The 143199-nt window shown below is 45.8% G+C and overlaps 7 protein-coding genes across 8 annotated transcripts; 2 read left to right on the top strand and 5 right to left on the bottom strand.

The window, feature by feature from the left end:
* Window positions 1-9360: 9360 nt before the first annotated feature.
* On the bottom strand, window positions 9361-15872 carry LOC144134964 (putative protein-lysine deacylase ABHD14B). The gene is made up of 3 exons (XM_077667752.1): window positions 15626-15872; window positions 12643-12663; window positions 9361-10648 (listed from the first exon to the last, which is right to left on the bottom strand). Exons 1-3 carry the CDS (start codon window positions 15708-15710, stop codon window positions 9801-9803), a joined length of 954 nt encoding a protein of 317 aa, XP_077523878.1. The 5' UTR covers window positions 15711-15872; the 3' UTR covers window positions 9361-9800.
* A 12538-nt stretch (window positions 15873-28410) lies between these two features.
* LOC144134963 (uncharacterized) lies at window positions 28411-29332 on the bottom strand. Its single transcript, XM_077667751.1, has 2 exons — window positions 29315-29332; window positions 28411-29155 (listed from the first exon to the last, which is right to left on the bottom strand). Exon 2 carries the CDS (start codon window positions 29139-29141, stop codon window positions 28722-28724), a length of 420 nt encoding a protein of 139 aa, XP_077523877.1. The 5' UTR covers window positions 29142-29155; window positions 29315-29332; the 3' UTR covers window positions 28411-28721.
* A 3095-nt stretch (window positions 29333-32427) lies between these two features.
* Window positions 32428-36923, bottom strand: LOC144134962 (amine sulfotransferase-like). 2 transcript variants are annotated; one of them, XM_077667748.1, is made up of 2 exons: window positions 36789-36923; window positions 32428-33501 (listed from the first exon to the last, which is right to left on the bottom strand). In XM_077667748.1, exon 2 carries the CDS (start codon window positions 33477-33479, stop codon window positions 32520-32522), a length of 960 nt encoding a protein of 319 aa, XP_077523874.1. In that variant the 5' UTR covers window positions 33480-33501; window positions 36789-36923; the 3' UTR covers window positions 32428-32519. The 2 variants fall into 2 exon arrangements, with proteins under 2 accessions (XP_077523874.1, XP_077523875.1); XM_077667749.1 differs by lacking the exon at window positions 36789-36923 and adding an exon at window positions 36292-36545.
* Window positions 36924-44188: 7265 nt separating this feature from the next.
* Window positions 44189-72128, top strand: LOC144134961 (advanced glycosylation end product-specific receptor-like). The gene is made up of 7 exons (XM_077667747.1): window positions 44189-44437; window positions 54717-54870; window positions 56460-56570; window positions 57486-57698; window positions 66279-66572; window positions 69037-69297; window positions 71663-72128. The coding sequence occupies exons 1-7, from the start codon at window positions 44210-44212 to the stop codon at window positions 71884-71886; spliced, it is 1485 nt and encodes a 494-aa protein (XP_077523873.1). The 5' UTR covers window positions 44189-44209; the 3' UTR covers window positions 71887-72128.
* A 7729-nt stretch (window positions 72129-79857) lies between these two features.
* On the top strand, window positions 79858-92663 carry LOC144134960 (uncharacterized). The gene is made up of 4 exons (XM_077667746.1): window positions 79858-79969; window positions 84268-84377; window positions 87241-87461; window positions 92287-92663. The coding sequence occupies exons 1-4, from the start codon at window positions 79858-79860 to the stop codon at window positions 92414-92416; spliced, it is 573 nt and encodes a 190-aa protein (XP_077523872.1). The 3' UTR covers window positions 92417-92663.
* Window positions 92664-106652: 13989 nt separating this feature from the next.
* LOC144132618 (AB hydrolase superfamily protein YfhM-like) lies at window positions 106653-119653 on the bottom strand. The gene is made up of 7 exons (XM_077665150.1): window positions 119552-119653; window positions 116286-116502; window positions 114361-114494; window positions 111130-111242; window positions 110353-110530; window positions 108273-108409; window positions 106653-107306 (listed from the first exon to the last, which is right to left on the bottom strand). The coding sequence occupies exons 2-7, from the start codon at window positions 116472-116474 to the stop codon at window positions 106879-106881; spliced, it is 1179 nt and encodes a 392-aa protein (XP_077521276.1). The 5' UTR covers window positions 116475-116502; window positions 119552-119653; the 3' UTR covers window positions 106653-106878.
* A 13826-nt stretch (window positions 119654-133479) lies between these two features.
* On the bottom strand, window positions 133480-138890 carry LOC144132620 (AB hydrolase superfamily protein YfhM-like). The gene is made up of 6 exons (XM_077665151.1): window positions 138679-138890; window positions 137787-137920; window positions 136767-136879; window positions 136004-136181; window positions 134868-135004; window positions 133480-133992 (listed from the first exon to the last, which is right to left on the bottom strand). The coding sequence occupies exons 1-6, from the start codon at window positions 138865-138867 to the stop codon at window positions 133565-133567; spliced, it is 1179 nt and encodes a 392-aa protein (XP_077521277.1). The 5' UTR covers window positions 138868-138890; the 3' UTR covers window positions 133480-133564.
* Between the last annotated feature and the right edge of the window lie 4309 nt (window positions 138891-143199).

Raw genomic sequence — 143199 nt, 5'->3', positions numbered from 1 at the left:
TATTGTGATGTCGTTCTTCTGCCTACTGAGAGTACTTCGAGAGACTGCTTTCCTAAGATTGTTCAGCTGGGACCTTCCTTAGATGGCCTCCACGCGCTTTCTAGCAAGCAGACGGCAGAGAACCGTATGGTGCACTCTCCTGCAGTTCCGACCGTTGTTGCAGTCTGTATTTTGGAACGAACTCGTAAGGATGCTATGTGCAACGCCTTTTCCGAGTCATACAAATGTGGACGTTTTAACTGTGTTGTCCTCCCCAGTTGAAAATTGTCACGTGGATGTGGCGGGTGTATCCACGGTGTTCGCTGTACTTTCGAGTTCTATCACGCGCGTGATAGTTTGATTTGAGAGATTGCATGATCCATTTGGTGTGATGGAACGCTGGTAATGGATATCGGACGATAATTACGACGAGATTACCTTTTTTTGGTACTGGAATGACTTTGCCCAGTCGTGCGATACAATGCCTGAGGGAATAGATTGCTGAAAGATATGAAACAATGGGACACTTGTGGCAGGTTTTGTGTTGTTTTCTACCCTTGCGTTAATGTCATAAATACCTGCTGTTGATGTTTCAAGGACTCAATTATTTTAACGACACCATGGGGTTCGAATTATATATCTGGTATAACAGGGAAACATAAGGGCGGAAAATCTGCCAGATCCCCATCTGGTTCGCGAGTAAATACACAACTAAAGGTCCTGTTGAGCACTTCTCAACGTCCTGTTCTGCAAGTGCTGTTTTATAATCGCAAAGTGTTGTGTGGCTGGGGTTAGGACTGATGCACTTCCAAGACTTTATGGGGGTTTGTGCCCACGATTTTTTGGTGTGCAGGGTTCAGAAATGATTGCTCAGCTTTAAAAATTTGGGCGCTATAAACTTTCAGCTTCGCAATATTTTTGCCGTGTGCTAGGGTGTGCTGGCAGTCCGAAAGAACCTTTTCTTGCTATTGAGGCATTTTAATATATTATTGAACCAAGGGGTAGAAATGCGCTCGCTCATAGTAATTGTAGAATGTACCGCTGAATGACATTATTCAATTTATACTGAAAGAGTATTTGGTCTGGGTAGATTTTGCTCAAAATGTGTTTGAAAAAAATTAGAGAAATTGTCAAATTCACGGCTAATGTTTTTATACCCTTTATCATGAGGAGAGTGTTTTCGTTAATTTTTTGGTTTTGGTCAGCAGTTAAGAAACATGGCCTGAATATTTGGTCACTAAGTCCAGGAAGATACGAACGAGAAAACAGGTTCTCTGGATGGGACGTTAGTATCGGATCAAGTATGCTAGGTTTCGCAGTTTGTCTTGTTGGGGCAGAGACTAGTTTGGTTAAAGCAAAGGTCTGACATGTGTTCACAAAATGTCATTCTGTGGAATTTGATCTGATCTCGGAAATGCAAGACCAGTTTATCGCGGGGAAGTTAAATCGCTTAATATAAAGATGGTAGCATGCGAAATTTTCGAGCTTACAGTGTTAATACCCTCATGAAATAATGAATCGAACGAAGCGACGCTGTCTGGAGCAGATAACATCATCATCGTCATCAGATTGAGTGCGCCCCCTGCAGGGCAAAGGCCTCTCCCATGTCTCTCCAATTAACCCTGTCCTTTGCCACCTGCGGCCACCGTATCCCCGAAAACTTTTCATGCGCCCTCTTAACTTTCTTCCGCCCCCTGCTACGCTTTCCTTCTCTTGGAATCCATTCCGTCACCCTTAAAGACCAGCGGTTATTTCGCCTTCGCACTGCATTCCCTTCCCAAGCCCATTTTTTTCCGTTGATTTCGATTAGGATGCCAATAACCCGCGTTTGTTCCCTCATCCACTCTGCCCGCTTCCGATCTCTTAACGCTACACCTATCATCTTTCTTTCCATAGTTTGCTGCGTTCTCCTTAACTTGAGCTGAGCCCTTTTCGTTAGCCTCCACGTTTCTGCCCGTCGGGGAGTCGGTAAGATACAGGTGTTGTGTACTTTTCTCTTGAGGGATTTTGGTAAACTGTCATTCATGATCTGAGAGAACCTGCCGTACGCGCTCCACCCCATTCTCACCCTTCTCGTTATTCACCTCTCTTGATACGGATCACTTGCCACTACCTGCCATAAGTAGACATATTCCCTTACAACTTCCAGTACCTCCCTACCAACTAACCGCTGTTCCCTTACTAGGCTGTTGAGCATTGCTTTGATTTTCTGCATGCTAATTTTAAGACCTGCCGTTCTGCGGTGCCTAACACATTTATCGTGCTTTGAAGCTCATCTCCTGAGTGACCTAGCAAGGCAATGCCATCAGCGAGTCGCAAATTACTTAGGTATTCCCCATTAACTCTTATCCCCTACGGTCCCCAAACCAAGCCTCGGAACTCCTCCTGTAAACAGGCGGTGAATAGCATTGGCGAGATCGTGTCTGCCTGCCTGACGCCCTTTTTTCTTGGATTTTTATTGCTTAGTTTGTGAAGGACTATGGTAGCTGTGCAGATTAATATGGGCGGAAATGAGGCGCCGGAGCGGATGAACAATATTTCAAGGGGTGAGCCGATCTATAACTTACAACATCAGTAGCCCTGAAGTAGGCACCGAGTTCGCCCCAGAACGTTTGGATCTCCTAGAAATGTTCGCGTGGACGCGCCTCCTATTTGATCAGCCTCCTGGAGAGAGGGGTGCAAAAGGGTGGTGCCTTCAAAACAAGCACGAGAATGCCACTGGGAACACAATCACAAACACACAAGATTAAGGTGTCAATACGCGGAAGTGACTTCTCTTGAAGTTGATGCAGTAGGACGTAGACCACTTGGCGAAGTTTCAGGTGAATACAGGCGAGGTTGTACGGCGAGGGTATGGGAGAACGGCGTTAAGAGAGCAAACTGCAAGCTCGCGAAACTGCAATGAAGCTAACACTGAAAATCGCACCAGTGTAGGAGTGATCGTCAGTGAAGTCTTTGAAGTCGTTTCTTATAATTTGTGTATAGTGAATCTATAGCAACTACTATACCATATGGGCTGCGAAGCTTACAAGCTATCTCACTAGAGCACCGAGAAGAACTTGTCGAGAAACATGAATCGTAATGGCACTTGAATGTCATGGCTGCGCTCAGAATATACTCATTCCTGGAACTTAGATGTACTGCTGAGCCGGCACACTGTGCGCGCTGTGTCGGCCACTATTTATGAGCTTTTGCTTTCTTACTGAAGCACTGAAGCAGCCTAAAACGTTGAAACAGGAGACATTTTTGCCAGCACTTCAATTTTGCACTGAATTGGCCCAGGCTCCAAGTTATCAGTGTCCGCAATTTAGCTATCGTCTCGCCCGATATGCAATACAACCAAAAGAATATCACAAAAGCGGTTTATCTCCGGCGAGCCGAGGAGCTTTCCCATAGCACATCACAATGCCGGGCCTATCCATGCAATCCTGTGCTCTCACGAACGCTGTGCTATAGCAGCGACTATCGATGAGCAAACGATCTGTGTTCTAGAACACAGTTAAAACTGCAGGGGTTGGAAAAAGAAATATTTTGTTCACGCTCTCCAACTAACGGAGCTTCATGCGTTGCTACTAGAGAGATTTCGCGTAGAGCGATCCGTGGCCTCTGTCGCGATCCGCTTCCGATCCTAAAACTCTCTGTTGCCACCCACGCCAAGCAACGCTTCTGCCTTCGCCTCTGCGGACTGCTCCTTCACTCTCTCTCTGTGCACATGCGAGAAGGACGCCTCACAAGGAACACTGCACAAACTCTTGCCGCCTGCCTGAGGCCACCGAAAGTGAAATCGCGTCGCACCAGCGCTCGCAGGGAAATCCTCCGTGTGTTGGAACCTTAATTACGGCTAGGATCGGGGCTAGCTGCAAATAAAAGGGCTGTCTTAAGTCCTTTTTTTTGGGCTATCTGCTTCGTCCATCTTCGTTGTATGCTTTTGTTAACTGAGCAAAAAATCGTTCTGTTCTGAAGCGTACCCGGAGCTTAGCCGTTTTTAGTTTGACCATAACCACAATAACCCGACCGCGGCGGCTGCGTTTTTATGGAGGAAAAACGCTGAGGCGCCCGTGTGCTGTGCGATGTCAGTGCACGTTAAAGATCCCCAGGTGGTCGAAATTATTCCGGAGCCCTCCACTACGGCACCTATTCTTCCTTTCTTCTTTCACTCCCTCCTTTATCCCTTCCCTTACGGCGCGGTTCAGGTGTCCAAAGATATATGAGACAGATACTGCGCCATTTCCTTTCCCCAAAAAACCAATTATTATTAATTATTATTATAACCACAATATATTTAGGGGTGTTTTACACCAGGCTTCGTTTATTTTGTAAATGTCGTTGAGCCTACTATAGCTTGCTGGTGGAGACTTCGTCTGTAATTTTCATTTATTCTTTTTTTTAATTGAGAGAATCACCCCTGAGGTTCTGTGGGCATAACTTGGGCTCGAACCCTTCCTTCTGCGCAATTTTCGACGCAAGCCCTTCCAGCTCCTAAGTTGCGATTAAAAATTTCTTGCTTAATTTAATTAGGCACATTTTAGCGCAATAGGGTTAAGGGCCCATTGTCCAGAAAATCCTGTGTCGGCGTTGTGAGCAAAAATCACGAGCATGGATCTGGCAGGTATGGTCTCCAATGAGCAGCGTAGTAGGGTGGTGGGCCACCTAGGTCACTTGACCTCGCGGCGTCATTATCACCTTGGCAGTGGCTCGTGAGCAAACTGCCCACCGTGGCAGGTGCCGGTTAAATTAATAATTGGTCGCTGGAGGAGAGCAGCCTGGGCCGCACAAGCGCCCATGCCACGTAGGCCGACCTTCATCCGGTACGACGAATTAGGCAACACGATTACAGGTTTGACACGCCTGAGCAGCTTTATCGGCGCAGCTGCTTCATCATCGGCCTGAATGAGCCCACTGCAGGGCAAAGTCCTCTCCCATGTCTCTACAATTAACCCTGTCCCGTGCCTTTTGTGCCACCCGATCCCGGCTAACTTATCCGCCCACCCAACTTTCTGCCGACCCCTGCTACGCTGCCCTTCCAATGGAATCTAGTCTATTACCTTAGGTCGCCTTGCCTTCGCATTACATGCCCTGCCCAAGCCCATTTCTTCCTTTTGATGCCGACCACAATCTCATTAACCCGTTTGATCTCTAACCCACTCTGCCGTCTTCATGTCTCTTACCGTTACACCTATCATTTTTCATTCCATGGCTCGGTGCGCGGTCCGTATAGCTTGAGTTAAGCGCTTCTCGTTAGTCTCTACGTTTACGCCCATAGGTGAGTACCGGTGGGATGCAGCTTTTATATAATTTTTTCTCGAGGGATAACGATTGATTAGCTGCCATTCATGATCTTAGAGAACCTGCCAAATGTGCTCCAGCCTATTCTTATTCTGTGCAGTGGTTGTGCGACTCATTGGCGCAGCAATGGTTTTCATCGGCGCAGCTGTCCTGACTGGTCATCTGCTTCCCCACCTCCGGTAGTTTTTGTCATCAGGACGAACAAATTAAATGAAAAGTATAAGAGGGCAAAACTCTCATTTTACAAGAGGAGACCCCCCAAGAGAGTGTTTTGTGTATAAATGGTGTCTAAAGTGCACTTAACTTAGCCAGATATTCGGTTTCGTGCCTTTCCATAACATCGAGAACCATTCTCACCCAAATGGTCGGGTAACATTCTGACCGACGTTTCTTGGCTTGCACCGACAATGGCCGAAATGTTGACTGAATAACCAGCGTACGGAGTTGCACCAGGAAAATCAGGTCGTCGCTATTTTTTTTTTATAATCGAGGCGCACCAGTCAGACAGTTTCAAATGTAAAAGAACAGACAGCCTTCAGGTCAGGTGGTATAAAACGCTAGTATGCGTGAAGACTAACCACAGTAAGCATCATATAGTAGGAGGGAAATCATAACTATTTCCAAAGCCATGTGAAGATATTGCAGATGATATTTTTTTGTGCGTTGGATGATTAAAACATTACCATCTGTTTTTTATTCTTATCAAGCTATTCTGAAAGTATACTAGTCCTATTGCAACGTCTACCGTATTAATTCGAGGTAACTTCGACATAGTCATTCCGAAAGAACATTCCCCCCCCCCCCCCAGAAAAAAAAAAAAACGTGTACAAGGGGTTGAAGCTCCATCTCACATAAACGGAGGCTGAAAAATGCGGATTATTGTTCCTCTAAGCTAGCGGATGATGTGAATGAATCGAAGCGAGCGTGAAGCGACTGGTTTTTCAAACCTTGAGGTTCACGCAGTTTCTTTTTTGTCAGTGACCAAAACAAAATAATAGGCAGCTCGCAACGATAAGTTTTACGACTTGAAACTTGTGCACTGGACACATGCAATGAGAAATAGTAACATGCCTAGTGTTCTGGATCAAAGCAAAAATCTCATAGCTTCCGAAAGTCTTAAAACGAAAACCACAAGACAAGCACATCATTGTTTCAGGCTGCAGAGGAACCAGTCTAGAATGTCTAAAGATAAGAATGAGATTTCAGGAAATGTTCCCTACAAATCACCAGAGCGAACAACCTCTGCAATCATTTACATTTTCGACCTCCGCGATGGCTCAGAGGTTGTGGCGCTCGGCTGCTGACCCGAAAGACACGGGTTCGATTCCGGCCTTGATGGTAGATTTCGATGCAGGCGAAATTCTAGAGGCCCGTGTACTGTGCGATGTCACTGTACGGTAAAGAACCCCCAGGTGGTCGAAATTTCGGGAGCCCTTCACTACGACGTTCCTCATAGCCTGAGTTGCTTTCGGACGTTAAAACCCATAAACTATAAACTAAGCCATTTACCTCTCCGAAGCAGGATCTTCATTGGCCATTTGAAAATTTGCAGTTTAAACGGGCTTCAAGGCTGGAAATGGCGCAACCGTATTGTAACCAGTTCTTACATCCTTGTGTTGCAGTTTTATGACGAATATAAGGGAAACACTTTCACTGCGCACGAAAAACCACCTTCTTTCCTTTCATAGCGCTGGCTATACTATTCATTGTATTTTATATAGCGATCATATCATTGAACAGTACCGAAATGAAGTGCATTCGAAGCAGATGCGACTTTCTCCGGTTATTTATGACCACATAAAAGGTTTCGTATTACCCACTCACCCTAAGGACTCACGTAGCAAGTCATTTTCAAGTGAACACCAGTACTTTCCCAGGTTCCTAATGTTTATTTATTTGTACATACTGCAGCCCCTACAGGGGATACCGCCGGAGTGGACATATACAAAACGCCGTAGATACAAACAAAACTATAAGGCATGGCAGCAAGAATTACGGCATCAAAGTTGAAAACATAGGGAACACTACAAAAACTTAGGGCGTGTGGAACAGTAAGTAATGAGATTAGGCGATTATCAATTACTTATGGCATGCACAAATCTATGTATTGGGAAGGAACGCACTTGTCCATGCAATGTATTCCAGTGTTCAATGGTAAGCGGTAAGAAACTATTCAGACACATTAGTGCTAGCAAATTAGGGTGGGAGATTATGATGAATTCTTGTAGACGTTGGTTTGACACTCGTGATGTGTCACTTCAGATTCGGTAGTGTGAATGTCGACACAGTACAGAAATTTAAACGACTCCAGTTGCCGCGTTCCCGGGTTCGAACCCGACCGCGGCGGCTGCGTTTTTATGGAGGAAAAACGCTAAGGCGCCCGTGTGCTGTGCGATGTCAGTGCACGTTAAAGATCCCCAGGTGGTCGAAATTATTCCGGAGCCCTCCACTACGGCGCCCCTTTCTTCCTTTCTTCTTTCACTCCCTCCTTTATCCCTTCCCTTACGGCGCGGTTCAGGTGTCCAACGATGTATGAGACAGATACTGCGCCATTTCATTTCCCCAAAAACCAATTATTATTATTACTCCAGTTGCCGCCGAGTCAGAGGGGAGTTAACTTAACGATTGGAGGGCGGAAAAGAGTGAGAAATGACGGCGATATTTCTAATATATAAATCGAGTTGATTTCCTTTCAGTGGCCTCAAATTTCTTAATGTCTCTTAGATTGTAAGGTTACTATAGAAAAGAACCGTTGTCACGAATTGTATGGATTAGGTATTTGTACAGTAGTAACCTGATTTCTTTCGACGCCTACTGTGATGTAATGTTCGCTTGAGATATACTAACTTTTTTAAGACTCTATTACAAATGAATCAATATTTTTAAACCATGATAAGTTGGAGGTAGAAATTTTCGTAGGTACTCATACTCAGACACCCTATTATGGAGTGTATCATGAAAAAAGTAATAAAAAATCGATGGGGAGGAATTTCACCAAATGTCATAACAGTTTTGCGGAAATTAATATTCATCTGCCACGTTTCGCACCATCTGCAGAAGCTAGAAAATAATCTGTTAAAGCGAGAATGATCATCTGAAATGTGGATGATGTCATATATAACTACATTAACTTAGAATGAATCTGATTGTCAAAAGCCTGTAAAGTCAATAAAAAGCGTATCGATTTCATAATGAAACCACAGTCCAGATTATGCGCAATGTGATGAACGAATTCAGACGATTGGGTGCATGTGCGAAACCTCGACTTAATCCATGCTGAAGATGCTGAAAGTATTACTCGATTCAAGAAATTTTGCGATGTGTTCGAATGAGATGCTCTTTCATTTTACTTTATCACGATGTAAGCGAGATACACCTATAGTCGTCAAGATGTTGCTTATTGCTTGACTTAATTTAACGGTATTACTTTTGCCGATTTCCAGGATCAGGCACAGTAGCAGAAGATATTCAATAAATATGACATGTAGACAATGAGATGTCGGTTAGTGAATATCTAACGAGGGATGCATTGGGGGCTCCATCAGGCCCACTATATTTTTTCACATCTAAACTGAGTAACATATTCAAGATACCCTTTCAGCAAACCGTCACATCGTCAATTGAAGATAAGCCAGAGCAGTGCAACGATCGAATGATTAGATTGTCATGCTGAATAATAGACTGAAAGAATGAGTTAAAAGCGTCTGAAATGACTTGGGAGCCCTGAACTATATTGTCGTTACGATTAAATAAATTCGGTCCACAATCCTTAGAAGGATTGTGGATTTCAGGATCCTTTAGAAGGATTGCGGACCAAAATCTTTTGGGTTGCTGATCAGCAAATTTTGCAGTTGAACACAAATTAACTATATTGCAGTAGTAGTGAAAACACGGAGCTCTTCTTCTGCTTTGTTAAGATGGGCAATGCTTTCAGGATTGAAACATTAGCTCGATGATCTTGATCTTATCTGACGTGACAGATGCAAAATATCCCGGTTAATCCAGGGAGCGTTAAAATCTGTCTTCTTAGTTTTAACATAAAAAAAAGATTAATGCAGGTTTCAACAGTATTTACAGAAAAGTTAACTGCAATATCAAGGTTACTTATTTTACTAAGCACTGAAAATTCATCAAAACGATCAGCAAGACAGTAATAGATACATCGTCGGCACTGCTGAAATTTGTAAAGGACGAAAAGACATATCGTGGCTTATGAGTAGGACAAATAATCGAAACTAGAATTGCTTTATGAATAGAGATACCACATATTATTTCACATTTCTTAACTTTCTCTGCAAGATTGCAACCTAGAAAGACTGTCTAGCCATGCGTCATTTCGAGCTGCTCCGTCGACATTTGTGAAATACCGAACGTTATAGAAATATTTAATGCATAAGTGCAAATGAAAATGTCCTGTAGCACTTAGTGATGACCAATGAATACCTGGGACCTTAATGTTCGATAGTTCGGGACACTCCATACCCCCACTACTGCCCTTCTCACATGTCGTGTGCGGGAGAAACATCAGGTCTGATTCACGAACCGCCAGCAGCGGCGGGCCCCTCCTTCAACTCTTGGCTCACGCGCAGCAGGAAGTTATAAAGTGCCTGGTGCCACAGGTCAGGATTGTCCAGGTAGGCAGGATGCGAACCCTGGGGGATCTCTACTGCCACGCTTTTGGGAAGCAGTTGAAGCACAGCCGAGCTGGTACTTCGGTCAAACTCGCCAAACACCACCAGCGTCGGTACCTTTATGCAGCTGAGGTCGGGAACCTGCTGGGGCAGATGCGGTTGGAGCGGAGGGTACACTGCAGACTTGTCCACCGGAGCCTCACCAGAATCGCATTGCACTTTCTGCAATACATTCCAGCCGACGGGGGCAACCGGAACGTAACCAGCCATCAGTTGCCAGTGCTTGACCAAAAATGGCAGGCTCAGCTGGCCGCTCAGGCTGGGGCTTACAATCACTGGACGCTCAAGGTGAAGTGCAGCCAGAATGTGCTGGACAAACGCAGCCTGATCAGGGATGTTGCCGCTCGGAGAATTGCCAAAGCCGGGCATGTCAATGGCCACCACTCGGTATCCCATTAGGCCTATCGTGCCGAGTGTTCCAAGCGTCAACCAAGTCTCCGACTTGAAGGCCGCGCCGTGCAGCATAAAGACGCTCAATTCGGGGAAGGCCCCCTCAGGGTTCACCTCCCGATAAAAGACAGTGAGGCCATCGACAATGACAGTCGCCTCTGTTGGCTTCACCTGCTTGGCTCCGGTGCTTACGCTGCTCGGTACGTCCAACTTCTTGTAGTCGAATGAGCGCCACGGGCTCTTGACATCAGCAGAGGATGATGGATCGAGGTCATCCTTGGGGACAATGGGTGTCTTCTTTTCTTCAAATGTCATGTAATCAGAAGAGACCAACCAAGGGAGGACATTAAGTGGGACTAAATAACAAGCAGCACAAGGTTTCAGGCTTAAAAGTAAGGGGAGAGAAGAAATGAACGAAGAAAATGAAGGAAAAGAGCAAGGATAAGTTAGCAATCAGTGCACGACAATCGCGACAAGCTTTTCATACCACCGCCTCAGTGTGCACCCCGTTATCCATAGTTTCCCTTCATAACCTTCAAAGTTCTACCGACCACCATAATGAGTTCTGGCTAGCGTCCAGTGCGCAACAAAACTGTTCTTGCAGGTTTCGCAGCTCCGAAAAAGGTTACGCGGATACTTATGGTGCATGCGGCTGCTAAAAGGCCTATTACCAATAGAGAAATGTATGGTAACGTCTGTTTCATGTCCTTATCATACAAATATTGGGATTTCTCTTCAATACCCTGTCATAGCCGCAGTCTCCAGAAATTCGCCTTATGCTATTACCAATCATTCGAGATTTCTTTACGTCCTTGCTGTGTCTAGAGTAGTAGAACCGTCCACACACTCGTCTAGAACGCTCGAACGGCGCACTGGGGAGTAAGCTTGTTTGATTTACCAGTGACCTGGGCCACAAAACCTGTCCATATGGTGCATATGCAGTCTGGTCAAAAGTCTTCAGGCCAAAAACTTTTCTCTTCAGCCGCATAACAAAGTCATTAAGGCACTAATAAAGACCGAATGACCTTGAAATGCTAGCATAAGGTTTCTTCTTGCGGTAGAGAAGCTTCCTGCTTGACTTGTTTTAGAATGATCCGCTACACGGAGAATTCTAGGAACATTAATTTCGCTGCTGCTGAACGGTGTGGCCTTAAGACTTTTGACCAAGACTGTACATACCCATGGATCGTATTTAACTCTTGTCTTTAAAAGCTACATCGGGCCCGCCAGTCAGCGGCGACTGCTATAAATGCAAAACAGAGTACGCTGTTCGAGCTCTGCAAGTGATGTGTGGATAGCTGTACTTTCACAGGTTGAGCACGTTCTTCAGCATGGCGTTTCTTACACTGCCTGCATATCAGTGATTGTCCTCCTGTGGTGCCTGTGTGAAGTTTTATAGATTGGAACCAGCTGCATCATAAACATTCCGGGAGGATTACGAGTCTATTCTCGGTGATTTCTTTTTATGGCATACAATGCCACATGTTTTGACGCTGTGAAAACGTCAATGCGTTGGGATGAGGTTTTGTTATTACGACGGAAATTCAAGTTCCAATAATGGCAGAGCGCGAGCTTGGCGACAAAATGAGGCTTGAGTTGCTCTATATATATGTATATCACGCGCAAAAAAAAAAGAGCTCTCAGGGGTTCTGCAACCTCTACATGCTCCGGAGCATTCATACTATGATGGCTTGATTTTCATTGCGCAAGGACAGCTTGCATGGGAAAAAATGTCATGCATAACGTCTCCAGTCTGCAAGATGTGGGATAAAAGGCCAATTTTTTCTAGCATTTCAGCGCGCCACCAGGCGAAGTGAAAGCTTGTACCTTTTTGAAAATCGGTGGATAGCCGGCTGTGCCGGGATCCACCTGAGCGCCTACTGCTTACGAGAGGGACACACAAGAAACGCGACCACCACTACGGTGTCGTGTAGCATTTCGTTCGCACCGTGAAGACACCAGTATTGTCGCAGACATCATTTCTTCCCTGAACTGTATTTAACAACGTGTTCTCTTCTAATGTTGTTTTCACATCGTCTCTAAGAAGAAGAAAGAACAACTTATTCATTGCACTTCTAACTTTTCTTGACCTGCTAACCGGACTCGTATAATGAACACGAATCTCTTCTGAATTTTGTTGCTTCCTTGAAGTACTGTCTATTTGCCGACCTTCGCCTCCTCGTCCAATGTCATGCGGCTTGCAGTGAACCAAATTATATTTGGATTTGTTCCGCCTGTACTTAATTTCTAGAATCTGAGCGTATAGGCATGTTATGAGCGGAATGGGTGAGCTTACCTGATACATCTGGGTCCAATTCTGCGCGGAAAGCAAGGAAACTGAATAAATGATTTGGTCTCAAGACGTCGCAGAGAGAGCTTCCAAAGGTTAACCGTGTATAGAGACGCAAAAGTAGTTTTGTGGCCTTTTGGCATCTGTGACGCTGTCACACTCAGGGGAAATTACCGGACGCACAGTCGTCGGCGTCATTCAAAATGCACAGCGGCAAAGCAGATTTCACCCGTGTCGTGTCACGTGCCTTCACCTAACTTGGGAACCGCATGAGAAGTCCTATAGTTGTCCTGATAGCGACGTGTCATGACAGGATCATTCTGCCCGCGCTCCTGTGCAAACGCGAAACTCAATCTTACACTGGCTCGCAGGAAAACAGCCCATTCAAGCAGCATACGTCACGACAGCCAGCTCAGTTCACTGAATGATGGTTAAAAAAAGTAATTTGTTGTCATTCTCGTCGTCGAGAGCAGGATCTAACAGCAAATCTATTGTAGGCAAGACACTGCTTATTACAGAACGGCTCATAGATGGAGGCAGAAGCGCTCAGTTTTATGCCAGGCGATTTTGCTTGTGGACGTGCCACTGTATATGACTGTTTTTATATGCAACGAACTGGTCAGTGTACTTAGTTTCTCTCTGTTTACTTATGTGGCTTGAGAATCCCCCTCCCATCCCTTTCAACAGCCACTTAACTTCCGTCTTTACATTCAGCTGGAGAGGACACTCGACGCTCCCCATCGCTTTTGACCGTTTACGGGCAGCCGTTTCGAGCCCCTTGGATTTTTGCGCTGGATGGTGTGTTCAACATCACTTGCTGCTTTCGCAGCTTGACATGCCGTAGCGCTGACCTGCTCTTGTTCGGCTTTAGCGACGCGTCCGGTCACCTCAGCCGCCTTCTCACCTTCGCGTGCGTGTACATAAAGCTGATGTCGCGACATTGGCGAGCCTTCCAAGTTGTTGACTAATCCGTCTTCGTTGCATGTGTACGGCTGCGTCACTACTTTATCCGTGCATTTGGAAGCGCAAAAGCAGAGGGGAAAATGGCGAAGACAATCATTCAGTCGCTAGCAACTGGCTTATGCCAAATGATGGCACGCAAGGAAATTAAAACATCAGAAAAATTTACAGGCACCAGGAAAGGTCGTTGAAAGCGTGACGATCGGCAATATATATTTTATAAAGTTGCCTGTCCTGCTCAGGGCGGTGCACAGGCGCGCTTCCATACGTGAATTGGTTTTTGCTGCGGAGCAGGCAGCTGGGAGTTTTTTTTGTTGCAACTATATCATTTTCAAGTGATCAATTTATATACTGTGCAAACGCTTGTACGCAATCGTTGCACTGTATCACTTAACTGTGGTCCTCCTAACTGCTTTAGGAGCCTAACGTGACAACGGAGCATATTGCTAGCACGGGGATGTACGATGTGAAAGTGGCCAGGAAGAAAATATTTTGGCTGGCGGTTTAGCAATGCTAAGCATAAAATATTGTGCAAAAGCACGTTTTTTCTAAGGTATACACCATCGCCACATACGTCAAAGCGTGATCAAGTGTTCACTGACCAAGAGAGCCAGTTTACCCAATGAACGCTGTCGGCCTATGCTGCAGTGCCGCGTTTCTGCAACAATGATGTCACTGTCAACGCGCATTGCTCTAGTGTCGCGTTTCTGCCGCAACGTGGTCCACGCCCAACGCATTCTGCGCACATCTCTCTGTCAGTACCGCCGCGTAGCTCAAAGCGCAACTGAGATGACCTCTGACTCAGGGAGCGAGCCAGTTATGCGCTTCCTTTCGGGACTGTCTCAGAGGCTTCATGTCCACCTGCGGATTTTGCGAGGTAGGAGGCTAGTGGTGTCTTCTGCGCACGGGTGGAATTTGATGAAGACGACGACTTGCAAGAAACAACGCGAAAGTGTCGAAGTTTAACACGATGTGCGATCGATTGCTACATTAGCATAGTGCTCTCGTGCAGTGGCGAGCGAAGCTTATCGATTGGCTTCGCCGCGGGTTCGAAACCCAGTGGCGGCAGTATTTATTTTATTTCTACGCGTATCTGAGAGGCTTCCGACAAATATCGGCTTTTTAAGGATTGCTAGTGAAGTAATGCTTCCGCACCAAAAATTGCGTATATTGAGGAACAGCCTCAGTCGAAAGTTCTCAGGCAGAAGGGTCTGCTTCTGAATAGTGCATTTGATGAATTGGAGTGCCTATGAATTTTCCTGTAGGTACTGGGGTATGAGTGCGAGAGCCTTTTGTTACTCTCCTGGGATTCTATTTCAGAGAGGCCCTTAATATCCTGTGCAAAGCTCAAAAACACGCCTTATGGTTAGAGGACATTTAACAGAGACTGTGCATAATGACGGAAGACAATTTTAGCTGCACGACACGCAAAGGAGTGGGCGCGACAAACTGGTCAAATTTGTTTGCCTTAAGAGCCACGGCGCTGATGCCTAAGGTCACCGACAGAGGGCCAGAAATGAACGAGAGCACAGAAGCGCTCAGTGCCTTCGTTCTTCTCTCGTTCTCTATCGTTCTCTTGTGCTAGCGCCATGACAGGCAGTGTGAACGAATGAAGTAGACCTGCACTGATATCGGTAGAATTATTTCCATCCTCCAACTGTCTCGTTTTCAAAGGACGCTCAAGGCGGCACTGCTTTGCGTCGATGGCGAAGCATGCATAGTACAGCGTGATTTGTAAGCCCTGTAGAAACATAAGACAGAGCCGGTCCCAAAATACAACAAAATTTTTTGTCGTCTGTCGTATTGCGAAGTTGTCTCTTGTTGCGACAAAACTGCCTCTGTTGTTACGACAGGAGACTGTTCAATACTACAGGAAATCTTGTTACAAGAATTTCTGTTGTCTGGTCCCGAACTACTTCAGGAAACATTGTCGTTGGAACATAAAATGTACTGTTGTGTTTTTCGATAACTTGGCCCCTGCTGGCTACCTCCTACTTATCTAATATGTCAGAGAAGGAGGCACACTCACCATCAGTCTTCCCAGAAAGCGCCACGAAGGCAACGACACCGCCCAAAAGCAGAAGACCAACAACGGCGCCGATGACCAGCGGCATGTTGGAACCGCCATTAGCCGCTGCTCCTCTGCGTGCGAAGTTATGAATACAGACAGATACGCGTTCACTCCCTCTCTTTCTCACTGCGTCACGTACGCACAAGTGTGTGCGGGCTTTATGGAAATACTTGACCAGATTCAGAAAAGCGGCAAGTGCCAACGCCAAGCTTCGCCATTACGGGAGTGCACGGCGGGGCCCATGCAAAATGGCTAGAGTGAAAAGGAATTCTGGTCACCACCGTTTGTGGCTATACTTTATGTTGTCCTGTAACCGAAGAAACATTCGTTGGGCACTGCCTTTTAATGATTATTTCTGGAAAAGAGAAATACATCTGAACATGGCCGGAACAACATAAGGCAATTCTGTATAGATCAAGACATTTCATTGTACAATTAATGTGTCACAGACGAAATGAACTATTCGCTTGAGCAATTAAAAATGAGATCAGAAAAAACCTTCGCGTTCGCAAGCATGCTGAAATGCCTGCCTTCAAACATCAATTCTCAACAGATCAGTCAATGTAGTTGCGTTACGAGCCAACAGGTTACCTTTAATATTGGGTCAGTAAATAATTGCTTACACCCTATATTTTCGATTTCATGCAACCATTAGTAATCCCAAATAAGCTTCAGAACATTGCTAAGAGGCTGTTCTCCTGAAACCGCTATCCTAACGCCTGTGCCATTAACTGTTTCTTATTAAAGAGGGTCTATGCGAGTTTGCATTCCAGGATCGTAGATTTGACAGCTCTCGCCAGAGGAGGGAATGCACCAGCAGACACCCCTGATTCTCTTCACCCCCCACCTCTCATTTCTTTATCTTTTATGTGGCAACTTTATCCCGGCTGGGGCATCTCGTTTCACATCCTAGTTAACTTCACTGACACTACAATTACGCGCCATATTGCACATCAGTCCATCACAAGATGGCCTAAAAATTTATAATCCACTGGCATGCTTTCATTAACACAAGTTGCTATGTTGTGCTACTAAAATCCACTGATTATATTATGGGGTATTAGGTATTGAAGCGCAACCAGAGGCAATCTAGCTTCAGTGGACCATCATGAGCTCTGTGAAAGCACCTGCATCATTCATTTACAGAACCTGCAGCGCTATGCATCTCATCGTTCGGTAGGCCTTTGTGCCCGTGCTTCATATCCGATCAGCCCAGGATTCCTCAGTGACCTGGACCGAGGAGTACTGCTAGGAGTAACGGCTTGGCCTGGTTCGTCCAAGGATAAAGTAATGCTTACGATCCGTATAGACACAGACAGCACGCTGCTGAAATATTTCCCTCAGCAAAGTGAGACTAAGTAGCACCGCGAAAATGATTAGCTGCCTCGATTCCCCGCCTGCAGGAGACGCAATCGAAGCTGAGCAGCTCAACTCGTTTCTAGAGCAAGTTCGTTGCCTTTTCAGCCATGTGTCCTTATCCGGTGCTGCTTAGCTGCCATTCATTTTCACGGCTGTTCTGTTGTTGGGTGTCAACCACATCCACCATACGTTGTGCTATCGAGCCCAAAGCGAATTTATGGCCGACTTTTAGAGGCGACGGTTCAGGAAGGGGAAGGACGGTTTTATTACAGCCCTAGCTGCATTTTCATAGATTTCCCTGTTTAAAGTCGTCGGTGTTGCCCGTATGTATCATTCAACCTGTTTTAGGAAGACTCAGACCAAAAAGGCAGATAATAGACATAAATCTAATGCTTCCAATGCTTATATACCGAGCAATTCTGCACAAAAGCATTTTTTAGCTTGAAACCATCTATAAACAATTTCTTCATATAATGTAAGATTTCACTATCACAATCAATATATCCGCTGGTCACTTGGCGGCAGTGGTATTTTTGTTTCTATTAACGTTTTTGCTGTCATCAAAAGCGTTCCACATTGGTTTTTAATGACAGTCTTACTCATCGATGCGATCGATGGAAACACTTTAAAAGAAATATTTTGCTACATATCAGAAGAATGGACCATCACCTTCAATATTTCCATAACAGTGTCTTAATTTTTCAGTTTTCAAAATTTTTATTCTAGAATGCTGAACATGTCTCTAAATCATAGAGCTGCAGGGAGAGTTATCGTGCCTGTATTGACATTTGGATCGATACTGCCACATTCTAATAAAACATGTTCAGTGGTTTCGGCAGACTTACTGCATACAGCGCATGTGTCAAAATTCCCATACATTACAACATGCATCAGGATTTCGTTAATTCTCTGAAAGAATTCTCTTGAGTGTGCTTTTACACTTTTAGTAGTAAGGTGATCGACACAGGGCCCAATTACTAGGAGGTCTGAATGTTTTCGAGAGGTGCGACCGCGGTGAATCGCAGGTGAAAGAAATATAGCAAGCAAACACACCATGGGGAGTCAGCGATCACTCCCCAGGTATCAGCTAAAAGCTTACGTGGCGTTCAGTGATTTTCTCGAAAGGAATAAAGGCCTTTTCGAATCCAATGCAGTAATTCAGGGTCTGACCTTGGGTGAAAATTCAGTGTTCCCTTTAATATTGCTCCTAGCTGTACATTGGTTTTTACGGTACTGGATCGAAAACTAGTATTAGTTTTAATTTTTTTTTGGTTCAGTAGAGGACACGTACGAAGAATGCCGTATACGTAAGTTTACCTGATAACCTGAACTTCGGTGGTATTGCTTTAAACAGTTCACTTGTGTGTTTCTCGTATTTTTCCGGGTGTGAGATAGAGAAACTGGACCGGAAATGTCCGTTGTTGGTGATTCGTCTGTATACGCATGTTTGTTCGCTTCTGAATAATAAGCCAAGTGTGGGACAGACGATAGTTTTGCCAGTTGAATGATCTACTTACTCAGCGACGGCTGAAAATGAAAGCAAGGCAAGGAATATTTGATTCATGGCGCTCGTATCTGCATTAGTGCATACACAGACGAAATACAGGATACTAAACAAATACGCAGCCTAAAAAAAACTGATCTCAAGTAATAATATTGAAATAGAGTGCGGTTTGGTTCATTCCAATGCTTGGTTTCGACTGCGCGAAAGATACCAAGAAGACGACGAGAACACACAAACTTCATGGTCGTCATGTGGCACGTCTTTTCTTCGCCTTTGCCTTTTTTACGCAGTTGAAACCAATGAACGCTGAGCAGGCGTTGGTAGTATGGCGACAATATGAGACTATAACCACTTAACACTCATCGTAGTGTTATCTCATTTTCATGACCAAATGCTGCATTTTGTAGAAGTTCTTTGCGAGATCCTTTCTCTATTCCTTTGCCGCTGGTCTCCTCTGCCTCTCCGGACAGTGCTTCCCAGCTAGGGCACTGATTTCATGGGTGGCAGCGACGATTAGCAAAGCTTTCGAGGAGTGAATTGAGAATGTTCATAAATTATGGCCAAATGTCTCCTAAACGATGTAAAGCTTTCTTTAAGGTGTAATGAAATGCATAGTGAACACAGCGCCATATTCTGCGGAGGTGCATACTGCAGGATGCCGCAGTCGATTACGCTGCTTTTTGTCGGAGGTGTATTGTTGGTGATGATAGTGTCATAGAATCGCGACCCTGTCAAAAACACAACAAAAAATTTTCTGTCGTCACAACAGGTTTTTGTAACATTTTTGCCCATGAGCTTATAGTAACAACAAGTTTTTGTAGGATCAACAGAATTTCCTGTAGTAATTACGACGCACATTGTCATAGCGACGGATAACATGGAAATACTACAGAAGTTTGCCACTGTAGAACAGAAAAGTATTAACTACAACAGAAAAGTCTGCCATTAAGACGAAATAAGACTTTTTGTCGCATTTTCCTCAGTTTTGTCACTTTATTTCTTTTTTGACTGGGGCTCGCCACCCCAAATGCGTCGTTGAGTCACCTGGGGGCTGGGCACTCTGCTAGCGAGACTTCACTCGGCGTTCCCATTTGAGCTGGGAAAGGATGGCTGGGCAAGAATTTTATTGATTGATTGATTGATTGATTGATTGATTGATTGATTGATTTAACTTTATTTCTCGTCATAGCGAGTGGAGAATACCAATGACCTGACGAAATCCCCCAGAATGGTATTATAATCAATCGGTTTGAAGCGCAAAGCTTTGCTTTGGCACCCGCGGTGATGCACTCCTTGTAAAATAGATACAAAAGAAATGTTTATTCCGTGAGAGGATCTTGGGGACGCCTCGTCGCCACAGCAGCACACATGAAGAGAGACTGATCATGAACGCTGCTTCTTGTCCTCAGCAAATGGACGGCAGAGGAGACACCTCCAGACAATCACCTCCAGCTGCGCGAAATGAAAGCGCCGCGTGTGATCGACAGTGTTCTGTGCCGTCATGTAACGCGCTGATGGAGTTCACCTAGGACTAGCGTGTTGTGGAGACTTTTGCATCCGAAGCTGCTTCGTAGAGATTGATGACAACGACATGAATGACACACATTGGGGGGGGGGGGGGGGGGGGGGAGGGGGTAGGTGGCTGCAGTGTATCATGCTCACTCTTAATATCTTAGCCTTACTCGGTTGGTTTAGGGACCGATGGTTTAAAGTAGTGATCTGGTGCATTAGCAAGGACCATAAATGATTCAACACGTAGGATGTGGCGTAAAGCCGGTCGAATTTGCGAGGATAACACAACGACAATAGTTCTACACAAGAGGTGCGCTAGAATGTCAAACATCAAATAAGTCGAATTCAGCATCACAGTGCTTTTATAGACTATTGCCGCCTTTACGGTCCTCTCTTTTTCACGCCTCTGTTTCGAAGCTTGGAGTGCTGTCGTTACAAAAAAATGCTTTGCGTTTAGCGGTGTGCAAGTACTCAAAATTTTTGAATATTGATTAGAATATCCCCCTACTCTATATTGTTCGAACTGATCAGATAATGTTGGTCAAATGTTTAGGGGAATCTCTCAAGATGGAGTAGATTTGTAATCAGTTATGAGTAATCTCCTACTACGAATCAGATAGTGTACGTTGAAAACTATTCCAGAGGAATCGGATATGCTCTTAACTTTCCGCATAGTAGTTCGCGAATGATTGGCTTGAGGTTGGAGTAAGGTCCCACGTATTTTTCATCGACAATTCTTCCAAAAAGAAAGCCTACACCGACGCTGCGTGCCACCCTGCCGCGATTAGCATGCGCGGGTAACGGGTTCAGCGCTGCGACGGGGTCCACTCATGTGGCGGCGTTCATAATGCTTACTCATGGCATCTAAGATTGGGCGACGCGGCAGGGCTCAAGCAAGTTCTGCGAACCCTGGCTTTGTACCATGGCTCCATCTGTCACTCTTCTCATGCACTAAGGTGGAGATGTAGTTTATATTTTTTCTCTAACCAGCCTCGAGAGGTGCTTTCCTTATATCTATAACATGACGGTGATATAGGCAATACACCGACTTCGTGTTAAGGCCTCTTTATGTAGATTAGAGTCGCGTATTTTACCAGCTATAGGTTTAACTCCATAAGTGATTGAACCGTACTGCAGAGCCGCTTGCGCTCTAATATTTCGCATTATTGGTAGTTCTGTACAAAATATTCGCACAAGTAACCAATATTAGTAGGAATACGAGTATATCCGTTTTGTATACGATGCGGGTATACCAACATACGATTCGTGTTGGATTCGGTGACAAAGCCACATTATTCGAATTCGATTCGGTTCGGAAAAAGTACTATTCCCACGTCCTTGGGTGTGCCCGACTGTTCTTGAACAGCTGTAATTGATTAATTTGGTTACAATTACTGTTAATGCTAGTTAGTCAACGGAAAAGCCTGTGTCGAAAAAGTGGACTCACCGCTAGATGGCGCTGCTGTTGATGGCTCTGGAAGACAAGAAAACAAATAAAATCATGGAAACAAATAAAATCATTTGGGTTTGTGGTAACGCGGAGACTGCTTCGAGATTCGATGCGGTAAATCCTGGAAAAAACTTTCTATTCACAAGGCAGAGAGCGCTATCGAAACGAGTTCTCACTAAAGACGTTTGCTTCACGGGCTCTCCGCCAGCATAGTGTAGCAGGTACATAGCGCTGTGTTCATAATAATAATAATAATAATAATAATAATAATAATAATAATAATAATAATAATAATAATAATAATAATAATAATTGGTTGTTGGGGAAAGGAAATGGCGCAGCATGTCTCATATATTGGACACCCGGACCGCGCCTTAAAGGAAGGGATAAAGGAGGGAGTGAAAGAAGAAAGGAAGAGAGAGGTGCCTTAGTGGAGGGCGCCGGAATAATCTCGACCATCTGGGGGATGTTTAACGTGCACTGAATCGCACAGCACACGGGCGCCTTGGCGTTTTTCCTCCATAAAAACGCTGCTGCCGCGGTCGGGTTCGAACCCGGGTTCGCGGGATCGGTAGCCGAGTGCTCTAACCACTGAGCCACCGCGGCGGGTCTGTGTTCAGGTCGTAGCTTGTTCTTCAAGGTGTGGGTTCAAGTCACACTTCCGACTGTTGTTGATGTCCATTCAAATCGAGCGGAAAATTTCCTCGTACCAGGATATGCGACAGAATACAATTAGTCGTAATGGCTATAGCTGACATAGCCTATAACAAGCTACGGTTAGTACGTGCCTGCAGCAGGTTCAGAGCCGCTGTAGTATCACGAGGAAAGGTACTCGTAGATGCAACACGGGAGTTCAGATGCGGTGTCCACGTATGTCGCGAGTTACGATTATTAGCAACGCCTACTCCTCGTTGCACGCCAATGTGATTCGCCTACGGACGCACATCAACGCTAACGCTGGGGAATTCTTAACTCATGCAGAACTTAATCGAAGTTGAAGACCTCCCCGCTATCGCCATGTGCGTGGATGTGGCCGCGAAGAAACCATGTTGTGCCACCTCTTTCGTTATATGACAATCACAACGCAACGCCAACCTTCTTTGCAGGCGCTCCGTTAGATGGAGCTCTACCGGCGCAACAGCGATGGCTAGCGTTTTCGCAAAAGAACAGCCCGCTAAAGAAAGCCTGCCCAGTGACTCTTGGCGGCGCTTCTATCTCATTAGCGCGCACAAATTTATGTAACTGCACTCATAAGATATGTTTTTACCGTAAAACTGTGATAAAAACGTCATTAGTGCCGGCGAACCACTCACGTAACATAGGTGACGACGCGGTTCAACGCGCTTCAATCCCTTGCGGAGTAGTTAACGGCGCCATCGCAACGTGGCGTAAACTAGATCGCGGCGTAAAGAGGAATCGACATTTGAGTAGTTGGTATAGCATCATTGAAAAAATAGCACACCGTTGCGCTAATAGTGAGTGTGGTTTGATGCAGTGGTTGCAAGCCTTTGCTTTATCAAATCACAATCTCGTTTTGGCGCCCAAACCAACTAACTAGAGAGGTTTCACAGGCGTATTATATCCGTAAGAATGAGCACATGTGTGTTGCTGACCTAGTGGTGGTCCTGCATGAAAGCGAATTTTATTATCTTGATGCGCCTCAATGAATACTTATCCTGATTCGCCTGCGTGAAGGCTCCGTTTTTGTTTGTGGTTTTCATTTATTTGTCTTTATTCTGCGTTTTTTAAAATAAACACCCAGTTGCGAGTAAGCGCTCGTGCTCTTTGGTCTTCCTTGTCCGTTGTCCTGAGTGCGCTCTATTTTTTCCATGTGGCGTAAACTTCCTGAACATTTTCGCACAGCACGCTCGGCAGAGTGCGACAGGCGCGCACGCTTTCGCCTAGGTCCCCCGCCGCCACAACTAGAACCAGATCTTCAGCGGGAATTCAACTTGTCCCACTGCACCTTCGCTCATCGCGGAGCACGAAGCGCACCACAGTGGGCGTTGCTTTGAGGCTCCTTCGCGGAGCGTCGGAGGCTAGTTCCGTTACCAACATTACGAATACGGTTCGCTGCAGCGGCAGTTGATGTTGGCGAGGCCGGCGACATCAAGGCTGCGTAGCATTGCATTTGATTATTGGTGGCATTTATAACGTCACCAAGCGTTCCTTCACGAAACTACTGTCGAACCTCGTTATAAACAAGTTGAAGAGGCCGTACCTTCGTCGTAGTCAGTGTTGACCGAGCTTCCAAGAAGAATAGTCATTCCTTCGTTATATCCATCATTTCGTTATAAACCGCTTCGTTATAACGAGGTTCGACTGCAGTCGCACTGCGGATGCAATGTTCGCAACGCTAGAACCCCTGTTTAATGCTGCTGTCGTTGTAAAGGTACTCACTGTCCTCTGCAGCCACCTGCGATCCTTTAGGAGGCTCCGCTGTGAAGACAAAATGGTGGACGATTTAGCGAGCTTATGTCAGATGCGAATTAGGTGCACTAGCACTTCGTGTTCTCAATCCAGTGTTGGTTCGAGACTCGGCTTTCAAGGTCAAGCAGGCTCCAGACTAAGATCGACGAAATCGGCGAGTGCGGAAAAAGCGCGAATGTGCCAACACAGGAATTTCAATACACGTTGTAATTGAGCTTACATGCCAAATATGTGAACTCCGTTGCTTAGTAATATATCTGGAACATGATCTCACGAACTTTTTACGGTATGCAACGAGGTGCAAAAATGTGGTAGGGTTTTAATGCAGTTAAACCGAGTTGACGTGCGAACGCATGTGCTTAGCCTGGTTGGCTCACGGTTTTGCATTGCTGGGTCGTCGGCACGTCTGACGACGATATTAGTTGGATAGTAGCATTGGTTGACGAAGACAACGATTCGCAACGCAGAGCACGAGAGGGAGGTGCAGTTGAACACGAGGCGTGATCTGCTGCGGCGATAGCATACTGCACTCGTGGAGTGGCCAGCGAAACTCTGATTTGTTCGCCGCGGGTTCAGATCCCAGTTGCGGAAATATTTATTCATTTGCTCATTTGCGGTTTGGACAAGGTCATCTTCAAGGACATGGTCATCTTCCAGGACAACCGTATTGAAAAATGTGTACAGGTTTGAATAGGTCGACAAATAGCATTATGGCACTTTTTGTTTAACGTTATAGGATGAAGCTTCCAAAACGATTCAGCCTTTGAGAGACTCCTTAGTGGAGGGCTCCGTATAACTTCTATTACCCGTGGTTAATTACCGTGCACTTACAACGCACAGTGCATGCAAGTCGTGAGTGCGAACCCGCCCGCTACGGTAGCACTTCGATGGAGAAAAAAATGTGAAAAGTCCATGTACTGTGCGTTGTTAGTGCTCGTTAAGAACCACAGGTGGTCGAAATTATCCGGAGCCCCTCCACTACGGCGTCCCTCATAGACTGAGCCGCTTTGGGACGTCCATCCTGTAAAGCCAAACCATATATGCCATAGTGCTTTTTGCTGACCCATTAAAACCTATAAACATTTTTCAGTAGGGAAGGTTCACATAAACTCGGTCAGCCGGTATGACCTCGTGAAGTACTGCTTCCGCAATAAAACTACATCGCCTCGTTTCATGTCCTTTTCAAACCGGAATAAAAGTTGCCTAACGAGTTTATTCAATGGCCCCTCGTGAGGCTTATCTACGTGAAGTTGGTTCAACGTTATTTACGTGAAAGTGTGAAAGGACAGGGAGCACGCTGCACTAACCAACGACTCTTATCCGTACTTACACTCACTCAACAACTTAGAGCGCTTATCAGGTTCTTGACAGTCTAGCTCACGCAGTTGGCGCCGGCCGTTACATGACCGCGCCGTTCCACCCGTACCACAAAACCGCTTGAAGATCTCGCGAACCAGCTGCTCGGAGTGGACTGCTGCTCTCGTGCGCCGAGGAACGCGTTTGTGACAGCTGGCATCCTCTTATTAAGTAGGTCGCTTCATTTTCTCAGTGCGGTCCACCTGCTGTTTTGACCCGGTGTCGTCGCGGTTCGTAAAATCCGCCATATTGTATGTTAACATTTCTCGAGTGACGGCTTGACTTCAGACTTCTCTTGACCCGAATTTCACGGGTAGCATCTGAAACAATCAAATCATCCTCCTAATATGAAACCTGCAGGTTACACCGTGCTCTTACACGAAAAGTACAGTCGCTACGAAAAAAGACTAACATTGTGACGTGTCACCGGAGCCGCAGATAGCAACGCTCGGCACTGCAGTTGCGAGTGTGCTGATAACAAAAAAAAAATGGTAGGGCTTTAACGTAGTTAAACCGAGTAGACATGTGTTTAGCCTGGTTAGCTCATGGTTCTGCTTTGCTGGGTCATCGGCACGTCTGGCGACGATATTAGACTCACGTCAAGCTCCGACCGAGGTTAAACTGATCTGATCTCTGCGAGCTGCAGATGGCAGTTGATGACGACGACGATGTGCAATGCACAGCGCGAGAGTGTGTCGCACTTTAACGTGAGGCGTGGCCATCTGCAGAGGTAAGCTCGTACTTTCGTGCCGCGGCCTGCGAAGCTGGTTTGTCCGCGCCGCCGTGGGTAGTACTCCCAGTCCTGGATATTTATTTGTTTTTCTTTTATTTCGTACGTACCTAGACAGTTGATAAGGTTACTAGCAGCGGTCGGTGAGCGTATGAGCGCTTTCGCACTGAAAGTGCCAGTCGTGTTTGCCAAGCACGACGCTGCGCCAGCCGCACGGTGCGATTTTTGTCGCTCTGGGGACGTCATTGTTCTGATCTTTTTTCTTCGCCACTATATCTACCTCAAATATGCTCTGCAAGTAAGTTTTTGTAATAGCGGTCACAAATCAGAAAAAAAACCGCTTGCATTGGGGCTTGCTCCATATCGTCTCGCGGAAGTAGCTGTCATGCGCATGAATAGTTTTTGAATGACCGTGGCAGTGTAGCAAATGACCGGACGACGCGCGATGCGTGGGTCGCGCTTCTGTCCAGTCTGCTGCACGGTTTAGTAGATTGGCACAAGCTGTACGCCAGAGTACCCAGTAGCTGGTAGCGCAAGATATACCGTACCCCATACTCTGCCATCCGCTCCCAGGACCGTCAGAACCACGTGACCACAACCACATTCACGAAAACACTCACTCGTCGGTTCGCAACTCACGTATCTCTCGTGACTAAGTCTGTCACAATAACATTCCCTTTCCGGAGCATACGAACGACTGAGTTTTTGGTTGCAACACGCTTCCACTTACGGTGGCGTTATTTATATAGAACCTATCATGCCGCTGAGGAAACAAAGGTGCAGTCAGTGCCTTAGAGCCAAACATACTCAACAGAGAAACTCAAAGGAGTAATACTGGAGCTGTTGCATCGCGTTCCGTAGAATGGCGCTCACGTATTAGCTGCCCGAAAACTGTCTGCTCTAATCTAGGCTTTCCTTGAGCTTCGCGTCTAAGAGTACGCCTCAAAAGCGGCTGCGCGCTGATAAAAAAAAAACTAATTAGGAGGCAGACAACAGAAACTGCCGTATAAAAATCTTACCCATGGTAGAAACTGCTGCAGTCGCAGGTCTGGCCAGCCAGGCGCTCCTTACTAAATCGGGAGTGAACGCTTCGAGAAACGAGGCAGGACCTTGTTGATGTTTTTCTTGTCGTCTTCAAATGAAAAATGGCCCATTTTAGTACCGATGATGATGATTCGAACGGCAAATGGTGCACATGTATAGAGAGAGGCTAACCGGGCGACCTCATTAGCGGCGCTGCTGTCCCACTTCTTCCTCATCAATCTACAAACCATAGCCGTTGCGCATGTGACTACTGCGCTATAACCACTGGCACACCGGTGGCACACACTTAAACGAGTTAAAAAATGTACGTATCTTCCCTGGCCAGTGTCTTGCTGTGAGATTGTGGCGATTCAAAAAAGGCTAAGAAAAGCAACAAAAGTGGTCCATTGGATTTGGTATTGCATTTCCTGGACTTTCCGTAAGAGTGACGCTAATGCCGTATACCCCATAAAAGGCTGCCTTATAACATATTACCAGTATTTTTTCCACAAAACATCCCGACACTGGAATGTCCTTCTATCGCTAGTGGCTATCATCACCAACCTCAGTCACTTTAAAACAGCCATCGAAGATCCGTATTCATGTTAATACCTGTTTATTAGCCCACCCCTGAGGTAATGTCCCTCGTGGGCCTTTGAGGAATAAATAACTAAATAAATAGCCTCTACAGAAGCTACGCTAGCATTCATGACGGCCACATTGATTTCTTTATTCAAAAGTTACCCGTTCTTGAAGGTTTTCTTATGGTTTATGGGAATTTAACGTTCCAAAGCGACTCGGGTTATGAGGAACGCCGAAGTGTAGGGCTCGGGAAATATCTACAACCTGGGGTTCTTTAACGTCCATTGACATCACGCAGCACAGGGGCCCCTAGAATTTCGCCTCCATCAAAATTCGACTGCCGCGACAGGGATTGAACCCGCATCTTTCGGATGAGCAGCCGACCGCCGTAAGCCCTGAGTCACGGCGGCGGTCGAAGCTTTTCTTATGGCTCAAACAAGACGCTAGTTATAAAGCGTAGATATAGGCGGAAATTTTGACGCACCTGCCTTGTTTGATGCAATAAACCATTAAAATGTCAGTTTACTGCCGTGCTTTGTTAAGGGAGTAATGAAACACCCTCCGGATCGCGGCAACCAAAAAGGCCACTTTCATTGCAAATTTTCGCTTCCTGGTCACAGGTTCTTCATGACCCTTAATTAAGGATCAAGTGACACTTTTTGCTCGAAATTCTTGTACCATAAGTAGTGCGTATAGCGGAATACTTGACTCTTGTAAATACTACTGTGCCAATGAAATGTTCAATTTTGCGAGTGTAGGGCGTACGGCAACAGCTCCCAACTGCCCAGATCAACTGACTTTATCGACAAAAGAAAATGATCTTCCATAAAAAACAAAAGGGAGATACGCGGTTATAGTGTATAAGAAGGAAAAAAAAAACGGATTGAGCCATAGTTCATATTCGGTGCAATGGGCTCACGATCGAGGCAAGCATTTTTTCGTTTGAGAGGCGCAGCAATTGACAAAAGATGCTAACATAAATGCATGTCGACGTAAACTCCCGTTAGCCATAGTTTCCAAGAAATACAGCTTTGTAAACGCGCTTCAGTCTCTTGGAATGCGTACTTGACCATCGCATACAAGATGCTTGGAATTTCGGCCACCACAGCTACAGTCCTGAAACCGTGGCGTTAGCGGTTCCGTTCGGTGCGGGTGCACCCATCTCGAAGGGGCCGCGGAACCGAGGCTCGTCGGAGTGATCGCCGTCCAAGAGGTACGCGGCGCCCACGGCAACGGCGAAGAGGACGCCGACCAGGAAGACCGCGCCTAGCATGCGCTGGTGAACCCTGGACCACGGCGTGAAGCGCGACCTGCTGCGTCGCCAGCTAGCCGAGGCGCCGTCCCCCTCCACGCTGTGCCTATCGGCGTCGAGGGCGTCGCCACCGCGCACATCTCGACGAGCGCCGGTGCGGCTGGAATTAAGTTTAGTGGTCGAGTCGAACGCGATCGAGTCGCAGCTGCCGTCGACCGCGTCGAGATCGAGGGACGCAAGGCTGGACGCCATGCCGGGCTCTCCAGACGCGTTCATTACCGCCCTGGAACCTGCGTTGCGAAAGGCGCGAAGAGCGCCGACGTAGGTTAGGATGCTGCGGTTGGCTACCAATAGTTGTTGCGAAGCGTATGTCGAGAAAAAGACGTTCAAGAGACGCTACAGTGTACGCGTGTTCAAGACACAGCACCGCTAGACAGTAAGGGACGTACCGATTAGGCGCTGCTCTCTTCTTCGTCTCTTCTTATGTCGTGACCGCTTTTACGCTGTGTCAGTGTGCTAAGCTAATATCAACTCAACCAGTCTTCTGTGCTGTTGAACTTCTTGTGGCTTGTGCTGGTCACGCATTTCGTGTGAACTTTTCAAGATTTTTATTGTCCAGATATTGAGATGTTTTGGGATAAAATTTGTCCAGAGAACTGGAGACAAGCTAGCAGATGAAACCCTTCAGAGAACGGAAGTACGCGTGCTTCCGCATGGTCTATATGTATTCTCCAGCATCTCATCCTTACTTCGAAAAATTTCTTGGCCCTCCCTCGCCCTCGCATCGTCGGCCCTTTCCCACCCTCACCCTCACAAGCAGTCGTTTTAAAACTCGAGTTATTTTTGGTAGGCGGCAACTTCTGATGATATGAGCGAGTAATAAACAAATAAGACAAAAATTCAAGGCACGATTGGACGAGAGTATATAAATGCTTATATTGTTGTGTGCGTGTGCGTGTGTGTGCGGGTTGTATGAGCTAATACATGAGACAAAGCCGAGACAGTTATTACTTCAGCCCCAAAATATCACTCCGCGTTTACTTCTGGAACGCACTGCATGCGCACATGTGCCCTGCACTTAAAACATTTCATTGTTATCTATATGCACAGCTAAAATGAGTCGGGGCATTGTTGTGTCTGTGTACAAAAACTAATTTACCCCAGAAATGTTTAGAAAAAAAAAAGCAGGAGCGTTTATCACGACAATTTTTGTCAATGTTTATCAGTGTTTGGAACAGCTTACCAGCTTGTTGTGTACTGTCTCTTGACCAGATAAGTGAATATTGTTAGTTTTTTTTTCTGCTTGTTGTGTTAGCTTGTTTTTTGCCTTTTCATGTCATTTCCTGCTGCTCGTGTTCTGTTTGCATTTTGGTATTTTTGCTCATTTTGTGATCTGTTTGTGTAGTCCACTCCTGCTTGGGCCTCACGGCCTGCAGTATGTCATAAATAAAAATAAAATAAAAAAATAAAAATGACGCACATTGAATGAATAGTATTTTCACCCTTTTTAGGCAATATGGGAAGGGTTTAGCGTTTACGTACGATCTTCCATTCATTGCAGTGTTTAGATCCTAACCTGCAGTTCGTCTTTCATTATATCTGCTAGCACTGTGTGCCACAAGCACAGAAAGAGCTTCGTCCTATGATTTAACGCATTCGAATACAGGTAAGATAGCTATAGAAAGCTCGTGAATAGAATCTGCTCTTACAGAGTCATCCCCGCATGTAATGCGCGCCAGCAGCGATAATCAGATAACAGTTTGCTTTCAGCCGGTTTCCCCTGCGCGGTCATCTAAGCTGGGGATGAGAACCTTCTACAGAAGGCAAGAAAAGAAAAAGAAACGAGGCAAAACCAATGAGCACATGCTCAGAAAGAAGGCCCTGGTTGTGCTGTATATACTCAAAGCCGCTCATAGCATGAAAAAAGTGGAGAGCAGTCGTGGCGTCCGCGTAGTTTTTTTTTTACTGCTACGAAAGGTTCCCGGGTTATGGCCGAGGATCTTAAATGAAAGAGATCGACTAAACGGATGCGGAATACAACATGCCGAAACATTCGTGAAATGTGCCACGGGCGTGGTATATCGAATCCCGCTCAAGTGTGGTCACGTGTATGTTGGTCAGATTGGCCAGACAGGCCGTTTGAAAATTTTGCGACTCTAGATTAACCAGGTCCACAGACGCTGCAGCCTGGTTATTCGCCTCCAAACAAACATTTCACTGCGTCCGCTTAATGTGCGAGGACGGCCTAGACAAAGCTTAGCCGCGAGGTGGTATTAAAATGTTACGCAGTCAGCTGTAGTTGTGTTGTGGTGTAAAAATAAATGATGATTAGTCACCAGGCTCAGCTCAGTATACTGTTTGAGTTCTGTAACTTAGCGAGTAAGGCTTCAAAACCGTCGAATAACATGTATGAATCAAGACTGAAAACGGTGCGAAAAACGGGACAAGATAGAGACAAGCAACCCACACAGCGCCGATCTTACAACTTGTAAGATCGGTGCTTGTAAGATCGGTGCTGTGGGTGTTGCTTGTCTCTATCTTGTCCCGTTTTTCGCACCGTTTTCAGTCTTCATTCGTGAACCATCTGGCCCAAAAATCCTCCCTTTTGACCTTTAACATGTATGAAAACATGCACGTACTTATCTTCTGTCAGTGAACAATGATTTATTGATTTATTAGTCAACGTATAGCACAAAGCTTGTATTCACGTTCGGAACTCACCATTCATCACTGGTAAAATGTATGCATGAGTAACGTATTGTACAAAAGTGCTGCAAGCATTGGGAGTCTGACGGAACAAGTAAGCATAGAAAATATTTACAAAAGAAGGCTACACTGAGTGAATGAGCGCAAGGTAACTAAGTTCTCAACATATGCAAAAAAGTGTCCCGTGATCTTGGCGTTCACGTCGAGTATTCAGAGTTTAGAACCTTGAGCTGTAAGTTGAAAAAAAAATATGACCATAGTCGGATACAACTCAAGAACGAAGTGGCAGGTGACCTTCAAGGGAGGCCCCCAGGCCAATGGCGCCCACTGATTTTCATGACTCCGCGGTTAATTCGTTTAAGGTGAGGTTACTCGCCCTTGATCTGTCACTCCCGGTGATTTCAAGCTAGCAGGTCGAAAGGGATTGGTCAAAAGAGGGGGGTGGGGAATAGATCGACGCCATTGGCTAGACTCCTTTGCCGGTCATTCGGCGCTTCGTTCTAGAGTTGTATGATGTATCCGACTATAGTGCTTAGCCCTGCCAGGCAGGATTCAAGGAGAGCTATCTGTCGCCGATTTCTTTTCTCTGATCAACAGGAGAAGAATAGGGGCAAAGCGAGAGACAGCAGCGTGAGCATTTTGTGGCATCAATGCGCGCTCTAGGTCCAGAAATCTTTGTCCTCCCAAATGTGACTGTGCGCGTGACGTCACATATCACGTTACTAAAACATATCATGATACTCCCTGGTCCTGAAATATTCGAGAAGCAGTTCTTGCTTGAAAGGAATAGAAGACAATTGAGGCCACTAGTAAACAAAACACCAAATTTAGAACGTCCAGAATCATGGCAAAAGCATTTCACTCGACATTTAATTTTTATTTTTGAGAAATATCCGTCCCGAAATATATTTTACTGGGGAACAAACGTGAGCAGCTCCTTTGCCTTTTTCACTCGGCGCTTGATGCTGCAATAGCGTCGTCGCGTATATTTCTCCACAGATCCATTACAGGTGACTTCTTTTCCGCATTTTTCACAGCGGCCTCCGTCCTCTGCAGCTGTTCTGGAGTGAAATGTTTTTTCCAGCCGCCCACTCTCGCTTCTCTCACCAAGTTGTATTTAGCGCTGTCCCCGTTATGTCCACTTTTGCATGTTTCTTTAAGGCGGTCCAGCGCAATCTGAAATTCGGGTTGCGTATTTTTATCGAGATGCGCTATCATAGTATCTCTCATGCGCTCAGCTGCGCAGCGAGAAAGTAGCGTCCGGAATGCCTGGTCATCTTCTTCCAGCTCACGTGCGTAATGGTCTCCTAAAAAGTTCGCCAGTTTCAGTATTGTTCCGCGCGTGTCTTCCATCAGGTTCTCATAGGTCACGAAGAGCACGTTGGGCTCGTCCTTGATGGCATATCCGGAAACCACGTGGTCGAAGTAGTTCCCGTTGCCGATGACGTCGTCACTGAGGAAGGCATCGATAAGCTCATCAAACGAGCCGTCCTGAAAGCGGTAGACGCTCAGGTTGGTCACCATGTGGAACAAGGACACGGCCACGTCCCACGGGTTCCTCGCCACGTAGATGTACTTTCCTTCTGTGCTTGCGGCCTCCTTTGGCGGCGGCAGGTGCGTTTGAAAGAGCCGCAGAGGCAGGCGAGACTTCCAGCTGTCAGTCTCAAACACACCTAGATAGCGCATGTCCTTTGTGAAGTCTTCATAAGAGCTCACTGGCTGACCTCTCCTCATAATGAGCTCGACAATGTATAGGACCCAGTGCGTGCCGGATTTGGGAAAAGACGTCACGACCAGGTCCCGTTTTCCCGGGCGAAAGCGCAGGGCTTCTTCTGAGAGTTCCGGGTTCCAATGCGGGTCCCTGGGGACGCCATCTATAAGTTGCGCAAAGGGCTTCCTCTTCGTCATGAGCACTCTTCAGACGGTCCACCTGCGCAGAAAGTGATCGTCACGAGCAAAATGTCAGTGAAGCCGAACGCAAGCAACAGCTTTGCATTGCATTTGTAATTTGCTTTACCTTACTCGACCTTGCGCTGCAGGCAGAAGCCTGTCTCCAGTATGCCCGCGAAAATGATTCGCGAGTTCGTACTAAGTCAGTAGTATTTATTATGCGATAACATAAGTGGCTTCTCGTGATGTTTTGCGTTGACACCTTAATGTAACGCCGTAGCCTGCGCAATATGTAGTGTTGTTTTGGTATATGTGAGTGCCATGATGCTGTCTGTAGCAACTGTGTATGTGTGTATGAGTCATACGATCAGTCTTGACTCGTGACATGGACCGGAAGTGGCGTAAGCGGACCGGAAGTGGTGTAAGCAGACCGTAGGTTCGTCGCGCTCAGGCGCCAAGTGTCGCTATGCTGTGTTCACAATAAACTTCAGCGGTTCTGATGCGGTAAACTAGCCTTCCTGTAGAGTTCGACATTCCCAACATGCTGAAATTCAATCGATGCCGCATTCTTCCAGCTACCAAGGAGTTTATTTCATTTACTACATGACGCACCAATATAGAGCTGAAGTGAATAAACATTTGCACTCAAAACCAAACCTCTAAAGTCGACGTGAGAACAACGACTAACCTTCATTCTGCAGAAATAAAAAGCAATCACGTTCGCAACGTGATTGCAGAGAGACGGTAGAAGCTTATGTGTCAATGATAATATACAAAGTAGCTACATTTCCTTCAATACGAACTGTTCAGGAACTTACTCAATAGGATATGACGTGTTTAATATTTATGAGGAGAGCTCCGCTGTAAACGAATGAGCTGTTCTCGTCAGGGAAATCCCAGCGTATTCTTAAAAAAAGGCAACACTCTCAGTGGGCTTAAACATGACAAACTGTTTCTTTAAACTGCAAAAAAAAAAAGGCAAACGCCAGCCGGTGAGCCGGTGGCTCTCGCTAAGTATTACTTTCAATAACAGACGCCGGCACAGTCGTTCGTTTTTATGCACGTTTAAATATATTTAGAAAAGAGGCCACTGAGCCTATGCGGTCCTATTAACTTTCTTTTCAAGTGGCGTTACCATTGACTGGGTAATTGATAACATGTTAGCCTGCGAGAGCGTACAGTTCTGCATTCAGGCCCACCTTTATTGCTCTTTGAAAATGGCTTGAGTTCTTGAAATGTTGATAGGTTTAGGAGTACTCGACTCCTGAACCGGTCGTATGACGCACACAGCAAGCCGAACACGGCCACTTCCAACAATACTATTCATGTCGTTCGTCTATATATACCCGCCACTGGCCGACCTCCATGTAGCGCCAGATTTCCCGATATTGGCTTACGAAAACTATTACGCAACCGTTTCTCTTACATTGTTACGGGTGGTGTCATGCTATTTCTCGTTGAATGTAATTTGCATATGCTAGTCAAGTTGGAGGCTAGCTTTCGACAGGGATTCGAACCGACAACATGTGCACCTTCAATTGTATGCCTTCTCGGGCTTTCGTATCAAAACTGTGACGTAATCGTTCGCCATCGTTCGTATCGTACAGCGTTCTGGGTGGTGTCATAGGCGTGTGTGGCGTGTGTGGGTGTTGTCATACCCCGTCGCTGGATTTCATTGCAGCCGGTTGGGTGTGTGCTCGTGCAGTGAACAGTGAACCACCGACGTATACAGCTTCAGCGTCTGCACCACCCGAAGTGAAACCTGGTCGTCCGCGCAAATATGCAAACACCTAAGAAGCACGACGGCAGCGTTTGTAATGCATTCGCATTCCCACAGGCGTAAGTCTGTGTGCGTAATTTTTTTCTTTGCTTCAGACTTGACTATCATATGGTCTACTGCTGACGTCGTCAGAGAGAATGGTGACGTCAGTGAGTAATTTCGTGCCATGGACGGTGACGGAGGCCGGCTTTTGCGCTAATGCGGCAAATTATTCTTTCCTGCAAGTCAATGCAAGGAAGGATTTATAATACCCGAAGGCATCACACACCGTAGGCAGTGCCTAACCAAGGGTCGGAAAAACGTAGCCGGAAGTGAAAAGGTAGCCACACCCGCCGCGGTGGCTGAGCCAGGGGAAGCGGGTTCGAACCCGGCCGTGGCGGCTAGTTTTAGTAGAAGCGAAATGCAAAGCATTCATGCACTGTGCGATGTCAGTGAACGTGAATGAACCGTAGGCACTTTTCAAGTGATCGGAAGCCCCCCACTTGGCGTTCCTCGTAGCCCCCCACTGTGAATAACAGCGCTGAGACAAGGGACACACAGTCACAGGCACTATGTACCAACTACCTCAACTCGCCGTCTTACTGAAGATCATATAACAAAGGTAGCAATAGGCACACTTTTAAGTTGTGCATATTGCTACCTTTGTTATATGGTAATTTTATTTTGTTATATATTATACGTCATGTTATATGATCATTTCACTTTGTATATTCTAATCGCGTAAAGCGGCAGGACAGAAGAGGCCGCGAAATATAATACGCTAAATATTCGTGATCCGCTCCCGCTCTAAACGTGCAGAAAAGTGCTTCTTTGCACATTTGCATAAACTAAGGGAAGGCTGTGCTGAAACTAAAAGGCTAATGGTTTTTTAAGAGCGTGGGTTATACGACATTAACGGCGTCTGCACGAAAGGAGAGAAGGGAGAGTTTTGCTGTGCGCCCCGCCTTCCCTCAGTAGCTCAGCCTCTACGAAGAGATGAAATCGCATGCCGCACATGCTGCCCAGCCCCATTTTATCATCCCGGGAAGGACAACAAGGACACAGACTTACGTAAGCTAGGTTCCACTAGCAGTTGTCCGCCCCCGCTGCAGTCGCGACGGCTTGGTTACGGTTGGCAAAGATGGTATACTGGTTTGTGGTGGTTTAACGTCCCAAACCGACTCAGGCTATGAGGGAAAGCGTAGTGGAGGGCTCCGGGAATTTCGACCACCTGGGGTTCTTTAACGTGCACTGACACCGCACAGTACACAGGCCTCTTGGAATTTCGCCTCCATCGAAATTCGACCGCCGCGGCCGGGATCGAACACGCGTCTTTCGGGTCAGCAGCCGAGCGCCATAACAACTGAGCCACAGCGGCGGCCAAATACGGTACGAGGGCCGTTAAGGAAAGGGAATAAATTTGGGAGCAGACCCAGCATCATTCCTGCGAAAGTCTCTTTTGGAACATGCATCTCTTCCCCCCCTGCTTCTTTCTCTTGGGCAATGCATACAAGCCGACCTGGGAAGCCAGCTTCCTTTAGTGTAGGATGACGTCTTTCTCCACTTACCCCGGCTGTGAGGAGGAGGCTATTAACGAGCGGCAAACGGGCAGGCCAGGAATAACAGTGGGACTAGCTGGCGAAGCACAGCACGGTGTGCTTTGCGATGCGGCACGTTTAACTCTTTCAGTTACGCTACCTGGCGTGCTCTCTGTGTTTTTTTGTGCTTTTAACAGGTGTGTACGTTTCTGATTTTCGTATCTCGGTTACAGGTGCGTGCGCAGAGGTAAGCATCGCGCGTCAGAACGTGAAGGCCGCAGACACATTGCTTTCCTTGCTCAGGTCCGCTTTGCCATAATGTCTGTCTGGCTAGAGCATGGCCTCGCAGGATGTTTGTTTGGGCTGCCTGCGTGGCAACGATGTTTTGAACTGCCACACCTGCTGCTTCAAATGTTTACGGGTTTATATTGCGAGAGGGCGCAGATACGACGCGGCGTAGCTGTGCCGGCCGCGGCGGCCGTATTTCAGTGGACGTGAAATGAAAAGGAAACTCTCGTGTGGTGTGCTAAGTCCGCACACGGTGACACCCTAGATTGCCAAAATTTGTCTGCAGCCTTCTCGTACGGAGTCCTTCACAGTCCTGTATGTGTCTTCGAAACGTTAAACCCCACCCATACAGAATGCTTCACCTAAGACTTTACGCACTTTTTTTTTAAAAGTAGGCTTTTTGATTAAGAAGAGCGCTTTTTTAGACAAGCATTGTCAGTGGTGTAGTACATCAGAATATAGCGAAGACTTGCTGACAGTAGGCTGGTTAACTAATATTGAACAGCCAAGTTAGCTAAGCTCCGTAGTTATTGAGGGGCATGTAGCGTAAGTAACTAATATCCATATCAGCTTTTAGAATTTAGAAAACACGGTTACGCTCGGCACTTTGGCGCAACAAATTCTGGCTACATCGAGGCAAATAAAAGACCTTTCGAAACGCTTGCAGGCTAGGAAACCGCACCAGTACACGTAACTCTTCGAAACAGCCAAAATTTGTTGGGTCGCAGCGCCGAGGTTAACCGCGTTTTCTAAATTCTAATAACTGATATGGATATTACTAACGGCAGGCTACGCGCTTCTGAATAATTAAAAAGCCTAACAGTAATAGCTAATAAGTTAATTATTCAATAATAGTCAACCAGCCGGCCAGTTAGCGCGTCTTGGCTGTTTTGTGATGTACTACATCGCAGACAATGCTATGCCGACAAAAGCTCTCTTCTAACTCGAAAAACCTATTTTTTTAAATTGTGTAACATCTTAGGTGAAGCACCGTGCATACATTTATACACACACAGACAACTTGTAGGCATAATGTTCTTGTCCAAAACGCCGATGAATGCCAGCAAGACGCACAAATGTGAGCGACCCTGTTCACAAGCGACGACCTTCTTCACTACGAAGAAAAATGGCACCACTAAATTCTTGAAAACGCAGCCATTTTAGAAAGCTCGTTCACTTTCAAGTGGCGAAATTCGGTCGCTCTGAAAATGGATTGAGCTATGTTAGGCTGAGGCAGGGAGCACGTGATGATCACAGGCACGAAAGATTGCAGTGACCTCGTTAAGGCTGTCTAATGCAGCTATGTAAATTATAGAATGGGAAGTTCGTCTCAAATGAAAAAAAAAAAGATTGTCATAACAGGAAACGAGTTGGTGTTAACATTCACAGCGCAAGACGAACACGGACACGAGGGGAGACACCACAAAGCGCCGACTTCAACAAAAGTTTATTGCTGTGCGAGCGACTATATATGGTGTACAGCGGACATGCGCAGCAACGAAAAGGTACAATCATACATGAGCATCTGGTAGCGGCGCCACATCGCAAGCGAACACATAATTTTCTGCACACGACAAAAAAAAGGAAAAAAAAGAAAAAACAAAAAGCTAAAAAACCTAAAAAGCAGTACGCGCACAAGAACGTCGAAGCCATAATACTCATTCCGGAATTCGCAAGATATGCCGCTCCTTATCACTTAACAGCAATGATGGAGTGCTGACACAGTGATCCCTTTTTTTGCAATCTCTGCAGCCTCAGCAATCTCCCTGGCTGTTTTGCTTATGCACTTGTGAAGGATGGTGGTTCCTCCCAAAGAAGGACCACGTTCCTTGCACTGTTGGCAATCACGGCAGTGTATGCCGAGATGACGAGATGCCCCGATGAAGCTGTTGTTATGTTCCATGAGCCTCTCGTTGAGGCACCTGCCTGTTTGGCCAATGTAGGCTCGTCCGCAGGGCAATGGAATCGAGTACACCACGTTTCTCGCGCACTTCACAAATGGCTGCCTGTGCCTAACAGCGCAGGAGTTGCTGACAGAGACGGCGGAATTCACCTTTTTGCATAGTTTAGAGAGTTTCTCAGGTGCGGAAAAGACCACATGAACTCCTGCTCTTTTTCCTATTTTTTTGAGCTGGTGGGCGATGGTGTGCATGTACGGCAATACCGTCATATTCTTTCTCCAATCTCTGTCAGCTCCGTCCTTGTTACGAACCACTTCCCTGCTCTCTTTGAGCAAGCTCTCTGCAACCGCTAACAAGAGTGTGCTTGGATAGCCAGAGCTGTTCAACCTGGTCACCTGGTTAAGGAACGCAGACTCCAGTCTATGCTCGCACGATTTCTCGAGAGCACTGCAAAAGCATGACTTAACAATCGCACGTTTCACTAGTTTTGAGTGGGCTGAACCAAAAGGAAGAACAGGTTTGTTTCCTCGCGGTTCATAAGCCCAGCACACATGGTTAGCAGAAAAATAAATACCCAAGTCATGAAATCTGATGAATCTGTTCACAGCCAGTTCATGCGTCAAAATTAGTGGTTGAAGGCATTCAGAAAACGAAGACAGAACACTAGACAAGTTTGCCTGATTGGACATATCTTCTTTTCCGCACCTGAGAAACTCTCTAAACTATGCAAAAAGGTGAATTCCGCCGTCTCTGTCAGCAACTCCTGCGCTGTTAGGCACAGGCAGCCATTTGTGAAGTGCGCGAGAAACGTGGTGTACTCGATTCCATTGCCCTGCGGACGAGCCTACATTGGCCAAACAGGCAGGTGCCTCAACGAGAGGCTCATGGAACATAACAACAGCTTCATCGGGGCATCTCGTCATCTCGGCATACACTGCCGTGATTGCCAACAGTGCAAGGAACGTGGTCCTTCTTTGGGAGGAACCACCATCCTTCACAAGTGCATAAGCAAAACAGCCAGGGAGATTGCTGAGGCTGCAGAGATTGCAAAAAAAGGGATCACTGTGTCAGCACTCCATCATTGCTGTTAAGTGATAAGGAGCGGCATATCTTGCGAATTACGGAATGAGTATTATGGCTTCGACGTTCTTGTGCGCGTACTGCTTTTTAGGTTTTTTAGCTTTTTGTTTTTTCTTTTTTTCCTTTTTTTGTCGTGTGCAGAAAATTATGTGTTCGCTTGCGATGTGGCGCCGCTACCAGATGCTCATGAATGATTGTACCTTTTCGTTGCTGCGCATGTCCGCTGTACACCATATATAGTCGCTCGCACAGCAATAAACTTTTGTTGAAGTCGGCGCTTTGTGGTGTCTCCCCTCGTGTCCGTGTTCGTCTTGCGCTGTGAATGTTAGCATGAAGTACCAACTCGCCCAGCAACTGATTTTAAGCGAGTTGGTGTTGTAGTGATCATACTGACCAATACTGAGAGTCCATACCCTGCAATACTGGACAAAAGCATTTTTTAACGGGAAACCATTTATGAGCGCAATTTTTTCGTATGATGTAAGATTTCACTGTAACAATCAACATATATGCGGATCACCCGACGGCAGTCTTGAATTTTTATCTATTGACGTGTTTGCTATCGTCAAAAGCATTCCCTATTGGTTTTATATGGGAGTCTTAAATTTTAATTTTCGGCTTTTCTTTATTCTCTTTCATTTCTTTATCCCCTCACCCCTTCCCCCCGTGTATGGTCGCAAACCGATTATTCTTCCGGATAACCTTCATGCTTTTCCTCCTCCTCCTCCTCCTCCTTCCTTAACGGCTCGATGCGACCGATAGAAACGCTTTAAAAGAAAGATTTTGCTACGTATCAAAAGAGTGCATCATATTACCGTAAAAGTATCACGATTTTTCAGTTTTCAAAATTTTTTTCCCTCGTAGGGTTAGGACGAACAAAAGACTATCGCACGTTATTATTGCTGAGGCAATCTAGGCACGTGATAGCTTGCAGTGTGTCTTCTCCGTTAAAGGTTCCTTTTTTATTATACTACCTCACTTCTGCCTTCACGTCTTGATTCTCGTTTTTTTTTTATTTCCGCTTGCAGGCTCTATCAAGCGTCTATTTTTATCCTGCCAAAACAGGTCCATGCTCGGCAGATAACTCGAAATGCAGCGTAAAAGATACCGTGCGCCATCACACGATTGATGTGTTTTAAAATAAACAAACAAATCTAAGGAAAAAGTCTTCGTTTCGCTTTTCTAATCATTCCAGTTAATGTCCTCTTTAATTAGCATCATTAGCATCGGATCATCTCTTATTGTCAGCAGCCTGCGAGCTCCTTGCCTATGCCGGGAGGCAGTATGAAACTCACTGGCAAGTGCCAGTCGAAATTCGATATCCTATGCACAGCGCGAGGAACATGTTGCTTTAAGTCTTTTCGATTTCATATCTTGTATACTTCAAATGCTGAGATGTAAAAATTGTCCGGTAAAGCAGTTTTTCTTTTTATATCGGCTCTATAACTACGGGTTTTCAGCTTGTGGGTATAGCGAAAAAGTATTCGGCACTAGCGCTAATTTCAGTGTGGGCCATAAAATACAATTCTAAAAACAATTTCGAGGGTGCGATAACGACATTTGTTAGGTGAAGTGGTGTAGATTTTTTTTACATAACTTTTAGCAGCCTTTGTTATTATTTACTTTCGCAGCGCCTACATGACTGTTCTAGACCTGCTGGACCTCTGCTTCTACTTCGATTGCATAAACCTGCCATGATCACAGCTGCAATCCGAATTATCTATGTATTCATAGTACTGCGGTCCATTGGACAATGTTGAACAGATGGCAGATGAGTACTTATGTCGAGAAAAGAAACGGAGACAAGGGTTAGATCGATCACTCAAGCATAACGACTTATTGACACACACACACACACACACACACACACACACACACACACACACACACACACACACACACACACACACACACACACACACACACACACACACACACACACACACACACACACACACACACACACACACACACACACACACACACACACACACACACACACACACACACACACACACACACACGCACGCACACGCACACGCACGCACACGCGCACACACACACACACACACACACACACACACACACACACACACACACACACACACACACACACACACACACACACGTACGTACGTTCCTTTATTTCCTTTCCATATTTTTGTTCATATAGGCGAGCGATGTCTTTCCGGGCTACGAAATACTAGGCAATTATCCTAAAACAGGTTAGTTATCTATTCCATTCAGCGCGTTGTAAGGTGGCCATCGTTACTGGCCGAGCAGAAATACGGGTATATTAAAGCAGTCTCTAAATTAAAAAGAAAATTTGAATATAAACGTGAACACAGTCAAAACTAAAAGATCAAAGTTACAACGCTGGCGTAAAGCGTGGTTTAACAACTTCAAACTGTCACAAACGGATTCATTCCCGAGACGTTCACACACCGCAAAGTTGCGATCGAGTTTCTAGCTGCAAACTCCTTCAAGGAAGACACAAGTGCCTCTTTCATTAGCCACATGCCCTAAATTATACGTAACCACTATCCGTTTCCCGCGGCCTTCGTATAACGGCCGGACGGTTTTCAACGCACCTGCCCAGGAGCGCTTCAAATATGCCGTCAATAACGCGCACGGGGGCCTCGGCGTTAATGCATGCAAATTGACCCTACTGAACCAGCGGAGCCAACGCGCGAAATCCTTTGAAGCGCTGCGCTGGCGAGCGAAAGTCGGCGATTGGTCAGTGTGTTCCGCAGAAAACTGCTTCGTCACAGATTCTTGCGGACTGTGCACCGCGCAGTTAGGCCGCGCGCGCGGGCCAATTTGAAGCATCAGCGCGCGCCTAACGACCGTTGGGCGCGCCCGGCCGTTCACGTTCGCTCGCTCGGTGTAACGGGGGTCTAGGAGTGTAAAGATCAAGCAGTGAGTTCTTTTAAGGAGTGCTGGTTCCTAGTGAGTATAGTTGAAGTACGTGTGTCGTCGTTTACTGGCGTGCCGCTAGGCGTCCCGTCGATCGCCCTGCAGCGCTTGGGAACTCTTGCGAGGACGGACGGAAACTTGCCTTCTTCGGCCGGGGATTCGTTCTAGCATTTTTCGAGTTCCGCTAGTCGAGCCCGATGCGCCGAAATCCGGGATCTCTTTGAAACACCCTGTAGGTCAGACACATTCTCGCCGCTGTCTCACACAGGCCAGGCGTTGGCTAACAGGCAACAGTTATTATTTTTCCCAAAGGAGATCACCTACCAATAGGAACTCTGCCTAATGACTGCAAACAACTCACATAAACGAGGAGGTCGCGCTTCTGTCTCGGAGTAACGCAGTGGGGCTTGCTTTTAGGTGCCTTCAGAGGATTCTCCCGCAAAATGGAAGGTAGCAAGACGTAGGGTATACAGCATGGTCAGTCAGGCTGTTCAAAGCCTCGCGCTTCGCATCACAACAGCCCCTCATTTCATCACGTTTTCGTTTTCTAAGAGAAGATCAGCAATGCGCCTTTTGCTTCGCGAAGAAAAGAAAAAGATACCCACGGGTCTTGTTAGGGTAACGCAATAATTGTGTTCGCCAAGGGCTAGAAGCAATGAGAAACCGCGTGTTTGAGTCCGCTTTCGGCCCCGAAGCCTAGACGTTAGGTCTAATCTCTGTGGTCTAGGCCAGTTTTCTCTAGGCAAGCAGCTTTGCGGCCAGGGGTAGGCCAGATCAGAGAACGTGATTTCCTGCACAGGATAACATTTTCTCAGAGATAGCTTTATTTTAATTCAGATCTTCTCGATCGCTCGTGGTGTAAGAATTAAATTTCTGCGCTGCCTGCGAGTGTTTTCATTCCTAGATTTCCAGGACCTCACTTACGAGGCCAGCTTCTGGTCGCATCTGAGTATTTCGACAGAATTATACGTGCGGCTGTTTTTAAGCTCACTATAGCCTAGTGCTACAGAGGCACAGAGACAGCGTTTCTGTCACCCATGCCTCCTAGCAAAATTTTGTGCATTCGCACGGGTATCTCTAAATCCGTGAACTAATTCTTCTTCCATGTTCTTGACAGTGCTATTGGCTGGGTTTGAAGCGGTAGCAGAGGCCCCTCTTTTAATCTTTGCCATGTAGATAATTTTGCTTTCGGGAAATAAGTGGCTTAACCGGAGTCTTTACTTTCAGCAAAGAGTATTACGGGGACGCCGAAGCAAAGCAGGAACAATGGTTGTCCGGAGCCTTTGCGTCCCCTGGCCGGAGCTGCTGGTCGTGGTCTTCCCGTGGTGCCTGCTCGGAGGCGCGTCCCGGCTGGCGTTCCAGGAGACTGCTCCGCCGTCCACATGTCTGCACGTGCCTCGGCGGGAAGTGCTTCGGGGCTCCAGCGTGTCCGTGCCCTGCGCCGGCGTCGACCACGACCGGGAAGAGGACGGCAGTCACATTCGGTGGTACAAGGTGAGTACCCGTCCTTTCACTCATAGCAGCACGCGTTGTGTGGCAAGGTCACCTCCTGAGAACTTCGCAACCCCCGTTGCTTTGTGCTTCAGGTCCTTGCCCTTTCTTGAGCAGTCTACGTCCACTATGAAGTTAATCCTTTCTGCCCTCACAGGATTAAAGAAATGTCTTTGGACAGACACCCCATAAAATGTCCAAACAGTTTTGTAAATAAATTTTATAGACAGTCTATGGAAATGATGGACAAACACTTTCAGTAGAATTTTATCTACAGGCAACAGAAGACAAAAGGAACTATGTATAGCAATGTAATAGAGTCTGTAAGGAGTCTACAGAAAATGTACAGACAATCTTTATGAGAATATGTTGGCCTAAGAAATAGTGTATTTGCCTGATGTGAAGACACCTGATCCCTCGACAAATGTAGCGATGAGGGATGCAGGGACGACGGACTTAGCTATTTTTAAGTTTTACTGCATTTCGCTCTTGCCGCTAGTATAAACTGTGGTAGAGCGCTTTAAAAAGGGGAACGCCTTCACACTGATTTGCATTTTACACAGTAGTAGGTTAATTTCCAGCGCATTACAAGCTCGACATAACCTGTGTAGCAGCATCATTCTCGGACACTCAGAATGCTTCTGAATGCGCTGTCTTCTACTTTTTAATAAGGCAAGTAACAGTAATGATGAGGTTTCCGTGAGGCGTCATAATCAATCTCCATGCGAAAGGAATTTTGACACATGACACACGGAACACTGTAGTCAAGGCCAGTGGACGATATTTACTGCCTCCATCCGGAGAAATGAGCATATTCAATACTCCGCCGTTGTCTGAAAATATAGCGGAAAGTCCGGCAAAATGGAAAGTGCTAAAATGTAGGTTAATTACATCGTTTAAGTTAGGCGAATGTTGGGGGCGAGATTTGTTAATTAAGCAGGTGTATATTATTCAGGATAGCGTTTATGCCGAACCGTTTTTGCATAGAAATGCACAATATAAAAGTAAGACGCGTTTGCAAAAACTCATTTTGTGGAACTGGGCTCCCAACTGGAGCAATGTGTTGGATCGAGCTTCTGTCCTAACTCAAGGGACAAGTAGACCATGTGGTTGGTTGCTACTATTTTTACCTGCTCTGAAAACAACGAAATAGACGGCAAGGAGAGGTTGGAGGCTTGCACGTGGCGTTCATTCTCCTTTGCTTGTGTGTGCTCTACATTTGAATTCACGGGGAAATAGTGAACGCTGGTTTTTTCCTCGTCGGAGCATTCTAGCATGCGTTCGTTCGCTCTCTCTGTCCTTTTCAAAGTGCTGAAAATGGATTATAAATAAAATAAACGAACTGAAGTACGTTTCTGTATTGAAATATATTGAGCTCTCGTTATATAATGTTTCGCCCGCATTAAAAAAATCTGAATGTGGACCTGCAGACCGAAAGAACGTACGAGTGAAGCACAAATCTTGTTTTAGCGCAACTATAGGGGTCGTGTGGATTTAACTCTTCCTTCTTCAGAAAATATATGTTTGTCTGAAGTTTTTTGGTGGCGAATGCAGTATTTTATGTTCTGAGCACTTCATAAAACGCTGGCTTTATTCGAGAATTTCAAAATAATAAGAGGCCTTGCTTGCAGAGGTGTGTACTCATTTCAATATCGCGAAAAGTGCAGTAGGGAGCGGTGATATTGTGGCCCAGATATGAATAGCATTATTTTTGCATGCGAAATAAATTACACCACGCTTTCCGCAGAAAAAGTGGAAGACCGCTTCGCTTCTTATAAGTTATTTTAGAATTTGAGGTAAACACCACAATTTCCGAAGTGTACAAGGGAGACTACTGAAGTTTTCTGGGTGATCTCGAGGTAAATATTAAAGGTTCGCCTTATGTTTTCAAGTCACATGCGTCCATGATTGTCAGTTTTGACACCTGCTGATGGCTGTGCCAATCCATAGCCACTCACATAACTCAGTGCAGCAGTTAGCGTTTGAGTGACGGGGAAGCTGCTTTATTGCTATGATGAGCACTGAAAATATAGAACACTGCTGAGAAAAAATTTTCTTTTTTCTTTTCACTGCGATGGTAAATTTTATGTGTTGGTTAAAAGTGCACCTCTTTGTTACCTTAAGAATGACTAGGAAGTTTTAATGGCGTTGCAGTTTTTTTAAATAGGAAAATAGGGAGTACCCAGTCAAAATAAGATCATGCAAAAAAGCGTTTACGTGCGAAGCAAGCCAATCAAAAATCTTTAAACGGTATTAGGGGGCCTAATAAAAGTGGAGAAACAGGTACATTCTTGTTTACAAGGGCACGTGGAAGAAACTGAGCCTGCTGATTGGAGGAGCGCTTTAAGGCTAGGGGCTTGCGGATTCAAAAGGGGGCGAGAATAAAATTAAAATAAAGAAATAAATCCGCAATGACGACTTGCGGGTAAAGGGCACGAAACTAAGCGTGAAATGATAATGGAATTGTGAAGGATAACTAGGTCAACAAACCGACACAGACGCGCACTCATTCTTGCACCTCGTTAAAACTGCAGCACTGATTACTGCGAAATGACTTCGGGTACCTTGACGTCATGACGATGGACAGATAGCATTAAAGGGCAGCCGCCTTAGCCAGCCGGGAGACGAAGACACCGAATGTCCACCAGTTATGTGGGATGGGGGTTGGGGGATATCTCGAGTTTAACATGCCGAATCTCTGTTACAGAAGCTGTGGTGGAAGGCTGCGTATTACTGGGTACTTTAACGTGCGATGCCTTGTACAGAGTGCAGCGGCCATGTGAATTTGCTCCCGCCGCAGTGCAGCCTCCGACCCAATATTTAATCCCCTGTTCACGTGCTTAGCAGCAAAACGCCTTAGGTAGTGACCCATTCAGGTACGTGTCAAAAACTCCGCAAGCTTGACTGGTTCTGGGAACTAGCTGTTTGCTGTGCTAAAAACCGAAAGCTATAAAATATGCTTTTATTGAGAGATAGGGTCCCATATTTTGCTGGGATATTTTGCAGCGCACCGTCAACAATGAACTCCGCATATCACCTTGCGGGGTCAGGTTTTCGCCAGCAGAAAGGCACAGACGTACCGTTTGATACATTTATGTTCATGGGTCTCAGCAGTTTGTGGAAGACTACAATGTCTCTCCGTCGTACCGACGTAATTTTATGCAAAGCTTGATAAAATTTAATTGACAGTATTTAACTCCTGAAGGAAATATCTCTGGCGCAAATGATTCCCCTGAGTGGAACACCATTCTTGACGACTTAGTGATGTTAAACAAAAAATTGGTTTTCCCCGTGAGCCGAACTTCAATTCATGCGTTCACAAAGTCTGAGTGTATGTCGTTTTCTTGTCCAAAGGAGTAAATAAAAAGTAAAAAAGTAGATAGCGCAGTAGTTAAACACACTTAATGACACCTATGCGCTGTGGTGTAACTTGGAATCGCATTTAAAAGTATATTTTTCCACGTGTGCTTTATTTTCACAAGTTTTCTCGCGGTGTGGATGGCCCACTGAAGGAGAGAAAGCTGCGGACAAGGAGAGGTCAAACAAGGAGAGGTAAATGCATTTCTTCATTAAAACTCTGGTACGCTGCGCGATCTTAACGCAGGTTAAATTAATCCAGAGCATTCCGCTATGGTCCCCTAGAAAGCCCATGGGGACCTTTGCGACGTTTAGTCCCATATACTATAATATCATACCATAAGATACCGCAGCATGCCGTAGGATATCACACCATACCATACCATACGCACTACACCATACCACAGAATACCAGACCACGCCATACCACATCTTACCACACCAGATCATGCCTTACCATATTGTACCGTCGTCTGTCACACCATACTATACCATCCCGCACTACTCATACCCTGCCAAACCATACCATACCATGTAATAGCGTACCGTACCATACCATATTTGTACTATACCATGCCAGACAAAAACTGTGCTAATCTCGCAAATAACATTGAAGAGAAAAAAGGCAAATCCATAAATTATACTTTAGCACTCTTTCACGGCGGTTTGATGATGTTCGTCTTACTTGCTTATTCAGAGGAATTTGTTTAGAAAAAGCTACAGTTTATGTCCCTACGCACCATGCGAAGCAACCGCTGCGCCGCTTGTGGCGTGCTTGATATGTACGCAAGAGAGTGAAGCCTGACGCACCGGAAGTTAGATATTGAGTTATTGCTCGCTGAATCCGTTTAAGTCGGCAGTTGTGCAACCATATAAGGATCAATAATGAGAAAAAATATTCGTTCCAATAATTCCTGCGTGCTTAAGGTGCAGTTCAGAGCAGCATGATTGCCATTGCCCGCTTGGTCTTGCCTCGAAATTTCGGTGTGCACCTTGCAACGCCAAGCACTGCAAACAGAGGGCAATAGTTAAAACTTGGGTGCCGGATGAAACCGCCCACGCATGAACGTAACGCGCAGCGCGCGATGAGGAACATAGGCGCACAGATGGCGTATGTTTTGGCGAAACGGCCTTCCCTTATGCTGGAACATTCGGCGAAAACACTCTTTTTGTGTGTGTGTGTGTGTGCGATACCAGCGTCACGAAGGGAATGTAAAATTGCCTATCTACAATCCATGGTACCGCAGTGGCATTGAATATGCGTGCTATTGCTTTCACACTTCCAGGACGCGAATGAAGGGAGGTTGAAAAAATACAGTGAATGTAACAACATCGCGTTCTCAGTTTGGATTCTATACTATCATGCAACTTCCAAGACAAGGCCAGCGTAGCAGTAGGCGGCCAAAAGTTACGTAAAAGTTACGTAGAGAGATGATATTAGGGAGATGGAGGGTATAACGTGGCCGCAGCTTTTACAGGACAGGGTTATTTCGAGAGACATGGGAGAAGTTTTGGTCCTGCAGCGGACGCCGCGGTCAGGCTGATAAATAGTATCGACCCGAAGCAGAACTATAAGAGGCAACAAACCACGCAGGATAAAATGAGTAATAAAGTGTGTGAATACAGTTATCCCCTGGATTTGTGGAAGCATGCAATATCGCGACAGAACCACGCTTTTCGAAGGACTGAAAGGGGTCTTCCGATATAGTATATGAGATATTAAGCAATCGGGGCTTCCAATTTCCTTCACTTCGCCCATGTATTATTGCAAACGGATGCAGACACAACCATTACGTGCACGCCTAAGACGCATGCAGGACAGTTTAGGGGAAAAAAAGAACAGCGAACTATACTGTAGAAGCGATGAAACATAGTTGGAAAGAAGGACATGCAAATCACGAACTCTACTTCCCGGCCGGGTTTATGGACGGGCTGAGCGAGTCGTACGAGCTGCGGATGCAGACAGTGATGCCCTCTACGACTGCAAGGTTGAAAGCGTACTCACCTTCTTACAAAACTGCCCCTTTTGCGCCGGCTACCGCTGCAAATTGATTAATCCCGCAATCGAAACAGGAGAAAATCATGATAGCGAATTACCGGCACTCGCCTAGCGATGCTTGAAAGGCGGGGACGGTCCCTCGAGCGTAGTTTCTAGATTGGCCGCCAGGTGGTGGCGCCTTCAGTCCGTTAGGGGAGCAAGTGGGGTGCAAAAAAAAAGAAATAAAGACAAGAGTGCATATACGACTTTAGCCTGCTTTATTTTGTGTACATTCTTGCCGGAAGCATAAGACGTAAATTCCTTCATAAAAAATATATCACTCATTCCTGCTGTCAAAATTCCTTGCTCTGTTTCCTGGCTCCCAAAAAGAACCTTGTTGACTTTTGGTTTGTCGCCAATTGCCCTTTGTGAACCTTTGTGCCCTCTCGAGTAAGCACACTAACATTTACTGTGGTGAAGATTTTTGGTTTTTCGAAATGAACAAAGACAAATGACAAACTGTTTACTGATGACCGGGCTGGATAAAGATCACAACAAGTAGGGTGACAGGAGCTCCTCTTCCTACAATTGTGTTGACCCAGACTGCGTATGGGCTTTACAGAGGGCTCAATTGCTCAATTAGTGCAGCGAGAGCTGGACAGATGGAAAAAGGCAGTGAAAAGAACTGCGACACTCTGAGCTTGCAGTTACAAAACAACGCTTGTGGTGGCGAACAAAGCACTGCTCCGAAACGCCACATTTTCATTTTAATAGGGCGTGAAAGACAGAGTCGTCTTCGGCTCCTACGAATGCAACGTTCACCTCAGTTAAGCAGCAACAACGATTGGATAACATTTTTTTTCATGAAATATAGTATAGGTAGCAGTAAGAACAAACACGAATTAGCTGTGATGGACTCATGTTTAGCGTTACGAATTTGTGGCTTCGATTCCACGAAACACAGCGGCGTTAAGAAATTGCAGGATGCACCTTTCTTCAAAGTTGGCTGCACTGGTCCGCAGGACGTAGCGTTTGTCATCTTTTTACTTTATTCGTTCATTGTTTTTCGTTAAAAGGATTAGACTTAAGCTGGCAGCTTGCCCAGCTCTCATTATCGTGAGGAAAGTCGTGCATGTTCGCAACATTGTACCTGAGCAGCCAGAGACGTTTTTATGCTTCGTTATTTCAGTGCTGGTAAGCGTTACCAATTCCACATTTGAAATACCCTTATGAAAATGCGAATGTTATTTGAACTGAAAGTCAATTGCCCAGAGTCAATGCCTGGCAACAGCTTTTGAACTTCCTCTCAATGCAAAATTTGCTGCTGCCCGTTGGCTTAATTTGAATATCCTTCTTTTGAACTTAATCTTAATATTAAAAAAAATTTGCGGCAAAAAAAAGATACAATCAAAGCATGAAAAAGGTGCACTGGTTTTATTGCATGAAAAGTTGTATCAACAAAAAAGAAAACATCTCTAACTCTGCAAAACGATAAGGCGCCCGTGTGCTGTGCGATGTCGGTGCACGATAAAGATCCCCAGGTGGTCGAAATTATTCCGGAGCCCTCCACTACGGCACCTCTCTCTTCCTTTCTTCTTTCACTCCCTCCTTTATCCCTTCCCTTACGGCGCGATCAGGGATATACGAGACAGATACAGCGCCATTTCCTTTCCCCCAAAACCAATTATTATTATTATTATTATTATTATTACTAACTCGGCGCACAATGAAGCACGGCGTAATGCTGCTGTCCTGAGATCATTTAGTATTTCATGCGTGTCTGGAGTCCACAAGCTTCTCCTATCAAGTGCATTGTTTTTTTAGCGGAAGCAAGTCGTTTAATAATGATAATAATTGGTATTTGGAGAAAGGAAATGGCGCAGTATCTGTCTCATTTATCGTTGGACACCTGAACCGTGCCGTAAGGTAAGGGATAAAAGAGGGAGTGAAAGGAGAAAGTAAATGAGTGGTGCCGTAGCGGAGGGCTCCGGAATAATTTCGACCACCTGGTGATCTTTAACGTGCACTGACATCGCACAGCACACGGGTGCCTAAGCATTTTGCCTCCATAAAAACGCAGCCGCCGTGGTCGGGTTCAAACCCGGAAGCTAGTCGTTTGCCAATAAACATTTACTGCAGTGGCTTTCAGACTTGCAGTGCGGTGACCATGTTTTTAAAGCTTGTGGTGGGAGTGGTTGTTTATTAAAATAATAGTAAAAAGGAAGGAAAAGATTTTTGCTAGCCCCGGCATCTGCCATTGATACTGAAGCACCTGAGCAAGGGCAGCGGAAATAAAGGAAAGCAGGCAGAATGGAGAAATGAAAAGAAAGAGGTGAGGGGACAGGAAGAGAGGATAGGGGGAGAAGTAATATGTACAAACTATTTACACAATAAGAAATGTGTCCAGGTTGTGCGCGTGATTAGTTCATTTTAGAGGAATTAAATCACACACGCGCACAGGACTGTGTTGGCTACAACTGGAGTGGGGCGTCCAGTTATTAATCGTTCAAGGTAGAACTCGCGGGGCGTTCGGTCACTGCATGTAACTACCTGACGGAGAACAGACGCGACGTCAAGCCCGTGTGTTCGAGGAATGCACAGAGACTCACCAATGTTCGCTCACGAGTGCGCGCACTGCCCTGCGGCCACAATAGCGTCTTGATGGAGTCTGGTAGTATGCCCTGCGCCCTATAGGCCGCGAGCATATCTCGACGAGCATCGGCGAACGCGGCACAGTGAAGGAGCAGGTGTTCTAGTGTTTCCACTGCACCGCGTCCGTCACACACATCACTCGTCGCGATTCCGTGACGCACCCGTCGTTCCCCGGGTCACACGCAGCCATTGCGCGCGCTGAGGATCATTGCACGTTGTGACCGTGTAAGTGCGCGACAGCCGGTGATACTGTCGAAGCGCTCACCTCCTGCGATGCGTGGGTCGGGGTGCTGCTTTCGGAGATGGTCGTGGATGGCCGCACGCACGTCCTCCAGCGCAAGGGGCAGATCGCTGGCAGGTAGTTGGTGTGCAGCGGTCGCGAGGTCGTCAGCTTCTTCGTTGCCGGCGATGCCGCAGTGACCGGGCACCCACTGTGCAAGCATGGCACATCCTCTCTGCGCGAGGCGCTCGATGCGCGAGCGAATTTCCCGCACTAGTGGGGTACCGCGGCCGTTAGATTGCAGGCGGCTGAGGGCGGCGCGGGAGTCGCACAGCAGAGCACTCCTGGGCAGCGGAGGGCCGAGGCCGAGCAGCAGGTCTAGCCCGAGCCGGATCCCAATCAACTCCGCCGTGGTGGAGGAGCCCAGGAAGGTTGCGTGTTGCTGGCTGTGCAGTCGCAGGGCGGAGATGGTAGCCGCCGCAGCAAGGGAGCAGCTGTCGCGGGCCACTGAGCCGTCGGTGTACTCGAGGAGATGGTCCTGCAGCTCCTCGTGTATGACGACTCTGGCCAGCTGCTGCACAGCACAGAGTGGTGTGCTCCGCTTTCCCGCAATGCCGACGATCTCTCGCTGTACCTCCGAGGCAGCAGGCCAGGGCGCGCAGGACCCGTAGGGTGGTTGGCCTTGTGTCAATTGCTCATACTCGAGCAGCCCCGCGCCCATTCGTGAGCGCGGGGGCGAGCGCATACGCTGCAGCAGCGAGCCGCCGTCCAGTGCCCGGTGAAGCCGTTCGATGTGATTCAGTGCCCTGCGCGCTGCTTGGAGCTCAAGTGGCCACGCTCCGGCCTCGGCCAACGTTGCGGCGCACTGCGAGTTTTTGGGCAGGCCTAGGCACACGCGCAGGGACTTGCGGTGCTGGAGCTCGAGTTTCTTCCAGCACGGCTTGCGCACCGTGACGAGCGGCAGCGCATAGAGCACCGCCCCCAAAGCTGCGGCATTGTATAGCCGCAGCGCGGCTTGCTGGGAGATGTCCTGGCCTCGAGCGGCGAGCTTGTGCACGGCGGCGGTGATCCTCTTCATCTGCAGACAGGCCTTGGTCGCCGCGGGGCGGAAGGAAAGGCGCCAGTCGATGTCTAGACCGAGGTACCGCACCGATTTACGCCAATGAATCGGAGTCCCGTCCAGTGAGAGTGGCGCAAGGTGCGCGCGCGAGCGCGAAACGCAGGCCATGGCCTGTTTTTAAAGATGTGATTATATATTGGATGTGTTAAAGATGTGATTATATATTGGATGTGATTAAAGATGTGATTATATATTGGATGTGATTATATATTGAGATGTGAATATATATTGGAAAACACTTTAAGAAAGGGCATTCAAATTGAAATAATGTGCAGTGACCAATTTTGCATTTACACGAAGCTTAAAGGTATTTACTATCCTTGCCTAAGAGGTTGCGATAATCGGCAGGAAGCCAACTTTTACTTTTACGGAACGCTCGGTGTACTCGTGCATCTGCACTCCCAAATCTGTTGAGCGAATTCTTCCGATGTTTCATTGACTAAATATTGTTTTGTTTTATTGAGAACATTCCTTATGCTCTGTTCCGTTTTCAGGTGAAATATTGTGAGCATGACATGGAAAATTTTGAAAATGCATGATATTTCAAATGTATGGAGTAATCACGTAAAATACACGTTCTGCTCGATCAACTCTCTGTTTCCGTTTGAAATGTACAAGATGCCATTAAAATTGGGTAAATACTGTGTCACGAGAATCGTGCGAGGTTCTTTACTTTCGAAAGCCAAAAATGTTGTAATATAATACCTTCTTTCAGTGCAACTAGGGAGTGATTGTGCCTTATAACCCTATGCGCTGCCATACCGCCCAGGGGCGCTACTGCGAGAATCATAACAACAATGCACAAATGCACTCGGATCGATGTAGTTGTATGGGTTAAAAAACGTGAAACTTCACTGGAGAAGGCGCTGGGTATTCGCAGTCATTTTAACTCTGCAGCTCTGAAGAGACTAATGAGGGCTGCTTGTTTTTGCCTCTATTTTCTGCCGCCGGTAAGGATGGGAAGCCTGTGATGCCCGCACAACAACACGGCCGCGTCGCAGTCAACGGATCCTCGCTGAGGCTGATGCAGCTCGGGACGGCTGACTCCGCCTGCTACCAGTGCTCGTGGGGCAACGGACGATGGAGCTCCTACGCCCTCGAGGTGGTAGGTGGGTTATCAGAACAGCATATCTTTTTGAATTGATCGCTGTGTCTATAGGTATTTGATAGAGTGGTACTCATGAAGCCGTAGCATTTCACCGCCTTTCGCACAGCTGTTCTGAAAGAATAACTTGTTCACGCATCATTCCAGCATGCGCAAAAAAAAAAAAACATTCCGAACGTTCTCTACTCTAAGTGCAATTGACGCAGAAGAAGTTGTCATTGCTTTAGCAGTAATACAAAACGGTACAAGGGTGATAGTGAGTGACTCTAAGGCGGCCATTAAGAATAATGATATGGGCAGAATCTCTGCTGCGGCCAGCAAAGTTCTAAGAGAAGGGCAAGTACCATCAGAGCTAATCTAACTGATCTGGACCCCTGCTCATCAGGGCCTGTGGGGGAACGAGAAGGCGCACGCGACCGCCTGAGGGCACACTTTCCGGTCGATCGCCGCTGACTCGCCGCCTTCACGCGAGGAACTCCTCACATCGGGTGACGAACTCACAACATTCAATGAAATAATTTCTCATTATAAGCTCGGTCGTAAGATCTATCCAGCAGGAGATAAACAGCTCAATAGGAAAGAGGAAATCATGTGGAGGAAATTGCAAACTGGGGTGTTTCCGAACCCTCAACTGTACAGTTGGCATCCAGAAGTCTATTCCTAGATGTACGCCCTGCAATAGCATGCAGATCTAGCCAACATAATCTGCTGGACCTTCCCTTTCAATAATTATCCGAATAGAAATGTACAATCCTGGGAGATCTTATTGCTCAACCACGAAGCAGAGGAACAACGCAAAGTTATCGGTATTGCCGTGACCGCCGCCGAGTCCCAAGGGATTCGGGCCGACGGTTAGGGGAATGAATAGGGGTTTGGGCTATAGCCTTCTCCCCCGTCATTTTTGACGGGTGCAAATTAAAGTTATTTCTCACTCTCCGAACGTTCTTAACCCAGCCTGTACCGAGCACTAAAAAAAAAAGCGCCCGTTGTGAAGAGCCTTAAACAAGGCTGCCTTCTGACTGAATATATAGCGGGTCATATCTCCAGTTACTTTCTGGATATATCCGACCACACTGAAATCGCGGGGTCCACAGCGACACTGGCGGCCATGCATTAGGCGCAGCTATTATTCAACAGCGCGGCGACGCCCGGCCGGAAATTTGTATGCCAGCCGTAACTTTAAAGCATTATGACTTCGTACTCCTGGTGGTGAATTTCACCTCTCTTTATTCGACCACCTCTCAACGTCGTTTAAACTCAGCGTTTTAAATCGCCGAGTAAGGAACATCTTTTTCAAAATGGCATCTGAGAGGCAAATTTTTTTCTTCCTCCCCAAAATAGGCCCCCATTTTTGGGCCATTCAGGCAGCGTCGACTTAAAACAGCCTTGCTCCCCTGCCGTATCAAGTATTTCGTTGATAACGCTTTGTGCTTCTCACCAAATGATCCTAAAATTTATAGTAACCAGTCTTAGTTACAATTCTATTCAATGATTATGGTGCACATCTGGTTGAAATTAATTTGACTCTGCTGTTGTGCACTTTCCTGTGGATTCAAGGAACAGTCATTTCAGCTGACCTCATGTTTCTTTCAGGTCCTATGTCGCCGCCAACGATCACCAACGCGGATGGCAACGTCGTCAGCTCCAAGCTGGGTTCGCTGGTGCAGGGAGAACCACTAGAGCTCTATTGTAGCCCTCCGGAAGGTATGCATTTAAGGAAGGAAGATAAATAATCTATAGGATTGTTCTTTTGATATGCAGCGGGAGGAAATACCACTCTCTCAGCGCTGTAAGCAGTGTGTGATGCCACGCCCAGTTGGTGAGAAAGCATTCGGAATAATAATACAACCAAGGAGAAAATTGAACTACGCGCTTTAATCACAACGTGATTGCGCAGTGGCGAGACCTCATAGACCATTCTTTTAGCAGCCAACGAATAATGACTCGGGTTTTGGTGAAATAAGAGCAGGGGTATATGTGCGAGCGACGGAATTGCATCGCACATATTCCTTGTATTTCCGGCATGTTTAGGTAAGTTCATGCGCACGTTTCAGGGCTGTATATTATGCTCATTTTGTGGATATTTGGACGCCGTGCGTCGTGCATAGTTTGCTGTGAACAATTTTTTTAAAACTTGGGTTGTCAGGTGCATTTTTCCCTCACTTCCCCAGTTTTCATGGCATGTCTTTGATGCAGAACTAAAGATCAATAAATTATTTTTACCACTGTGTGAGGTTGCTGTCACATATAGTTAAAATCTCCAGGACACATTATGTGTTGGCAATGGGACAGCATTAGCAGCTATTCATGCATTTACCAGAAGTGACGTCCTTTCTGGTCTGGTGCCGTCACTTTCAGTCTAATGATGTCATTGTGCCGTCACAACTAATGACGTGACCCGATGATGTCACTTTGGCGTCACACCTCCTTTTCCAGTCAGCGCTTTTTATGCCATACGACGCTGCAAGGCTATCGAATTAATATATAGAGACCTTAGAGAGGAAACATTCGTGCCATGAAAATTGTGTCGCTGGGAGGTTATTCTGACAGCCTTTCCTTTCGATGTACGAAAACGCACTCTTTCATACCGGTACACGCGCACATCGGTGGCGTCCGCAGAGTTCCCGAGTGCCCGCATCCGCTGGCAGCTGCAGGACCAGTGGGGGCCCTCGTCTTCGGCGGCCGCGGGGACCACGGTGTTCTCCAGCGGCACGGGCTCCATGTTGCGCATTGAAGCCCTCGAGAGGCGCCACCAGGGGATGAAGCTGCGCTGCACGGCAAGCCGACCCGTGGCCGGCGCCGCATCCGCCGTCGTCACTCTGGACGTATTCCGTGAGCACGCTGGCGGTGCTGCGGAACGAGCGTAACTGTGTGACACGTGGCTGGCAAATCACGTAGTGGTCTGCAAGAACTAGTAGGCCCTTTATTAAGGCGTAAATCTTACTTGCCCCATTGAGCGAAAGCTCGTCCCTGTGTCTTTTTGACACTCGATGGTACTCATAAAAGATGGCGCCCTCATGTAACCTGGCAGGTGGAGGTGAACTTTATGATTGTTCGCGCGAGGCTACTCGGGAAGAACAATCTGGATCGCACAATCCCCACCGGTGACAGCACCTGTCATCGCAGGGCAGCAGCTACCCGCTTCACCGCTGCACCACTGCGCCCGGAGTGGTATACGAGGACTGCCAGGGATATATGAATGTGATGTTGATAATGGCCTCTTGCAGACTGTCGGCGCATTCGAATGCAACCTGATGCGGCAGCTGGTAGGAGAAGGGGCTCGGGACGGGGTAGGGTGGCGACTGGCCTCGCGAAAATAGCACGCAGATCAGAAGAGGTGCGGCAGCGTCGCTGCGGTGGCTACGTACAGCCATGCATAGGTAGAATTGCCAGCTTCGTGGCATCCGGCGGCAACTGCATACACGAAGTCTCAAGTGTCTGTGCCGACTTTCTTGTTATCGTTATTACTTTGTTTTCATTAAGAATCGATTAAAAAGGTGCCGAAGAAGTGTAACCCGCTTTATGACTGGAAATTGCTATGCTAGATAAGATTAAAACACCATCCACAAAGCGCTTACGTGGCTGAATTACTGTTGAAATGAAAAAAAAATTGTGTCTGGTTGGTGTACGAAAAATAATCACACGTCACAATCTATAACGTAGAACGAGTAACTCCATAACATTTTAATTGATAAACGCCAGGTTGTTTTCAGTCTAAGTCCCAAATTAGATCGGGATGTCCCATACGTTAATTTCATGTTTTGGATGGATGTGCAGACAAGTATACATTTCTGGGCCCAGAAACACAACTGTCCGGTCGGTGGTTCCCAAAAAGTTTTGCTCAGCCAAAAGAAAAATATTTTCCGGCATCTAAAGCATTCCTCGTTTCTCTTCACGTTACACATTACTGCAAAGTAAATTTAAAAGAATTAGCTTCATTCTTGAACAAATACAAGCGGAAAGAAACCGGTTACAATAACCTAATCTCCGCGCCAAAAGTTTTGCTTTTGCCTCTTTTGCGAGCATCTATTGCATTGCCTTTAATGAAGCAGTATGACCGCTGCCAAGTCTATGACTTTCACTTAATGCCCTGCAATGCTTCTAGGCACACTTTTGCAAGAGTAACGCTTAACAAAGGTTTTCCAGTTCTTTATCGAAAAGATGCCGCAGTATTTGATTTCCTCTGCACGCTTGCCACACGTATGCCAAAGATTACTAGAAACGTAGCTGTAGAATCTTCCTTGATACAGGTCACGTCCTTTGCCTGGTTCACATCGTATGGACTCAACACTCGTGCAACCTGTATATATGTAGTTCGCGATGCGGCGGGACATTGCGGCATTCCCGGCTATAGGAACGCGACCAAGTTGTCGGCATTCACCAACTGCGGCGGCTCATCCTCTCTATTTCCTTAATAAATGTTTGCTCTCGCTATCGTGTAAATAGTGTATTTGCTTATGTTGCTTCTCCTCCTATCCTTTCTTAGTGTCCCTTCACCTCTTTTATTTCATTTCTACATTCTCTCTGCTATCCTTTATTTCCACTGCCCCAGCTCAGGTGTTTCCGTAGTGATGGCAGATGCCGGGGTTAGCAAAAATCTTTTCCTTGCTTTTAATTTTTGTATTTCCTTTTATTTTGAATGAGCGCTACCACCGCCACTACCAGCGTACACTCAGGGCCTTTACCGCGTTACACGTCATGTCACCACCTCTTGAGACGAATGCCTATACACCAGTGTACCTCCTTAGACACATTTAAACGTATTCACACCTCCAAGCAAATAGTTGTAAGAGCCGTGAAAGAAAAGTTTAGCTGCGGTTCAACTACTGCTAAACCTGGTTATTTATTTATTTATTTATTCAAGTTACTCACAGGCTCCTTTACATTGGAGCATTGTGTGAGTGGGGCAGTACATAGAAGTTAGAGAACAGCGCAAAAAAAAACACAAAATAACAAAAAAAGGACAGAAGAAAAACTTTATACAATAGTTAGCAAGAGGCACTCAGAAGAATACAAATAAAGTAATACAACACACAATAATTACGTGTTTCAAAATGTGGCAACATGGAAATGGAACACGATTTGACAGAGAGGCTAAAAAGTGCACAAGTTAGTTCACACTAAGCAGCAATAAAACATTTTTCGCAAGAATACACAGAACTGAGACAACTAGGCGAAGATTGCGGTTATTTTATCACGAAATGTAGCAGGATTTCTGGTATTAGTAGCATCGTCAGGAAGGCTGTTCCAATAGTTTATGGCACGTGGGAGAGCAGACATGTTGAATGCTTTTGTATGACCAAAAATACGCGTAAAGCTGCTATGATTATGGAGGCGATGAGATGTGCGACATGGCCGTGACAAAGGTAATGTGTGACTGTGAAGACTGAAAATCATTTTATGAAATAAACAAAGAAGGGCTACGGTACGACGTGATTCTAAAGACTCAAGTGATAGCGATAACTTGATCTTAGTGACGCTGGAATGCCGGTTATAATCACGAGCGATGAAGCGTGCAGCACGGTTCTGTATAGATTCGAGATTACGTGTTAGATACGCTTGGTGAGGTGACCAGATGGGTGATGCAAATTCTAGTTGTGGGCGGACAAACGTCTGGTAGGCTAGTTTTCGAGTGTCAGATGGTGCACCATGAAGATTACGCTTTAAGTATCCAAGGGTTCGTGAAGCCTTAGCTGTAATTTTATTAATGTGTGTCTACCAGGAAAGGTTTCGATTTAGGTGAATGCCGAGATATTTATATGAGGACGCTGTTGTCACATGATTACTGCTGAGCGAGAAGGTGAAAGAAGAGTTAAAAATTTACGGCTGAAAGTCATTAATTTACACTTATCGGTGTTGACCGGCATTAGCCACATGGAACACCAGTTTGTTATATGGTCTAGATCTTTCTGTAAAGCGATATGATCGGTTTGATTAGAAATTCTGCGGTAAATAATACAGTCGTCAGCAAACAAACGGATGTTAGAGGTAATGTCGGTTGGCAGATCGTTAATATATATTAAAAATAGTAACGGGCCCAGGACACTGCCCTGGGGAACACCGGACGATACTTCAGAGAGAGAGGATGAACAATTATTTATACTGGTAAATTGTTTGCGAAATGAGAGGAAATTTCTAATCCATGATAGCGTTAATAAGTCGATATTTAAAGCAGAGAATTTGGCAATTAAACGACAATGTGCTACCCGATCAAAAGCCTTAGAAAAGTCGATGAAAATGCAATCAATCTGTTGGTTATCATTCATGTTAGTCAGAACTTCGTGCGTAAATTCCATGAGTTGAGTATCGCATGACAGTCCTTTTCTAAAACCGTGCTGATGAGGTTAAAAAAAGCGGTTTTGTTCAAGGTGCTGCGCAACATTTGAAGCAATGATATGTTCTAGGAGCTTACATGCAATACTGGTTAAAGATATAGGTCGGTAGTTACTGATGTTACTTCTGTCTCCGGATTTGAACACGGGGATGACTTTGCCTATTTTCCAATCAAACGGAAGTTCACCTGTAGATAAAGACTGCTGAAAAATGTGATACAAGATTAAGCTGCTCGAGTTTATAGTGAGTTTAAGAATTTTGGCGTTGATTCCGTCAACACCAGAGCTAGTGGACATTTTAAGGTTTTTGATAAGTGACGCGATGCCTTCAACAGTTAATTCGATGGGGGTCATATATCTGTAGTCGACTTCGGCGGTGGCAGGAATGTTAGAAAGATCTTCATGGGTGAACACTGAAGTAAAATAATTGTTAAAGATAGTCGCACTTTCTTCGTCAGTAATGAGATTTCCGGTATTGTCCTGTAGAGCGATTTGGGCATGAGTGTTAGTTGGGGATATTGTACGCCAGAATTCTTTAGGGTTGTTGCGCATAAGGGATTGAAGATCATGAGAATAAAATTTATGTCTCGCTTTACGAACGGCACGGCAGTATTGTTTTTCGCAGTCTTTCTGTTGCAGTTTCAGAGAGGGAGATCCAGATTTTTTCATTGCTTTAAATAAGCGCTTCTTTTTATTCTTAATTGTGCGAAGTGACCTATGATACCATGGCTTAGAAATGTTGACCCGAAATGAAGTTTGTGGTACGTGAGCAACCATTAATGACAGCAACTTTTCTTTAAATAAGGTCCAGTTATCATTGACGGTACGGGAAGAGAAAGTGGAAAGGTACGAGGAGCAAAATTCTTGCAGACCAACGTTAAGAGCTTTGCAATCAGCTTTTTTATAGTTGAAGATGAGCTTAGACGTTAGATGCCGCGTATGTGATGGAATGCTAACTGCAAAATTAAGAATCAGATGGTCACTGAATCCCTCACTAGTAGAGACGATGCTTGAATTGTCGGGGCATGAAGTCAAAACAAGGTCAAGAATATTCGTTCCGCGTGTAGGTTGGTTTACTAACTGAGTTAAAGAAAAATCTAAAGTTAAGTCGATGAAGTCTTTAGAACAGCGAGAGTCAGAGGTGAGGTTAGACCAGTCAATGTCCGGGAAATTGAAGTCCCCCATCAGAAATATATTAGCTTTAGGAAACTTGGTCCTTATGGCACTGAGGTTATCGCGCAAGTGAGATATGAAAGCAGCGGAGCTATCTGGTGGTCTGTAACATGCACCTATTATTGAATTAACGAATGATGACGTAATGCAGATCCATATAATCTCAAGGGGACTGGGTAAATTAACAAGATGAGATGCTATACGCTTCTTGACGGCTATTAGGACACCTCCTCCTCTTTTGTTTTCTCTATCTTTGCGGAAGATTATGTACTCGTTGGTATCGGGCAGTACCTCAGTGTCAGAAATATCAGGATTAAGCCACGTTTCAGTTAATGCTAAAATGTCACACTCACTGTTATCCAGGTAGGAACATAGTTCAACACGTTTGGGTAGCAAACTACGCATATTAGTGCATGATAAGTGTAATCGTGATGGCGTGTGATTACGACAAGTAGAGTTTGAATGATCGATTGTACCAGCTATCTTTTCCCTTGTGAGCTATCTTGTAGATCGAATGACGCTCCCAGATGCAACATCAAATACGAAGGTGACGTCACCGATGTGCAGTCTGTCTACGCTAAGTTTATACGTGGCGTTTTGTGACTTCGCAAAATCAAGTAGGTGTTTCCTTGATATTCGTGTTTTTAACGAAAAATCTTCTCGTACAGCATAATTTGTATTCTTGAATTTGGGCCCCTTTTCCAGAACGAGCTGTTTGTCTTTGAAAAGTGCAAATTTAACAATGACAGGTCTGCATTTGCCTTCCTGGTACTTCCCGAGGCGATGTGCGCGCTCTATTTGAGACGGCTCGACTGTTACACCGAGGGTTTCCGAGCATAAGTTTATTACTTTTGTCTCAGCGGATGACCAGGTTTCGTCAGAGGTGTCAGGTAGGCCGAAGAAAAGGAGATTGGAACGGCGTAGACGGTTTTCGGCGTCATCGCAGCGCGATTCGATAGACTTTAACTTGTCCGAGATTTCGAGAGCAACCTCGGGCGCCTGAACTGGTGAAGCACTACTGTTTTTTAGAGCAGCAGTGTCCACCTCTAGCACCTGAATTCGAGCTGACAGCTGTCTCAACTCGACATCAACGGACGCCTGCCAATTCTTTAAAGCGCGAAGGTCGTTGCGGATATCATCCTGGCCTAATTCAATTCTTTGCACAGTTTGCAAGACAGTTGCTAGAACTTCATCCGCTCCCGGGCCAGGACTCGATTCAACATCCCCTGACAGAAGCAATAGGATTCTACACAGCAGGTCTTTTACAAACTTGTCACAGTACATGAAAGCAACAGACCACTCACTGGGGCACAACACCACAATAAGAAAACGATTGTCGCTCTTTACGCGGCAGTAGGAGCAGTCAAGGTAACTGACCTGAAAGAGCAACATGGGTGAGCGCTCCATTGCAGTCGTGCTGCTGTGCCCCAGCGGGGCGCGGTGAAATGGCGGTTGATATACTGTGCATCCTGTGGTGATAGCGTCGACACGTGTGGTCCATCCCGGTTGCCAGCAGAGGCGGTGGCAGCTGTCCAGAAGTGGCGACCGCTTCCAGTTTTCGCGTCCATCATGCCCGGTAGAGCTCGCGCAGGATTTTGCGGACTGTGCCTCCAGAGACGCGCCGAGAAAAAGGGCCACCTGAAAGAGCAACAGCGGTGGGCGCTCCATTGCAGTCGTGGTGCTGTGCCCCAGCGGGGCGCGGTGAAATTTGTTGTGCATCGGGCAGCTAGATGCGGCTTGGCGTCTGTAACACTGCGTTCCGCACACTGGATAGGCAGTGCGCCCACCTTGCCGCCCTGGCAGGTCGAAGTTAAATTAATGGTTGATCGCGATAGGTTGGTCAACTAATGAACGCTGCGGCCTATTTCTGCAGTGCCGAGTGTCTGCCACAACGTTGCCAGCTCGAATGCATGCAGCCCACATCTCTCTCTCCCCACCGCCACATACCTCAAAGCGCGATTGCGGCGTCCACTGTCCCTGGGAGCCAGCTACGCGCCTCCCTTTCCTCAAAATCATCGGAGTCGAGAATGTTGTCAGCGCCAACGGCAATGAACACAATGAACGCCGACGGTAGCATCAATGCCGCGTTTCTGCTGCAATGCTGTGAATGCCGACGCATGCAGCGCACGTCTGTCACTACCGCCACGTAGGTTAAAGCCCGACTGAGGTGTCCACTGTCCAAGGGAGCCAGTTATGCGCCTGTCCTTTGCTGTCGAAGAAAATTGATGATTGTTTTTGAAAATTGGTTTTGAGGAAAAGAAATGGGACGGTAAGTGTCTCACATATATCGGTGGACACCAGAACCACGCCTTAAGGAAGGCATAAACGTGGTTGGGCTGAAGGTCCTTCATGGTCATTCTCCGGCCTACTGGACGACTGCTTTACCTAGCGTAGTGAAGCTTTTCGCATGCTTTTGAAAATTGGTTTTAGCAAATGGAGCAGTAACTGGCTCACATATGTCGGTGGACACCCGAACTGCGCCCGGTGGCGGCGACGGCGCGCGGCGGAACACCTGTGGCTCGGCTGAAGATCGGCTGAAGGTCAAACACCGGCGTACGCGAAACGCGCCGCACCTATCCCAGTGAAGCGCTCGCTTCAAAAATACCGCCCTCGAAACAATGGCAGTTCTGCGAGTGCTATTGAGCCACGTGATGCACGGTACGCGGTCATGTATAGCAATTAATCATTTGATGTATCTCCAAGACGAAATTCATCCTGTGTCATGTTAGGTTCAAAGCCGTGAGCAACCTTGCTTAAGTTAGCTGCTACAAGTTTACTAACGTATAACAATGTGGATACGGGGAGCAAAGAAACGTAGCGGGAAGTGGCAGGAAATAGAATGGGGAGACACAACTTCGAAGTAATAGTTCAAGAAGGTCTTATTTTCACAGTGATGCGTAAATCCGAGGAAGAATGCTGGTGTAGTGTGATATTTATTTTTTATTTACTCGATACTGAAGATATTATATGGTTCAAGCAGGATGGGCAAAATACTGTGAAAAAACAATAATCGTAACGCCTAAGAAGTATTTTAGTAAGGCTACATCTCAAAAATGCATAGTTGATGGTCACAATACAATACTGCAGATAAGCAGAGTATCAGAGCCGGGGATCAAAAGACAATATTATGCAATAATATCAATGACATTTCTAAAATTTTCACCTTGAACGACGTTTTCAGGTAACGAGTTCTATACCATGATACCTTTTCCCCACTGTGTTGCTACGTGTATAGATAGCGCCAATCGTACTGGGAAGTGGGTATAGTCGCTGTTGGCTGTGCAGCGAGAGGACACGTCTGATTGGACTTCTATCGGCAGTGCCACTGTCCCAAAGTAAACTCATCAAGGCTGAGGATGTTTGATTATTTTGATAGCGGTTTGCTGTACAACTTTCCTCTAACAATCGGCCAAACTGGGTAGACGCTAGGGCGATTTGGCGCCTCGTAATGGTGCAGAAAATGATCAAGGCCACTAAGCATCAGACGAACAAAACGCCGCAGTTGCTCTGAGCGCCCTTCAGATATAAGAAAACTCCAGTTTAAAGTCTGCACTCGTCTCTTCTGCCTCTTGTCCGTGTGTCGTTCCTTGTGCAGTTCGTATGTTTTAAATCCGCCGTTCGTCATCGGCCAGTTTAACTATACGTCCGCTGCAGGACAGCAGCCTCTTTCTCTGACCTCTAATAAAACATGACCTGCGCTAGCTCCCCGCAAAGACCCCGGTGTCATACGCCCAACTGACCCTAGGCCACTTCCTGCTGCGCTGGCCTTTTCTTGAAATCCACTCTTTTACCCTAGCGGACTATTGGTAATCTGTTCTCAGCATGAAATGCTCGTGTCCACGTCGCCTGTTATCTGAAGCACCAAGTAGCCCAAGCGCGCACTGTCTTTCATCTTCGGGTGTTGCAGTGGCCCCCGTGCAAGCTCTGCTGGTGCGGCGGGGTCCTCTGGTGGCCGGCGTCACGGCCGAGCTGGAGTGCGTCGCGTGGGGCTCGCGTCCCGAAGCCTCTCTGCGCTGGAGCCTGGGTGGTCGTCCCTTGGCCTCGGCCTTCACCCACTGGGACGGGCGGAACGTGAGCACGGCCACGGTCACGCTGAGGCCCGCACCGGCAGACCACGGCCGCCGACTGGTGTGCGCCGCTAGCAACCCCAGAACACCCGCGATACCCGCCGTGCAGGACTCGCGTCGCCTCGACGTGCACTGTGAGCACATGCTGCTGCTGTTGTTATCCTCAAGGAGAAAACGGCGCGTGCCCACTGCGGGGGAGTGGCCAAGACACGGGTGGCCACTGGCAGATGCTCAAACGCGTTTTTTTTTCAAATACAAAAAAAAAATAAAGAACGGAATTCAGATTGGTAGTTTAAAATTAACAACAAATCGATTGCTGTGCGTTGTGTGACTGAAAATATGAAGAGGGCTATATATGCAGAGTTTTGGAATGTTTGAATATGGATGAATTTTGAACACAAGTAGCCATATGATGGAATTCAAAATATTTTAGGATGGGCGCCATTTTGTATCTAAAAGGAAGCTTTGATTGACAGAGAGCACATTCCTGTTCCGGTGCTCAAGGTTATAAGCACCAAAAGCAAGAACAACTCCAGCAGATAAACTCTGACTGAGCTGTCGTAACGGGTGTTAAAGCAGGCGCCTCCATAAAGAGAAGCGGTGGCAAGGCGACAAGAAATAATATATTGTTCCAGGCTCAGCATAGGACGGGCTCTAAGGGGTGACGCCAGACCAAATCTATGTACATAGAAGTTTAATTGAGATATGCGACAACGTAGATGCGCAAGAGAAATCTTAAGCTTGCGCGATCGCCACTCTTTACTGCACGAGGGGAACAGAAGTGGCTGGTAGTCGGGAGCGGAAGTAAGTGCTGAGGCTGCGAATTCTTTCAATAGCAGATATCTGCGAAACATGGCCCCTGCAATATATGCGCAGGGGCGAGGAATGACTGGGGCCTTGAATAGATGCCTTCGCCACTGTGCATCAGCAGCCTTCTTTAAACGGATTACTCTGTGCCCAGGCAGCCATACGAACCGTAATAACACACGTGTAGATGTACCAAAAATTTAAGCAACCGGAATGCGTGTTACTCCGTGGTTGAGTTTAGCGGGGAACATAGGGATAATTAATCCGTCATAATTATGAAAGAAGGAAAACAGCTGTTCAACTTGTGCCAAGCCAGGACCACTGCTGAAAATTCGGAAAGTGAGTGGGGGCGCAGTCGGGAAGGCGGAGCGTGGATAGCCAATCAAGGGAGAGAGAAAAAATAAAAAATACCAACACTGGTTTTTTCTCCATACTGTGAGGCATCCATAGCAACGACAACATGATAGTGAAAGGAAATCAACATGCAGGACAGGCAAAAGTATTGCATTGTTTGGAAATTGGAACGACGAAGTCAAAAGGGTGCATGGTCAACACATCATATGCTTTGGACTTGGGCGCGTAAACAGTGTTGCGGTGGTAGTGTTCCGAGTGTCACCAAGGTTGCGTGGATAACTTTGACATTATGGTCACATCCTTCCCTTACCGCTTCAGAGCAAATACAATGATTTTCGCTACATCGCACTGCGCGATTGTTGGCTCTAAATGGTAGCGCTGGCTTTTGTTTTTCATCTCAGTCGTACGATGAGATATAAGTCATGGCTTAGCTGTTGTCTTTTTTTAGGCGGACTGCTGATATTGAGGGCTCTCGAACGTCGCCGTGAAATAAGTCCACTGTGGTCACACAAAGAACTATTGAAGAATCATTTTTATCTTTTGTCAGTTTGCGATATTCGCCAATGCTTTTGTCTTTAATTTTTGAAGACACAAAATGAGGGCGTATTTCTGTGCGGAAAAACAGTTCTTGTCGCCTTAGAATTTTGGCAATACCATAGTTCTATTTCCTCAACTGCTCAAGTGTTGCTCATGTTTTCAAGGTGATATCGCTATAAACTTAGTGTGGTCAAATGCACGCACAGGATCATCTCCTTTTAGGACCACTTAGCTCTTGCTATAAATTTATGCTTACTCTTAGGATCTGCATTCCTCACAGCTGTCATTTTGTCAGTTTTTTCTGGGAAAACCCGCTTATTCGTTTCCGCAGCAGTCATTGTAGCCGCCATGGCTGGGAAGTCGATTCTGCAAGTTGAAGAAAATGGTTCTATCATGTTCACGACGTAAGTGCCTTCCTAAAATTTCAGCACCGTCTAATATAGTGACCTCAAACGGCCACTTCGTTCATAGTGCGGCGACAGTGATGATGAGGACAACAATGATTTATTCACTAGGAAGCGCCGCACAGTAATTATAATACATAGTGCGAGACACGGCGGCACTGAACGGTTAGTTTGAAGCGGTGGGAAGCGAAGCCGCTCTATTTGCGCCAGCGTTAGTTTAAATCTCTTTCGATGCTAGGAGAGGAGGTTGTTTTTCTGCCAGGTACCATTCGGACGAACACTTTCGGAAATCTTTGCCTTCATCGCTTTCAGGCTGGACTTCAGTTTCATTGTCAGATTCGTCGTGGATTCGGTACGTTATTCGCTTGAGTTTGCGCTCAGAATGGGCGGAAAATTTATGAACTAAAAGCGGCCTGCTGGTATAATTTCATTGTAAATAAGGCACTTCTTTTTATTTCTATTCCAGCGAAACGTTTCTCTTTGGGACTCTCCGCAGACCCGCCTGAGGTGCAACTCGAGACGTGCAATGCCGCTACGGGCTGGGCGTGCCTGCGATGCAGAGTGGACGCCAATCCACCTCCTTTGCGGCTCACCTGGAGCCGGGATGGAGAGCCGCTCAGGGACGTGGCCCCGCTCTCCACGGTGCTGCGCTGGCGCCAGAGGCAGGGCCGCCTCGAGCACTACGCCTGTACCGCCGACAACCCGCTGGGCGCGGCGTCCAGCCGGCCCGTGGGGCTTATACTGCTCGAGAAACAGGGTGCGTTGGAGGGGTCCTTTCAACTCTGCGTTCTTTTTTCTTTCTTGTTCTGAGTCACTTATATACTCGTAAAAGGCATCTATTTACCGCTGATCCGCTCGCAGCTTTGGCACTCACCACTTCAGTTAACGAATTAACATTTCCACTTCTCAACAGCAATAAAAGAAGGTTCTAAGGGAGAGCTTTTTCTCAACCCAGATCTATGGGTTTTGATTTCGAGTGCCGGTAATTACAGACACACCACACTCTTGCTCCTTCTACCGCTATCTGAGACCTCGGCACCTTGCGAGTCTTTGTATTCTTCTTCATAAATGGTGGTGCTCAAATCGTGCATTCTATATTAAACCTAAGCAGACGTTTCAGATTGCGCATCAGTGCCTAAATAGTTTGGCATTGAAGCCCTGATGATGCATTCCACAAGCGACAAAAATTTCTCAGTGAGGCCACGCTGTTTCTCTTATCTATGCTGTCATGCTTCAAGCTCCATATTTCGTGTAGGTTTTGTATTGAACACTCCGTTTAAGACCCTGTTTTATTGCGGTCAATCTCACGTATATCCAATTAGCAGGCACGGAGCTCGCTAATTTGAGGCGAGAGGAGTATTCCTAAACGATTTGCGATGGTGAGAATGGACGAGAGAAATAATTTTCAACAAACCATAAAATTTCCCGATAGTTGCCTGGATTGCCACAATCCTAGGCAGATACTTCAAGGTGTGATCAGAGCAAATGTATCAATATCGACACTAAGGAAAAGGAAATCAATGCTGTAAGATCTTGAGAAGCACTTAATGTTCACTATGTTCTGTTTGATACCACTTATTAGAACTCTACCATCCGCGGTCACACTGTGAGAGTAGCAAATTTTATGTCAGTCGAATGAAATGGCATTACCATTTAATGCAATAATCAGCTTCTAGTCAAAAATTTTCAATGTCATTCGAACGACGTTGGCCATTGAATCAGTTTGGGGAACTCATTCGCATTCGTTCTCGAACTGATTGGTTGCTCTTACCATGTGCTACTAATAGGAATCATATTTGTCGTTTGAAATTCTTTTCGCACTTGATCAATGTAGTCCATTAAAAATTCCTGTATGGCGAGTTGGTAGTTCATCTTTATGTTGGGGGGTTTATAGCGCAAATAAAGACAAGAGAGACGGCATACGCACACAGGCGCTAACTATCAACTGGCTTTATTGGCAGAAGGCCACAGCTTATATAGGCATAATAGTCGGGGAAAAATGACAATGCAAAAAACAAAAAAAGCAAAAAAGATTGTTAGAGCCAGCAAAACAACGTATGCGCAGGTAGGCATTTGTACCACATGAGAAAACACTTTTGTTTATCTTTCCCGACCCTTCAGACTATATAAGCTGCGGCCTTCCGCTAATAAAGCCAGCTGAAAGCGCCTGTGCGTGCGTTCATGCATGTGTGTGTGTGTGTGTGTGTGTGTGTGTGTGTGTGTGTGTGTGTGTGTGTGTGTGTGTGTGTGTGTGTGTGTGTGTGCGCGTGTGTGTGTGTGTGTGTGTGTGTGTGTGTGTGCGTGTGTGTGTGTGAGTGTATGCACGTATGTGTGTGTGCGCGTGTGTGCGTGTGTGTGTGTGTGCTTGTTTTCTGGTGGTTTAACGTCCCAAAGCGACTCAGGCTATGAGGGACGCCGTAGTTAAGGTCTCCAGAAATTTCGACCACCTTGGGTTCTTTGACCTGCACTGACATCGCACAGTACATTGGCCTCTAGAATTTCACCTCCATTTAAATTCAACCGCCGCGGCCCGGATCGAATCCGCGTCTTTCGGGTCAGCATGCCCTCTATTGTCCATGTCTTTGCTCTATAAACCCCTCTACGTCCAATTGATCAATGGCATTACAGCAGTGACACCTCGAAAATAATTTGTTATTCTAGTGGCTATGCTACACGCATGCCATATTCTCTTTCAGTAAAACCTTTGTTAACAACGAGCTGCTGCAAATATTCCTATTTTTCTAAAACCATTCCAGAATGAAACAGCCTTGCTGATCATGTAGTAAGTAGCTTTGAGGTCGCTGTCATTGTTTGAATAGCAGCTTCAATAGTTTTTGGTGCTTTTCAGAGTGGCAATGTTCTTGGTGATATGTATTGGTTCTCTCAGTTGCTTCAACATAATATTTTATGCGCTTGTGCGGGATGACACTACTCTTGCGTCGTTTTCTAATATTTGAATACTGTTGTAGAATGCTGTAGTAATTTTGTTGGCAACGCCTTGCCTCTTCTGTTTCATTCTCTTCTTTTTGTGTTCTGTGGAAGTGTTTGTATGCCCACATGTTATGGTCCTACTTTCAAGGCCACAGTAGTTACGAATAAATAAAAGTAAATAAACTGTGCAGGCAAAGCAACCATGTCGACGGGGCTCACCGCTTCACTGCTGCTGCTGTTGGGCCTCCTCTTGGTTCTTGTGGCGTTCCTCTGTGCCCTGGCATGGAACAAACGCCGCGTTCTTTGCCAAGGACTGCGCCAGGCGAGGGGCAGAGAGAGTGCCGATGCCCTCCAAGCGGCGGACCAAAACGGACGAGCAGTGTTCACGCGGGACAGCGCACACAAGCCGGCATAGACATCAATGTTCGCCTTCTTAGCTTCGACCCCGAGTTGGCCAGGAAGCCTGTTCAAAGTGTTCTCTCGGAGTGCAAGCTTAAAAATGTACTTGCGCACAATGTACGTATTACTCTAGCACTTTCATATAAACATATTACTCTAGCACTTTCGTAAGAATCTATTGATACCAAATGGCATATACCATGACTCACTAGTAACGCATTCTAATCTACATTGTCTGAACTGGAACAGCAAATCTGCGATCACCTCAACACATTTCTTGAAACGTGTTTTGTAGCGCAGTTTGTATGACTGAGCATTTGTACATTAAAACAAGATATCGGTAGATAGTGTTTCATAATACGCAAGCTATTCCAACTAAGGTCTCAGTTTCCTTTAGTGTATCCTAGTAGTGTCAGTGAATAATGTGCAGTTACCGAACTATGACAGTGTTCAAAAATAGGACCAGAGGCTGCGATTACAAATACTTGATGTTTGCGTGTTAATGAACGCTGTTATAATACAGCATTATGTCTCGTTACAAATGAATGGCAATATAAGTTTCATTTGACTGCCGAGTGTATATAACTGTTCCTGGTTGCATGCCTTTCTGAATACTAGATTTTTTTTTACAGTGGGGCTGTACATACGTTTAAGAATTTTACTATGCAGACCAAAATATATAGTACAACGACACACAGGTGGCAACAGCAGTGGTAAAACCCAATGACGCATCGACAACCCCCTAATTAACGCACTGCCGGTCACCGCCTTTCGTGGCACTCGACGACATACCTTCAATTGTTCTCAGAACTGTCGTTATGCCATGCACTAAGTGTACCGGAGAGAACAGGTAGCGTATAATAACTACTCCCTATTTTGGGTGCACTTACGCTACGTGTATCGTCACTTTAATCCATTGCTAATTGCAATTTATTATACTAACCACATATTGTTGGTTCAGATGTCTGGTTAATAATGCCGACAATACATTTTCCGACTTTTTCTCAATATTCATAAGGAGCTCTTACACACACTAAAACCCAAGTCCTTATATACTGCTTTATACGATGTTGGTGCATAGAGCCAGTGATGAATTGGCATTGAAGCGACCTGCATAAATTCTGAAGCCATTTATGAAATCTGTGAATGGCGCCCTGGGGCAGCAGGCCTACTGCATAGCTTTAGTATATACGTGTGTAAGAACACTGTCTATAAAATAGAGATACGTGCAGTAGAGTGAAAAGAATTTTTTAAATACACTCCTTTGCTTTCTGGCTCCGTTCATAATAAACGCACTGGGCCTCGCTTTAATTTTAACGACGACATAGCCAGGAAGGGCGCAAGTTTATTCGTAGTGGAGTGGCGTCGAGAGGAACAAGAGAGTGGGGTAAAATATTGAAAAATGCTGCGCGCTAAGTACACACCCACAGAAAACAGCTGAGACGACAGGACAGAAGCTGCTGCTCATCAAGGGCATCGAAAACTTTGCACGTTTACACCAGCCACAATTGAAAGCATGAACTGAGACGCTCAAGGCTGGCGAATAAAATCACCTCGTGGCTTGTGGTTGATGTCGTTTGCAGCCATTTTTAGACATGGAGTTGAATTTAACAACCACCCATATCTACTGGTGCTATGCCCCCAGGAGCAGGCAAAGTCTTGCTCCCGCACGATTTCACACAATAAAATTCTGTGAAAAGAGCCACCGCTGCTCGTGCCTACATCTGGCTCTGAATAAGCTATGTCCGCATGCAATGCAGTTTAACTTTCACAATCGGGTAGAAAGGCTGTGTTCAGCCGGATTTTCTTGCGTGAAAAACGACGGTGCCCTCTGCGATGCCTCATAACTACAAAGTAGTGCACATTATAAATAAGTCAGCAGAGGACCTAGCATGGCTAAGATCGAAAAATCATACAGTAGCACTAGTTAGCTTCGTTTATGGTGGCTTAACGCCCCAAACCGACGCAGGCTATAGGGGACGCCGCAGTGAAGGGCTCCAGAAATTTCGACCACCTGGGTTCTTTGACGTGCACTGACATCGCACAGTACACAGACCTCTTGAATATCGCCTCCATTGTAACTGGACTGCCGCGGCCAGGATTGAACGCGCGCGCCTTTCGTGCCAGCAGCTGAGCGCCATAACCACTGAGCCACCGCCGCGGGAGAAACACTAGTTACGGTTGGCACTCAAAGTCGCTACGTGCTAAAAGCATTTGACCTTAATGCCTTCATCATAATTGCCTTCTATGTAAAAGCCTTTACCCCTAAGACAATTACTGCGAAGGCCTTTACCGTAAGGCTTTTTACATTCAAGGTTTTTAACCTAAATACCTTTGACGTAAGGCATTTACCACACAGCTTTTTGAACTAAAGACCTTCACCTAGGTGTACCCTTAACCAAGGCCGGCCAGGTGCACACAACTGGCAGGTTGCCCACAGCCCGGTGGCGCAGGTGGGCCGCCTCTCACAAAGCAGGCTTCAGGCCTTCGTCAAAAATATATAGGCCAAGGGGTTTGCTTCTAAGCCGTACAGCGAGCCTCTCCAGCACATATGGCAGTCCTAAGCTTGGGAGGGCTGAGGACGCGAGCTCTTCCTACCTTTCAGAGACTAGGGCCGCTCAGGATGAAAAAATAAGCCACGTTTCAGGGTTGAAAAGCAAAACCCCAGGGCTGTACATTCTTCACAAAGGCTGTCAAAAATACAAAAGGAATATGAAATATGCCCGTATTCGGAAAATGCGCGTAATAGTGACCTGCCACCGTTGCCCAGTGGTTAAGGCGCTCGTCTACTGAGCTGGAATACCCGGGGTTGAAGCCGACAGTGGCGGACGCGTTTCGATGGAGGCGAAACAAAAGTTTGGAGGACGCTTAAGCTTCGTCTTAAGAGTGAGACGCGACAGCGTGTTGCAGGTTGCCAATGGACGCAAGGACGTGTGGCCCGTCGGACAGTTTAAGGAAATGACGCCTGTCTCACATATCTCGGTGGACACCCGAACCACGGCCTAAGTGTAGGAAAATGAAATGAAAATTGGTTTTAAGGAAAAGAAATGACGCCTATTTCACAATTCTCGCTGGACACCCATACTGCGCCGTAAGGAAATTTTTTTTTAATTGGTTTTTGGGGAAAGGAAATGGCGCAGTATGTCTAATATATCGTTGAACACCTGAACCGCGCCGTAAGGAAATGAATAAAGGAGGGAGTGAAAGAAGAAAGGAAGAAAGAGGTGCCGTAGTGGAGGGCTCCGGAATAATTTCGACCACCTGGGGATCTTGAACGTGCACTGACATCGCATAGCACACTGGCGCCTTTGCGTTTCGCCTCCATAAAAACGCAGCCGCCGCGGTTGGGTTCGAACCCGGGAACTCCGGATCAGTAGCCGAGCGCCCTAGCCGCGCAAATGGGCGCAAATGGAACTGACACCGAATGACTTTTCCTTCCCTTACGGCGCGGTTAAGGTGTCCACCGAGATGCGCCATTTTTCGCTCTCGGCCAAAGCCGCCGACGTCGACGACACCGGCTTTTCTGCGACACCAGCTCCTTAACGTTGTCGCGTTAAAAGGCGCCCGAGGGCGGTGCGATGTCAGTGCACTTTAAACATCCCCAGGCGGCCGAAATTATTCCTGTGACTACGGCAGCTCTTTCTTCTTTCACTCCATCACATATCCTTTCCCTTCTCTTACGGGGTGGTTCGGGTGTCCACCGAGATATGCGAGTCATTTCATTTCTTCAGAAACCAATTTTCAATTTTTTTCAATGGCGCGATCGCGCTAAAAATGTAGAAAACAGTCATGGAATCGCTGCGGGTTATTCAGCACCACTATCTCCGCTATCCTCAAAGATCGGGGGCGGAGAAACTAGTGGACGTGGGACGAATTATGCCAAAGCTTTCGTGAAATCTGCAACGGCAACCATCTGTAAATTTGGCTCAAATGTGAAAGCGCCTACGTAGGCCAGGCGTGTCACTATTTTAATGACCGCTTAAAGCAGTATGAGCTATTAAAAAAAATAGCACTGTAGCCAGCTTTAGGGCTCATTCCAATACACCCAAAGGTTGCTAGCCACGACTAAAGAGTACCACGATTCTAGGAAGAAGCGGGAAAGCTGTAGCACATCAGCTTTAGCAGGCACACCACGTAAAGAAAAGGGAAAGAAGATATTTCTGCACGGTTTCGCTTCACATGTGTCGACTTGACTTGTCACCGTTTTTTTTTTCGGCGCATTTCGTATATCGGCTTGTATAAACTGCGACCTAAAGGCAATAAAATTAGTTTACAATTTTCGCATGCCCGGTGCATCGTCACTTGTGTCCATCTTTGTTTGCGCAATTTATTCTTAGCACAAGCCAATGACCAACCAGCCCAGCAAGAAGTACTGCTAAGCACACATAAGGAGTCTTTGTGTGATGTGGTCTTGAAGTGTTCAATTGTTTCTTCCTTCAGGAGTCTGTGGAAAACAGGCACTGTTTTCGCTCTTGATCTCACCCTGTCTAGTTTACCAAGCACATCAGATGCTTTAATAAAGGAATAAAGAAACGCTCTATAAGCGACTGTTTGAAATGCACTTAAGGAATGAAGTGCTGCGCCGGAACGTGCTCGCAAGGCAAAACATGTGAACGGAGCGGTTCTTGAGCGGATAGCATCCGCGACTGAGAGATGTGAGCTTACGCAAGGCCGCACCAACACATCGGAACGTGCGTCATCGCGGCTGGGAAGGGGGTCCGGTTATTGATATTAAGCATAATAACAGTGCGCACTTGAATATGTTCCATTTCGATTCTGTAACGATCTCGGGAACGGAAATGGTGTAATTGGAATCAGCTTCTGGCCATTTATCCCGTACATGCCCAGGATCCTACATATCGGGCACCATTTTTTGCGTAGTAACTGTAAAGGTTTATTGGGCAAAGCATTGCTCCTGCTAGCATAGGTTTAAGAAGCTTTGAATTTATCTTGTGCAAGGGCTGTGTTATGTGCGTTCAGAAAGAGCCGCCTGGGTCATTTCGCATCCGTTTTTCAGATTGGACCCCATGAGCACATTCGAATCAAGGAAGAAAAAAAAATTTGCACATTGTCACAAGTAAAGCACCGTGCGTGGTGTGAAAACTGATTTTGAAGTCGAAGTCAAATGTTGTTTTACATCACGCAACAGGTAGCGATTTTAACTAGAATTCTACGTTATAGGACGCATCAAAAGCTGGCGTTCAGAAAAGTATTTTTAAGAATAAAAGGATGTTTCCGAATTTTGAACTGAAAAAAAAAATTTATATCAAAAATAATTTTTCAAACTCCTGAAGTTTCGGCATATATAGCTTAATTTTTTTAGTCGAACAGTTAAGTGCGTTTCTTCTTTTCTTTCTGTGAAGAAAACCGCTTTTATAATATCACATTCCAAAATGAAGCATAATCGTGTTTAGCGCCGCAATGGCTGCTTTTTACGCGCCAAGCGCAACGTGGTGCGGTCTACTTACTGCTGTAAAAACCACACATACCAGAATGTCACTCCTTGCTGGTTCTCGACAAGGGACCGAAAAGGAAGAGGGTGCTGATAGTCTGGGGTGGGCTTACCGCAAGGAGCAAGGAGCTGTTCTTTCTCCTGTGTTCTTTAATATTCTGTTGAGCTCAATTCCTCTCCACCGCCATGTACGCGCTTACGTCTATGCGGACGACATTGCGTTTTTTGCTGCTGCGCCGGATATACATTCCCTGTATGGTCTGTTGCAGTCATATTTGAATACACTTGAGCACTGGTTGAGCGCATTACACCTGAAGTTAAATGTTGGCAAGTGCGCCACCTTTGTTTTCCCTCTATACACTCCTGTAGTGGTCTCTCTCACTTGTCAGTTAAAATTATACCGCAGGTTCAATTCCTAAAATATCTAGGGGTCATTTATGACAACAAACTCACCTGGCGACCTCACATTGACCTTGTCGCGGCGAAAGGGGCTCGTGCCGTGGGCATGTTACGGATATTATGTCATCACCGGTACGGCTTGCGCAGAGATGCGCTATTAATGATCTACACTGTGTATGTCAGGCAAATTTTAGAATTTGTATCAGTGTTGTTTTCAGGCTCGGCTACATATAAACTTCGTCTTCTCGTCCTTTTAGAGAGGGAAGCACTTCGCATGTGCCTCGGCCTTCTAAAATTTGTGGCTATCAATGTGCTGTACCTTGAAGCCCGCATTCCGCGTCTCTTATCACGGCTTCAGTTTTTAACTGTGAAAACTTTCCTCAGGATCTATGAATCCCATTTCCACCGTTCCCAAAGCATTTACTGTTGTCAGCCGCCCTCCTTTTTTGGTGTCCCATGGTCTCGTTTTAATTCCCCTCAGGTAGTGTTTGTGCAAAGATTACTTCAGCCTTTAGATATAAACTTTTATGATATCCTTCCTACGCTTCGCAATGGGCACGCTATCTACATTGTTTTCGACGATATATTCCCAAAAAATTCAAAACTTTTGCCACCGACTATTCTAAATGGCCTTCTAGAAGATCATCTGAGGACCCTACCTACAGATATAGCAATAGCCACTGATGCATCGCAATGCAATGAAAAAGCAGGTGTGGGAATATTTTGCTCGCATTTAGACTGGTCCCTTTCACTGCGCCTTCCAGATTTCACCCCTATTTTTCAAGCAGAGTTTCAAGCAGTTGTACTTGCTCTACGCAAGCTAGACCCCTCTATTACAGCAGTTGCAGTAATTACTGATTCTTTATCTTTGTGTTCGTCCCTCGCTGCACATGTTGACGGCCCCATTTTAACAACTTTCTTTTCCCTCCTTCCGCCGCATTGGAGCCTTGTTCATTTAGTATGGGTTCCCGGTCACAGCGGGGTGACAGTAAATGAGATTGCTGACAAACTCGCAAAGGCTTCCCTCAGCGGCCCCGTGTTGCCAATCATCGCGGCTAAAGCCTATATTACAGCATATAGATTTCGGCGACGTGCGTTTTTAAGCACGCAAGACACAACACTTTTAACATCGGCGGATTATGAGCACCTTAACTATTATTGGAACAAGAAAATTTGTTGCTCTCGGCAGCTTGAAGTATCACTGACGAGGCTGCGCTGCCGCATCCCCCCTCTAAATTTCTATTTACACAAGTCGGGTTTGGCGCTCTCTCCCCTTGGTGCATTTTGCCGTGAGCCTGACTCTATAGAACACTTTTCGCTGTATTGTCACCGATTCAACTCTCAGAGAAAAAGGTTGCTGGAGGAGCCCTTGCAGCATGTTGGCCTTAGTTTGAGCAGCCCGCTCTTGCTATCATTTGGCGCCACCACATTTGGGTTCAGCCACAGATCTAGCTGTTTGTACCTAATAATTGGTTGGTTTTTTTGGGGGAAAGGAAATGGCGCAGTATCTGTCTCATATATCGTTGGACACCTGAACCGCGCCGTAAGGGAAGGAATGAAGGAGGGAGTGAAAGAAGAAAGAGAAATAGGTGCCGTAGTGGAGGGCTCCGGCATAATTTCGACCACCTGGGGATCTTTAACGTGCACTAACATCGCACAGCACACGGGCGCCTTAGCGTTTTGCCTCCATAAAAACGCGGCCGCCGCGGTCGGGTTCGAACCCGGGAACTCCGGATCAGTAGTCGAGCGCCCTAACCACTGAGCCACCGCGGCGGGTCCGATCTGTTTGTACCGCTGTTCTAAATTTCCTGATAGAATCTCACCTACTGCCTTGCTAAGTGTTGCAAACTTTTCTTTTCTATGAATTATTACATTTCGACCTAATCATTATTAGTTAATCCCTCTCTTTATTATTATTCTTATAATTTTGAAATCAAAACTCTCATCCCTTTTCTGTTCATGAGGAAGAATTCACCGGTGTTGCGCTCCCATGTGCTTTTCCTTTTTAGTAACTGCGTTCAGGTGAATAGCCACCTGATTCTTGGCCGATCCCCCAGTGTGGGTATGTGCCATCTTTTGATAGGCTAACAACAACAACAACATCATCATCATCATCATCTGAGAGCAAAGAAGAAGATGGCGGCCGCTATCGTTCCCGCTCCGCTAGAAGACCAAAGTGACGCACTGTGCCGGTTCTGCGCCGGTGACGGCCGTACCGAGCCGCTGGTGACGCCCTGCACTTGCGAAGGTAAGCCGGGCACGGTTCTTAGTCGCGAGTGTACACTCCAAACAAAAAGCAGTAAAAACTGAGCAAGCTGGCCTGTCTAGCGCACTCCCTTCAAAAGGCTTAATCCGTCTGTACTACGTTACTTTAGGTTCTTTTTACTCCCGTTTAGGAGTACACTCTTGTACAGAGCATAGCAACCAAACAATGTTTCGGTGCCACTTGTGTACCACGCATCCGAATGGCTACGTTGCACTGAATTAGGAATTCGGGCACTACAGAATACATACTTGTGACGGTTGTAAAACAATTGTGTTGTTCTCTCTTTGGCAGCTCATAGGACAGCTGAGCAGTGGGAAACCAAGGTAGGACATGAAAGAGCACATCGAAACACGAGCACTGTCTTGAAACTGCTTATTTGCCGCGCTGTCTCAGGCTGAAAATTTCTTGCGAGCATCTCCTTCAGGAATGCCGAGCAATACAGATAGCATAACTCGGCTGGTGGGCACTCAAAGTCACGGGTGATTTGTGTGGTTGAAAGTATTGGGAATAATGAGTATTGCGAAATCTACAAAGAAAAAAAAGATTCAAGGCGTAAGCATCAACGCGAGATCATAGCTGTTAGCCTCGCACAGCTTGATAAAAATTCGGTAAAAAGTAACCGTAAAAGTTGCGTTTTAGGCAGCGCTGAAATCCTCCATCCTCTGCTAGAAGACAAACTCGGGCTCAAACCAAGAAAAAAGGCATGCCAAATCGGCCGCAAGAAACAATCTCCGTGTGCGTGAATTGTGCGTGGACACCGTAACATATGGCGCGGTTAAATCAGGACCACTAGAGGTTCTTTAACGGGCGCTGAAATGTCACACTACCAGGTTGTTTGTGCATTTCAGCTTTGGGACTCCATAGAAATACGGCTTCCATGACCTTGAGCCCGTGACTTCGGAATTAACAGCTAAACGAAACAAGCTCAGAATCAGCTTGTCCCTTGTGATGATGGTATTGTCTATCACGTATAGTTCTCTAGTGAAAACGAATGTGGTTGACACACAAGCGGATGTACCACCAGCGGCCTAAAGGAGCGTTCATTCCTTCTAGCCACAGACTGAGCCCAGGCGATTTGCACGTGCCTGTCTTAGAGTGAAGCGGTGTTATCGACACCGCAGATATCAGAGGGCCGGCAATATAATCAGGGCGGCCAAGATAGCCTGTGCAAGGTGCAGCTCTAAAAGCGTGACATGGCTTGCGCTATCGACGAGATTGCGTATATTTTTAGATGAGGACCACGTGGTGCCCCAGCGGTTTGAACATGCCCTTCGCATGCGGGAGAAGCGCGGTTCTACCCCCCGTGTGAAAAGCGGCTGCCCATCGGTGATATAATGGGTACAAGCTTTCCCCTGGGTTGGTGCTCGGCTTCTGTGGGAGGAATTGCTTGGGAAATGGGTCTTTGACCCCACCTTCAGTAGACGGAAACAACCTTGCGCCATTGCGCTGTTTGGCTGCAGGTGCCCTTGAGCCATAAAGTTCTTCGTCGTCATAACCATCATTTTAGATGCATGGCTTGCAGCAGAGAAAAGATCATTAAACCTGCGTGCACTTTTTCCCCTGTTGCACGGCGTTTCGTGTGCGGGCTGTCAACGTCACGTGAAACGGGGACAAGACAGCCGAAATTCGAGCAGGAAACCGAAAGTATATTCCTGAACGCTGCTGGGTGAAATCAGAATTCCGGGCAAGAATCGCAATACTATCGCACGTGAACTTATGGAAGCCGATATCATGAAGAAAAATGGGCGTGATTGTATCAGCGATTCTTCTGTTGAAATGCAAAAAAGTGAAATAGTCATTCTTGATAAGGTTTTGTAAGATTCGGCCTTGGCGTCTGCAGTTTGTAACATGCGCGTTTTTGACTGGCCATGACTGGTTGTTTTCTGTTCCCCTGAAATAGGTCCACGTTCTACGAATAAAAATAGTTGTCATTTTGCGCTCGTCCTGTACTCTCCACTCGTGTGTGTATTTTTTTCGCGGGACTCTGCTATGTCAGAAGTTAGCTATTATAAACAACCAATTCGCCAAACAAGCTTAATCTGCGTGCTAATATGAGAAGAGCATGATGAAGAGATGCTTTGTGGCTACTCTGCTTGGCGACTGTGGGCTCTTACAAAACGCCTCGATAAGAGCGGGTTGGCTGAGACGTCAGGCCGGCGACGCTCACCCCGAATCTGCGTCCTCCGCATTTACATGCGCGGGACCCAATAATCCGACTGATGGGTGGATATTTTTCGCATTGCTTTTGAATAGGTGTTGTGGGTGGCGCCAGGAAGTCTTGTTAATTTAAGTTCTCTTGTTATTTCAGATGGGTGGAAAGTTGGGCTAGTTTGATTGTTTTCATGATGGAAGTAGTACACAGGATAAGGGCGCAGCAAGTAGAACGACACTCGCGATCGTGCCTGCCGTCTCTCTTTTGTCCTCGTCCTTAACGCTACTTTAATGATGAAACTCTTGGTATTTGTTCCGTATGTTTTAAACTCTGAACTCTACGCTGATTATTTTCCACTGTAAGCTATTTCCACCCCATTGTAACTTATATTTTGATTTCTGCGGCCGTTCCCGACTTCAGCGTCACCCGCTATCGAGGCAGAAAGTAGCATGAAAGAGTGCGCCCCAGGTCGCGGATAGCCGATTATGAAATTGACAGAAAGTTAAATTTCCCGTTGTGGAAGTAACAGACGCGCTTGGCAGAAAAGAAGCAAAGAAGTGACGTTTCAGGCGCTACACGGGAGCGTTATTCACAATGAGAATGTATTAACAATTTGCAAGAGATCCCTATTAATTAGACGCAGTTTTCAGTGTCAGCGTCATTCTGGCGCCGCGAAGGCATGCCTCAATATCCGGGCGCTGTGGTCTCACATGCTCACGATCACAAACCCAACGCGAGTATGTTCACCACCACACACTGCCAATCATTAGGCTCAATCGGGTTTGTTACCGCGCACTCTCGGACTATGACGCCGCAATCGCTTGCGTTCGCTGTTAAGTTCACAGCAAAGTTGTCGTGCTTCTTAAACTACTGCCACCTATGGTGAACACATCTCTCCGGAAATTCATGTCGGATTTAGAGGTTCCGGCGAGAATATATTTTGGAACACAGCCTAACGGAAAAAGGGGCTGTCGTTGCATTAGTTTGTACAACTGGCGTTTATGCGGTACGTTGCGTGCTGAAGGTCGTAAAAGACGCGATCTCCACGTAACTTCCCGTGACCAGCTTATGTTGTATGAGTGAAGGTAAAAGAGATTCGTCAGGAACTATTCCTGGGAAAAAGCAATTCACTTCGAGTATCCAAAGTATGACGTCAGCTTTGTGGACGCCCTACTCGATATTATCTTCACACATCTTTCCATAAGGAGACGGGGCTGTGGAGGATACCCTGCGATGTTTTTAAGAGCGTTAGCTCTTACTACTTACGTTTGTCAAAGACGCATCTGTCTGCAATGAAGGTCAAATTGACCAAAACAGATACCACGTGACCACACCATATCACATAGCAATAGTGAACACGTAGCGCCTCAACTGACTCCTATACTTTCGATCCGTTATACATGTAGCAGTATAGTGGTCATTGAAGTGACCGCTCTCTCCCCATGGGACCACCATTTGCATAATATTTTGGGGCGACCCGCTTGACACAGAATGCTCGGAGTGGTGTCAGATGACTTGACATATTCCTGAGGATAAAACTATTAATTGAGATGAAGCCCGAAATGTGTGGGATTCGCAACGACGACTTTCCGTCCCCAAACCGTGCAATCCGAGGACCTTCAGATGGCCATTAATTACGGCTAAACCGTTTGTCGCAGGCGTTCCGGATAGTGCCAAGCGATTTGTACTTTTATGATGCACACGTTTATAAAATTTATTAACCGGTATAACGAAGAAATATGCCGGATATAGTGAAGGTGGCTGCAAATCGCAACAGTAGTGCAAAATCCATGAGGTAGATGACGCTCCTTGTCTCTAAGAAGAGATGTTTCGGGAAAGGAAACATCCACGGATGTTTGGATTTGGTTTTCTGCACGTTTCCTTAGCACACTGATGTAAAAACTTGAAGCTCCCGTGCTGACGCTTTTAAGTCGAACACTGAGGCAATTTTGGCGGCAGTTTTTTTTTTGTAACTGCCGACCATCGCGCCCCGAACGCTGTTCTATAAAGGATCTATTCGTAGCAGTTGCACTACCTTCTAAGGCCCTGCTGTTTACCTTGTGATAGTGGAAAGAAAAGAAGCCAAAACTCGGTAGACTTGGTTTAGGCGAATGGTTTATTGCTGCAGGCACCAGATCTACCTCGCACAAGTCATGCCTCGAGAAGCGGATTCTGCAAAATGGCCTCACCAGTTGCCTTCTGTGCAACTACAAGTACGAGTACAAAGTCAAGACAAAGGTATCTATGCGGCACAAACACCCTGCTGCTCTCTGAATGGAGACTCTGAAGGAACATAATATAGCCCTAACGATTAACTCGTAATGCCTCTGGGTGCAATGCCGTGGCTTTGCAAAAAGTAATGTTTCAACGCACGTTGAAAATCTTGAGACACCAGGTTGTTTTCTAGCTGCGGCTGTCCTAACTTCGAAATTCATTTCACGTGTGCAATATTCGACAGGTCCTTGTAGCACCGCACGCGAGATGGCCTTGTGCTTAAGACATGTGGCACTGCATCGACAGGGGGCTGTTTAAAATCCAGCCAACCGCTGCGCTCTGCCCTCCAAAAGTAGTTCAAGAAGAGAGTAGAACTGCAGCCATGGAGGCAGGAAAGCTCAGGAGAGGACCCCACTCCTCGCAGTATTTGGCCGATGGCGCAGCCATTAGTAGCGTTGGCCACAGTGGCATCGTCTACTTCACTGTCTGCAGCGCATGCGCAATCGTGCTAAGACGGCGGCCAGGTTGGGGGAGGAGGGGGGGGGCGCAACAGTGAGCCAGCTTCAAAAATTTAACGTAACGGCTTCTCCTAAATTCTTTCCTTCCTCCTTGTCGGCAGCAGTGCCTGCAAGCCTCACCTTGGTGGCGACAGGCGCTTGGGGATATCTTAATTTCGGAGACTCCACCGAGTTCGTGGAAGAGATGCGTGTTTATTAGGAGAAAATAGTTAAGTTCTAGAGGTACCTATGCTATTGTCGCACACAGGAGGTGAGAAGCGCGCTTTCCGTTCTTCCTTCTGTCAACTTTCTCAGTAGTGGTGATGAATGAAAACTGCTCTGCTGCTCTGTCAATTAAAACTTTAGTGCGGTGGGAGAAAGAGAGGGGAGGAACATGAGGATGTGCCGTATTTCAGTGATACGATTCATGCAAGTTCTGATGTAAGCGCTGTCATGGGATAAAAGGGCTGGCAAAATTCAACTAAAAAAGCACTGAGGTCATTTTTTGCAGCTGCCTGGTTTAAGACGGAGGGCGTATGCTGCACCTGAACGTGGTAAAAAACAGCACAGCGACGACGGACACGTACGAAGGAAGAAGAGGGACAAGCGCTGACTAACAACTGAGGTTTATTAGAAAAAACACAGGTATTAATACATCTCCAAAAGACAACCAGGATACATGCTTCTCCGAAAACACTTCTAATCATGGGAACCGAGATACCTAATCTCAAAATCATGAAGAAGCACCAAAGCTGTGCGTACACATGTTTCACCACTCACGTGGATGTGATATTGTGACAAATAAGACGAAGTTGGCAGTGGCTCGAGACGGAGCGCTTTTGCGCTAGGCCAGCGACCATTAAACCATCTCGTTGCCATCAGTCATCTCGTCTCATACTTCGGCTAGCCGTCACGTAACAATATGCCTCACACAGTTTTCTTGTTAATTTTTCCTTATGCCTGCAAATAACTTTTGTCACATGAAAAAGAGGAGTGCACATAACCCCAGTTGTTAGTCAATGCTTGTCCGTCTTCTTTCTTCGTATTTTTCCGTCGACGCTGCGCTGTTTTTTTTTTACCACGTCCATGATGCACCAACTCGCTCAGTTGTCGGTTCTTCTGCTGCACCTGAGAAGTAAAGAATTTGATGCCAGCACCTCGTGCGCTTTTTCAGTACAAGCATGCAGGAGACAGTCTTCTATGACAGCCAGTGGGTGTCTCTTCACTACTGTCAACAGAATGTCAATAGGGGATAAGCGACTTCGTTTACAGTGGGGACGTCTACTGCCCTGGAGGGATGATATTGTTCATAAGTTTGTGTAAGGTTCTAGCATATGAGCATGAGAATCTTAAATTTCTTCTTGACGTAACAGTTCTGTGCTTCACAGCTCTATTAGATGATCCCCTGGCCCAAAGAGGCGAAAGAGCGGCTTTTCAGAATAATGTTGCGGCATTGCTAAATCATTTAGTGAAACAAAATGGCTAATTGGTCATCATACGAGGCGAAGCTAAAGATAGAGGCACTGCAAGTGGGATTTCAATTTATTTGTTTATCCGTACATCTTCACAGGCACTGGTGTATACGGGTGCAGGAAGAGAAACTAAGTAACATTAGTGGGGCACACATGACATCCCAGTACGACTTTTGAATCCAGAACAAGAATATTAAAAGATAATCATTGTTTGTCAAAGATATTTCGATCCTTGCACCCCACAGTAAGAGTGTCCCGCTGCTATTTTGCGATTAGCTGCTGTTGGTCCAGAAAATGCGATGCTATCTGCCTGCTTAACACTACATTGCTGCGATGTGCACTATAAACACGAATGGAGTACATAGGGAGTAACATTTCCTCTTGCGCACTCCCTTTAAAGAGAATGGTATGCTGCCCAAGCCCTGCTGTAGATTTCGATCACTAAAAGTGTGGAACCCGGACGTTTCTTAACAGAAATAAATGTATTCCTCAAACCATCCGTATATCAAGCAGCTGCGAAGATTCTAACTGAGGTTTCAAACCCCTCTATTATCTAACCTCAATGCCACTGGTCCCGCCTTTAAAAACCTCATCTCATTGCTAAGTAAAGTTACTATGCTTTTCAGTTGGAATTGTACCTCCGTTGCCAAGAGCACGCATTACACATATTTAGTGATAAAAATCGGCTCCGTTTTGTGCGGCGTACCCTGTCCGTAAGAAGGAGCACTTTAGAGGACAGCTAATTTCCTTTCTACTCGCATTAAGGCGTATTCATGTTCAAAGTGTAGAAGGCTTCTCGCAGTGCACTGTTGTCCCCAACAACAGGGCAGTGCACCTACTGGACGCCGGCATGTACCCATTGCGCTCATCAGAAAGTAGACTATCCGACGACCGCCTGGTCTGTTCCTTGCTTCCCAGCCCGTAACGCAATGGCTGGTGTCGGAGGAAAACCGGCGGGACGTCTTCCAGCTGCTGTCCATGCTGACCCAGTACCTGTGTGACACCGTCGTCATTGTCATCGCTGTCGTCAAGGCCGTCGAGATGGTGGTTCAGGCTCCCCTCATCATTGGCATGGTCACCGCACTCTGCTGCGGAACCTGCGCAGTATTCTGGGTCTCCCTGCTCTTCATCGATCTCTGGTAAGTGTCAGCTTAGGTGTGCATAGGTGGTAACCATTAGTTACGCCTTTCCCAGTGCAGCGAAAGCGTCTAGATTTTTCACCTTTATATGTGTTATTATTGGCATTACGTATTATAACAGAGCCTGTTATAACGGTAATCAACTCGAAGTCGAACACTCTAAGCACAGCCTTACCATGGACGACAATATTAATGCTAAGGCTGGTTAATGTGGATGACGCCTACTGGTCATTTCTTCAGTGGCCACCTCGACTAAACTAGATTTCCTTGCCTCTAGACTGCACAGTTTACTACCAGTTTATTGTTTATTGCAGAGTGAAATAAATGCCAGTATAGTACTGGATTCTAGACTTTCCGCCGTTTTAAACCCTTCGATAACCCTTAAACTGAGATCCTGCATAGCAAAAACCTCTTTATTATGGCGACTGTACATAAACTTGTCTATAGAGTTTATAGACTGTCTATAGACAAATCCAAGAGAATAGTCTATAGGCGAAACAGTTCTTACAGACAGTCTATAGACAACCTGTAGATTTATGGCCATACACTTTAGTATAATTTGGTCAATAGATTATGAATAGACAAAAAGAAATATCTCTACGAAGGCAGTATAGTCTATAAAAAGTTTATACACTTTCTATAGACAATCTTTATAAGGGGATCCTGCTCGCTCATCCACCTTCACCTAAATCCTAAACGTGCCAGGTGTTTGACGGCGCACATTATACACCACCCACGATCTTAATGGCTCATACTAGCCGGAAAACAAATTATCCTTTTCGTGCAGAACGCGGGAGTTTTCGGTGACGACGATAGCGACATAGGATCATCGCGATCACCGCTTGAAAATGGCTGGCCCCCAGATCCGCGTTAAATCTGCGCTCGACGAGTTTACAGTTTGCCAGAACGGCGGTTGTCGGTGATACTTGCATTTTACTTTATGGCCTTTTCTTGTTTTAAAATGTTCATTGAAATCAGTATATTTGCCATTATTAGTGTGCAATCCATTGGTAAAGGCTAACTTAATTTTGTGCTCCTTTATTGACACAACGATGGCTCTAAAAATAGTCACGCTCTTGCCTGTCTCTTACTCCAGGGCCAGGTATTGGCCGAGATAGCAGTGCCGCGACCATATTTATTGACTCCCGGAACCCTGCCAGTGTATACTACTGACACAGTCTGGGGTGAGGCCCAGATTAACTATAGGAGCGCGTAGAGAGTATTCTTGACATCGTTCAATTTCCAGTGTTCTTTTAACAGTGTCGTTTTGCTCAAGAGGGCTCACTATGTATTTCAGGGTTACCAAATAGTGCTGCGCCGGCAACTCCGCGCCCTCCTGGAAAGGCTCCTAAAAATCTCTCATCATAAACCAAGGATTCATTGCAAAACGGTAAATGGTGGAGCTGACTTTAGACACGCTGAATTCCTAACTGGAATTCACTTTGCAGGTACTTTGCAGGTAGACAATGGGCGCGCACCGATGAGATGTGCTTAAGAATCGCGATGCATCATAATGTATTATAATCGACGCAGATGCCAATTTTAACCTGAAAAAAATTGTACAATAATTGAAACAGTTTGCGACAGAACATTACCAGCACTACCAATTCGCCCACTATGCTGTGCCAAAATATCTGGTGCTTATTTTTGAGAATGGTAGTCCTTAGAACGCTCTTTCGGTTGCCTGTACCATCTAAGGAAAATCTGCATGCCTGTCTAGGCTTTTTGCTACGCTGTGAGGTTAAGGGTGGTAGCAGCGAGGCAACTAGGAAACAAGCAATTTTTTTGTCAGAATTGGGGCCCACAACAACAGACTATTTTGAGTGTCGATAGCGTCTATAATGAGCGACGAGGTATGCTTCGCTGGCAGTGAGGGGCTACAAAATTAAAGCGGTCTTTCTTTACTTGAGCTCAGTTTTTGGCATATAAGTTCAAGTTTATTTGTAATGCATGGATTAAAAGTGAACGAAAAAATTGGAGGCGGCACTTAGGCACCGCTTTAAGGGAATGATGCGATAGCGCAATGGCCGATTCCTATATACGCAGAACTGGTGATTATCTACATTGAGAGATCCCTGGGAGTCCTCATACCATTTTTGGCGCAGTGGTGCAGCGGTTAAGCGATGCGCCACTGCCCTGCGATGGCAGGTGCTCTCAGAGGTTGTAGGCCTTGTGCCGCCCAGGTGTCTCTTCCCGAGCCACCAATTTTTAACTTAACTGCCACCTGCCACGGCAGGCACTTTGCTCACTATCAGGTGGGCAGGCTGTGATGAGGCCACGTGACATAGGTGGCCCACCTTCCTCATAGGTTGCTCTCTGGGCACCACCTGCCCGAGTCTTGCTCGTGATTTTTCGTTCACAATGCCGACGCTGACATCGGATTTTCTGGACCATGGGGCTTTTAACGCTACCGTGTTAATAAAATATACCACACGATGCTTTAAAGCATGCGACTTCTGAGGCAACCTCCTGAACAAAATTGGTAGTAGAAAACTGCAAATAACAATCAGTTAAAATGCTAAGTAATGACAAATGATTCAGAATATCCTGCTAGGCACATAATACCGGAAAATTAATACAATAAAAATGCAATTTCGATCTTTCAGCACGGTAATGACACCGCCAGTCGATTAAACACATTTTAGCGCCATGACAAAATGACTGAAGAATTAATGATGCCTTAGGTTCGGAAGGCAAAGAAATCATGAAACATGTCCGCAAATATGCGTAGTTACAAACTTGCAGTAATTAGTCCTCAGTTTATGCAACAGATTATTACCCTCTTGAAATTTATTGGGATTAGTAAAGGTAAGCTGTTCACCAAAGCCATCAGTATAAGCCTCACGGTTATTAGCTTGCACATAATAACAGATAATTTCAGATTGAAAATTTGTTGGAGTGGAAGCGTGTTTAAGCTGCGAGACAGCGGTAAAATGCACGATCGTAGTAAACTAAACGACATGAGTCTAATGGCTTGATTCTTAAGGGGGCAAAATCTTTCGATTTATGCCAAATATAGGCTGCCCCAAGAGTAAGATGACTATTGGTATACATAGAGTAACATGACTGTCGGTATAAGCATAATATCCGTGATGTTACCATGATATGCGGGGTTGAAAATATGACAGTGTTTTTATTAGGTTATAAATGCCGAACGAAAGTTTATGCATGAGTTAGCACGGCGGTGGAACTTGAAGTGCTTATTTAGAATGATGCCCCAGAAGCATGCAAGTCATAGAGATTTGGAGAACATTATTATCGAGCTTCAATGTTGGAAGAATGTAAATTGTAGCCAGAGGATAGAAAAATATCCCCAAAATTGTTTTCGAAGGGTTTATTTGTTGAATTATATTTTGAAAAAAAAAACACAGATTAGTTTTATGGCTTGGTTTTATGAGGGTTTAACGTCCCAAAGCGAAACAGGCTATGAGGTGCGCCATAGTGGAGGGCTCCGTACAATTTAGACTACCTGGAGTCCTTTAACGTGCACTCACATCACACAACACAGGGTCATGAAGCATTTCGCCTCGACTGAAACGCGACCGCCGTGGTCGGGATCGAACTAGCGTCTTTCTGGTCAGCAGCCTAGCACCATAACCTCTGAGCCGCCGCGGTGGCTTCGAAGAACAAAAAACGAGAAAGAATTGGTGTTATCGTAACGTAATGCTGGCAGCTCACAAAAATGTTTCTTTTTCCCGCTCGTACCACAGTTCCACATGAAAATTTCTATTGGGAAAAGAAGGGAAGGAAACCTGTTAAACTGAGTCTATCAAGCAGGAGCTTTTCCTTCAGTTCTGTTTCTGCAGTGTTCACTTGATACTCTAGTGGATGTCGCAGCAGGCAGCTTCTCGACGGCATGCAATGGACGACAGCAAGTTGTTTTGTAAAACACTGAAGTGAACAACACGCGATAACTTGTGCAGCGGGAAGCACAATATGTGGGTACAAAGGAAACACACACTCAATATCCAGCTACCATACGTGGTTGAGCCCTCTCGGCTCGCTCGTGACGAATTTACCGTGACGAATGATACCACACGAAATCCGCTTTTATAAACGGGCGCCAGACTGTTGATTTCCTCTGCGCAAACATAATCTACCCGCGTGATACTTCCCATATGCTTCGCGAAGCCAGCTCGAGGAACCTCACAAAAGAAGACACCAGAATAGACATTCATTCCGTACCCATTTGTGGACAAAACTATTTTTGAGCGAGAAAGAGTTTATTAACAAAAGTGAAAACAGCGCTAATTTTTACACAAACACACAGAAGGACCAGACAGCACTGGCGCTGTCCTGTCTGCGCCCGTCCTGTCTAGTCTTTTTGTGTGTTTGTGTAAAAATTAGCGCTGTTTTTAATTTTGTTACACGATGTTAGACCAACTAGCCCAGGAAGAAGTACTGTTAAAGAGTTCATGAGCGCAATTTTTTTCATATATGGTAAAATTTCACCACGGCAATCAATATATCTGCAGATCTCCCGACGACAGTTTTGAATTTTTTTTTTGGCTTTTGACATTTTTGGTATCGTTTTTGGAGATATATTGATTGTCGCGGTGAAATCTTACAAAAGCGCTCCCCATTGGTTTTCTATGGCAGACTAAACTGCTCGATGCGAGCAATGGAAACACTACAAACGAAAGATTTTGCTACATATCGGAAGAATGGACCACCGCCTTCATTATCTCTACACCAGTACCTTAAATGTTCCCATATTCACAATTTTTGTCCAAGAAAGTTCCACATGTCTGCATGCGATGGCGAATGCGGGATCACATCTCCGCCCAGCGTATCGAGTTTTCAGCTTTCGTTCGCGTCTTCGCAGGACCTTTTACGTTCCACTACGCCGCTGGCTGCGTGACAACACCACGGTGGAGCTTAGCGTGCCGACGAGGTCGACCGACAGCCGCGCCCCCGAGAGTTGCCACTCGACGGACGAACTGCGCGGAGAATGACGCTGTGGGCCGAGAGCACGGAAGACCGCTGTGCACACTGGCACCGCGCTGACGTCTTCCGCTCTACGATCTGTCCACACGCGCCGGCGATCATGTGGGTCATGCATTGCAGGTCCCATGCACGATACCACTGATGTTCGTAATTATTTTCGCCCGTAATTCGGGCACTGCTTATTGACGCTCGGAAATGAAGAGCGATCCCTTCCTGCTGCACGCCAATCAGACGCAGCGTTTCAAGAGTTCTTGAGTCTACACCACGGTGGGGTCTACACAAAAATAAATTCAAATTTTATTAATTTTCTGTAAATATAACGCAGCAGGCTCGAACAAAAAGTGAAGGGAGTTCACTTGGTAGCGTTCGAGCCCGCTTTTTCATGGCGCGCAGTAGCTACAGGTTGGTATGTATTTTATTAAAGCAAGTACTCTTGGATGTCACAGAAGAAAGGTAACAGTGAAACTATACATAGCGAAACAAGAAATGAGTCTGACAAAGCGCTGTTGGGAAGTTAAACAGTTCTAGAATAACTACATTAAGAATAAAGGAAGGGAACAGGGAATGTCGCTTGTGCAATACCGTGAAAAAGATAGGACACTAAGTTTCCTCGCGAGTTGTTACTGCCGGTCGAAAGGCGAGCAGTGACACGCGAGAGGCAAATGACGGATCCAAAAGCATCATTTTTGCTATCTTGAGGCTTCTTGTCGAGCAATTGATCTACAGCAGTATTTCAGCCATGCTTGTTAAACAGTATACACACGTCTGCACACATGTTTAGACCGCTTGAGCGGCGCGCTCGGCCGCCGCGTCTGTGACAGTCATTCCTAGGCGCCGGGGTCGATCAGGCTATTTGAGACATCAGCTGCAAACCTTGATCGGTCAGAATGTATATTCGTGACAAGGTGTAATCTCGAGCCGCAGGCCATTTGTAAGTGACACCAGTGTACTCTCTATTGTAACTTTCGAACCGTCTAGACAAGTCTGTGGAAAAGCGCCATCATGACTGAACGAAGCATAGTGCACCGTTAAACCTCTGAGCAACATAGTGGAAAACATTCAGGTTAGGTCACTGGAAGGGCGTCATTAACACAAACACGAGTTAGGAAACTCTAACGCAAACACAACTGAGAAAACTCGAGCCTTCACTCAACACACTTCACAAGGCCGCTCTTTTTCTGCAGATCAGCGACTTCCGTACGGCCTCTTTCGTACTCTCGCCGAAATAACACATCTCGGATACAGGCATTTAGCGCGCTTGTCTTGTGCGGAGCTGGGGTGCGACATTCCGAAGCGAGCAGGCATCACCCCCATCAACCTAGCATCATTTAACCAAGGCATTCAGCTACCTTGCAACATCGAATTTCCAAAGAAACAAAAAAACACGACGCCACGCATCCACGACGGTGGACGTCACGCACAAGTAAACTATCACCGCAGAAACAGGATATGTGTAGCGATACACACGGCCGCCGCACGGACTAATATGGGTTTATAAGCGCATGCAGTATATGCTCCCGGACAGACAGGACTAATCACCCACACTGCTGGACTATATGCCAAACCTCCCAACATAACCACTCAAGGAAATCACGCGATAATGTAAGCAATACAAGAAGTATCTCCACTCACTAAACACAGAGTGTACAGTATGCTTGGTTTCACCTTTAACCTTTTCTTTTTTCTTTTTCTTTCTTTTTCGCCTTCTTGCTCTCTTATCTCTTTTTCTTTCACCCTCATCTGGAGAGAAGCTTTCTAGGCTAACAACCAGGTAGACCTCTCCTCTACTCATTTAATGTTTCTCCTCCTCCTCCTCGTCCTCCTCCACCTCACTAAACACCAAGCCACAAACATCAACATCTACGCGAACACCTGAAAAGCCATTCGCAATTTATACAATGTCAACTACTGGCAACCCACTTATACATAACATTCAAATAGAGTCCTATAACCGCATTTCGAACATTAAAGTCAGCCTGCGTTGTATGCATGGTCATGCTGAGATCAAGGTAAAGGAGTTGGTTCACAAACGGACCTGGAAAATTAACATGCGGGCTCCTTCCGTCTCCTGGTCAAATCCAGCACGAGCGGAAGACACCGCGAGATACAAAAAGAAAATAGCTGAACATTACAAGACAAACAGGAAAAACTGCACAATTTTACCCCAAACCTCACCCGCGACTCAACAGGCAACAAGCACATGTCATTCATCATCATCACCATAATAATAATAATAATAATAATAATAATAATAATAATAATAATAATAATAATAATAATAATAATAATAATAATAATAATAATAATAATAATAATAATAATAATAATATAATAATCATCATCATCCTTACTGCGGCCACTGTAGGGCAAAGGCCTCTCCCATGCCTCTCCAATTAACCGTGTCCGATGCCAGCTGCGCGCACCGTATGACCGCGAACTTGATCCCATCCGCCCACCTAATTTTCTGCCGCCCCTTGCTATGCTTGCCTTCTCTTGGAATCCACTCCGTTACCCTTAAGGACCAGTAGTTATCTTGCTTTCGCATTACACGCCCTGCCCAAGCCCGTTTCTTCCTCTTGATTTCGGCTAGTATATAATTAACCCGCATTTGTTCCCTCACCCACTCTGCCCGCTTCCGGTCCCTTAACGTTACACCCATCATTTTCCTTTCCACAGCTCGGTGCGTTGTCCTTAACATTTGCTGAGCTCTTTTCCTTTGCCTCCACGTTTCTGCCTCTACGTGAGCACCGGTAAGACACAGTTGTTATATACTTTTTTCTTGAGCGATATTAGTAAACTGCTATTCATGATCTGAGATAACCTGCCATATGCGCTCCACTCTGTTCTTATTCGTCTAGTTATTTCCCTCTTATGATCCGGATCAGCAGTCACTACCTGCCCTAAGTAGAGCAATCACAGAGCACCATTAAATTTGATAATCGGAGCACCCCTATAATTTGAATGTTGACCCACCCCCAAAATTTTAGTAGGCCCACCCTGGAAAATGAAATAAGGTGGATTAGGGGGCTGATTAAGGTGGATTACTATAATTATATATGGCAATCCAATGGAAGGTGCTCGTGCAAGACTGGCCACGGGCTTTAGAATCTTCAGAGGCTGGCGCTCAACGAAGAAGACGACGAGAACTGCCGAACATTGCGAAGCTCGAGCGCTGAACACTCCGAAGATCGAGCGCCGAACGCTCGGTCGCTCGTGCGTGCTCTGGACGAACGCGGTCTCCGATCTGTTCCTAGACGGTACCGCTGGTTGTTCGTGAAGCTGTGCTTATTACTGTGCTGCGCTCTTATTACTGTGCTGTGTGTGCTGTATTATTAGTGTGCTGTGTTCTTATTACAAGTGGTGGAAGTGCCAACGATCCCTCGCCCTGGAGCTTCGCACCCGCGCATTGACTACCTCCTCTGCAATGCCTGAGACCGTCACCGAAACCGCTTCACCGCTCCCGTCGGCTGTCTTCTGTTCCGGCGCCGCGCGGTAGCGTGACCCGACCATCTTCAGCGGCACAGATGACACGGATGTGGAGGATTGGTTGGCCTCCTATGAACGCGTAAGCGCATACAATAAGTGGGACGATAGCGTCAAGCTCACCTACGTTATCTTTTATCTGAGCGACGTAGCCAATCTCTGGTTTCGAAACCACGAGGCTGACATCTCAAGCTGGGCAGCTCTAAAAACCAGTCTGACAGAAGTCTTTGGCCGTCCCGCTGTGCGAAAGCTTCGCGCCGAGCAACGCTTGCGAAGGTTATTACTGTGCTGTGTGTGCTGTATTATTAGTGTGCTGTGTTCTTATTACACTCGAATAGTCTAGAAGGTGATGACTAATGCATGTCAATAAGGGCATTGGAACGGGTTCCTTCGAAATTTTTAACGAGAAAATTGGAAGAACATTGGGTGCTCATTATAGACACCGTAGCAGGCAACCAAAATGCTAACGCATTTTCCTTGAGAATATGGTTAAGAAGGCCCTCAAGGTTTCGTACAACCAAGTCATACTTAGCTGCCTGATCAAAACATGAAGACCGGTTTTTACTCGGAGAGAGCGCCAAATGCAGCGACGAAAAAAACACGCAAGTGCAAACTTCAGTAGTGCTTTATTTTTATCCCTTTGTGAAAACATAACGACAGTATTAAAGGATCTACAAAAAGAACGAGGAAAATCACCGTGTGGCAGTAGTCTAACACACAGAGTTATTCTCTGTCGAAGCCCTCCAGAATTTCATTTTTTTTTTGTCTTCTACAGCAAGCGAAGGAAGGTTCACGCCGTGCGTCGAATACCTGTCGCTTCAACAAACTCTCGCAAAAGATTGCTTCTGTGAGGAGACACTGTGCTACAGCGATTTAATTTTGGCCGACACCCACCTACACAGCCTTGTTTTCCTAGCTGTCCTCCTTAACTCCAAAAACGCATCCCCATTGTGTTTTCCTAATCGGTCCCTGATAACCAGTCTATTCTTAGGCGGCCATACACACGTTGTTCCCATGACGGATTACACGTTGGCCTATTGACGCATGGATGCTTGGTGTACATCGGACTTTTATCGTAGGTTTGATCTCAAGCGCAGTTACTGTTTATCCAGAAACAAAAACATGAAAACAACGCTGTGTCGCATCCTTTATTCTTTTCTCATGCAAATGCAAAACTAATTCGAGCACCCGTTCGCGCTCTCAAGAACAGAATGTGCTTCGAAGTAGCAAAGAAGACAAGGCAATGCATTCCAGTGCAAGCGGATGTCTGCAAGAATTTCGTCCTATTGACATCCTTTATTCACATAAGAGCCCGCTTTCGCGAACAATCGTATAACCTGACAAGATTTATCGCTCTGGCCTCCCTAGTTGAGTACAAGACTTTTTGCTTGCTTTGCATGATAAAGAACTGAAAATCCTGATCGGTGCCGTAGAATAAAACCCGCCTATGGGACTTTTGCTTCTTACATTTGCATTATTCATTCCGACGCACGTTTAACGTATGATTTTCACATATTTCCCTCAAAGATTTGATATTATTTGCCTATTATAACTATAGATGCATGCGGAGTCGTTTGAATTCTGGCTGCTCAGCGTGAAAACGTATATACGTATAGGCCGTACACAACATATTATTATTCAACATATTATTTCCATATTAGCCATACAGAAAAAAATACGGATTTATTGGAGTCGTCAAATGTAGCATTTCACAACGAGTGCTACGACTTTCATGTTATCCATGACGTATACTGCGCAAACTAGTCAGAAACCAGAGTACTGCTTGCAACTTGTTTCATCATGTCGACATCTGCCTCCAAACATACATGCTATTGCTTTCATGATATCATCGCACAACGTATATATCCTCCATGAGGATATATACTACAATCGGTAGGCGACTCTTGTGTTTACTATGTGTTACATGAGCTATGTAATGTTTACGCCACGGTGCATAAATTACGAAGTTAAGCAAGAGCGCAGCCCTCCCCCTCCCCCCCCCCCCCCCCCCCCCCCTGTCTGAGTGCGCTGGGCTGAGAGCACTGCCAACGTATGTTAAAGAACACCAAGTACTCCTATCTGATTCGGAACCTTCCAACGCGAGACCTCATTTTTTCATGTTTCTTTCAGTCCTTCCTTATTCCATTACCTCACTGAAGTGCTGAAGTGTCTGCCGATAAGTAACAACTAATGCGCCTTTCGTGTCTTAAAAGCCAAAATTAGGCGCACATGCACGGCCTGCGCCCACGCGAGGATCACCTGGCCGCCTGTGAAGAGCGTCTGCGGTCGGCGCTAGGAGTGCCTGGTTGACGGCGGCAGGTTATCGTGCGCCTACCAGGGGAGTTACAAAAATGATTGTTTCCAATGTCATGTTAGTGTTCGTTCCCAGTATCAACAAAAACTTCCTCTGCGAACTACAAAGAGTAATATTTTGTAATTTATAATGCCGAAATTATGAAGGCACCACAGGCAGATTGTCACGCCACTACCGTCAGGCAGCGGCCACCGTATACCTTCCAGATTCTTAGGCGGCTAAGGGGCCATTGGGGTACTCTGAATACTTTTCCACCAAGTCTATCAGCGAGCAGAACGAGAAGAAATGTTTTCGAGCTTCGCCTGTAGATTAAAGAGCTGCCCTCCTTCCCTTCTCCCCTCCTCCCAAACCAAAATAAAAACACGTTATCCCTGTAAAATGAACTGTCTGTACCCTGTTAAAGCTATTGATCTTAGGCTTGCGCTGTCGATGAACAAGGAACCATTTGCTGCAGTTTCAATCACTGTTTTTTCTTTACGGCTTCTGAAAAAAAGTCACTACGTATTGTCTCAGTCACAGTAAGTTCGGACAGAGGGTCGCCGACCAAGGTAACGCGTGAGTGATATTGCTAAAGTGGGAATGGCAGATCTGACGGTGATGACCCTTTTATCACTGTGGAGGGTCGTACAAGAGGAGCTGAGCAGATGGGGTTCCTCATGCGAATTTAAGCCTTGAATAATTCCGCCGATGAGGGCAATAATTGCTAATACTTCCTCGACACGTGTTTTCGCCGGTCTGTATACAATCCCGGCAACTCCAGCTTCCATACCAAACACAGCTGCTACCCATCGAGTTGGATGCTGTTACAGAAGAGCGCTGGCCGCGGAGGGAAGTGCCTTTTTTTTTACCATCTCGTAGCAATGCACTCATCAGACGTGGTAGCCGGGAATTCAACAAGTGTACTCTGGAGTATACTGCAAAATGGCACTTTTCTGGGCCAGTTGGTATGAATCCATGATTTGGGCCAGCATGAACTTTGGGACACAAACGAAGAGAGACACGTTGAACACGGAACACACTGCTGACCTGTCTTGACTTGGAAGTGAGTTGAACTTCCCCGAGGGTTACTACGGGGATCTTGCCTTGGTTGGGAGGTGTGTTCTTCGGTCTACCCTGCTTTAGGACAGGGATGTACCTTCTAGTCTATAGGAGCTCCGTTGAGTGCTTGGCTAGTGCTAAAAGGTGTTGAAAGGCGCTGAAGGATGTGGACTTGACACGCAGAAAATCATTCAGCAAGCGTACTTGCCGCCACATTTCCGATCTTGCTATCTTCGTGACCCTTTTGCCATGGCCAAGAGACGGGTTGATGAGACCGAACAGCTGCCTGACGTCCTGTGTCCACAGCTTCTTCTTTATGCTGCGCGATAGCAGTCTTGCCCTGCAGGTGATGTCCGCAATCAAGAGCGTCAAAGTAGAAGGTGGGGCTTTAAGAAGAGCGAAGAAAAGAGGGGCGCCCAGCGATCAAGAAAGATACTGCAAAATGGCATTTTTCTGGGCCAGTTTGTATGAATCCATGATTTGAGCCAGCATGAACTTTGGGACACAAACGAAGAGAGACACGTGGAACACGGAACACCCAGTTGCCTCACACCCTTATTACTTGTTGTGGCCGTACCAACGATTGTATGAAACTTGTAGGGTCGTGGTGTTTAGGTGTTCATTTTCATTTTGTATTCAAATAGCCAGCTTAGATATTCAGTATTTCTGAATCGTCTCTCGTAAATTTTGAAAATGATGCTTTCAATTATTCATTACTTTAGCAAGCATCGCTCTTTTTCTGGTATGGACTATGGTTCTTATCGAACTTTTGTCGTATACTACAACGACCGGGCAACAAACATAATACAATTAAGGCTCGTGCCTGTCTCGTGTAATTATTTCTCCCGTTTGGGTCATCTTTTTTTGCCCTATTTTTGCAAATTTGCCTAATTGAGCGGGTAATTAGTATTGGGCTACAAGAGCCACTACCTTTTCGGTAGCGGCCGCTCAAGTACCCACTTGCTACAGTACAAAACTTACGCTAAGCTTGAGCTCAGATGGCCGAGTCTTGCATTAAAGCCAGTCGCTGAGCTTCACCAGCACAAATTCGCAGCATTCTTTCTCAGGAATAGAGGATGGCTGTTTAGAAATTTTTCACACTTGCTTAAGAACTTCGGTTGCCAAGAGCAGTTCTACATGGCATGAAGCAGATGAATGGTCTGCATAAAACGATCTGAGAGGCTTGCCTTTTAGGCTATGAAATTAGCCATACATTTTCACTCATGCCGGTGTGATCATTTCTTGTGCACGCGCTGAATGTTCTTCTTTTTTTTTAGTTTATAACTCTTCCTAAGCACATAAGCTTTTTCTGTGAGAGGGCTTGCCACGCGTAGAGAGCGATCTCGTAGCGTGAAGTTGTAGAGATTTGTACTAGAAAGCGCAAATCGTGTGCTCTGGCAAGAAAGATACTAAAGACTAATAGACAATACAGGCATATCGGCAATGCGCTTTCTTATTTAACAGCGCGCGTATGGCTGTCCAGACAGCATAGCGCTACATGCTTAAAGTTTTTTTTTAATCGACAATATGAGCCACCATTCTTTTAGAAGCGGTACGACCCAGTCGAAAAATGCGACAGAGCAGGTCGCAAAATACGACAAAAAATTGATCGTCTTGTTGTCACTACAAATTTTGTCTGCAGTACTACTAAGACGTCTGTTGTCGCGAAAGGAGTGGTTGTGTCGTTACGACAGGAGACTACAATATTACAAAAATTATGTTGTTACAACGAGAATTTCTGTTCTCAGGACCAAAATTACTGCAGAAATATCTGTTGGGGCCACAGAGAATTTTTTGTTGTGCTTTTCGATAGGGAAGCGCACAATAAAGAAAGTAATAGTTGCCCTAAACATGTAAAAAAAATCTTCCACTCAAATATCTGTTTTCATTTGCAAAATGAAAAAATACTGCTCCCTGTGAGCACACAGTTATTCTGCAAGTCACGTTTGGAAGAAAAAATTATTTAGAGTAGGTCTGTCGCCGATAGCCTGTTGATTATTGCGGGTTTGTGCGGCAATGTTGCTTCGTCGGGTCACTTTGTAAGACGTCAATAAATTGAAGAGGGAACTCAAAGTAGGGTCAGAAGTTTGATTATCGTGGAGTAGAGTTAAAAAAAAGGAACGACTGCGCTAAAATTATTTCTTAGAAAACACTTGAAATGGAGACCTCTGAACACATCCTTGAATTTCAGCACTGAAAATGTTTGCGTTAAAATCAACGGTAAAACGTTAGCTCATTCATATTTGTTAAGTAACAAACCAGGCGCATTTAAAATAAGCTGACGAGCTGAAGTCGACTGCTTGCAACTTTCCATTGGTCGAATTTTAGCAGAGCGCGTTGACGGTTTTGAAGCCTCGCAGAACCCGGCTGAAATACCCTGCATATTATAAGGAGGAGTATGCGCAGAGAACATTTTCATACTTGCAATCTAAACAGTGAAATAACAATCGAGATCGAAATATATCTGATGTGTGCTCTTCAATCAGTCGGTTTCTTGCTTTCATCCCAGAGTGACTGGCTGAGCGTCGTTATTGATGAGGCACGTGAAACTGCAGGCGGCATCAGTATCGTCATCAGCATCCTAACCTCGTCCGCTGCCATGTTCTGCGCACTGACGCCGCTGCCTCTCAAACTCCTTCCCACTAAATTATACGAGCACACACAGACAAAGACAAGGAATGGAGCGCAGTTTTTCAGTGGCCTATAGTGACCAAGCACGCTGGAAAGAAATTAAACTGAAAACTGAACTGCTAGCGCACCTAACTTGTATTTTTGGCCTAACCACGAAAGCCGACAACCATTTTTTTCTCTCTTGTGACTTGCTTCTGTATGAGCTTCTCAAGGCTTGCTGTAATAAAGAGACTAAAGACACCAACTTTTTAACTTTTTCTTTGGGGGCTTACTTCTTTCAAAACATGTGTTAGAATTAGTATACGCGGAGCATCCTGTGGTATTCGCCTACGACCGTTTAATAATTAATAATTGAATTTTGTCTTCAAATTGTTTACGTTTCGGTTTCATATTCATATATGTTTCACATTCATATATACGTTTCGGTTCCATATTCGTGCTATTCATACAAGGTTAGTATATCGTCATTAAAAGCAGAGGCAGGCTTAACATCTCTAGCTTGTAGACGTCGTATCACTAGTATGTGCTTGTTTCATAAATTTTATTACAGCTCACTTCGTCATCCGCCCTACATCAATCCGCCGGCACGCATTTCCTCCTGCATTGGTCATCCCCTTCAAGTTGCCCGGCCACGTACGCGCACTACTACGTTTGCATCGTCATTCTTTCCACGTTCAGCCACGGACTGGAACAGCCTTCCGCACGACATCGCCGCAATCACCTGTCCAACAACATTTGTGAATTGTTTAGAGACTATATTTCATCATCATCATCAGCCTTACTACACCCACTGCAGGGCAAAGGCCTCTCCCATGTCTCTCCAATTAACCCTATCCTTTGCCAGCTGCATCCACCCTTTGCCTGCAAACTTCTTGAATCTCCTCCGCCCACCTAACCTTCTGCCGCCCCCTGCTACGCTTACTTTCTCTTGGAACCCACTCCGTTACCCTTAAAGACCAGCGGTTATCTTGCCTTCGCATTACATGCCCTGCCCAAGCCCATTTCTTTCTCTTGATTTCGACTAGGATGTCATTAACACGTGTTTGTTCCCACACCCACTCTGCCCGCTTCCGATCACTTAACGTTACACCTATCATTTTTCTTTCCATGGCTCGCTGCGTTGTCCTTCACTTAAGCTGAACTCTTTTCGTTAGCCTCCACGTTTCTGCACCGTAGGTGAGTACCGGTAAGATTATGCTGTTGTACACTTTCCTCTTGAGGGAAATTGGTAAACTGCCACTCATGATCTGCGAGAATTTGCCATATGCGCTCCACCCCATTCTTATCCTTCTAGTTATCTCCCTCTCATGATCCGGATCAGCTGTCACTACCTGCCTTAAGTAGACGTATTCCGGCACAATTTCTAGGCTCTCGCTGCCAATTGTGAACTGTTGTTCCCTTGCTAGGCTGTTGAACATTACCTTGGTTTTCTGCATGTTAATGTTTAGACCCATCGATCTGCTCTGCCTGTCTAACTCGTTGATCATGATTTGCAGTTCACCTCCTGAGTGACTCAGCAAGGCAATGTCATCAGCAAATCTCAGATTATTTAGGTATTCTCCATTTATTCTTATTCCCAACTGTTCCCAATTCAGGCCTCGAAATACCTCCTGCAAACATGCGGTGAACAGCATTGGCGAGATCGTGTCTCCTTGCCTGACGCCCTTCCTTATTGGAATTTTATTGCTGACTTTATGGAGGACTATAGTAGCTGTGCAGTTGCTATATATATCTTCCAGTATTTTGACATAAGGCTCTTCTACCCCCTGATTACGCAATGCCTGTATGACTGCTGAGGTTTCCACTGAGTCGAATGCTTTCTCGTAATCAATGAAAGCTATATATAGAGGTTTGTTATATTCTGCGCATTTCTCTATCACCTGATTGATAGTGTGAATATGATCTATTGTGGAATATCCTTTATGAAAGCCTGCCTGATCATTTGGTTGATTAAAGTCTAACGTTGCCCTGACTCTATTAGCGATTAAATTAGTAAATACTTTGTAGGCAACGGATAGTAAGCTGATCGGCCTGTAATTTTTCAAGTCCTTGGCGTCTCCCTTCTTATGAATTAAGATAATGTTTGCATTCCTCCAAGCTTCTGGTAAGGTCGAGGTCATAAGGCATTGCGTATACAGGGTGGCTAGTTTTTCTAGCACGATGTCCCCTCCATCCTTCAACAGATCTGCTGTTAGCTGATCCTCCCCAGCTGCTTTTCCCCTTTTCATTGCTTCTAAGGCTTTCTTTACTTCATCTTTCGTTACTGGCGGGATGACGCATTGCTGTGTACTGCTGTCTTTCTCATTAGCGCTCTGATTACATTGGCTACTGTGCAGGTCTGTGTAGAACTCTTCGGCTACGTTAACTATCTTATCCATATTGCTAATGACATTGCCCTGCTTGTCTCTTAATGCATACATCTGGTTTTTACCTATGCCTAGTTTCCTATTCACTGTTTTTAGGCTACCTCCATTCTTTATAGCATGCTCGATTCTCTCCATATTAGACTTCCTTATGTCGGCTACCTTGCGCTTATTTATTAACTTTGATAGCTCCGTTAGTTCTATTCTATCCGTAGTGTTAGATGCCTTCATGTTTTGGCGCTTCTTAATCAGATCTTTCGTCACCTGAGATAGCTTCCCGGTATCTTTTCGAACTGTCCTACCGCCTGCTTCTACTGCGCACTCCGTAATTATTGATGTCAGGTTATCGTGCATTGAATGAACATCAAGATCATCTTCCTCAGTTAAAGCCGAGTATCTGTTTTGCAGCGCTATCCTAAACTCCTGTGCTTTCCCTCTTACGGCTAACTCGTTCATGGTCTTCTTCTTCGCTAGCTTCTTCCGTTCCCTCTTCAAGTCTAAGCTAATTCTAGACCTTACCATTCTATGGTCGCTGCAACGCACCCTTCCGAGGACGGCCACATCCTGAATGATGCCAGGTTTAGCGCATAGTATGAAGTCGATTTCATTTTTAATCTCACCATTGGGGCTCTTCCAGGTCCACTTCCTGTTTTCTCGTTTGCGGAAGAAGGTATTCATGATCCGTAAATTATTTATATCCGCGAATTCGACTAATAACTCTCCCCTGCTATTTCTAGAGCCTATCCCATAGTCACCTACCGCGTGGTCGTCAGCCTGCTTCTTGCCCACCTTCGCATTGAAGTCGCCCATCAGTACAGTGTACTGCGATTTTACTCTATTCATTGCTGATTCTACGTCCTCATAGAAGCTTTCAACGGTCTGGTCATCATGGTTGGATGTGGGTGCGTAGGCCTGCACCACTTTCAGGTTGTACCTCCTATTCAGTTTAATTACTATAGCTGCTACCCTCTCGTTAATACTGTAGAGCTCCTCTGCGTTGCCGGCTATATCCTTATTAATGAGGAAACCCACACCTAGTTCTCGTCTATCCTCTAACCCGCGATAGCACAGTATGTGTCCGTCCTTTAGTACTGTATACGCCTCTCCTGTCCTCCTAACTTCGCTAAGCCCTATCACATGCCATTTAATTCCCGCTAGTTCCTCGAACAGCACTGCTAGGCTAGCCTCACTAGCTAAAGTTCTAGCGTTAAACGTTGCCAGGTTCAGATTCGAATGGCGGCCTGTCCGGAGCCAGAGATTCTTAGCACCCTCCGCTGCGTCACAGGTCTGACCGCCGCCGTGGTCAGTTGCTCTGCAGCCACTGGGGACTGAGGGCCGAGGGTTAATTGGTTTGATCATAGAAGGTTGTGGCCAAGTACTACACCAGGGTGGCCAAATCCTGCTCTGGTGAGAGAGTGCGTTGTCGGTTCTGGTCACCGAGATAAGGCCGCACTCCAGGCCTGGTTATGCAATTCCATCGACACACGGATTTTTTCTTTTTAAAACCCGATGGAGAATGGCGCGGCACCAGGATTTGAACCCCGGTCCTCTTGCACGCGAGGCGGATGTTCTACCTCTACGCCATCGCTGCACCACCGAAGCGTGGCCTTGTGGTAGAGCATCCGCCTCGCATTCGGGAGGTGCTGGGTTCGATCCCCAGTGCCGCCGGGTACCTACCGGCTTTTAGTGGGCACAAGATTAGAGACTATATTTAACAGCGAATAATTTATGTACCTTACGTGTTTTCTTTGTTTATTAAATCTGATTTATACATGTAACGCACCCTTTATATAACACCCCCAATATCGGGGCCTTTAAGGTAATAAAGTGAAGTGAAGTGAAGATGGCTGTGACGTGTAGTTAACCTTTAGGTCACGTGAGGCACGAAGAAGCGGCAATATAGCTTCTTACACGTCGTTTGTTTCAGTTCTAGTTCTTGAAGCAGGTTGGTTTAACTGCTATGTTGAGTTAAAACTAAGTATCAGCGTATGTATTTCAGTTAAGACCTAAGAGAGAGAGAGAAACAACTTTACTCCCAAGGATTTCTAGATCTTGGGTGAGTGTACCTCAGTGTGACCCCCATACCGGTGGACCTCCAAGGCCCAGTTTACAAGAGCTTCCTGAAGTTCAACTAGACGTCACAGCCGTCGTTCCCTTTTGCTTTGCTACATTTGCCTTATTGTAAAATCAACGCCATAACCCAAAGTTCTCGTTACATGAAAATGTAACGAGAACTGTCATGGCTGCATTTCGCTGCCTTTCGTATTGCGTGGAAAAATGCAAAAACGTGAAAACTGGTGAATCAAGAGTGTAAACTTCAATATACTGTATTGACAAAACGTGCTTTTCCAGAAAACAAAAATTATCTTTATTAAGCAAATTTGTTAAAGCGTCCCGCAACACACCCATTGTAATAGTTTCTTAGCTCTTCAAGACCTGTCAGAAGGGTAGTTAGAGGACAGCATAAGAGAGTGTAAGAATATGTGGCTTATCTGCGATAAAAGCATTGAACGCGAAATAGTCGATTACCAAGCATGATTAGTAAAACAAGATTCAGACGTAATTTTTCCCGCTTTTTTGGAGCCGCACAAAGATTGGCTGCTCATAACTTTGGCTTCTGAAAGCGTGGGGAGAACATGTTTTATAGCTTCATATTTTCCGGCAGATCCTCGTCGTCTGGGAGCAGAGCAGGTGCGCTGGGTGGCGCTTGCTGACGCGAAGGTTCTTTCGATTCCTTGCACGGGTCGTCAATGTTCCGCTGCCTCCAAGGTGACCCGCTACGCTCGTTGGTAACCACAACAGTGCCGGTCTTCACGAATTCTCTGATTCGCTCTGTAACAGGTGTGGAGCATTCCCGCAGAGGGAAGTGCCCGGCTCCCTCGTAGTAAATCAGGTGTGAGTCGACAAGCCAATCTTGGTTGTATCGAGCGACGGGCGAGGTGATGAAGGCGTCGCGCTCTCCCCAAAGTATGAGCGTGGGCACTTCAAGCTTGTAATAAGGAAACTTGTTCAGCTGGTCGCTGTCGTTGTTGAAGGCGCGGTAGTAGTTGATAGTACCAGTAAGTGCTCCTGCAAACGGAAAACATTTTTTTTCATTAACAGATGGCTGGCATCGGCGCGACTAATCGCGTGGGCATGGAAGACGTATCTATACTTTGCCTTATGCATGCCAACAATATGCGATTCAAAATTGCGAGAATATTCAGGAACAACAAAAATGATTTACAATGATGGGCCTAAAAATAGTATATCAAGATACACATCAAAATAAGTATACTTTAGCAGAGATAAAGACAGAAGTCACTATCAGTTGTGACATCAAAAGCCACTGGTTGCCTGTTCCTTTGTCCAATTGTTTTCAAAATTTATTAAATGAAAGTGTGAGTGTTATATACTATTTCAATATCTGTAATCGTTCTTTAGGTGGAACGATATGCATCTTCATTCTAGGAGGTACCTGTGGCCGCAAACTGCCACATAGTTGTGATGACTTAATGACGGCGGCCCCGACCCAGTGTAAACAGAGACGTAGTACTTTAGCAGCACAATAACTGACGTGTTCCCAGTGGCAATGTTCCATTTCTACAGCGACAGTTGTACACTTGTCGTTCAACGCGATATTGCCATCGGCGTCGTCAGCGCAAGCGGCGGCTCAAATGCCTATATACACGCTTGATCCCAACTACGACCCCTCATGACTGCTTACTGTACGTTTTTTCTAAATTGCCATCAGGATGATACAATAAGAGCCATAAAGCCGTCCGCCCTACTATGAAGTAGAAAGGCAAAAATTCCGTAACTTTCTATGTGGATTCAAGGCACAGGTGCTGATCAGGTGCCGTACTGCTAAACTTGATTACTTCAACATATTATTCAAACTTGAGATTCCAGCACCTTACTTGTGCTGACTAGTGGCACTGCTTGGCGTACGTAGTTGCGCCAACAGTATCCTCGCCGCGCTCCCGTTGCCTACCGAATATTTTATTCATAGCATAATTTTCTAGTGATAATTATCGTAGCACTCAGAACACGTACCTGGCTGTGAGTACATGTACTTATGGGCGTATTCCTCTCTTTCGGTGAATCCTTTGTGCGCTTTGTCCAAGAACTGCAAGTCCTTCATGATCAGGTACTTCTCCGGAATGTCAGGACGTCGGAACGGAAGCATGTACCTGCGCATGTGAGGAAGGTTATGGAGTGGCTGCTTTATCTATTTTGGACAGGCTTCGCATGCATCGAAGATTGCAAGTTGCATTCCAGCAGAGTGAAAACTCTGATGCTATATAAATAGGACTTTTTTATGCGCACTCTGAGAGCGAGCTTCCACATAGCTCGTCAGTCTGCGTTTCAGCTGAGCTCAGTGATAAACCATAGTCCTGATTTCTGTGCCCCCTACCTTTTTAGGCATGAACCTTTAAGAAAATTGTTCGAACTGTTGTCACGGAAAGCGCACTCAGAGAATGCCAGTTTTGCCTCGTAGGCCAGATATGAAAACTATGCCCAGGTTAAAGAAGCTTGCAAACAAAGTTTAAGTTTCCCAATTACCCTTCCCTTAAGTAGCGTTTTTAATAAATAGGCAGAAGCAGGTTCTGAACATATTAGCGGGAAAAAATGTATAGTACTCGTCATCATCAGCAGCAGCAATCTTACTGTGCTCACTGCTAGGCAAGGACCTCCCCCATGTCTCTCCAATTAGCCCTGTTCTTTGCAAGCTGCGGCCACCGTATCCCCGCAACCTTCTTAATCTCATCAAGCCACCTAACTTTCTGCCGCCTCTTGCTACGCTTGCCTTAACTTAGAATCCACGCCATTTTCCTTAAGGGCCATAGGTTATATTGCCATCGCATGACATGCCCTGCCCAAGCCCATTTCTTCCTTTTGATTTGCACTAGTATGTCAATAATCCGTGTTTGTACCCTCACCCACTCTACCCGCTTCCGGTTTCTTAATGTTACACCTATCATTTTTCTTTCCATAGCTATCTCCGTTGTCCTTAACTCATGCTGAACCCTTTTCGTTATCCTCCACATTTCTGTCCTATAGGTGAGTACCGGTAAGATACAAATGTAGTATACATTTTTTAAGGATTTTGGTAAACTGCCATGATCTTAGAGAACCTGCCACATGCGCTCCACCCCTTTCTTAACTAGTTTTACCCTCTCGGGATCCTGATCAGCAGACACTACCAGCACTATTAGACGTAGTCTCTTACCACTTACAGCCCCTCGGTATCAGTTTTGAACTGCTGTTTGTTCCCTTGCGAGACTTTTTAACCTTACTTTGGTTTTCTGCGTGGCAATTTTTAGACCTTCCTTTCTGCTCTGCCTGTATAACTCATTTTTCATGTTTTGCAGCTCATGTCCTGAGTGATTTAGTAAGGCAACATCATCAGCGAGTCGCAGATTACTTAGGTATTCTTCATTAACTTTTATTCCCAACTGTTCCCCATCCAGGCCTCGGAACACCTCCTGTAAACAGGTGGTGAATAGCACTGGCGAGATAGTGTCTCCTTGCCGGTCGCCCTTCTTTACTGGAATTTTATTACTCGCTTTATGGAGGACTATGATAGCCGTGCAATTGCTATAGATATCTCGCAGCATTTTTACATAAGACTCCTCCTCACTCTTCCATATTAGTGGGAAAAATGTATAGTACACAAGCGAAAAACTGCACATACAGTCCACTCATCACAAAGAACTTGATTATCCGCAACATGGAGCTTGTATAGAGCGTTGCTTCATTCATAGAAGCATGTTTCGCTGCTCTGTCTCAATTGGAGGTGTAGCGCCTAGACTACTGGTCGCTCAGTGCAAAATGGCACAAACCGTGGTGCATAATCGCGGACAACTTAGTAACCACCACAGGATAACTAGGACTCTAATAATCTACGCTGTTATTTATAAATGTCCACCATGACTTATTGCTCGTTTATTTTTTTTTTGCGTGAACTGAATGTGGCATCATTGTAACAGTTTCCAATAGCACACGTGCAGCCATTATACCCTCAAATGAAACTGCGCACCCTTAGAACTGTGTAAACCGGGTAATAATGAGCCTCTAGAATACAGATAGCCCGGCCACTAGGCTCATAGGAACGAAAAGAAGACGGACTCACCAAGACATCCTCATCTGAGTAGGGCTCTTGAAGAGTTGCTTCAGAAATGCCTGCGGGTGCATGCCGTTGATGATGACCATCTTGTCGATCATCGTCTCGTGCAGTGTGGCGAAACAGAAGCTGATCATGCCGCCCCAGTCGTGACCAACGAGGACAACTTCCCTTTTGTGGTTGGGGTCTGCATTTAACGAAAAATGAAATGATTTGAGGTGTTAGAAAAGCTAGTCACCAAGGCTGTGTCTTTTAGAAGCAAACTGTATGTAATTTTCATTAATCGTAGCCACCTTTGTCGTTTGTTTGTTTCTTTAATCGACGCCAGAATAGCATTCCGCGTCGCCAGTTCTTTCGAGATACCATCACTCGAACTTTTGAAGATTTGAGGTATATATAGACGCTGTCATCTCGCGCTTTCGTAGTTTTCTCTAGTGCCTCTCACAAAGCATCAGAGAAGAAAAAAAATACTATAACATGCTAAAAAAAACCCGTGGGGATCAAGTAATGCTCTCTATACGTAGTTGACACCTTGTTGCAGAATTAACACAGCGCTTTCAAATGGCTCTATTAGGTGAATCCTGAATGGGAAGCAATGTGCGGAAATTCAAGAAGTTCTGATGTGGATATCACCACATAGTGAACGATTGTATTTTAATCCCGGTATACAAGTTAGCACGTCCACATTACTAGGCGACAGGTTTTAGACTCAGCCGAATGTACATACTGATTTTTTTGCTAGGCATGCTTGAGTATTTCCGGAACGCCTTGGTGGCGAGTACTCACTGAGAGCTTCGAGCAGTCCCTTCACATCTTCAGTAAGCTTCGGCAAGAGATACTCGGCGGTATCAGTTGGTCTCGTCGTGTTTCCGTAGCCACGTAAGTCGGGTGCCACAACACTGTGAAGGTCAAGCACACGGATTAGTCGTGCAGAGGAAAAATGTGCACTAATTATTCGTATCAGTACAAAAGCTGTTTTCTGAATGAAAGATTGGTGTGAAATGAGCACACTATGCAGAAGAGGGGCAGCTGTACATGATCGTTACCTACACATTAATACGTTATACGCAAAGTTTAAACGGGAAACCTGTCCGTAAGCAAGATCGATTCTTCACTATCGATGGCAACTTTCGACAATCAGAAAATCCCGAATCGATCGTATGTATACATACCCAAGAGGAACCTTGCGAGTGCTTACCCAGACTTATGCTATGATCATTCTCCATGCGTGCTGGTGTCAAGAAATTATTGGTTCATTGCGTTCACCGATGAAAGTTAGGGATTTGTTCACTAGGCATGCGTTAATGCATCATATCTTCTTCAGAGCTGGCATACTTTATTTTTATATCTCAAGAAAACTTCAGAAAACCAGTGTCCGGAAAACGCTTCCCCAACTACGTGCGTGTTATCTTTATAAAATATTTAGTGAACACTACAGCAGTATCGTAGTCACCTCCACGTTCCAGAGGAAATTTAGTCTAAAAATATCGGTAAGTGCACACGATTTGTTTCTTTTACGTGGCGGTTGCTGTTTGGATTTTACGTGCCGCGAATAGTTGCGGCTTTTATTTGGGTTGTAAAGCGCGTTGCGCTATCTGAATCTAAGCATTCGCAATTAACGTAGAAACTCATTTCCATGCTTCAAGATCCCGCGTTTTACGGAAGCGGAGCCCTTTCGAGATTATTTTTCTTTTGTTTATTTAGCTTGGCTGAAAATTTTAAAATGCGTCTATTATTTTTTTTGTTTACATAACCAAACAAATCTGTCGCAACGAAATCAGCTTTTAGTGATGATTTTTATATATTATGACAACACAGAAACTTCATAAGGGAAGGAGGGGTTCTAGTAGTACTGGCATGTTCCTAAGGAATGGAACTATAAAATTTTCCTCCCATTATATTACAATTTTAAACTGAAGGAGATAAGTTCATCTACTCTCTGGTCGGCGTGAATTTCATTATCATGAAAGGCATATTCGTAAGGGGGTCCAAACATCATTTCACGGCCCTTTTAGCGGAAGCTCATGTGGAGATCGCTTTCTTTCACAATGATAGGAACATGCAAGTTTTCGATTAAGACGTTTCACTACAAGCACGACGCCATTTACCATAGCTGAACTCATCTACACAGCTTACCACCTGCTTGTACCACACCAACTTACTGGTCGAACCATGTACTCAATGCTTTCAAGCGGCTTACCTTCAAACGACCTTCGAGATCCTTACCTCTGACGCAATCATGAGGCCGGAAACATCACTACGTTTTCATTTAGTGGCTGTTTAAGGACATTGTAATACTTATCAACTATTCTGCCCGCTACATGACAAAGGAAGCTCTCGTTAATTTGTGGTAACGCCTGTCTTACGCACGCCGCGGCAACTCTAGAAAATTTGCGAATCTCTTCTCATCGCCTTTTACTCAGCACTCATCCGTCAACGCCTTTTATGCAGTGCCGATTATTTGTTTCTCGCATTATATGTACATCACAAGACTATTTTTTCCTCTCAACTGCTCCACAGTAGAAGAAGTCTACCCCTATAATAAATGTGCTCTTCCATTGCAATTGCAAACGGTGTCAACCTTGTGCGAGAAGTTCTGAATGTCCCGCACTCACGAGCCCAACCAGTGTCCTTAGTCTTTATCTACGCCGTTCATTTCCCATATACACCGCTGTCGTATTTCCCCAAGGAGTACGGTAACAAACCGGAACACCTTTTTGCGTCACTCACGTGCCTTTTCTCTCCCTCATCGCCCTGTCTCTCTCTGTGCTGTTGCATCAGTTCCGCGGAACAGCTTTTACGTACTGGCAGAGTGCTATTCATAGCTTGTTACTCTTTAATGCCCTGTGAAGACGGCAGTAATGGGTACCAGATTTTTGAGAACCACAAGAGCGCTTCACTCTTGCACCAGCTCCGTTTAACGCATGATACGCCGTGATTCTTTAGTCCAGCGGCGTTCGGCGCCTCGAAACTATGTTGCTGGATCGGTTCCTGGGCGCAACGGGGGTAACTCATTAAAGGCGAAATGCAGAAAAAAAAATTACGCACCGCGATGGTTTCGGAGCTGTGGTGTTCGTGTACGGGCCATCGAAGCCTATACGTGGTCGAAATTAACCGTGCCCCCCCCCCCCCCCTACTATTGCGTCCTTCTTAGACCATATAGAGCTTCGGGACAGTAAATTCTTCATACCGCAAAAAATACAAAAGACAGCTGTGCGTCTGCTCATTGCTATTGCGTGTTAAAGAACAACGCAGGGTCAAAATTATTTCAATACCTTCCACTATGGTCAGTCTTAAGGCCTCATTATTCGATTTCCTGATCCAAAAATGGTCCACTTTGAGTAAGGAAGTTATGCCGTATTCGCTTAGCACATAAACGCCCCCCAGCACAATCAAGACCTCTAGTATTCGCGCAGTCTCTGTCAAAAACACGAGTGCCACAATCCCGTTATCGCAGCGACCCTCCTTTGGTGCCCTTGGCACATAGGAGACCGAGATAACGGAAACCAAATCTTATCTCTTATTTCAGAGCGAGATGCAGGGCAATGGCGCAAACTCAAGTGGAGCGCGAACTGTGTTCGCGCCTTCTTGAATGGCTTCTTCGTAGGTATTTGTTTAAAAATGCACCACATTTATGTTTTCAGGCTGATGGAAACTTTATCAGCAATGACTCTATTATCCGCAGATATTAATGCTTGGTGTGTTAACCATGTAGCCGATTTAACCAGGACAGGCATTTGTTGCAAAAGGCGCACACTTCAAAAAAAAAATAACATGGCCTTCTTCCAGATTTTCCCCATATTCGTCCGTTTTATGTGGCTGTCAGTGTAATAAATATGTTTATTCACGTGTGTCCAACACATCTTACCTGTGCTCTGAGCAGTAAAACTAAATTCACGGCTGTAATCATAGTGGGAACGGTATGTTGTTTGTGAACTTTTTGTTTGAACTTCCTTGTCAGTTTTATAGTATTAGAAGCTGGAACTATAACACAAAAAAATGCAAATATGCACACACCAGAACTCCTCGCTGAGCTTCGGTATCTGCCTGTTCCAGATGAACCAGAAGTCCAGGAAACCGTGCAGTAAGAGCAGCATAGGTCGGTTGCCCTCTTCGTCACAGCCTCTGGTAACGTAATGGACTCTGATGTCCTGAATGAGGAGAAACGCGCATTCGGAAACTGTCTTTTATGTTCAGAAAAAACACACATGACAAAGGCTCTGTTGGTTACTTCTTTTATGACATAGCATAGCAGTCGTCGCCAGTGGCAAGTTTCATACCATGATATAACTGCGGACTTTGCATTTTAATGTCACTTTGCGTATGAAACATGAGTGCGCCGTATGAGCTGCAAATTGCACTCTGCAATAAAAAAAAGTCGGTTCTCATAAACGCCGCGCTGGGATTTTTATAGCTCGTCTGACCAACCTGTTTGCGAAGTGATTTTGGCAGAACAATTTGCTGCTCTTCACAAGCTCGCTTAGTTCATGTTTGTTGATACGGCATGGTTTCTCAGTGGCACATTGTTGATGCAGATAGGGAGCGCGGGTTGAATACTCAGCCGCGATTGTTGCATTTTGGTGGGGGGTAAAAAGTTGATATGCTTAGATATCAAGGTACACTCCTTGACAAAAGATTGCCGGGATGCGGATTCGCCGAAAAAAAATTTATTTCTGCACGGTCAAGCGAAGCAGGTTGGTGAAAAATATAGCAGCATGAAGACACTCCCATGGTATATCCGCTATTAGTAGTAAATACGAGCAGAGTGGCTAGCGAGGCAAAGCATCAATAAATATTTTTTTTCCATGAATTCGCATCCCGCAGACTTTTTTGTACGTGACTGTACGCTTTTGAACCCGCGATGCGTTTTTCATTGCAGCGTTTTTTTATTTGCCTTAGGATGTTTTAGTGACATGCATAAATACAAAAATTAAATGAATGACGATAACAACTGCGGTTGTGTGCTCTGCACATTGTGCTTTTGAAACGTTTGAAACACAACCTTCACACACTCATGTGTTGCAGCCGAACACGTTAGTGTGTTAAGGTCGTGTTTCTCTTTTGGGACCTTGGAACAGGTGCTTTAAGGGGTGAAAAATCTGTGGGCACGTTTTTGGAGCATGTTTCTGTGCGGCGCGTTTGCGGGTAGCGTCCCGAGAGCGTTCACCCTATGTTCGGCCCGCCGCATGTTTGTGACTCTTGCTTCCGGCATACGTATAGCGTTCACAGCGCGACGCTCCGCCTCGGCTCCATACATAGCCCTCTTGCAACTAGACTGACGTGCAGCGTCGCAGCTAGTGTCTTATCATAACTGCAGCAGCTGCTACCGCGCAGGCGCGCAGTATGTTGTGCCAACCAATGTCTTCTAGATGAGTTCCTGTGAGGCGTTTTAATGCTTTTCGGGGCGTCTTGTAGCCACTTTTCGGCTCACCGGACGACGAAAAAGTTAGCGCGAAGTGCTAGTCACCGGCTATGTCCACGAGGGGGTCACGCGATCATGGATGTTCCACCGTGGCGGCAGCCGCCGCTGAACGCATTGGCGGGGGAGCTTAGAGCTAAGGCATAGCAATGTAAAATACAAACTGGTTAGGTATATTTAGAGCGTTCTTTCAAAGTGGTTACCTCTTGATAGAAAGGCATAGTTCAACTAATGTAGGTGGCAAGAAATTGTATAGTGTTCTAAAGGCAGTAATAATGCGGGTTATCTAAAACTTAATGAAAGGCTATCCTGAACGCTCATCTTTGCTTCATTAGAAATGGTCCTGACTTTGCAAGTTCTTGTCCTACTGCAACGAAGTAACACTACCATATTTGCTTCGCTTGATGTCCTCAAAAACGGCCCAAAAGCGAGGCAAAGCCAGGCAAAACTCATGGCAGCAGCGACGACGTCAGCAAGTTGGGCTTCGATTGTGGCCCTACAAGCACCGGCGCCAGCCACTCACCGATAGGTCCACGAACTTGTGCTCGCCATACTGTGGGCTGTCGAATTCAACTGGATATGTCCGGTGCTGCGGAATGAGGATGGAGTCTCCGTGGAAGAAAACGTTCGTTTTCACGTACGCTTTCATCCAGATGCCCATGCTAGTCGCGATGGCGAAGAAGAGTGCTTTTCCAAAGATCGCGAGCGCCATGTTCGCAGCTGGTGCGCTTGCGCAGCGCCTGGAAAATGAAAAAAAAAACATTAAACACCCTGGTTTCGGATGTTACTATCAATGACGGTCTCTGAGCATGCTGTGCTATGCTAAGGCTGTCCTGGCAATGGCGCAACCACGCGTGCGCTCATTTCTAATGCAGTTCATTAAAACGAAGCACTTGTAGGAAGAGTGCAAATTTTTTGATGGAATTTCGAAAACTCTGAAATGATACAGTAGTGGGAGCCGTTTAACAAGAAGCATTTTCCCATTTGCTCTCGTCGTTGTAGCCTGTACTATACATGGGCCGTTAGATTGGGAAAGTAATTGCACTTTCCATATTTGCAGTTTATATTTGATAGGCATATTAGCACGGCATTAGTATTTTTACACAGCTAGACGGCACAGGCATACCAGTTCAAAACGAAAGAAAAACATGCACATAGCATCCCGTGTATTCAACATCTTAGGTCGGGCACCTTTGAAGATGAGCTCAGAAATCTGCATTGATGGTTTATTTATTGTATAATCTATATCAAGCGCTTTATTTCTGTAGAATACAATATTCATCGGTTAGAAAATTTAGTGAATCATTGGCTACATTTTGCTCGTATCTCATTGGGCTTCGGTCCAGTAACCAGTAATGCACTCAACTCATTTTAAAAGTCGAAGCAAGAACAATTTATATCCTGTCATTCATATACGCACTAAGTAAAAGAGGTTTTAAATCACTTCCTGCGCCATACTACAAGCAGTAGACAAAACAAGTAAAATTGCACTATCTAGAGGCTCACGATCGGCGTTAGGATAATGTACTTCAAGCTAAATGAAGCGAATAGGTAATTCGTGAACTCGTCTTAGGCTCCTTGTAAATTCCTAAAATAATCAGATGCCATAAGCAGAGACGTTAGTGCAAAATAAGAGACATTCACAGAAAAGGCGGACAGGACAACGCGCTAATGACAACTCGACAAAAGCAAACAAACTTGACTGACAACGCAATAAAAGAATATGTCAGTAGCGCGTTGTCCTGTCCACCTTTCTTGTGAATGTCTCATATTTTGCGCTAACATTTGTACGTAAAACTATGCACCGACTAGCCCAGCAACAAGTGTTGCATAAGCCGCGTAATTGACAGCTGTTACTCACTATAGTCACGGAAAGCCTTTGGTACTGTCTAGCCTGATATGTTTGCCTCTGTGCAAGAATGGTTTTCGCGTACGCCTCAATACATCATTGCACTGTATGTAGATGATCTATTCCACTATGCACTCCTTGTGGAAGCTCACGGGTTCGATTCCGGCGGCCGTATTTCAATGTACTCAAAATACGAAAATGCTGGTCTGCCCTGCTAGGCCAGCGTACGTTGAAGAACTCCAGGTGGTATAGAACAACATGAAGCCCTCCTCAATACCTCATGAGTGCTTTGGCACGCCAAACCCTATAATTTAAAACTTTTTTATGTGCTGTTTGGCCTCGTTTAGAGTTCAGTGCCCAGCACTGAACGAAAGGAGTTCGGCGTGACTGTTGTTAATACAACTGTTGCTCATATTCAAATCGCACCGCCGCGGTGGCTATGTGGTTATGGCACTCGACGGCTGACCCGAAAGGCGCGGGTATGATCCCGGCCGCGGAGGCAGCATTTCGATCGAGGCGAAATGCGAGAGGCCCGTGTACTGTGTGATGTCCGTGCATATTAAAGAACCCCTGATGGTCGAAATCGTCCGTAGCCCCCCACTACGGCGTCCTTCAGAGCCTGAGTCTCCTTGCAACGTTAACCCCCCCCCCCCCCCCCCCCATACCCAAAGCAACGATCTTTTGCTCGTTTCGAATTGATATTAAGGTAGCCTAATACATGTATGAATTGAATTCCTGAAATTCAAGCTGCTGAAATAGTTCACTAGTAAGCTATACGATTCACCTTTTCGAAGAATATTCAACCGACTCAATAACTACTATAAGGCAGCAAAACAGGCCTCAAACATTAGCGTAAAAAGAAAAATTCCGAGAATAAAATTTCTTTATCTTCAGCCGAAATTCGTGAACGAAAATTCGTATGTTAAGCCATTTAGCCTCGACATGTCAACTAGACATTGTCACTTTGATTCATTAACCGCAATCATTGCACAAACTACCGTATTTGACATCCTTTCTTGCCTCTGAAATTTACTCAGAAAATAATAAATTTACATCATAATCTGCGCTTTGCGTTTCAATTTGGTTTCAGTGCTTTTTTCTTACTTTCATTACGCTGCATCGCTATTTCTGCAACAGCCTACAAGGGCTTGCAGAATTATGCAAATAAACAAGAAAATAAATAAGAAATGCTCTCTGCTGCCAGTTTTCACGGAACCGTAACCCCTTATGGCCGTTGCTGGCTAACCTCTTAAGCAACATGAGAAATCTCGAAGAATTCGTCTGGGTTATGTCAGAAAGCCGGGGGTTGGTGATGATGTTGATTTAATTGCAATTGTAGAAGAGCTGCTTGCCCAAAGGGCATGATGGTAACGTCTTTCGTCTACACGACGAGGAGTTAAATACCAATTTTGCCAAGCGTTTCACCTCCAGTCTTTAGTACTTCGAAAAAAAAACAATTCAAAGGGAAACATAACCTTAACCCTACATAAACATGGCATCAGGGCACGGGACAGCTTGTGCTCGTTTACAAAACCCGTGAGTGTTAGTTCCCACTAGGAGTCCAATCCCGCACCAGCCTCGTACAGGTAGTGGAAATATGAAAGAGAACACGGGAGCGCGCGGCCTCCACGCGTTACGAAGCGCGCCCTGCCGCCGAAAGACGGACAGAACAGGCGGCACTAGGCGCATGCGCAGGAAGTGCAGCCAAGCGCGCTTGCTGCGGCAGGGCTTCTCGAGACGCAGGGACCATGCGCTCTAGTGTTCCCTTTCATATTGCCTCCGTTACCTGTACGAGCCGGATACCAAAACCAACAGGGCACAAGTGTGGTACAGTGGTTTGCCGATTGCGTTGTTGTCTAGAGCTATTTCTTAAAACTCTATTATATGCTCAAGACTGTGCAGGCTGCAGAAATTTGCCAAAGCATGCTGGCACTGCTTACCTTCAAAGAATGCTCTCAGGCTGCCCCGACTGAAGACTGGTTTCAATGTGCCCGGCAGCCTGCGTGTCCTGGCCCAGAAAACCACTGCAGTCAGGGGTGCATCTGCCCGCGTTTATATACAAAATGGACGAAGTGTGAAAAGACTGGATAGAAATAACACAAAGAGAAAAAGAAGGAACGTTAACCTTCAGTACAATGAATATCGATAACCGTTAAACCGAGTGCTAGCTTGCACTCAGACCAAGTTGCATTAATACAGGCAAATGAGAGCAAATGAACGATCAGTGACCGGCGTAATATGGTCCTGGTTCATAGAAATTTCGTCGCAGTAATCACCTTCCTATTCGCTGTGGCTGGTGGGCGTCCAGCTAACGAAATACCTCTTGACCCAATTTCCTGAAGTCCTGTTTATCGTCGTTTCACCTCAACCGATCGCATTTTGCTAGAAGGTGCAAGATGTCTGCAACACCAAAGGACAAAGAACAGTGCACATCCTTACTGACCACACACATCCTGTTGCTTTCAGACAATTACACCGAAAAATGATCAAAGCACAGATAAATGTTAACGCGTAAAACAGATATCTTTGTTAGGGTGCATTAAGGGCATATGCCTTAGAACAAATGAATTGACACTTGATCCCGGATCCGTGAGGAATAATCGGTAATGATAAGGTGCTTGAGTACATTATCAGCGGCTATGGTCCATTTATTATCTCCTTCCGCTGTTGTAACAGCTTTCCGGTACAGGAGAGATGAGTTTCTGCAAGGCGCGCCGTTGAGATAAGCAGCTGTTCGATCTCTGTACATGCCCGTACATAGGGTTCAGGCAACGCTTGGAAACCAACTCATTTGACTGATTTTGTAAGTCGATGAGGAGCTGCGCTAATAGACGACACACATTAAGAAGAGAGGGCGAGGGCTCGTCATTTCTCTTTACTGTGTGTCGCCATTAAGAGCAGTGCGTAATGACTTTACACAGCAGAAACTAAACTCGCCCAACAACGTCTACTTATGTGACTGACATATGATTGTGTTTTGTTTTGCGCGTGCAGTAAAACCTATAGTACATAGCAATCTCTTTGGGACGTCGGAGAGGTGCTTTGAGCATTTATTATTCGCACAGAATTATTGCGGTAGGGCAGGCATTGATATAAAATAGAGGAGAATTCTCAGCATGCTGAGGAATTGATTCGTTGAAGCCCTTGGTGTTAAGTAGGATTGCTCAGTGGCCTAGTTATTGGGAGAGGAAGTTGGGAGGGAGGTCACATTAGGCGTTCATAGGGCGCGCAAAGAGCCACAAGAATAGAAGCGTCCCTTTCGCGCCCGCAGGTCATGATCCAGACCTGTAGCCAGCGCGTATCTGGGGTAATGTGCCGGGCGTGGATTTGTTGAGTCCGACATACTCCAATAAAAAGTGACATATGGTCGTATAATAATATTTTCCTTTCATTTATTGATCCCTCATGGCCAGATGCATTAAGTTTCAACTTTATTTTACTTACATCATATATGTGGGTAGGCCCGGGTAAAAAGGGATCGCAGATCACTCGAGGGACCCCCGGACCCCCGTTTACATTGCATACAGCAGGAAATATGAGTACTATGTAAAAGATTGCACACATTGGAAGATCGGCCAGCACTATAGGCAAAACTTTTTTCACTGACACAAATGTACGTACAAAATATTATATATATACTTCACAAAAGTCTTCCCGGATCCAGAAATTTATAATGCAGAAAAGAAGGGCACACGAACGGATACACAGATTTATTAACGACGTTTCGGCCGGAGCCCGGCCTTCGTCAGGTAATGCACAAAGCATCTGTGCTTGGTCCTTAAATACTTGTCCTATGATAAGGCATAAGACCAGTCAATAATGGCTGATGACAACGTAATAAAATGCGCATGACGTCCAAAGTGGCGCACAGTGATGAGGCTTACAGGCTTTCGGGGATGGCACGTGCTCCTCGCAAGTAAAGATAGCATAAAAAAGCATTAAAAAAGGTTTCTCTGGGGCATGCAGAAAACAATAATAAATAACACGCGTTGCGGCGTTGAAGGCATGGCACAGAAACACGCGGCCAGTCACTTCGTCATTGATAAACAATGAGATTAAACACAAAAAAGTACACGGGGCATAGATGATTTAGTTCAAAGGTATTGACACGTGTTGGGCTCGAGTCCTGCACATTCGGGAATTAAAAAAACAAAAAAAACAAAGGAGGAAGCTTTTACAAACATGCTAGAAAGTACTGCATGGATAGCACAGAAAACAAAAGGCAATCATCAGCACGTGTTGCATTATTCGCTACTTTGAGAGAAAAGATATTTTGCCAGGGTTTTCATTCAAACCAGACGTAAGTGCTCTGAATTGGAATATTAGGAAAGATTCTCGAACTTCTCTTTCATGGTGAGATTTCAAGCCACATTCAAGTATTGTGGCTTTAATGTTATTAAATGAGTGGCCGGGAGTCGCGACATGTCTTGAGAGCGGAAGATTAGGAAGGGTATTGGCATGTGATCGGTGGTTATTCAATCGCAACCTGAAGGATAGTTCAGTCTGCCCGATGTATTGAAGCTTACACACACCGCATTCGAGCAGATAGATTAAATCGCTGCTGTCGCAAGTGATAAAGAGCGTTTTTTTGCCTATGTAAAGGCGGCTCTAATTTCGCGCAAGCTGCTTTTTGATATGTCGACATTCAGAGACTGTAATTGGTTTATTATTTGTGGCATAATTTAACGTAAAATTTGATTCCCATAAAGAAAGGAGTGGATACAAAAAATACATAGACAAGAAAATGAGTTACACAGGAAATTTCTGCTATTTACACAATGTTATCTAATACCTTGCGTGATTGCTGGTTATCGGTGATGACGATGTCAGCAGGAAGGTGGTTCCGTTCACGTGAAGCACGAAGCAAGAAGGAACGAAATGCTGATAAGGTGTTAAGTGTTGAAATTCAATTAACCTTGTGGCGGTGATCGGTGCGGCTTGAAACGCAGTGGGGAGGAGCAAGGACTGCGCTCTGTAGAGTGGAATGATGGTAAAACTTATGAAAAAGGCTGAGACAAATTATTTTTCTGCGGCATGCTAACGGCTTTAAATAGAGGTATGTTTTCAAGCTGGTTATGCTTGCGCCACGATTACTGTTAGATAAAATAAAACGCGCGGCATTATTCTGGACCATCTCCAGCAATGTTGTAAGTTTTTCGTACTGGGGATCTCATACAACGGCCGCATATTCCAGTTTTGAACAAATCAGCGTTTTGTAAATCAATAATTTAAGAGAAGACGGGGTTTTCGTAAAGTTTCGGCGCATATAGCCCAACATGCGGTTAGCGTTGTTAATAAAGTACTCGATGCGGTGCGACCAGGAGAGGTCTGCAGAAATGTGGACGCCCAAGTATTTATATGTAGTGACATATTCTAAGGGGACGTTATTTAGGTAGTACCTGCAAGGAGTGTTAGCATGTCGGGATATTCGCATAACTTTACATTTGTAAGTGTTTAGGTACATGAGCCAATCATTGCACCAAGTAGTAATACAGATAAGATCGGTCTGAAGAAAGTTACAATCTTCGGGTGATGATATTCCGCTAAAAACAACGCAGTCATTAGCAGAGAGATGAATATTGATGGTACTTTCGAAGCAAGATATTGATGTAAATGAGAAACAGAAGCAGTCCAAAGACTGACCCCTGAAGCACAGCCGAGTAAACGTCACTGAAAGGGGAAACAAATTCTGATCGGTTATAAAGAAAGTATTCGATCCATTTAAAATCTTTCTGTTCAATGTCCAGTTGACTTAGTTTAAAAAGTGATAAATGGTGACATACCTTGTCGAAAGCTTTAGAAAAGTCGATAAAAAATGCAGTCTTCCTCTGCCTCGCTGTTTAAAATAAGGTGGAGCTTGTTAGTAAAGCAGGCAAGTTGGGTTTCACATGAATATGATTTTAGAAAATCGTGCTGTGCGGGTGTGAAGAAAGAATTAGTGTCGAGAAAATTAACAAGTTTTGTGAAAATTACGTGTTCTAATAATTTGCAGCATGTACTGGTCAGCGAGATGGGACGATAATTTGCAGGGGATGATTTAATTCTTGATTTGAAGAATGGAACCACCTTCCCGATTTTCAATTGTGTGGGCAATGTTGAGGTATCAAGAGATTGCTGGAAAATCTTGGTTAGTATAACAGAAGTGCAGGCAAAGGTATTTTTTGAAAATTTGGCATTAATACAGTCCTAGTCGGGTGACGAATGAAATAAAATACGTTTGATAGAGCGCGAGCTCCCACAGAGGCCAATATATTTTGTCGAGATAATCCTCTTTTTTTCTTATTGGAGCTGCCAAAGAAGAACAGGCATTATCAGCAAGGTATATTCATTTTGTTCTCTCAAGGCCTAATCTGGAGAATATTGAGTCTTATCGACGCTAGGCCGTATGTCCAAAGGATGTTGAGGTTGGTATGATAGGCGCTCCATAGTTCAAACTTTGCGTACGTCAGCTTCGCGGGGCTTGATGTTCTGCGCACAGTCAATGTAGATGACGCGAAGACCATGTGACCGCTGTCGCGATTACGGACAGGCCGGCCAAAAATGACCGGGAAAGCAACCTATGATGTTTGCTAGGTGCCTGACTATGAAGCCCGCGATATTACATAGATGACTTAAAGGATTTCTCTGAAAGAAAGCTTTGTATCCCAGACGGACATGTCCCCAGAAACCCCAGCAGGTGAGGCTTACCAGCGCACGCCTGGCCGACTAGGCAGCAGCGCTACTTGTTTTCATCAAAAGGTTGACAGAAGCCTCCGAAGCCGTGGACAGAGGGCACATGCACAACCACTTCAGCTACCATCCTCGTAAATGCAAGTTTAATGAATGAAAGGCGAAAAAAAAACATTTTCGTGTCTAGCGTTTTCAATAGCCTCTGGCTGATGGGCATCCGCATCCTAATTTCCAGCACTAGACCAGAAAAAAACTAGACAAAATAAAGAACCGCACAATGGCTAGCGCGAAGCGTGACATACGCAAATAATGATTTTGATTGTAATTTATTTCGATCCGCGCATACAGTGTTGGAGGGGATGGGGATAAAAGCGGTTATCGTTTGACAAGGTCCCGAAATCTGGTGGATGAAAGAAAGAAAATAACATGATTTCCAGCTGTGATCTTAAACTTCCTTTCTTGTCAAGGTGGTACAAATAACCTTGGAGCCAAGAAGCCCGTACATAAAATACAAAAAGAGGGAGCTGGAATCTGGTAACCTGATTATCATCCAGTTCACAATCACATGTAGCAGAAACTGAAATGAACGAGAAAGTATAAAAATAATAGAGGGTTGCTACTGACTGTATAATTGCGTTAGTTTCTGTATATTCCACTGAAAATATCTAACGCATCCGTGACAAGCGTGACGCGCATACACATGAGCTAAAGGCAGCCGTTTAGAAAAGAACGTATGCCCTGTACAACTTTCAGTACAACTTAACTGATGTAACAGCGTTTTTGTGTTTCTGTTGTTACTGGAATTTACTCGGTGAGGGAATTTTACTGCTCAAGCAGTTAATGTAACGTATTTCCTAGAAGTAACCGAGCAACGGTGGTTTAATTCTTAGCCACGTAGCGAGAAACTCATTGCAGCCCTTCAGCTCTGAATCTGTGCAAAGTAAGGTGAATCCTTGTCCTCACGTTTTTACACCTTTCCGTTTTTAGGGACGCCGTAAAGGCTCCGTTACATGGTCGAGAAGAAAAAATTGCTTGTGGTTTAGCTCTGGTTAACCCTGGTCGAAAGCGAAAATCTGCATCTCCCTGTCTATGCTTGTGGTCGAGCGCCTGGCAGTTTCCGTAGATAGCCATACTGACACACACACAGTAGTAGACATTTTTTAATTTGGTAAACATCTTGGTGTCTTCGAAACGACATTAAAGGCGCTCACTCAAGACAGTAGAGAGTTTTAGTTTCACGTACGTAGAGGGTTCACGTACGCAAACGTGAGAAGTCTACGTAGCCTGCACGCAGGTCGTTTGAAACCCTTATAGTTACACGTACGCGAAACACGCCGCGCGTTACGCCTAGCGCCATCTACTAAGAAACACAGACACTGGTTGTAGCAAAAATCATCCAAGACAAGTCATTAAGCGAAGCCATTCATAGCGAGACCGTTGCTATGACGACGACCCACGCTACTTCGTCAGGCTTAGCAGCTGAAAAATCGCCCTTCTGTCTGAAAAACAAAAGCTATTTGTCGCTTGAAACCTTACGCGAGGGTAAGAATGGGCAAACGAAGGCGAATACAGCAGTTTAGAACACCATATCGTCTCGAGGGATTAGCGACGAAGCTGTTATCGCCGTGAAGCGGCGGGCAGGGTGCCGCCATGTTTGTCAACGCTACGTACGCAAGCAACGCAAAGACCGCAACGTAAAAATCCGAATCTCACGTACGTACGTGAGACTCGCGCATTCCTTTTGCGTTCTGCGCATGCGCACTGGTCACCCGTAAGAGCTCTACGTTCGTGAACCCTCTACGTACGTGAAACTAAAACTAGAGAGTAGAGAGTTTTAGTTTCACGTGCGTAGAGGCTTCACGTAGAGGCCCCTCCAGAAAACTGTATCGACGCACGCAGTTTTCTTGCGAAATCTACCGGTAATGGTGACACCTTTGTTTCATTTCTTGCCGCTGTATAACCTATAAAGGCACCGTTCTCAGTAAAATTATTGTCTTTGTCCTTAGAGTACCGTAATCTATCGACTTGGGCAAACATCGGCTTGATGTCGCCGCGGTGGCTGAGTGGTTATGGCGCTCGGCTGCTGGCCCGAAAGACGCGGGTTGGATCCCGGCTGCCGCGGTCGAAATTCGATGGAGGCGAAATTCTAGAGGCCCGTGTACTGTGCGATGTCAGTGCACGCTAAAGAACCCCGGGTTGTCGAAATTTCCGGAGCCCTTCACTACGGCGTCTCATAGTCTGAGTCGCTCTGGGACTTTAAACGCATATAAACCAAACCAAACCTTCGGTTTTGTCGTCAGTGTCCCTCTAAGCAATGTCCACGTCACCCTCTCGGCGACACAAGTCCAGCTTTCTTGGGTATCATTTTTAGCTGTGAGGCAGCTGTGGAATATTGTACAATACTGTTGTGAAGGTAATGATGGGAGCGACTTCTGATTAGTAGCATTATATTCCTTTTGAAGCTTGTCGTGCGTTTGCACCCAGAAGTTGAGAACGCTTTAGAAAAAACAAAGACGGGGGGTGCATTTTTGACAATAAATAGAAGAAAACTGAAAGCCTTCCGAGGAGGGATCCGTGGATTTATATTGAAGCCTCACGATATACATTCTCGATTTTCTTGGGAGTAAATCGTGGGGAGCGTCAGTGAGGTCAATGATGCGGCTTTACAACGCCTTATTCATGGCATTTCTTCGCTACAGCCTCCCTGCCCTTGGATACATTCGAAAAATAAATATACGAAGTCTACAAAGTGTTCAAGCTCGAGCTCTCCGAACTTGCCTGGGATTGCCGAAATGTGCCTCTACGTCCGCATCTGTACTCATCGCCCAGGAGCATCCAATCCCTACCTACCTAGCAGTTGACGCACTAAAGACGCACTTTCGACTCATTTCCCGGGTTCCCTCTCACCATCTTGCCGGTCTTCCTATTACCAGTTCACGCACATCGTTTACAAACACCATTGATGCACACAGCGGCATTCTGCCGTCCCAGTTTACATCCGCCTCTAGACCGTCCACGCCACTTTAGAGCATGCACAATCCTCGTGTGCTTCTTTCAATACCTGGCATTAGGAAGAAGATCGATTTATTGCCGATAGAACTAAAACAAGTCACTCTTGAATATTTCCTTGAGCACCATGTGAACTGGATACACGTCTACACCGACGGCTCAGTGAACCCAATCAGTTCTTCGGGCTCCGTGGTCATCCCCGCATGGACTACAGAAATTAGAATTATGATAGCGCACCAGACTTCTTCGACGGGTGTAGAGCTCCCAGCTCTTAGTGTCGCCATTGAACACACCAATCAGGAGCGCCCTCAGCAGTGCTCTATTTTCATCGATTCCAAAGCTGCCCCCCAAGGCTTACAAGCTGCTCTTCGCCGTGGAGCCCAAGAACAACTGGCCGTGGAAATCCGACAGCTACATCACTGTGCCATAAATTAAGGGCATGACATCATCTACTAATGGCTACTGGGGTACAGCGGCATAGCAGGCAATCACCGTGCGGATGAGGTCGCGCGATCTGCTTAACACGACGACGATTTTCTGTCGATCCCCATTTCGAGATCAGACGCAGCGGCCAGGCTTCGCTCACTTGCCGCGTGGAATTCCGGCCTATTTTCTAATTCACGTTTAGAATCCTTGGACCCAGATATGAAGCTCCGGCTTCCATCCGGCTGTGGCTTTGAGTAGCTTTCACCAACCATTACTCTTTCTTAATCGATATGGCTGATAGCCCTGCATGTGCCATCTGTGGGTATGGCGAGAATATATCCCACATTCTTTGTGACTGCCCTGCCTACAGCACCGAAACGCAGTCTCTCTGCCGTGCGCTGGAGCGTCTAGATTCCCGGCCACTGTCAGAAATGAAGATTCTCGGCCACTGGCCGCAGAGATCATCGGCGGTGAAGGCCTCCAAGACACTGCTCCGCTTCTTGAGAACCTCTCGCCAGCACGATAGACTGTGGCTTTACCGAACGCTGACTTCATAGTGACTTCAGTTTTTCTGCTACTCTCCTTTCTCTTTCATTTTTGTCCCCTCACCCCTTCCCCCCGTGTAGGGTAGCAATCCGACTGCTCTTCCGGTTAACCTCCCTGCCTTTCCTCTTCTTCGTCCTCCTCCTCCGTCTTATGAGAAGGGGAAAAATTGCTTTAATAAACAACTTAATTCCCGTTTAAAACAGTGCACTTGTCCAGAATTTCTGCGTATGCATAATAATGACAGTTTATTTTTTTGATTTTGCATTTTGCCTTTAACTTTTGAGCAACAGAAATACATGTACGTATGTATCGTTTTTAAAAACCATTACAATCATTTACAAAAGGTGTTTTGCTCTCAGTTTAAAGGGACACTGAGGAGAAATTGAAGTTGGCTTGTATCGATAGAATACCAGCTCCTGATCACAAAAACACCGCTCTTACTGATAAAAAAGCTATTGTAAGGTAGAAAATAGCAAGAACCAAAATACAGGTATCGCCGCCACAGGCCAATCTCGCAAGTACAAGCGTGGTGACGTCGTAGACCGATCCTTGGCGGTAAACCGATGCTTGGCGGTACCACAGGCGGCCAAGAGAGTTTCGATTTGTTAAGGCGCTTCGCGTCTATGAGCTTTGCGTGCCCCGTGGTGTTGTTTTTGACGCGCCTCGATTTACAAGCGCCGAACAGCAGAGGAACTCCAAGTGCCGCTTCAAGTGCTAGTGAACCTTTGAAGGAGCCTGTTGTCAAATGATCGCCACGGTCGGTGAAAAACTATGATGGCACGATGGTCGGTAATCGTACAAGGCGGCACTTGTGTCCTCGCACGCTCGCCCGGCGAAACATTCCCGGCTGTGCCGGTCAACTTCAAACTACTTAATGGAAATCGTTTATTAGGGACGAGAGACACGGTACAAGGCAGTTCAAAAAAATTGCTGATGGCCTAGCTCTGTTAGGCCAGGATATACGTAGCGAAAGCGCGGAGATTTCTGCATCGGAAGAGCGCATTCACTAGATGTGCTTTTATTGATCGTCGCTACTTAAGCCGTCAGTGTTCTAAAGCGTGTTAGGCGGATGTGCATTCAGGCAGCCGCTAAAACGTTCTTTTTCAAACTACACACAGCGACGCTGCCTGTCAAGACCTTTCTTAATGACAAGGGGATGTTTGTACCCTGGAATGTGAATTGTCGTCTGTGTAACGTGCCTGAGACAATTGATCATTGCTTCATCCTGTGCCGTGATGCCATGTTCTTTTGGGACATACTACAACGAACTCTTAAGAAGGACATTGAAATTACACCATACACTATTAGATTTCTGCCTGTTGACAAAAAACTCTGTTGTGCCTTATGACGTGTTGGCGTTGATGGGACTATTCAGTCTTTGGAAAAGCCGTATGATGGACAGACATGCCGAGCCACCAAGATCGTTCAAATCTGTGTTTCGGGAACAGTGTGCGTTGGTGAGGAGTGTATATGCTGCTCGCGACGAACCTCCAAGCTGGCTGCCGTGCCTAGATGCTTGTGTGTGCCTCCCTGAATTTTGATGTTTTGATGGGGATGCAGTGGTGAGTTAGGGCTATGGGGGGCTCATATTAAGCAGCCCGGTAACTTGAGACGCGAACTAGTCTGATTGAAGTTTCCTCCTTTCTACAGAAGTTCTTCCATGCAATAAAGAAAAAAAAGCCGTCGTGGCGGAGTGGTAGCGTCTCCGCCTCCAAAGCCAAAGGCCTTGGTTCGATTCCTATCGTCGGCACAGGATTTTTTTTTTTATTCAGTGAGTGGGCGGGGGTTTCAGTGGCTCCCATAGATGCCGCCACCGAATACGTTGGTTAGCGGTTAAGCGCAGGCCCTGTTAAGGCGCGGTTATGATCCGGCGTAACACGCGCGCGCGCGCTGCACGGTATCGTCACGTCGGCCAAAGCGAGACCCTGTATACTGCGCTTGACCGCCGACGCGTTCGGCGGCTTCGGCGCACTCTGACCGCACTGGCGGGGAGTCTTGGAGCATGTTTCTATTTCGCGCCGAGTGCGCCAGCCACCGCTGGCCCGGCCAGACTGATTCGGCTCCGCGGCGAGGTGCGCTTTGTGACGTAATTCAATAACTTCGGCAGTTGGGCGGAGCTGTTCTTTTCGAGCTCTCAGCTAATTTGATCCATTCACGGTAAACATCTGAAGGTACATGCAGTGGACGAGAGAGACCGATCCAGTGGACCCGTTGTATCTAGCGGAAGCCGTTGAAGCGTCGTGCGTCGGCTTTAGTTTCAAGGCGCCCACTTTAAACGCGACCGCCCTTGAGCACCTATTCGTTTTTTGTGGCAATAAAATAAATAAATAACTTGGCCCTTGCAACCGTGGGAGACCTCGACGCCGCCTGCTGCCCCGTGCAGCCGCGCCGTTCAAGGAATCCCAATACGTTGGCCCCAAAGCCCTGGCCAGCCTCCGGTGGGCGCAACGCGCCGACCTTGTCCTGGAGCCTCGCGACTCCCCGCACTGGGATTATGATATTTCGTTCGCCACGGCTGCTCACTGAGGAAGGGGGAAACCACCCGCTGGCGCCTAATCTAACCGCGCTCCCTCAAAAGCATCGCACGCTCTGTGGGGCTGAGGTCGCTGAAATGCAGGCCGGAGATTTTGCGAGAACTACGTCGCCGGGTTCAGGAACGGGATCCATCGCAACTCTGGCAATACGCCGGTGCAAACGTAAACAGAGCGACGGTAGCGACCCCCGATAGATGCCTTCAACGTACGGCGGCGGTAGCTTTCATTTCGGCAGCTGCTAGACCGCACCGGTAGGCGTCAGAATCACGGAGTCTCCGTTTACGGCACGTTTCACGTCACTCCATCCTATGACGTCATAAGAGTTCTCCGTGTCGTCATAAGAGTTCTCGAGTTTGAATCAGAGCGGCGGGAAAAACTTTTTCAACTTCGAATCCAAATTTCTTTGAAATAAATGCATTTTTCGCCGCCGGACAAGCGGCAACAAAGCCATGAAATGCCGAACTACCAGATTTTGCTAACGAAAAAAATTTGATAGGGTTCTCCTCAGTGTCGCTTTAAGATTGAGTAATGACCTTTAGCGCGCAATATTAATTTGTAACGAACTGCCGCGGTGGTTCAGTGGTTATGACGTCCGGCTGCTGATCCAGGAGACGCGGGTTCGATCCCGGTCGTGGTGGTCGCATTTCGATGGAGGCGAAATGCTGTACTGTATGCACTGTACTGCCCGTGTACTGTGCGATGTTAGTGCACGTTAAAGAACCCCATGTGGCCGAAATTTCTACGACGCCCCTCATAGCCAGAGTCGCTTTGGGACGTTAAATCCCCATAAACCACATTCATTTCTTACGCTTATAAAAAAGTGGACGCATACGAGCAATGCGAACAGTCTTTAATTTACCCAGGCCGCGAAGAAAAGGATTTAGGTGTTGCCGCTATGAGTTACGAGTAGCGGATCGACAACAGTGCCGAATACTTTGCCTTATTTCTCAGGACGCACAACTTGTGTGCTAATTTTAAGATAAGGCGTAAGCTTTCAAAACCACACCACAGTAATATTTGTGGCCGTGCGCACTGTAGCTTGACCCCAGAGCACAAACAAAGTTAGCGCCATGTGCGTGCGTGCGTGCGTGCGTGCGCGCGCGCGCGGGAGCGGCCCAGCCAGCAGCGGAAGCTCCTTTACCGCACGATGGTTCGAAGTGGAGAGGAGCTCCGTAGGCTGGCGACGGCCGGGCGGCCAGCAAGAAGGAAGCCGCCGGTTGCACGAATCGCAGCCGTTCAAGGGACCTCGAATCCTTCGACAGCCACCCAAGCTGAGCCAGCCCGTGTGCAAAGTGGGGGAACTCTCCACATCAATAACGCGTTTCCAAGTTCCCGCCGAGTCCGTTGGCTCCCTGGTGCGAATGAAGCGTCTGTGGAGGCGGCGGCCGCCAAGAGCTCGCAGGGGAAGGAAGAATGGAGAGGGGAACCAAGAACCCGCTGATGGGGAAAACCCGGGCCGGGGGAGGGGGGATGAAAAGGTTCAGAAAGACGCAGCCCTCAGCGCAGACGACGAGGGAAACCTTTTTGGACACCGTGCAAGGAGGCCGCACTCTAACGACAAAGTTTCGTCATCGCGCTTAAACAATGATTACATATAAATTCTGCACTGTGTAATATGCAATCTCCAATGTGGTCTGGGTGACTCGGGAAAAGAAGGAAGTGAAAAGGGAGATGGGAACCTGTCTTACTGTAGTGTATGTTCATACAGCGCGCAGAGACAAAGGCGGACAGTGAGGAAGACGAACACAGCGCGGTGTTCGTCTTGCTCACTGTCCGTCCTCGTAAGAGCGCCTAGTAAGATGGCTTAAATTTTATATTGATGGTTGGCATTGTCACGCACGCTTTTATTGGTGAAGCGAAGGAGTCATTCTCATCGACTGCTTGCAGAGGGTGGACAAAAATACCTTAAGTATACAGAATGTTGATGCTATTAAACAAGCTTGAAACGCTTGGAGATAGGGCTATTTTGCGTTTACACCGTGCCGTCAAAAAAATCCACCAATCTAATTTCAAAATCGAATTTGAAATTCATTGCTAACCATGCTCGCTCTTTTTCGGCAGCTCTTCGCCTCCCGGGCCCTTGAAAGATGCCTTGATTGAGGCTAGATTTTTTTACTTCGAAAAATTAAACCCCTTTCTCAGTCGCAGGAGAGCCTCATTGGATGCACGTCGTCGGGCCTCGGCTTGCCGTTGTGAAGCTATCAAACGTGCGTATACATAATCTCATCTGTCTTCTCATCACATCGTCACCCATCACGACCCTCTTTCTTCTCCTCTTCCCTTTTCCGCAGTGCAAAGGAGGAGGCCAGATATCCATTTTACCGGCCGACCTCTTTTCTCTTCCTATCATTAAACTTATCTCTTCAGTTCACTGCCTTTGAGAAATGCGTACTTAAGCGAGAAATAAGCATATTTTAAGCTTTTCCACGCTCATGAAACCAGACTTGCCATGAAAGCAGTGCACCCATTGGAATCGTTTAATAACCTTTGGGGCGGTGCAGATGAAAAGAAAGAAGAGAGCAAAACAGTGGTGTTGTGTTGTGTTCGGTTTATGGCGCATAGGAATTAAGGCCATCATGCGTCAAGCTCACGAGCAAAAAAGTCAGTAGCTGATATATTATACTTATATATTATAGAAGTTTGCAGAAATATAAACCATAAAAGGCACTGTGGGAAACCAGAAATTGCATATAACATCTAAATTTATTTCGGGCCGCAGCAGGTAGGCTGGCTACAAAATGGGCTGCTGAAAGCGCGAGCACGAACGTTTCATTCCTTCATGCTTTTGGGCAGATCCGCGTCATCTGGAAGCAAAGCAGGCCCGCTGGATGGCGCTTGATGATGCGAAGGTTCTTTCAATTCCTTGCAGGGGTCGTCAGTGTTTCGCTGCCACCAAAGCCACCAGCTGCGCTCTTTGTTAACGACAACGGTGCCGGTCTTCACGAATTCCTTGATGCGGCCTGTCACATGCGTGGAGCACTCCCTCAGAGGGAAGTGTCCGGCTCCCTCGTAGTAAATCAGTTGTGAGTCGGCAAGCCAGTCCTGGTTGTATCGAGCGACGGGCGTGGTGATGAAGGCGTCACGCTGGCCCCACAGTATGAGAGTGGTGACATTGATCTTGCGGAAGGGCAGCTTGTTAAACTGATCACTGTCGTTGTTGAAGGCGCGGTAGTAGTTGATGGTGCCTGTGAGTGCACCTGGAAGCAGAAAATATTTTCATGTATTGGCGGATAATTTACATTGACAGGAGTATATTGTATAGGGAGTGATAAATACGCGGATATACTCTCGATCGTTTATGATAGCAAGGCTTGATTCAAGATCATGAAAAGTTTCAGTAATAGGACTCACGTATAAAATAATATATTACTAAGCGAAAAAATATAAAGAAAAAGAGAGGAACCAATAATCAGATACCACGACACAATATTACTTCTGAAGAAGTTCAATGAGAAGAAGCACTGGAGCAAATAATATTTTGAGGCACGCAATACGACGTATAGCCTGTTTCATTCTCCTATTCTTTTAAAAATAACTAATAGGATATATCATTGTAAATTGACATTCAGATATTTTCTTCGCTACAGCGTGCGGCACGAGACATCTTTTGCCTCTGGGATAGTTCCGGCCACTATATAACTGCAACCTGGTTATGATAAACCTGGTGGAGATAGATTGGTACGGATCCAATGGAAACCTTGAACGCGAACTTTTGGGAGCATATCAATAACCATTTTGTCAGTATTGGACAGGCGCCATTTTTATTTTCGTGGTCTTGCTTAACTCATGGTAGCGTGGTTTCTCAACTGCACTCAGATATCCAAAACCTTGTTTCCAGGCTTGTATTTTTCATAGCAAAATATCTAATATCGCATTCGCAGAGAATTTCCTAAATGAATCACACCTTGGCTCTGATGGATCACCCTAACTTTGCGCTGAAAAAATAACAACCACCGCGGTGAAAAGGCAAATTCAATGTTTTCGGTGAACGTACCGGGGTAACATTGCCGGGTGCGTCTTTATCCTTCAGTGATATTTGAAAATTAGTCCTCGTGACTCCTAAATTACGTACCTGGCTGAGAGTAGGCGTACTTGTGGGCGTACTCCTCCCTCTCGGTGAATCCCTTGTGCGCTTTGTCCAAGAATTGCAAGTCTTTCATGATGAGGTACTTCTCAGGGGTGCCAGGAAGTCGGAACGGAAGCATGTACCTGCGCATATGAGGAGCGTTAGTGAGTCGCCGCCGAAGGTACTCGGAAGAGTCTTTACATGTTGACAGCCATGCAAATCTTTCTCGAGAGCAGTTGCTACTGAGTAAGTCTCCGCACATGTGCTTCCTACGCCAAATTTGAATATGGTTTCGTTTAGTTTGGTTTATGGGGTTTAACTTCTCACAACGACTCTGGCTATGAGGGACGCCGTAGAGGAGGGCTCCCGAAAATTTGACCACCTGGGGATTATAAACTCCAAGAAAGGCACTTATTTTTCACTATGGCGAAGTCAAATACCATGTTGCTTGTTTTGACGCATACAGTCTTCCTTTTAGAGGCGATCGTTTTACAATCGAACAAGCGGAAATCTTTATCAAGGTGGAGGCACTCAGAGAAACCAACCGCGTAAGCCTCATTGTCCAGCCTTGCTCAGATCAAGAAAGCCTACCCAAAATGAAGTTTCCTGCGTTCCTATAATTCCGCGCCTTTCTGCCAAAGGGGAAGCTGTAGCGCATGCAAAAAAAAAACTGTGCAAATGCTTGAAAACACCGCAAGGATAACTTTAGTTCTTCACATCGGTCTTTCTTAAGCGCAACGCGCCACTTGTATGGAGCGTTGTTTTCGTCCTGGAGACATCAGATCTTTTTTTTCCTTGGCCTTCAAGAAGAGCACGTACAAAGATAATTAAGAGTAAAGCAGATAACGTAAATCATGCTGCACAGACTTAAGTCGTTTAATCGCCATGGCACATTAACGCAGGCTACTATAATCTACATCACAATATGCAAATCCTCGAGCGATATTTTTGCTTCTTGTTTATTACTAATGATGAATACTGTATATCCATTGTATAAAATTGCTTGCATTGTTAGTGCACCTGGTGTTTGACCATGTGAAAGTGAGTGCTTTAGAATAGCGCGAAGAGGATGAGACTGGGTATGTAAAATAAAGAATCTTAGGCCACTTGCGCTGAAAACTAAGCAAACAAAGCGGGCTCACCAGGACATCCTCATCTGAGTTGGGCTCTGGAACAGTTGCTTCAGAAAAGCCTGCGGGTGCATGCTGTTGATGATGACCATCTTGTCGATCATCGTCTCGTGCAATGTGGCGAAGCAGAGGCTGATCATGCCACCCCAGTCGTGCCCCACAAGGACAACCTTCCTCGTGTGGTTCGGGTCTGCAGTACAAGAAATAATTTTCAGTGTTTCTTACAGAAAATTTCATGTAACATTTATTGCTGCGGTCTTTTTATTATATATTTCTTTATTTACTTGTTACCTATACAGCAGTGCCGACTGATATTCACGTCCTCACGTGTGTGAAAATGCATCCACGTCAGCTTACCGTAACATATGTATCGGCCCGACTTTTTGAGCATTGTGTTGGATTTAACTGTCGTCAAGCGTTTTAATTCTAAACTATGTAGGAGCCCTGACAAAATCATCAGAGGTGAAATGAAAAAGAATAACTGATTCTTAAAAATACATGAAAGCTCCATGTATACAATTTTTCCCTATAGCTGCAGCATCTGTAAACGAGTATATTCGGAACGCTTATTTAAATCCCCATGCACTGAGTCCAAGTTTTTGAACTGCCGGTACACACAGAGCGCAAATAGGCAAAACTTGGTTTAAAACCACGCTTCTCAAATGGCATCTGCATTTATGTGCTACAAACGTTGGGCTGGGCCTAATGTTGATGCTGAGGTTTCTGCTCGATGTGCTTGTGCCTTATTGGAACACCTTTTCGTGCGAGTACTTACTTAGAGCTTCAAGCAGTCCTTTCACGTCTCCGATGAGCTTCGGCATGAGGTACTCGGCGGTATCAGTTGGTCTCGTGGTGTTTCCGTAGCCACGTAGATCCGGTGCCACAACACTGTAAAGGTTAGGCAGATGGATTAGTTCTCGCAAGCAAAACGACGTTCTGAGTACCTCAACCATGATAAAAATAACCTCCTAACCGAATGAAAAATCAATACATGGGAAAAAAGAAGACTGTGAAGGAGGGAGGTGACTAAAAATCACACTTACTTCCGTTTTACACTTTTGCGCGAAGATCCACAGTGCAGACCAAAAATTTTCTCCGCACAAAAGAGCATTTAACAACTGATTGCGCTTGGGAACTTTAAGTCATCGTACTTTAAATTTGAAATATCCCGAATACAAGTTGTAATGTTGATTGTCAGAGATCGCGCTAGGCCTCTGCTATACGAAAGAGCTTTCTATAACAAACACCAAAGTATACCTCAAATCAAAGAGCCAAGAGCACTACAAGTTCAGGCTGTAATTGGTGATGCGCCCAATAGATTCGCGTATCCCCTGAAATGAGTATAATTCAACACTCTTGACCACTTCTTTCAAAACATATCTTGTTATTTACCGCGTATTATTAAGGTAAAGATCAGAAATTTTGGTTAATATCTCATCGTTATCTCTGGACAATCCTGCTTGATATTGTTATGTTTCAATCAACTTTAACATTTCTGACTGCATGACAGTTGCGTTATAAAAGCCGTGGCCTTAAACGTTATCAACTTGGCTAATGCTTTGTGTATTTCTCCCATTTCCGCCTCTATCGCGCAGCTTTCTGAGTGTAACAGTCATGCTTACTTAACATCAACTGCGAATCGTACCTATCCTCTTAGCTCGAACATAGTGTAATGTAATGCCTGTAATGACCGAGCCAAAACAGTTTTCATGCAAGGGAGTTATGTGTTTATATTTCCTTATTATCATACAACTGCATGCTCAAACTAACAGATTTCTTACAAAACTACACGTACCAGAACTCCTCGCTCAGCTTCGGTATCTGCCTGTTCCAGATGAACCAGAAGTCGAGGAATCCGTGCAGAAGGAGTAGCATGGGTCGATTGCCCTCTTCGTCGCAGCCCCTGGTAACATAATGGACTCTGATGTCCTAAAGACGAGAAATTATGGGTGAGGAAAGGTTTTTTATATCTGCCAAAAAACCGCACCACAAAAGCAGGTTCTGTTAAATCCTTTATGACAAAGTGAAGCGAGCTGTCCGAGTTCGTTTCCACGTGATCTCATGCCCTCGGCAAACGTTCTATAGCGTGAGTTTGCCACGGAATTCCAGTTTGAGGGGGTAAAATACATTCTGCATCAAGATAATCATTTACTTCTGGGGAAAGCCTTGTTGTGTTTCCTAGAGCACATCTTCGAAAAATTATCGGGGACAACAGCGTGCGGGGATAATTTCCCACGTTCCATACTAACTCCCCGAAGTTAATGCTTACGTGCCCACTGTGGTATACCAGTGGTTATGAAGCATTTTTGACTTACAAAAGCAGCGCTGGTTGAACTCCGAGCCGCTCTTATCCTATTTATGGTTGGCTGAAAACTCACCAGTTAAGGTAACGAAATGATCTCGGGAGCAAGCTATGTGTTCTCCACTACAGCATTCTGAATTTCTTTGGCCCAGGATCGCTATCATTAAAAAGTCATAACTGTTCGGTATTTTCATAGAGCTTCTTCGGAATATCTTACACTTAACAGGCAAGTCCATCTGAAGAAAACTACTTACGGGATACTTATAGGAATCAGTTATAATAGCGGTGATACTTCCAAGGTATTAGTTTAAAAAATAGCTTGCGACTTCGCATTCTCACGCAAGCTGCGATGACTGGACCGTAAGCACTAGTAGCAGTCACTTACCGAAAGATTCACGAACTTGTGCTCCCCATACTGTGGGCTGTCGAATTCTGGGGGATATGTCCGGTTTTTCGGAATGAGGATGGAGTCCCCGTGGAAGTATACGTTTGTCTTCACGTACGCTTCCATCCAGATGCCCATGCTAGTTGCGATGGCAAAGAAGAGTGTCTTACCAAAGATTGGCAGCACCATTTTGGCTGGCTGTGTGGTTTACGGCGTCTGGAAAATACAAAAAGGGTATTTCTCCGATGTCCATCATCATGCAGTTCTTAGCGGCACTGTAATGGAATCATGGCGCAATTTTTTTAACGGCGTCATAAGATTTCCACTACAGGCCATAAAATATTATTACATAACTGTTCATTTTAGTACTGCCAAGGAACATGCGCTTTCGCTTGGAACAAACTGTACTAATTCAACCACTTATCGCTTACAAAAAAGAAAACTATCTCCATTCCTCTACTCCTTGTTCAGAGACTTCATCTGCTCCTAGTGCAGCCTTGAGAGAGCGTTTTGGTCCAGTAGGCTTCTATCGCGGACACCTTCTAGTGTCCAAATTAAGTCTTTCTTAGCTTTTGGTTTTAGTAATAATGAATCTTGGTGGGCGGCTAACCTTGACTATCGATATTCTGCAATCGCCTCCCAGCCCAGCTTTTACAGCTTAACGTTACAAAAGCATTATGCAAAGTTCCATGACTCAAATAGGTTGTTTGTCCGCGGCTGCTAAAGTTGTGTTTCAGGCAATGGTTTATGACATGATCACCTGAAGCATTCGATTTAATACTGCTAATGTATTTTAGCATAATTCGGAATATAGCCGAGCAGAACATCAACTTTGGGCTTGGATACGTAGCCAGTGTGTTTGTAGGCAGCCCTAAACGTCTGCAGCTTTGCTCTGTAGCTATATCACACCTCAAGGTGTGTGATTCAAGAAACGCTGTGCGCGTAGATGGTTCAACGCGCCTAACCTTTTACAGACGAAAATACCCAACAACACAGAGCACGCTCTGTGTTGTTGTTGTTGTGTATTTTCGTCTGTAAAAAGTTAAGCGCGTTCAACCATAATGAACAACCTACTAGGTCCAATTCTCGCCATTTTAGTAGTGCGCGAGTGAGCTGCTAGGTGCCTCCTGAGGCAGTCTCTGCCTCCCGTATTGCGTATCCTGCATCATCCTCTGTCTCCCGCCCCGCTTGGTCGGAAACCGTGGCTATACCTAATTTAGCGTTTAATAATTTTTGCATCCCGCGCATCTGTTACTCCACAGTTCTTCAGTCCGGCTCAGTGCACTGAATAACATTGTTGTTTATAACTGTAATTGAAAGAAAAATTTGGAGCAGAAAATTGCAATTACCACGTTTGTTTCCTCCTTTTTCGGCAAACACTCAATGCGAGGCTTCTTACAGCAACAAATCAGGAATTCAGCCCATCCTTAGAATATTTGGTTTCCAATAACAAAATAAGTGCGGCTTATGTATCTCGGAGAAACTTCGGTGTCAGATTTGACAGGACAATGTGGATTCCCCAGGTCGGAATTTCATTATTCCTGAGGAATAAACCGCTAAAATTTCTATACAACAGACGATTTCTCTACTGGTGGTCGGTAATTTAAAGTCCGAAATGCAGTAAAAGAAAGTCACCGTAAATTTACCCTTGTGCTAATTGTTAGTACCTTTGTACTAACCTCGAGGTATCGTTCTAAACAATTCCGTGAAGACTTCAGGTTCGCTCACACTACTTGGGTAGACATGATAAAATATATGCTGGAATTGCTTACCTTAAACGACTGGTTTCAGGCTGGCTGACTGTCGAGCGATTCCAGTATGATCAGCAGCCTGCGTGCTCAGACCAAGCAGGCGATGAAACTCTGGGCAGAGGTGCCCCGTTTATATACAATGTGCGTGAAGCGCGATAAACGGTGAGAGAAAAACAACATGTACAGAAAAAAATGATTAATATCTTCAAAGCATAACAATAGATAACTGGTAACCCATTTGCGAGCTTGCACCCATAAGAAATTTTCAGCAGTCTGCGTAACTAAGAGACATCTGAGGCGTGGTTATGAACGTAGTTACCTTGATTCTGAGAATCGTCGCAATTGTGACCTGCTTAATTCGTGTGGGTCTTGAAAGCGCGCATAATGAAATATCTCTTGACCTTGCTTCTTGAAACTTTTATATTCCACGGAAATCGTCGAATGGCCCCCTGTTCGCCATATACCCATATCATTGAATCGTCTATCAGTCAGGTTCATGGTATTTGCAACACCATTTGACAAGATAGTGTAGGACCCTATTGATCAAACTTGGTCTGCAGCTTTCATATCGTTACACAGAAATTGTTCAGAGTGTTTAGAGATTGCACTTATAATTAAACATCCGCTCTTTACGGCCCACTTGCAACTAAGGCTTGAAGCCGAAAGCAAAATGAATAGGGACATGATCCCGGATCCGTGCGCAATAACCTATATAGCTAAGGCGTTTGTCTACACTATCAGCTGCGACAGCGCAATTCTTATCGCTTTTGGCTATTTCAAAGCAGCCTACCGATAAGGCCAAAGCTTGTTTCCGTAACGTGTGTCATTAAGGGGAGCGGCCGTTCAACCTTCCAGCTTGCTTCTTATCTTATTGCTCAAGCAACGTGTGCGAAGTAGTGTCTGTGGCTATAACCCCGCTAGTGTGCAAAAAGAATTTTGCTTGTTTCGCGCGCACAGTAAATCACCCGTAAAAAACCGCTACCTGTCCAGCATGTGGCAGAGGGTTTCTGTCTGCTTAGTAATTATAAGGTCTTATGACGGGGCTTATGCCTATAAGCAAAACTGCCACACTACGGAATGGGCATTGCACACAAAAGGAAAGTATATTCCACAAACATAACAATATACGAGGTGTATATTTGAATGGGAGCTGTACTAGAGGTCATAGATTCTATCTAAACAATTTTATTTGCCTGAAGCTTATGGGCGCTTCCATAAAACTACACGCATTGAATAGAAGCTACCTTCCAAATCTTTCAGGCGCATGGTGAACGTTATGTTGGAAATGTGCGTCTAATAAAGATATGCTGATTTCATAGCGAGCGTTTGAAATGTTTGAATAAAAATTGCTATATTTCAATTCTTTGTAGCCGTGCGGCTGCGCTTGCGTGGATGAAATTGATTAATTACTCCCTTATAACAAATCTACTCCGCCTTCGAGGATTCCCCAAACATTTGACCAACACTGTTCCCTCTTCGAGCTATTGTTCAATTCTCTCTCGCCCTAACATAAGCTTGCCGTCCCGGTTAGCTCAGTTAGTAGAGCGACTGCTCCGATGAAGCGGTGGTCTCAGGTTCGAACCCCGGACCAAGCCGAATTTCTCTTTAACTGCGAAGTTTCTGAGAAAGCTGTATAGATTTCCTTTGCAGCCGTATGGCTGCGCTTTGCTGAATGACAGTAAGCATTCCCTTATTACAAAATTCGTGAAATATGCGGGCAGCACTGTGTGCACGAGGATTATATGGCACGGGGTATATTTTCGTCAGTTTAACAAGTCAGTTTCACGCTTGCCTCTGCGATGGAAGATAGAACGGGTCCAGTGTTTACAGGTGCTACCGTGGCTGACGACGCAAGACTCCGTGTTATCCGGGAGACTCTGAAGGCCAGGTTGGCCCGGTTCAAGAGTCAAAGGGCGTGAATCCGCGGTGTAACCAAATACCAAGGGCACATCTTGAGGCGAACAGGAGGGTGGGGGGTGGGATATTTTCGTGGTTAAGTGTATTATAAAAACGAATACTTAGCCGGCATGATTAGCCAGTTATTGAATTGTTGGTTTTAGGTTGAAATTGTGGAGAAGTTGAAAGCGGTTAGCGGTGATGTAATCTGACTTTTTAATATTTCCGAATCAGCAACGTGGTTTGAGATATCTATCATGACAAAGATTGCATGGATTACTCTTTAGGCACAGGGTTGGCTGAAATTGAGGAAACAAATATTGACTGCATTTTCTACGAATTTCATATATGAAATCACCTTGAGAATGATTCACTCATTCAAATGCCTTTCCGTCTGATATGGTAGAGATAGTTTGGTCAGATGGTTCTTGACAATCACAAAGCGAACAAGGAAGAGAAAACGTAAGGTTGCTTGCCAACAAGGCAGGCATCCTGAGATTTTTTCTCCCTTGTTCCCTTTGTGATTCCCGTCTGTTATAACAGCCAGAAAAGCGCGGATTACAAACCCTACTAGCGAGCATACAAACGCGCCTGACATCATGACAAAATCATGTCAAAAGGAGAACTGGGGCTCCCTTAGGCTAAGCTAACTTTTTAACCCCTTTTAGGCAAAACTAGGAAGGTGTGTTCCACGTCTTATTGACTATTCACACGTTTATCTCTGCGCTCGTCTTGGCGCGTATGGAGCGCATGATTTCTTTTTACCTCCCAGTCTAAATTTTTTACAGTTTTATTTCAGTTATTGTTGCAGATATGAAAAACATCGGTAAGGCCATTTGGCACACAGATTTCTGCATGTTTGCTTCCAACTATG

This window comes from Amblyomma americanum, chromosome 5 (assembly GCF_052857255.1).
Source record: "Amblyomma americanum isolate KBUSLIRL-KWMA chromosome 5, ASM5285725v1, whole genome shotgun sequence".
Classification (NCBI taxonomy): Eukaryota; Metazoa; Arthropoda; class Arachnida; order Ixodida; family Ixodidae; genus Amblyomma; species Amblyomma americanum.
The sequence above is the reverse complement of the archived record's forward strand: the minus strand, read 5'-3'. Positions and strand labels throughout refer to the sequence as shown.

Coding starts and splice junctions, on each gene's coding strand:
- LOC144134963 (XM_077667751.1), bottom strand. CDS start 29,141: ATGAACGCGTCTGGAGAGCCCGGCATGGCGTCCAGCCTTGCGTCCCTC.
- LOC144134960 (XM_077667746.1), top strand. CDS start 79,858: ATGGCGGCCGCTATCGTTCCCGCTCCGCTAGAAGACCAAAGTGACGCA. Junction 79,970..84,267: donor GACGCCCTGCACTTGCGAAG/GTAAGCCGGGCA, acceptor TTATTGCTGCAG/GCACCAGATCTACCTCGCAC. Junction 84,378..87,240: donor AGTACAAAGTCAAGACAAAG/GTATCTATGCGG, acceptor CTTGCTTCCCAG/CCCGTAACGCAATGGCTGGT.
- LOC144134964 (XM_077667752.1), bottom strand. CDS start 15,710: ATGCCGCTGGTCATCGGCGCCGTTGTTGGTCTTCTGCTTTTGGGCGGT. Junction 12,664..15,625: donor GCTTTCTGGGAAGACTGATG/GTGAGTGTGCCT, acceptor CTTTCCGCGCAG/AATTGGACCCAGATGTATCA. Junction 10,649..12,642: donor ATTGGACCCAGATGTATCAG/GTAAGCTCACCC, acceptor TGACATTTGAAG/AAAAGAAGACACCCATTGTC.
- LOC144132618 (XM_077665150.1), bottom strand. CDS start 116,474: ATGGCGCTCGCGATCTTTGGAAAAGCACTCTTCTTCGCCATCGCGACT. Junction 114,495..116,285: donor ACAAGTTCGTGGACCTATCG/GTGAGTGGCTGG, acceptor CTCCTCATTCAG/GACATCAGAGTCCATTACGT. Junction 107,307..108,272: donor GTACATGTACTCACAGCCAG/GTACGTGTTCTG, acceptor TTCCGTTTGCAG/GAGCACTTACTGGTACTATC.
- LOC144134962 (XM_077667748.1), bottom strand. CDS start 33,479: ATGACGAAGAGGAAGCCCTTTGCGCAACTTATAGATGGCGTCCCCAGG.
- LOC144134961 (XM_077667747.1), top strand. CDS start 44,210: ATGGTTGTCCGGAGCCTTTGCGTCCCCTGGCCGGAGCTGCTGGTCGTG. Junction 56,571..57,485: donor CTATTGTAGCCCTCCGGAAG/GTATGCATTTAA, acceptor TGGCGTCCGCAG/AGTTCCCGAGTGCCCGCATC. Junction 69,298..71,662: donor TATACTGCTCGAGAAACAGG/GTGCGTTGGAGG, acceptor TAAACTGTGCAG/GCAAAGCAACCATGTCGACG.
- LOC144132620 (XM_077665151.1), bottom strand. CDS start 138,867: ATGGTGCTGCCAATCTTTGGTAAGACACTCTTCTTTGCCATCGCAACT. Junction 136,880..137,786: donor AAGCTGAGCGAGGAGTTCTG/GTACGTGTAGTT, acceptor TAACCTTTACAG/TGTTGTGGCACCGGATCTAC. Junction 133,993..134,867: donor GTACGCCTACTCTCAGCCAG/GTACGTAATTTA, acceptor TTCTGCTTCCAG/GTGCACTCACAGGCACCATC.